The 144,179-nt window shown below is 37.0% G+C and overlaps 6 protein-coding genes and 1 long non-coding RNA gene across 14 annotated transcripts; 3 read left to right on the forward strand and 4 right to left on the reverse strand.

Annotated features, from left to right (window-relative positions):
• Positions 1-14,882: 14,882 nt before the first annotated feature.
• LOC124179370 (neurexin-4) lies at positions 14,883-27,236 on the forward strand. Of its 3 annotated transcripts, none has more exons than XM_046563661.1 (11): positions 14,883-15,121; positions 15,388-15,483; positions 19,649-19,845; positions 20,301-20,442; positions 20,537-20,907; positions 21,004-21,342; positions 21,431-21,908; positions 21,995-22,324; positions 22,409-22,714; positions 23,418-24,044; positions 24,153-27,236. In XM_046563661.1, the coding sequence occupies exons 1-11, from the start codon at positions 15,055-15,057 to the stop codon at positions 25,004-25,006; spliced, it is 3,807 nt and encodes a 1,268-aa protein (XP_046419617.1). In that variant the 5' UTR covers positions 14,883-15,054; the 3' UTR covers positions 25,007-27,236. The 3 variants fall into 3 exon arrangements, with proteins under 3 accessions (XP_046419617.1, XP_046419616.1, XP_046419618.1); XM_046563660.1 differs by lacking the exon at positions 19,649-19,845 and adding an exon at positions 18,953-19,149 and having other exon boundaries at positions 14,884-15,121; XM_046563662.1 differs by lacking the exons at positions 14,883-15,121; positions 15,388-15,483 and adding an exon at positions 19,012-19,149.
• A 1,646-nt stretch (positions 27,237-28,882) lies between these two features.
• On the reverse strand, positions 28,883-33,537 carry LOC124179371 (CTP synthase). The gene is made up of 11 exons (XM_046563663.1): positions 33,265-33,537; positions 31,883-32,053; positions 31,641-31,726; positions 31,432-31,563; positions 31,065-31,229; positions 30,663-30,950; positions 30,456-30,544; positions 30,047-30,345; positions 29,795-29,902; positions 29,436-29,648; positions 28,883-29,230 (listed from the first exon to the last, which is right to left on the reverse strand). Exons 1-11 carry the CDS (start codon positions 33,428-33,430, stop codon positions 29,136-29,138), a joined length of 1,812 nt encoding a protein of 603 aa, XP_046419619.1. The 5' UTR covers positions 33,431-33,537; the 3' UTR covers positions 28,883-29,135.
• A 1,312-nt stretch (positions 33,538-34,849) lies between these two features.
• LOC124180026 (lys-63-specific deubiquitinase BRCC36-like) lies at positions 34,850-37,197 on the reverse strand. The gene is made up of 6 exons (XM_046565005.1): positions 36,634-37,197; positions 36,254-36,458; positions 36,081-36,169; positions 35,751-35,855; positions 35,530-35,632; positions 34,850-35,426 (listed from the first exon to the last, which is right to left on the reverse strand). The coding sequence occupies exons 1-6, from the start codon at positions 36,742-36,744 to the stop codon at positions 35,269-35,271; spliced, it is 771 nt and encodes a 256-aa protein (XP_046420961.1). The 5' UTR covers positions 36,745-37,197; the 3' UTR covers positions 34,850-35,268.
• Positions 37,198-37,895: 698 nt separating this feature from the next.
• On the forward strand, positions 37,896-55,068 carry LOC124179500 (V-type proton ATPase 116 kDa subunit a1). 5 transcript variants are annotated; one of them, XM_046563945.1, is made up of 12 exons: positions 37,896-38,055; positions 38,117-38,246; positions 39,356-39,661; positions 45,114-45,226; positions 51,536-51,662; positions 51,749-51,925; positions 52,063-52,275; positions 52,395-53,157; positions 53,247-53,470; positions 53,557-53,773; positions 53,908-54,079; positions 54,166-55,068. In XM_046563945.1, the coding sequence occupies exons 2-12, from the start codon at positions 38,130-38,132 to the stop codon at positions 54,266-54,268; spliced, it is 2,532 nt and encodes an 843-aa protein (XP_046419901.1). In that variant the 5' UTR covers positions 37,896-38,055; positions 38,117-38,129; the 3' UTR covers positions 54,269-55,068. The 5 variants fall into 5 exon arrangements, with proteins under 5 accessions (XP_046419901.1, XP_046419904.1, XP_046419905.1 ...); XM_046563948.1 differs by having other exon boundaries at positions 45,141-45,226; XM_046563949.1 differs by lacking the exon at positions 45,114-45,226 and adding an exon at positions 46,106-46,158.
• Positions 55,069-85,594: 30,526 nt separating this feature from the next.
• On the reverse strand, positions 85,595-87,807 carry LOC124179459. Its single transcript, XM_046563837.1, has 5 exons — positions 87,569-87,807; positions 87,278-87,419; positions 87,112-87,194; positions 86,263-86,419; positions 85,595-86,156 (listed from the first exon to the last, which is right to left on the reverse strand). Exons 1-5 carry the CDS (start codon positions 87,620-87,622, stop codon positions 85,924-85,926), a joined length of 669 nt encoding a protein of 222 aa, XP_046419793.1. The 5' UTR covers positions 87,623-87,807; the 3' UTR covers positions 85,595-85,923.
• Positions 87,808-87,969: 162 nt separating this feature from the next.
• On the forward strand, positions 87,970-120,047 carry LOC124179980 (probable ATP-dependent RNA helicase DDX31). Of its 2 annotated transcripts, none has more exons than XM_046564900.1 (10): positions 87,970-88,693; positions 89,911-90,126; positions 90,253-91,032; positions 91,129-91,395; positions 91,481-91,701; positions 93,177-93,999; positions 95,480-95,710; positions 106,582-106,924; positions 116,040-116,241; positions 119,704-120,047. In XM_046564900.1, the coding sequence occupies exons 2-10, from the start codon at positions 90,058-90,060 to the stop codon at positions 119,840-119,842; spliced, it is 3,075 nt and encodes a 1,024-aa protein (XP_046420856.1). In that variant the 5' UTR covers positions 87,970-88,693; positions 89,911-90,057; the 3' UTR covers positions 119,843-120,047. The 2 variants fall into 2 exon arrangements, with proteins under 2 accessions (XP_046420856.1, XP_046420857.1); XM_046564901.1 differs by lacking the exon at positions 87,970-88,693 and adding an exon at positions 89,338-89,387.
• Positions 120,048-140,346: 20,299 nt separating this feature from the next.
• On the reverse strand, positions 140,347-141,571 carry LOC124180102. The gene is made up of 2 exons (XR_006870207.1): positions 141,456-141,571; positions 140,347-140,955 (listed from the first exon to the last, which is right to left on the reverse strand). It is a non-coding gene; the product is annotated as an uncharacterized LOC124180102 (long non-coding RNA).
• Positions 141,572-144,179: the final 2,608 nt, after the last annotated feature.

The raw sequence follows: 144,179 nt of genomic DNA on the forward strand, positions 1-144,179 counted from the left end.
AGTTTTGACTATCATTAAACCGCGCGTAAAATTCTTGAGTATAACTTTCTGTTTATCGTTCGGTAAAATTATACCGACGACGCTTGGGAGTCAGTTAGCGCCATATTTCGTAACTAAACGTATTCAAATACGAGAAACGTTGAAATTTGACTTCCGAATAATCTTAACCTAGAATAATCAAGTACCTGCAATTACTCGCTTTGAGGCACCGCGCAGCATTACCAAGAGTCGAATCAAAGCTTGATCTTGTTCACGTCAGCCTTTAAACTTGGTTCTCCTCAATCGAGTATATTTGAAAGGTCAAAAGAGCCGACGAGCAGACGCAGAACTCATCGTCAGTGGGAAGAGGAACGCGGTTACAGCGTCGACAGATTCCCATGAGAAACGTCGAGTATAAACTAGATTCGAAATGTCTGCTGCGGATTATCGTAAGTTTTGCCTTTCCAATTTCATTCCTGCCCTGGCTGCAGCTATACTCTCGTAAACTTCTAACGAGATAGACGGAGACGACGCGCCTCGCGACTCCCGGCCACATTTCAACGGATTCCCCCCTATATTTATCCCTCAGGATAACCTCAGCCGTTCCGCCTCTGCGGCCGACCTCGAACGAGACCCTGACTTCCGGTCTGATGACACGTCGTTATTATCCGAAAATTGATGAAGAATTTTTTTTTTCTAAATAACGTTCAGCGGTTGTGATATAGTTATTTAATATTCTGAACGAGACGAAAACCTGGTTACAGTTATTTATACAGTCCTCGAATATAACTGCCGATATTTTCAAGAATTCAGACGAATATAAAAGACCACTGAAATGTCCGTACAGAATTACTACGGGAATTTGATAATATGAGAGTTCAGAAATTTCGATGGCGCTTTTAAAACTTTGATGGTAGAAATTTCTCAGGGAATTAAATGTATAAAGAATTGGGCCGTTAGCTTGCAGAACTTTCGTATCAGTTTTACGTTACAGTATAATTGTATCATTTCTACAACGGCTACACTCAATTACACTCAGAGATTGATTCGAATTACTTTTCTTCATTTCTATTCTGATTTCTGTCACATTCTTTGGCACATCAATATCTCTTTATAACTACAGGAATTTATCAAGCTGTTGGTTTAATTAGAACTTAGTTTCTTTATAAATCCTAGCTGTAACTCCTAAGCTAGAGATCGTATGGAACGTTTTCCAATGCAAGCCATATTCGCTTTTAGAAGTGCAGAACGTACTAAAAAAAAAATATTCAAACATTTTTTTAAACCTCTGATAGCCTCTTTTAGTTACTTTAATTTTGTCCAAAAATAAATATCAGAATTGCTGGCTACAAACGACCTTTTCATCCCTTAAGGGACTTTATCGTACGATAGCTTCCGGGTTGAGCAAAGTGTGAATGATGATGTTCGAAATAACGACGAAAAGACAGCACAACATATCGCTACTGCTGCTGTCGGAGAAATAAAAATACTAAAGTGGTTGCTGGAAGAGCACAACGAACCAACAACGGAGAAACATTGCAGCATAAAGCCGCTGCAGAAGAGAAAATGGAAATACTGAAAGAGCGAGACGTCGATACCAACGCCGAGATAAATGACGGAGCGACATTGCAGCGCACGGACATTTACAAATGGAGAATAGAAGTTCTGAAGTGGTTCGTCGAAAAGCAAGCTATCAATATCAACATTAAGGACAGTGATGGATGTATTTACATTACAGCATTTGACTGGCCAAATAAAGAAATAGAAATGACGTAGTGACTAGTGGAACAGTAGGGTGCGTTCGAAATGATTCGGGGGGGACATTACCACCACACGTAGCTGTTGATACGGAGCAAATAGACATTTTGGAATGGCTACTGGAAGAGTCGCGCAAATGCTGGAGCTTAGTACAATTGGGGTAAAACGTTGCAGCACGCGGTTTCCAGGGTATCAGAAATAAAAGTCTTGACATGGTTGGTTTAAAGCCAAGATGCTGATATTGACGTTTGAGATATTGCTGCTATGGCCAGATAGTTAGAAGTACTGGAATGACTCGTGAATGAGCAAGATGCTGATGTCGACGCTTGGTGTAATGGGGGATATGCATTACAGAATGTAGTTGCGGAAGCTGACAATGAGAAATTGTAGGTCCTGCGGTGGCTGAACAACGAAGCACGGTTAAGGTGTCAACGCTACCGCATACTCTGTGAAAGACATTATGAAAGACACACGTGGCAGCTACGGCCGGTAAGATGGAAGTGATAGAAAAGATGACAAAATGGTTGGCAGAAGTCCAAAGTGCCGATATTAATGTGCAAGATACCAGAAAAAAAATATCGCAGAACGTGCCTGCTAGTGCAGAGTAATGGAATGTTCTTAAATGGCCAGTGCAAGAGCAAGTCTCCGACATGAACGGACATGATGATAATGGAATCACATTACAGCGTACGTAGCGACTGGAACTGTAGAAATGGCAGTTCCCAAGCGGCTGTTGAAGGAACAAGGCATAGATATTAACCCCAAGAAAACTAATGGATGAGGGTTACAATACATTGCTGCATCGATCGACAAGTTGGAAGTATTAGAAGAATGAGGTATCGAATGGAAGTATTCAAGGGGATGTTGGAAATAACATTACAGTAGCTAACCGCTCTGACGGGGAATATATAAATGTCGAAGTGGCTGAAGCACAAAGGATGGATGTTACAAAACGTGGTAGTCTCGAAGGGAAAATTAGGTAGGTGTACTAAAATGATTAGTGAAAGAGAAAGTCGCTCATGTAAAAACACGCAACAGCGATGGTGATACGTTAATTCAGATTGCTGTTCGAAGTGGATGAGTGAAAGAACTGAAACGGCAACCGAAAAAGGAGTTTAGTACTAGAGTGATATTATGAAAAAAATTGATACAGAGGCTCACTTCGTCCACACGAAGAACGACGTTCAAAGATGTAGAATAAAAGTTTAAAAATATACTTCTTCAAAGCAATATCTACTTTTGTTTTTTTGGGTTGCATAAAATTTTGACACGCCTGTACACGCGTACTTTAAACTTATTTTAACACGATAAAATTAACTATTCGGTCAAATTGTTTCCAAAAGTTCATATAAAATCGGTCTGCAAGACTAAAGCATCAAAACCTGATATAAAAAAAGGTTGGGTTAAGAGTTAGGGAAGCGAAAGCGAGGGCTGACGTTTGGAATTCGAATCGGGTGGCCAGCGGCAACGGAACTAGAAGTAAAAGTCGAGGTTGAAGACGTAGCCGGAAGTCTGAAGATTAATGTAGCCCGAACGCACGCGGTGAAGAAGAACAAAAACGTACTAGTGATTTTCGGGTTAGTTGAACTCGCCTGCCAGGGGTCGCCCACGATCAAGGGTTGGTGGGTAGGCGCTCGTTCATCCTTCACTTTTTCTCCACCCCTCCGAATATATATTATTATACGGGTACATATATATATATATATATATATATATATATATATATATATATATATATATATATATATATATATATATGTATAAATATATATGTAATCCCATGCATGTATACCCATACCAATCCTACGTGTCGCAAGTTACGATATATATTACAAGGAACAAAGAGTGGTGACTGTATAGAGGGAGCCAGAAATTTATCGCCGTCATTTATCCTCCGTTTCAGTCTTCAGACGATTAGTAACAATACAATTAACCCTCGAAAGCCAGCATTCAATATCTCCAGCCGTTGCTGCTCTTGGCAGAGCTCCAGTCGTCTGCAGAGGTCCGGTCAGTGGACGGTCCGATTTCAGTTACTTGAACCTTGTTTTTCATACCCAAGGGTTGGCCCGATTTTTTTTGTGGCTCCATCTGCGTTTGTGTCTGGTAAGGGTTTTTGCTGGAATCATGTGGACAGGCATGTATATGTATGGTTCCTACGTCAATTCGACAAGAATTTAAGTCGATTTTCAAGCTGAGGTTGACCATTCGTCGATGAGACTCGCACCAGACTTCGGGACTGCAGAATTTATGGATCCCAAAGACTCTAAAACAATTCAGACAACCGTGCGTTGCTTGAATAGTTTTCACGTGGCTTGACGTGTCCTCGGATAACTGCGACTCTACTCGAAACCACAAAAAATTGTGTAGTATGACATCACTGAATTGCACGTCACTTTATAGTTGACCGTATAACGTAATCTTCAAATCAACCACAAGAGACTATAGAGGCTAACATGAGTTTAAGGAAAAACATCATCGAAATGAAACCATGCAGGGATGACAGAGGCTCGTTTGGACACCAGCGTTATTGGACACCAAACATAATCGGAAACCGTATTGGACACCAGGGATAATCCTCATGCGTGCATCTGCGGGAATAATTAACAGTACATTCGGTGGAGTGTTGCAGACGAATATGTATCTGCTTACATAGCAATTCATAAAACACAATATATGTGCGGTATATGGATCATGAATTACAGTCGGGTTTGAATTTAGCAGAAACTTTGAATATATACGAGCTTAATTCGCACCAAAGTATACATACTATCTGTATTGTGCATACACATATGCAGCGTACCGTTCACCGGGTTCAGTTGAAGCTTTACATTTAAACCGGAACATACATATGACGCTGCGATACTTATATAGTCTCCTGAAACTCGAAACAGCTACTTTCCACTTACCAGCTCGTATGATAGACCGCACATCCTACGGTACACACAATATTTGGTTATACAATACAAGCAGAGATCATAACAACTCGGTATAATGTAATCCGCAGTGTAGCTGTGAGTTCTGAAACTCTAAGCTTTCAAAGGTAGAGCTGCGAGTTTAACATAGTGGAGTAGTCAGTATCTTCAATCAGTATCCCGGGCTTAAGCCATCGGCAGGATAAGCATACAAGGTGTTCCCCGTCAAACTCCGTAGTATGTTGAATTGCCTACCACTGAGGGTAACAAATATCGGTAAAACAGACTTACCGAGTCATAATCACTTCAGTCAAGTCAAGTAATATAATCATTTGAACGTGACTTCGGAATTAGATCACCGAACGCTTCAGCACAGGTTATAAACAACGAAAGAATCGCTTGGCCATTTCCACACAACTTGGCAACGCGTGCAGTTGCGGCTCACTCGCTAAGACTTTGAACGCGCTCCTTGCCAAGTCACCTACCGATAACTCGGTAGGACTGTCTGAACGATATTTGTGTCCCTAAGACGTAGGCAACCCAACATCGAGCGCCGCTTACTTAGAAACATCCTGTATAACGCGGTATCGCAAATGCGTCGAGGAAACGTCGAGGTAACTGCAGCGACACGTGGTGCGAAGAAACTCATCAAATCTTAATTAAACACCATGACAGATGACGCCGAAGTATGGTTAGCGGTGCAGGAAGAGCTGCCGCAGTTGGGGGAGAAGGAGATTTACCATCGGAAGGGTGACGGCCGGCGGATGGATGGAGATGCAGAAAGAGTGGAGACGCTAAGGACGAAGAGAAACGTGAGAAGACGAGGCGCAAGGCGGAATGGAGAAGGCGATGGGTGCCGGAAAGTTGGTCCAGAGTTACCTCAAGATGGGTATTAATCAAATGAAGCGGTTTCTGTTACACCCGGTGCGCGAATCTAGCTGGTGTTATAGGAAGAGTTGTGGGAACTGGTGAGACGAGGAGACGGTTTCTCTCGCACTCAGGGATAATCAATCTGCAGAATTAGATCTGATGAGAGAAGAGCGTCACATCCCTCGGCAAAATTTTAGCAAGAACGAATCTAGTTTGAATTCAACTTATTGTATGTTTCTTCGTTGTTACACCCCATGGGTACACAATTATTTCTCTCTTATAATTGCGACGCCCGAAATTGAAAAGAAGTGGTAAAGTACTACGTTAAAGAACCACCTAAGGAGTCTGGATTCTCAACTTATAATTAAGGGTTCCCGTTTTCATCGTGGAATTAGCTGTATACTTGAAATCAATTAGCTGTGGGTGTGTTTATTTGAATTCACTTCAAGTGTTTTGGATTCCGCTTAAAAGTTTTCAAATCAAATTTACACTGCACTGATATACGTATTATAAGTAAATCAACACTAATAAATATAATTTTGTGCCAAGCAAATTGTGGCATTTGTATTGTAGCACCACATTCCACAATAACTCGTCCAATTCAATGCGTATTTCACATAAAAATATCAAAATACGAAGCGAACGTTCCAACTACCAGATGGTATTACATAGCGTGCATTCCCATAATGATGAACCTACATTGAAGAGCTTGTTGAAAAGCTGCAATCCTTTTATAACCGAATCATTAAAAATTTCTTCAATCAATGAATCGCATGTGCTCGAAAAAATTCCCACTGACCGAGCACATATTATAGGCTGATCAACCGACTCAGAGACGACAAAAAACCTGAAGTTATAATGGGATTCAAAAAGTAATTGAAAACCTCATTTAACTTGAATTCAGATATTTTTTAAACCGATTGATTAAAAAAAGTCCGTGGTATGAATGCTTATCTAACACGATCGCGACTGAAAATGACTTACTTAAACCTGCAAGTAATACACGAGTACGTACAAAATTGCAGACATCCGATCCATACATCTCATACACCTAGCAACAAAGTATATGCGCAGGTCTGGGTGAAACAGATTTTTTATTGCAAGCGTCGGCGTCAGCAGGTGAAATGCGTGGTATACCGAATGGGAAAACTTTCGTGATTTATCAGTCGAGGTATAAATTTATATTCAAGTTTACAAAATGGTATCCCCTGGGTCGCGTTACGACTGCCACACCCGCGACTCGAACACAGCGACGGCAGCGGCGGCGGCTGCAAAGGTTCAAGTTTTTTGATATATCGCCATCCCTTTGAATGGCTCTTTAGTCTTCGTGTGGCGCTCTCTAATTTTAAATTATACACAATTTGAGAACCGGCGGATCCGAATCCCGACCCACCTTCAGCTTGACAAAGGTTCAACAATCTCTTATTCCGTCCTGGGTACCCTTCGTATAAAATTACCCCCTGGCGAGGTGATCGAACGCGAATCAGATCTTCGTTCAATTATATTCATCGGTTAAACATTCAGCGAAAATTAGCCGCAGGCGGTGTTGCATAATGGTTTCAGCAAGATTGCTGCTGCGCGTTTAAATTAAATTGGTTCACGTAGGTAGGTATACAGAGAGGTTCTCTTGAAAAGACCTGCACGTAACGCGCGCGATTCAACTTTCTTAATTTCGATTAGCTAACATCCAATCTTCCAGCCTGAAGCAGACTTTAGGCAGACAAAAACAAATTCCCTAGAATCGACCGGTCAACACGTGACAGCGAACCATAACCTCTCGCGTAATAAGAGTGCCTTCCGAAACCATAGACTTATAGAAGTGGACTGTACGGTTTGTGCACCGAGCTGAAGCCGTAATAAGAGAGAGAGAAAGCTGGAGTTGGCCCTTTTGCTCCAACCCACTACTTGGTGGGGGAAAGACAGACTTATACAAGTATAACTCCCCGCTTGCCTTATTGCTTTCCCCATTCTTTCGATCGTGCAACAGAGATGACCGGCTCCAGGACTATCTCTGTCTTTCGGTTTGTGCTTCAGCGGTTGCGTAAGACCGCGCAGTCAATCTGTGTAAATCTATTTTCGACACTAGCTAGCAGCGTTAAAAATTCCCTAAGACCGAGGCTGAACTGCTCCCGAATTCTATGGTGCAAGAGAGTTAAAATATTGTTGACGTCACTGGGAGCTAATTTCAGAACGCACCCTTAAAATCCGCGAGTTGCGGCGCCAACGCGATCCACTGCGCATCGGTCACTCTGCCTGTCATGTTGGTAACATTTGTACAAAGTTAACTAGGCGTATAAACTAGACGAGTTTCAATTGTCGAGCAGGTCCTTTCAAGAGAAACTCTCGGTATAAATAACACTGCACGTGCTGTATCGATAACTGAATATACCTATGAAAGAAGAAGTGAAACGATATTACGCCGCGGTAACTGGGAAGTTTTTAGTGGTCTCTTTTCGTATACTGTAGTATACCTATGTAGGTATGTATGCATGCAGGGTATATCTTTCTTGTGTGCGTATACATATATACAGTACACCGAGGGAATATAGAATGCCTTTTATTTTCCTACGTCCGATATTGGCACATTTGTTTTCATCCCCAGCCGTAAAGAAGCCCCGGGCTGGAATCGGAAGGGGAGTTATTCTCGCGAGAATAGAAATACAGAGGGTTACCACGATACTCCCTGGTGGTTGTGGGGCCTTTTCTTGTTTGCCATAATTATCGAAGTAAATCAATATCTGTGCCCCGCAGGTACCTACACGAGTTTCCGACCTGACATTTGAATTATAATTTCTGGATCCGAACGTTAGAGAGTAAGTATAATTGCTGTAGAAACATCATGTATTGATGGATTCAATACTTTGAAAACATTCTTTAAACGGTCTATTACCGTACAATTGTATCCTCCGAAGAACTCGGCTTTTGTTTTTTCGATCGATTCTGAACGCACGAGAGTTTGAATTGAATTTGTTCCCCTCAAATTTGAATAGTAGCGTTTTATAAGCGCAACGCAGCTTCACTTCAAATATGAAATTGTGTAACACGTGGTAAAATATCCAACGTGAATGCAGATGGCTTTTTATTGCGACTGGTAGCGTCATCTGTGATATCTGCAACTGCCGACCAGCTCGAAGTCGCTTAGCTCAATCCCGCGGAACCATACACCGATGTCGTAAAAGTCGCGGAAGAATTGCCATTAAAGTGACATCGATAGTTTATCCTCCAATTATTAGTTTCATCGCAATCAAAAACTTTTTAAATGCCGTAAACTATCAATGCGTGAACCAGTTCCATAAAGTCAAGTGAATTCGAGATAATCATGGCATTTTGGCGAATGAAGAGATCGCAAAAATGGTGAACCAAGACGAACCTGATATATTCGCAACAGTTTTCAATGAAACTAGAGCTCGTTACATTATAAATTTAACAATTCGCTGAAGGACTCTGCGTTGTGTTATATTTCTTTTGCTTTATTTTTGTAACAAAGAATATGATCAATATTATGCCACCGGACTGAAAATATAGTGTCTTCTTAACTGACTTAAAAACGGCTCCAAATTATGGGGCTGATTCGGTTAATCATGCACAGTCTGAGAGAGGCTTAATCCGCCCACGAATAGGCAATTACAGTTACAGCGGTAAAAATCCGCCTGTGCATAGGCAACTGTTGCTGGAGTTGTAAAAACAGTCGCATAAAAACAGGCTGATTTACCTTATTGTGATACTCTGTTCCGCAGGCCACACACGATATAAATCCATCATAAAATGATCCTCAAATTAAATATCACGCGGGAAAATTCAAAAGCGATTTTTCAGGATTTGTGGCAACTTTAAAGCCATGTTTTACAAAAAAATAAAAAAATCATACCAGCAAGCTTGATGAACTTTTTAAGACTGAACGAACGCAAACTGTTGCTGTGTATCGTTAATTCTGGTTGCGTAAATTGTGCTTTCTCACAGCACGAGACGTTTTCTATTTATAGAAATTTCGATGAGGTATTTGACGTAGAAACTTATCTTATAATCACCTAGATTACAGGTTAATAACAGTGAATCTAATTTGAGCATGCTTATACATAAACTAATCTCTCCATTTAAATTCAGTCTACTCAGTCTCGTGGCGTAATTAGTAACGAAGCACCGAGCCGACTGTTGATGTCGCAGCCAATCATTAATCCGGACAGTCTGTATTCTAGACAGAGGATTACAAATCGACTGTGGCGACTCACCAGCCAGTATTTCTGAATTTATTACACGGATTTTGTATACATCATTATTTATCATTTTATTACCTGCGGCAGTTGGGAGTAGATCAAATTTCATGATTTATATGATAATATGAGTTTGGAAATAATCGTTCTCCTCTGTTCATCCCGATCGCATGTATTGATCGATGGACTCAATTTCTAATAAAAATAACAATGAAGAATATATTAAATAGAAAATATTCAACTGATCCCAATCCACATGAGGAGAAAAATCATACTGTGAAATATTGTCTCTTCAATTGTGCAATATTCATTCAAACAAATTGCAATTTTGTAAATAAAAGTGGTACTAACGGAATTTTTTCACGTATAGCGGATACATTGTTTTTTTTTATTAATAAATTAAATAATAATTATGAATCTCTGCACTATAAATTTTCCAATTATTTTGTTGAATATGAAAAACCTGTTCAATTCTCAAAACTGCATTGGAAAATATGACTGAGAATAATTTTAAACAAGTGACATGTGAATATCAAAACATTCAATTCCTACAACAGTGAAATTTCGTGACTTTTATCGAATGATATGCCCAATGAATCACAAAGTTTCTTGAACTGAGTATTTTTCTTCCTGTTTCATTGGATTGTATACGAGATGTTTCGAGAGATCTACCAGGTTATTTCCGCGATGCGCCATGAAGTAATAGCGATGAAGTTATTAAAATTAATTTCTACGATCAAATTTTTCTAGATCATCAAACCTTTTTCATTTCATATACGAGTATCATCGATGATGCAAATGAGTAGCATAATTTTATAGTTAATCATCAGATTGCAAATTGCACAGAAATGTTAAAGATCAACGCGATATTTTGTGATAGGAACATTCGATAAATTATTATCTTTCTGCTACACAATAACCGACAACAACAGTGAGATCATTCATCAATCCCTAATAGGTGAATAAATAAAAGAAGGCAAACATTCGCAGGCATTACGCGCGTACATTATAAAATATCTATCATATTATCTTGTCCAAATCATTTTATCGGTAATTTCACCCAAAGATCATAGATCAAATAAGAATTACAGTGAGGTACGACAGATTACATAAAAATTTTCAGGCAGCACACGAATAGCGATTTTATCGTAAGGCGAATAAAATATTACATGAATAATAGATTTGAATAAATTAGCTCGAATCTTCTGACTGCCAGGGTTATCAGGATGTGAAATTTCGAATTTTTAACTTCATATGAATTAACAGTTGGAAAATCAATGCATCATATACCCAAGCTTTGGTAACCTGTTTCCGGAAAATCTCTCGCTTTCCGCGTGGAATGTTAATGCGAAAATTCCCATTGAGTCAATATTAATATAATATGAAGTGACGATTGATGGTGAACAATTTGCATTGCAAACCACTCGATGAAATCTCACTAATTTGATAAAACGGTTAGGCAAGAGAATTAAACCCTTTGAACCCCACTGATGTGGAAAATTGTACAAATAGCGGTTTGTTGATTGACTATTGGAGCAATTAATCCATATGCACGTTATTCTAACTACCTCTCTAAAAAATGATCATATTTTGCAGTGTCAACACAACCATATTCAGATACCGATGAAGCAACAAAGGCGTGGGAGGCTCATCTGTGTTAAAATTCAAGCAACGTATGTTTACCTGTTTTATAGTCAAGTTTTCTCTCCTAGCTTTTGGTCCGTTAGATTGTAACACGCTAGAGTATTTGAGAATTACGAGTCGGATGTTCTTTTTTTCAGAATGCCATTAAATATTCCTATCTCATTTCATATAGCGACTCTTTGATTTGAAATGACAAATGGCAGAAATTTTAATGAAAATTAGAAAACTTCAGCGATCTATTTTCAGCTAGAAATCTTAACGAAGCTTGGTCTCCACTGGAGTTCCACTTTGAATTTAATCCCACCATTCAATCTCTTATTGATAATACTAAAATAGCATAGTCGTCGATCAATTGAATTTAAACATAGATTCGAAAGTTGATCTGCAAATTATAAATGAGTTGGACTTTAAGGAACTATAAAAGCCTCGTTGACCTACGTCAAATGAATTTGACGACTGTCACAACCAAAGAACCTTCACATTCGAACGAATATGTAATGAAGTGCGGTATTAGCTATGGGACAAAGAGTTTTCACCATGCTACTTACGAGCATTATAGGAAGATGACAATATCAAAACAACGTTTCAAGATTACAAGAGACTTTCAATTTTCAGGATATTCGTGTAATTGTCGACTTTCATCTAGCAAAGTGCTCAGAAGAAAAACCACAGAGGTATGTAAAAAGCAATGCGAATGGTAACAGAAATAAAATAAATAAACAGATGTGCTTGAAAAGAGGTTTATTGTGCATTTCGTTCCATCTGCAACATAGGCACTGATCCAACACTCTAGTAAATTGTTCATACTTCAACGGGATGTGGGGTCGTTGTAACGGTAATACAAATTGAGACGTGTTCAAGGTGAAGACTTCATCTCGGAAGGTAGAGAAATTGTGTGTAATTGGAACAGAAACATTGAATAAATTTACTTGAGTGAATATAATCGAACCGAAATGAAAATTTTCCTTCATTCAACGATTTTTGTTAAGTTATTACTTCGTTGCGGATGTACAACCATTCTGAAGAAGAATAAAGTGCCTGTCATTGCAGGATGGATTAGAATAAATCATAGTCAATGGAGAAGTAGATGGTTCTTGTGATTTTAGCATTACGTAAACGATTATATGCCATTGGTTGAATTTCATTCGAGAATCGGTTTTCCTTGGATTAAAATCGCGTGTATCGACCAACTAGAAGTTTTAGCATATATACCTAATTTCTGGTGAGGGTCAGATAAAGGCGATTAACGCATGGATTGCTGAAGCAGCACGCTTTCAGCGCCTGGTAAAACCGAACGAAAAATTCTTTGGACTTGATTGGATTCTGAAAAATATTCTACATACGACGCTGAACTCGAGAGCTGGTACCTGTTTGGGAATTCGAATTGGCAAGTTTTACGTAACGCATCAGTTTCCGAAAAAAACTTGCACACTGGAGCACAGCTAGACGGAGTAAAAACTGTTTTTGTTTCAAGTCTACTCAAGAACCTTGTAACTTTGATTGAAGAGATGATTGTATTGCGAGATGCATGAGAGCTTTGAAATTGAACGAATCGTGATTGTGGGAGAAATTATTTATACGAAGTTACGAAAGCTGGAACATCAATATGTAGGTAATCTTGTGTTTGCTTCATAAAATGTGTGTTGTATATCTAATGTTGATTTATTCAATGACATTCTACTTTGTAGAATTAAGCTTTATAAAATGGCCTACACTGCAGAGAGCTGTAAATACACTGTTCTTCAAATGTATGGGATAACGAAGTGGAAAAAATTCCCTAAAAAAAGGTCAACATCATTTCTGAAATGTTTGCTCACTATATCTTACTACAATAATGTAATTAATAAATTAGCGTCCCTCCAAAAACGAGTTATAAAAATTGTAATGATATCTAATACGAATAAAACGCTGCAAAGACTCAAGTGTTCGTTTGATGTCGAGGCTTTACGCAATCAACATGATTATCATTATCAAAATTTCGAATCCTCCACTATAACAACGAGGAACAAAGGTTTGATGCTATCCACGATCTACAAAACTGCTAACTTCAAAAGCAGTTTCATAACTTGGTTGAAGTTATTTATAGCCATTTAGTATAAATGGCGTACATCAATGCAATTTTAAAGACGCGAGCAAAGCTCAATAATGTGAGTTTTAATACTATCTTTGTAGCTTCTTATTCTATTCTTTTTACCTGTTACCTTAATCTTAATTTTTAGTTTACAAACACCATTATTACGCACAGGCAATCTTACCTGCCTCGTTAGGTTTTATTTGCGTGTGTTAAATATTGTAAATAATATTCAGCTGCTCAATAAATATGACATGTAAAATACTACTACATAATGAAATCACGTTCCCTTATTTAGCCATCGCTTTGTCACGTGGCCAATAGAAAAAATCAACAGACGAAAAACAGAAAAACGATAACAGGTTGAAATTCATGCGACTCACCCATTCTGCATCGCGATGATCTGTGCAAGCCTATCACAACACAAGTATATCCGCAATAAACCCTCATCCGCAGCTTGTCTCCTGATCCTGGAATCAAAATCCGTTTTTTATTATTTGAACATAAACGTCGTAGTATTTTTGCGCCTGTCGATTGTTTGGGTTGCTTCGGTGTTATTTGAAATCGCTTTACGTGAATATAGTCAAACGCCGAAACAAATGCATTCTTCTATTAAATTCACTTGTTCGGCAAACGCATGAGGAAAAAAAGAGACACACATATACAAAACGGTCGAACAAGAGGAAGCGTAGAGTAAATGAAAACAAAAACAACTGCCCAAAAACATTCCGAAAACGGAGTATCAGATATCGATTCTAAAAATCATATAGACAAAAAGTAGTGAGAATATTTCGGAAGCATTTTCTTATAGAAATAGTGTTTAGTCGAATAAATTATGTGATACAATAAACAAATGCAATAAGCTCGTACTTGTACCTTGCATTTATCGTTAAATTTGATTCAATTCAGCCTCCAGATTTGATCGAAAGTTAGGAAGCATGCGAACCGACTACGAGCAACGTCCACAAATCACAACCGTTGACTGAAAACTGTTATCCCAACGGAACGGTTTCGTGTATCACATGAAATTGCGTGTCGATAAAAAAACTACCGCATTACTGTCACGGCTTTACATAGCCTCAGGCTTACTTACTTACAGAGTAATGATCGCGATATTTTTCCCAAGTGCAACCATTCAAAACCCCGATTCCTCTAAAGTTAATCAAAAGTTTACACCAAGTTCAGCCTGTCTCGAAACTACACAGAAAAAATTGAACGTCGTATAAACCGTGTCGAAAAAAACGGGGCGTTAATCATTTGTCTCGTCACAACCAACTGCCGATCACTGATTCAAACAGTGCTGCCCTCTTTCGGAACGCTTACAAAGCGTTGGAAAGTCGAACAGGTCTCGAGTTCGACTTTCGGCCACCGAATGTCGCTCCGATAGATTTAAAAAATGTATGGATCAGCCAATAGACGTTGGGTGTAAACTTGGAAAGTGTCAACTGTGTGTGCGTCACTGGCAACTATAGTCTGACTATTCATTCGGCCACCTCACACAGCCAGAGATTGAGTCGACTCACCGACTCGGACCGCGGCATTGCGTGGATCATTCATTAGTCAACCAGAGTTGGGTGTAACCCGTGTAACCGCAAATTCAAGCAATGTTATGATGTGCGTTATCAAGTACATCGTTCTCCTCTTCACCCTCGTATCAGTGCCGAGAACAAACGGATGTAAGTTGAAGCGACCCGCATATGCGAAAACAATTGAACCGAAGCATGTAGCTCTGATTCCGATAGACGAAATAATATTGTTTCAAACGTGAACTATCCCTTTGGGCCAAGCCCATATAACGCTCAACATGGCGTTGGCTTGCTCCAAGCGGCGACGTTATTTCGAAGACGAATTATCCAACCCTTGATTCTCTCATCCTCGCCAAATTACGCCGAGGTAAAACCTGACGCTTCGTAGTTTATTGTTGTTTTTTTTTTTCTTTCAGATGATTACGATTGCGGCATGCCACTGCTTGAGAAGGCTCAACTAAAGGCTACATCATCCCTGTCCGAACGAGGACCCGAAAATGCCAGGCTTAACGGTAAAAATTTTTATAATATCGTTTGATTTTTACGTCGAAAGACACAGGGCGAGACTAAGTCGGTTTAGCTGAATCCGAAATCGAACCAAACATGTGGATGTGGTGAAAATACGCCTGCCTTGAATACTGTGTTGTTGTTATACCGTAGCTTCTTCTTGTTGTCGGCTACTAGCTTTTCTCCTTATTACTCTTGATGTTGTAATCTCAAATTTACTTTCTTTCAATGAATCTTCGCTGGCACAAATATCGACTTCTTTGATTTTAATTATTCTCCGAACCTACAAAAAATTCTCATTGTTTATTAGTTCATTCAAACGAGAGGTTTGCAGGGCAGTCTTGCAAGCATTTATGTCACATACTCAGGGCTGATAACAATTCACTTTTGTTAATTCTTTCTATACGTATTGATCGCATCTTCTGTTACAATCATCTGACACGCTTCAAGTTCCTACTAACGATAAATTATATACTATACTATTCACGTTCAAATTTGTCAGGTCAGAATAATCATATTGAAATTTTACAAGTAGGTAATAAAAAAAAATTCACCTAATCGTGTAACAGCAAGGTTCTAAAGAAACTATACAATTTTTGTCACCACAAAATATATCTAAAACAAGCTTGATCAGCCAATTGAAAGAAATCAATAAAATGGTACAGTACACTTTCCGTAACTTCCTGCTCTCAGAACACTCAGGCCTAAGCTTTTATAGTAAGAAAAAATCAAAGTTGAATAGTACCCTGACTAAGCAAGATTATCTTTTTTTTTTAGTAATATACCAGTGTTTAACACATCGTGACATTGAGACATAATTTTTCATGAAACGATACGCGAACAAAGTAGTCGCTAACAAACGACGCACGTTGAGTCTCCCCAGTAGATATAGAAGTAACTTTTTTATTGCGAAAAGTATTTAGTCAACTCGATGAATGCATTGTACGTACTTCTCTACATCAGGTAATCACTCCTATCATTTTTATCAAAATTAGTGCTATCAGCCCTGTACGTATCATTCTAGATATACTAGCACTCATCCATCAGAAGATAAGCATGTAACGCTTTGAATCCTTGTCTTTATCGCCTCGTCAATACTCAGGGTTGTTGCAACCTGATAAATTTCTAAGATTTGCAAAAATATATTCAAACCAAGATCTGAGACAATATTATACGCTAATATGGGTTTTATTTAGAATTCTAATTTCTGTCATAGACTGTGACTGAAAGCGTCAATATGAAAAGTTGTAATGCAAGAATCTAATGTGTGAATTAAAAATTTGTAACAATCCTGTATCACTTTCACTTATATCCACATTGCGAAAGTGACCAGGTATTATTTTAACAGTAGATAATTTTTAGCTCAAAACATCAGTTGGTTTCTTACATGTAGATAAGAAATTTTATAGCATAGAAAAATGAGACAATTTCGAAGTTCAAACCTTGCAACAACCCTGATTTATTTCCATATATTCAGGTTCAACCTTAGGTCTGAGTTTGGTAATCGAATAATAGCCAGAAAAAAAGTAAAATTGCGTCTTGTATATTTGCTTCAGGTGGATACTAAGAAGTCCCAAAATTTTACAAAACGGAGCCTGTCGTAGAAGTCCGCTGTGAAACAGTTTATTTATATATTGAAAAAAGAAAGAACGTAACTTATTTCAACATATCTGATTCTTGTTATGATAAAAATGGCAAGGTCGAGTGTTCGATGGGCGTTCAATTGGCTGCAATGGGATCCAAGTGAGATGGAATTCCTAAAAGCTATTTCTTGCATACAAATCGAAGAGAAGGAAAGAATCGGTAGATTCGTGTTTAAAAAAGATGCGAGAGCTTCTCTCGTCGGCAGATTGTTGATGCGTAAATTTGTAAATGAGTACGGCAATATTCCCTACGGTGACGTATCGTTCGGTAGAGATGAAAGTGATCGGCCCTTCGTGAATGGCGACGTTAAGAATCTAAACTTCAACGTGTCCCATCAGGGAAGCTACACAGTCATTGCTGGGGAAGTTAGAAATTTACTGTTAGGAGTCGATGTAATGAAGCTCGAGTATACCGGTGGTAAAAACTTGGCTGAATTTTTCCGAATTATGAATAGAAATTTTACACCTACAGAGTGGAACTCGATCAGAGGAGGTAACTCAAAATCTGAAATGGATCAAGTATCTATGTTTTGTAGACATTGGTCTCTGAAGGAAAGCTATGTCAAAGCTATAGGCGTAGGAATAGCTATGGATTTATCAAGAATTTCATTCAAAACAAATTCGCCCTTAGTGGCGGGTCAGTTAGTTACGGACACTGAACTCTACTTAGACGGGGTGAAACAGAACTGGCTCTTTGAGGAATCGTTACTTGATTCAGATCACTGCGTTTCCGTTGCCTTACAAGAAAACAAATCTGCCCCAGAATCTCGCGGTATTAAATTTGAAACAATGAACTTTGAAAAGCTAATGGAAAATTCAGTTTCCCTTCATTCATTGGACCTCGAATATTGCAAGAAATACTTTGCCAAGCCCGAGCAGCCCGAGAAAAGATTTAGCTAGAGAAGTTTTGTTATCTTTATTAGTAAATAGTGTTGAATGTGAACGAGTATTCACAAAATGAGAATTGTCATCGCATTTAAATATCGACAAACCCATATCTTATTAAAAATACGTGATTTATTATTATTATTATTATCTGACGTAACAACCGATAAGCATTGTACGATTATTATTGAATCAGTGGGTAAATAAATAAAGGATTACATACAGCCGAACCAGCCATTTATTTTTGAAAATATGTTAGATTTTGCATTCCAGCTTCCTCTATTATTTAGACTAACGTGATGGCTATTATTTAGACTACCGTCAATTGACCAAAGCTAGACTGAAACAATGGTAGGCTTTGACAAGTGTTTGAACTTGATCAATATTTATTTCTCTTTCATAATTCAGTTCCCTCTCCACTTGTATCTCTATATATTTTATGCAAACAACTTTATTGATCGGCATCAAACTAAGCCAGATGTTCCCTGTACAATGTTTCATGCTTCTGACTAATTTTACATTCTGAGTCCTTGAATTTCAAATTACTAGAGGTAAAACTGAGGTAAAGTTCAATGAAACCGGAACAAACTTTACCCCCGCATTATTTTCTGTAAATCGTTAGTAATAACTTTGAATCTATCTATCCATCCACCTTCTATTAATAGTACGACCATAGCAGAATAATCAGTTGTTCAGCTAAATATATATCCAGTCCAAGTTTCATGCGAGGAGAAATTTACTACTCGGTTCGACTGTATTAAGATTTTCGTTGTAGCAATTAAAGGATAGTCTGAAAAGTATTTTTCCGACAATTATTTATCACCTTTGCCAGAGGCTAGATCTTTGTGTGTTATTATTTATTACCTCGTACTATTGGAAACATAGTAAATGCCTAGTTAAGTTCAGTTTGAGTTGCTTGCATGCGTAAAATATTGTTGGGACATAGGCGGAAACGCATGGACAGCTAGCAGCTCTGATTTTGACCAATACCTCATCATCGAACTGAATGGAGTGATGAACTTGACGTCCATCGCCACCCAGGGACGTTCGCACTCGAGCGAATATGTGATGGAGTACGGTATTAGCTATGGCACAAACGGTCTTGACTATGCTGATTACAAGGAGGAAGACGGCAACACCAAGGTAATTTTCAGCGATTACAGAAGGCTATCATTTCGCAGCGTATCTGTGTGTTCGTCATTCTTTCACCTAATGTATTATTCCAAAAAGTGACGAAACAGCTGACTGGCTGAGTGCAAGACGAACGCGTTTGATATATATATTTTAAGTTATTTTATCAATATCCCTCTTATTAATCCAATAATAAATCGTTGATGGTCTTAACGGGCTTAAGGGTCGGTGTAACAATAATGTATGATACACGATGTGAGTAATTATGCATGAGTAATCTATCCGCTTGCATGGTAGTAGTGGAAATTAGTGTAATCGCCGCTGGAAGATCCTGCCCCCTACATTGTATCACCTTGGACTGAAAATGAAGGATCATGAAAGAGACTATTGTGCGAAAAGAAAAACATTGTACAATCGTTATACTTATGTGTTTCTGAACCTGTTTCACTTTTTCTGCTTCTCTTCTACTATCTGCTTTCAACAACAATTGGATACGGGCTGGGAATTGCAGGGGATTCGGCATGGTCACCGGACACCAGCAGCTACGATCAGCATCTGACAATGAAGCTGAAAGAAAGATACGATATACGCAGTATTGCGACACGTGGTCGTGCACATACTAACGAATTCGTAACCGAATATATTGTCCAATATTCAAACGACGGTTCGGCCTGGACAAGTTATGAAAGCGAAGATGGTGTGGACGAGGTACTGAGAAAGAATATTGGAAAAAATCAATTGATATTTTTCGCGTTTGGTACTCTAAAAACCTTTGATATACATATACTACTACTTTCGAGTGTTTGTTCGATGGATGTTTTTCTTTATTAGGCAGTACCAAACAATACGCAGTACAACGATATTCAAAGAAATATTTAATTTTCCAATAATCCATCCAGCCACTATCGCATAATTTATTATTTCACTTTTGTGACTAACACTCTATCTAATACCAACTTGTTGCTACACAATTGCACAAATTCTTGTTTCACCACGTATGCATATTACAGTAGCGGTAGAAATTTTTGACAATAATCTTTTCACTAAAAAATCAATTTCTGTGGCAATATGATCAGTTTCGGTGTATAACTTATCTAACAAGAGGGAAAGAATTAAACTAACACTTTTCCCAACTGGCCTGCTAAATTGTCATTCCCTTACAGATGTTCAAAGGCAACGTAAACGGAGATATGATTAAATTGAACAAATTTGAGGTGCCTATAATTGCGAGATGGATTAGAATAAATCCAACTCGATGGAGGGATAGAATATCCCTGCGCGTTGAGCTCTACGGATGCAATTATGGTATTAGCTACACTCTATATCAAAATCATTTTATCTGTAGTATTGGAATAGCTTGGATCCTTTCTCACGATTCAACTCTATCAACTTATTTTAGTATCTGACGTGCTGTCCTTCAATGGCTCATCGCTCGTACGTTGGGATCTTCTTCGAGAGCCAATCGAAACGGACAGACATTCTCTCCGTTTTCGTTTCAAAACTAACAATGCCGACGGAGTGTTGGTGTACTCTCGTGGAACGCAAGGGGACTTTTTAGCCTTACAATTGCGAGACAACAGAATGCTGCTAAACATAGACTTGGGGTCTGGTGTCATGACGAGTTTATCCGTCGGAAGTCTGTTGGACGATAATATGTGGCATGATGTTGTAATATCCAGAAACAGAAGGACGATTTCGTTCTCAGTTGACAGGGTATTAATCAAAGGAAGAATCAAAGGGGAGTTTTACCGTCTTGACTTGAACAGAGCTGTACGTAACTTTGTTTTTTTTAAATCTATCGCAATCAGGGTTTAACTTTGAAAATAAATAGAACAAAAATAAACACCGTCTCTCGTTTGTTAACAGTTCTTCATCGGCGGGGTGCCAAATAGGCAAGACGGCTTAGTGGTAAATCAAAATTTCACCGGATGTATAGAGAACTTTTATCTAAACACTACCAGTTTCTTCCATGAGCTTAAAGAAACTGAAATAACTGGCGAAAATCTTAGATACCACAAAGTGAATACGATTTACTACTGTCCAGAACCTCCTATAATTCCAATAACATTCTTGACACCGCAATCATTCGCTCGACTGAGAGGGTACGAAGGAGTTTACTCATTAAATATTTCGCTCGCATTCCGAACGTACGAACATCAAGGAATGATTATGTATCATCAATTTACTTCTCCTGGATACGTAAAAGTGAGTGATGATTGTAATGCTAATCATTTTTCAATCAATAAACATATACTCGATTGAATACAAGTGACATGACTACTTGTGTTTGTAGCTGTTCCTCGAAGAGGGAAAAATAAAAGTGGAAATACAAACCCAAGGTAATCCAAAAGTGATATTGGATAACTTTGACGATATGTTTAATGATGGAAAATGGCACCAAGTTGTACTGACGATACAGAAAAATAGTCTCACACTCAATGTGGATGGTCGTCCAATGCGGACGCGACGTTTACTGGATATGACAACAGGTTCGTTATACTTGATTGGTGGGGGCGTATTCGGAACAGGAACAAATCGAGGATTCGTTGGATGTATGAGAATGATTACCGTTGACGGAAATTATAAACTACCTACCGATTGGAAGGAGGATGAATACTGTTGCAAAAATGAAGTTGTCTTTGATGCTTGTCAAATGACAGATCGATGCAACCCTAATCCCTGCAAACATGCAGGAATTTGTCGTCAAACCTCCGACGAGTTTACATGCGACTGTACAAATACCGGCTATGCAGGAGCCGTCTGTCATACATGTATGTAGCAAAGTGTAATGAAGTTTCAAACGACCCTTTTGACTCTGGATGACCTGAGCATAAAACTGATTTCAATTTCTGTTTAGCCCTGCATCCGCTGTCGTGCGAGGCCTACAAGAATACAAATTCTGTTAATCAGAGAGCTGAAATAAAAATTGATGTTGACGCAAGCGGGCCTTTACGCCCGTTTCCTGTCACGTGTGAATTCTATGCCGATGGAAGAGTAATGACTGTTCTCAGACATAGTAATGAGCTACCAACACCAGTTAACGGGTTTGAGGAACCGGGAAGTTTTATTCAAGACGTGAATTACGATGCCGACTTTGACCAAATCGAAGCTTTGTTGAATCGTTCCACCAGCTGTTCGCAAAGAATCAATTACGCTTGCAAAGAGTCGAGACTTTTCAACTCGCCAGGTTTGTAAAACCGAATACCGAAGTATATAAATAAAATTTCACTGACCATAGCCAAATGATAATTTCCAATAATTTATCTTACAGTTCCGATAACCGAAGATTTCCGACCAAATTCATGGTGGGTCAGCAGAGGCAATCAACGCATGGACTACTGGGGTGGTGCGCTCCCAGGGTCTCGTAAATGCGAATGTGGAGTTCTTGGAACTTGTGTAGAACCGACAAAGTGGTGTAATTGCGACTCAGGGCTTGAGAGCTGGCAAGAGGATGGCGGTGACATTACCGAAAAACAGCATCTGCCTGTGAAGCAGTTACGGCTTGGTGATACTGGAACGCCACTTGATGAAAAAGAGGGAAGATATACTCTCGGACCTTTGATCTGCGAAGGCGATGGTAAACAAAAAAACTATAATTATCTGTGGTAACACTGATCATCGTCGACTCTTTTCTAATTTACCCTATCAAATTTCTCTGTAAGGTACCGAATTACCGTGGGTACATTTGGGTAAGCAGAAGATCATCCATCTGCTAATATAGGAATCAATTGAAGTGCCTAGGTTAACGGTAGCTTTAAAATTCCCATAGCTGACACGAGTATAGTTGTTGTAACAATCTCCAATCCTGTAATTAATTTATTCAACAACTTTGTTTGTCTTATTTTTGTCTATTTGGACTCTCACCTTTCCAAAAGTAATTCCAAAGCAGCATAGACGATTAGCCTCATCCAATAATAATTACCCCTGGCAGAATATTTTCAAATATTTGCCAGTTTGACAAAGGAGCATTTCTGTATATTTTTCTACCCGCACACAGAATCCCAACGAAATCTTGTGTGTAAAATCGAAACGTACTTAGGGAACCTAGAAGTATGTGAACCATATTGAATGAACCATATGATTATTAAATTTCGTCACCCAATTTGTACTTACCATAAATCATTTTAAACCTATTTAAACAAATATTCAATGAAAATAATGCAAAGATAAAATTAAGAATACTGATATATTGACAGTTACGAAATGAAAGGAAAAAGAACAGAAATAACTGAAACACATTTCAATTCAAACTGCGTGACAAATCACAATTTTCATTTCAGATCTGTTCAAAAACGTTATCACGTTTCGCATTGTTGATGCTACGATTAATCTACCAACATTCGACATGGGTCACAGCGGCGATATTTATTTTGAATTTAAAACCACAATTCAAGATGCAGTGATCATTCATAGCAAGGGACCTACAGATTACATCAAAGTATCTATTCACGGAGGAAACCAAATTCACTTCCAATATCAGGCTGGAGGTGGGCCGCTGGCTGTTAGCGTTCAAACGTCGTACAGCCTAGCCAACAATCAATGGCATTCTGTATCTGTGGAAAGAAACCGCAAGGAGGCCAGAATCGTTATCGATGGAGCTCTTAAGAACGAAGTCAGAGAACCACCTGGCCCGGTCAGAGCGCTACATCTTACCTCTGATCTTATAATCGGAGCAACGATTGATTACAGAGATGGCTACGTCGGATGCATCAGAGCGATGTTATTGAACGGAGTGTTACAAGATCTGAGAAGCCATGCTAGAAGAGGAATCTACGGAGTGAGCACCGATTGTGTAGGGAGATGCGAAAGCAGCCCGTGTCTGAACAATGGAACATGTTTGGAGAGATTTGACGGATACGCGTGTGACTGCAGATGGACAGCTTTTAAAGGACCAATTTGTGCAGATGGTAAGTTAATTTATCTATAGGTTTTACGCTTTTATTAGACAACTAATACAGTACACATCTTTGATCAGAGATAGGTCGTTAAAATTTTGTTTCCTTATGTGTTTTCAGAAATTGGTGTAAACATGCGACAGAGCTCGATGATTAAGTACGATTTCATGGGAAGCTGGCGTTCTACTATAGCTGAAAAAATTCGCGTGGGATTCACAACGACGAATCCCAAGGGTTTTTTGATAGGTCTATTTTCTAACATATCCGGCGAATACATGACGATAATGGTATCCAACAGCGGACATCTCCGTGTCGTTTTTGACTTTGGTTTTGAAAGACAGGAAGTAATATTCCCTGATAAAAACTTCGGCTTAGGTCAGTACCACGACGTCAGAATAAGCAGACAAAATTCCGGGGCAACCCTGGTCATACAGGTCGACAACTACGAGCCAAAACTTTTCAATTTCAACATCAAGGCTTCTGCCGATGCTCAGTTCAACAACATCCAGTACATGTACATCGGTAAAAACGAATCTATGACCGAGGGATTTACTGGCTGCTTGTCTAGAGTTGAGTTTGACGATATTTACCCGCTGAAGCTTCTCTTCCAAGAAAGCGGACCAGCCAATGTAAGATCGTTGGGCAGTCAGCTGACGGAAGATTTCTGCGGAGTTGAGCCCGTTACTCACCCGCCGAATATAGTTGAAACTAGACCACCGCCGCAAGTCGACGAGGACAAACTGAGGGCAGCTTACCACGAAACTGATACAGCAATATTGGGAACTGTACTGGCTATCTTACTGATAGCTCTGATAATAATGGCAATGCTTATTGGCAGGTACATGTCCAGGCATAAGGGAGAGTATCTAACGCAGGAAGACAAAGGAGCCGAAATGGCTTTGGACCCAGATTCCGCAGTCGTCCATTCCACGACCGGTCACCAAGTTCAAAAAAAGAAAGAATGGTTTATTTAATTTTAGTACACTGCCCCCGATTCTATCGTGCCGAAAATGTGTACGATTCAATGCTTTTTATACAGAAAAACGTCTTTTATAAAATAGCTGACTGTTTGTCACGTCAAACGTGGAATCTCTGTATACAATAAACACGAACATACAGTCGACATAATTTGCAATTGAATTTCAAACTACTTATGAAGGAATAATTCGTCAAAAAAAGACACTAAACTATTATTCGATTTCATTTCAATCTTACGGTTTGATGTAGTTAAGAAAAAGTTGAACTTTCAGAAATCCGGATTTTTTTTATCATTTTTTCATCGTCACGTAATCGAAAACTCATCTTCTTTCGAGCAATGTCCAAATTAGAATTTATAATCAAGATTTTATTATTAATTGTCGATTGCTTGGTTCAGTCTGTTAGTTTATACAAATCCATTGATTAATATATACCCATTTTTACACTAGATTTATAATTTCTTAGCATTTAAATTTTATCTCATTGGTAAAACAAAATGGAAAGAAAAACAATAATAATTATAATAAGCAGAGACTTGCTTCTCAGTTGATGTACAAACATTTTCTACTGCTAACAATTATTTGATATTATATTTATCTTTCTGTCCTTTATTATCATAATCTCTACTAGTTGTAATAATTACCGTCCAACGTGCATCTAACGAAAATATACTTTGTATTATTATTATTTTTATTATTATTTTATATTTTTTGATCTTTTTTGTTTACAAATACTATTATCTACATCACTTGTGTTAAAATTATTTATCGAATTTAATGTCATTCCCTCGATTTTCACTCAAAACAATCTGGTTTGCATATAAATTACTTGTTTGTTTTGTACATACTCCATTCTACGTAATGATAGTAAATTTTAATTCTGGGTTGTGGTTCCTGTAAGATTGTATGCCATATCTAACTTCGCGCCAATGATGTATCGGTACAAATAAAGCTGACAGTACTTGGAATAATAAAATATCTTGTTGCAGAATAATGTCATAAATAATAATGAATGTCAGTAGAGATATCGCAGATTTTCCACTAACAGGTAATTATCTATCGTACTCTTTGTTCCAGACAGAGATTGAACCACAACCTTTAATTTATGATTTGTAGTTGCGCTTACACATGATGAATTGCAGAAATAAATATAAATAAAATTCTGATACATTCCGAAAACAAAAAAAGTGTACACATATTGTTTCAATTTTTTTCATAACACGCCTATTATGTTAGCCTTACTCTAGACGAAGAAATACATGGATCTGAAAAATTGTGATATATCGTTTAAAATGTCTGAACTGGCAAAAAGAAAATATCAAATCGTAAGAAATCTTTGTTCCATCAAATGGCTATCAGTAGCACTTATAGAAGCTTAACTATCCAACAATAGTAATACATAGATTATAAATTAATTATTTATTGGGAGTATGCAAATATTCATTGATTTATTGAACTATATTCTCATAGGGAATACGGTTTCTTTTTCCTGTTATTCAAGGCATATATGATAACGTGACTACTTGCTTAGAATTGATTATTTTTCACTCAAATTCCTAGCTGTGCCTTCAGACTGAGTAACAGGGTGCTAGCGTAGGAATGTTTCTCAGTGACGATACTTACGTAGACTTGAGAATGTGAAGTGAGATCTACAAAATTTTTTAGATGGAAAAAGTAACTTCAACTGCCTGCATCCAATAAACTCACAATAAAACTGTAAATACGTTCAGTAAACAGTTCGATAAAAGAAACCCTTTGCTCATTTGGTTAATTATACCAAGTGTCAAATTTTTTAATAGTTGTGTTCGGTACTGCTCAGAGTCGTACCAGCTAGAACTTGCTTTTTTAACTTTTGAATATTTTATATATTATCCTGATTGTGGCATAAATGTAGTAGTGCAACGAATAAGTTGTGAAAATTCACACCAAAAACAAACAAGTTGAAAACTGTTTGTAATTGCACGCCATGTCGAAAGAAAAAAGTGGGAACAGATCGGACTGGACGTGTAGAATAATTTCAATATGAATACTAACACTCATATTATGAACGAGATGAATTGAAGCACCATTCGAATCACACACTGAGTAAATCACATAACACTACGATAAGTTTTAAGTTACGTAGTGTTTGTAATGAAAATTATAGTGGTAATGACACCAATTTTGTAGAACTAGGAAGTTATTTGGCCCAATGACTTTTGTAAGAATAAATATTTATAGTGAAAAATTCGACATGTTTTTAAAGTTACTCCTAAACATCCCATTCCAACTGTATTTATAGCACCTGAAAGACTAAATTGGTATTATTCACACCTCATTGCTGAAAATAAATGAAAATTAAAGAATGTAACTTGTCAACTCAGCGAACATTATTGAGATGATCAAAATTCTCTCCGCACGTGAAGTTATGTTGAATATATACAGCTCTAGCGATGATCCCCACAATTTCAATATCTTTCAAACTCTCTTTATATCCACAGCGTGCGGATGAAGAGAATCTTACTACCTACTGAATCTGGGAACGTAGGGATTCATTCTTGCAAGAAGAAGGCAGAGATTTGAGGTACAGTCACACTTTGTAAGACTCTTCAAATTCAAATTATAAACAAAGAAAAATATTAGTTTCTCGAAAAAAATAATATCGTGCATGTCTTGATGTTTGATTTCACATTGATGAACATTAATCAATCAGAAATGAGAAAAATTTTTAAAAACTTTCAATGACGAAGTGCAATTTGAATAAGCGAATTATTTGTTGCTCAGATATTTAATTGCTGATCAAACTGCAGTCATTATTTTTACACATGTTGCGCAAGTTCCATATGCGGTACTTAATTGGATTATATACATATTATTTATAAACTCAATGCATGCAATTCATTCTTGGATATAATGAAAAGTTACACTGTAGTCAATCACAATATCGTACATATAAAATATAAAAAAATGTATATTTCAATCAATGGAGTACAACAAATTCAGAGTAAACCCAATAATAGTGATGCATGACTTAAGATTAAAAACAAATAATATTTTCCAAGGCTAGCCACTCGTACTTTCGATCGCTATCCGTGCGTAAAATCGCATTTTACGCACTAGCTGCATAATATACTGGTAATGAATACGGTGGGCAATTGAAATTCGTTACACAATTTAAGTGTGAACCTTGTCTACGTAGAAACGTGAACGGCCGAATGCAAAATTATTCAATGTATGGGGAAAAAAAAGAAAAGAAAAATTAGAAATCGGTTCAAATTTTTGAAAATAGTTCTAAAAGCACCGAGTGAAGCACCAACTTATTCTGTACGATTCAAAAGGTCTTCCAAAGACATATCAAACACCGTCATAGTAATTCAATATTGCACCAGTTCAATCAATGCTAGTTATCGCAGATTGAAAATAAAATTTCCGTGTAAACAAAATATCTTTACAAGATTTCGTTGGAATCGGAATTATGATATTTTCGCCCATATACGTTTTTACGTCGACACGCCCGTATGAATTTTTCAACATCTGCTTTACATGTCGTATGCACGATAAAAGTGAAATTTCGTGCTGAGATACTTGATGTGAGATTTTTACAATCTTCTCCCATGTGTGATGAAGTGACCGACGTCCTTCCAGACATGGCAATATTCATGCATATATGTAAGTGTTGTTTATAATTATTGATAATAGAGCAACCAATAACTCTTGGTCAATATTCTCTATCGTAAATAGAAACTCAAAAACGTTGAAAAACAACCGTAACCCTAATTTGTCAGTTGTAAAAAATGGATGTGTAGTACTTCAATACAAAATGTGGCACTAATTCTTAGATCTACATATTATAATCAAATACGGGATCTAACAGCCTATATTCGAAAATATATGTTTTCGAAAAAATCATCAATTATTTATTTTTATGCAACTACGATTATCAATAAAAAATAACGAAGTCATGTAACTATCTTTAAAATGTTATGAAAAAAGGCTACGCGATTAGTTGAATTTAGAATTGTCATGTAATTGATAAAATAAATATTATATAAATAAAACAGTTTCGTAAAATTCATAAATTTTGGAATAAATTGTCGTCATTCATATGTTGACAACCATGAGCTATCAAATTATATTATTATCAACATCAATTGTCCGAAACTTTTGTGCCAGGGTTTCTCGAGTCATTAGATATCTGCAATTTCTCTAGTGGCAATTTTGTTACAATTGGATAGTCTTCATCTGGAATCAAACGAATCAAAAAATCACTCAATAATCATAAATAGGTTACCCAGTTAACATACAGCACGTGGTTCATGAGTAACTGTAATGATTTCGAAGTGATAGAAATCCAGTTTTTAAGACATCTATTATGTGTATATATATATATATATAAAGAGAAAGAGAAACAATTATAACTGAAGAACCAATTTTAAACTTATCTCACCTGAATCATTGTCGCTAAGTTGACGTGGCGAGAGTCTGCAGCCCCTTGCCAGATAAGATTGTAGCTTACCCACACTCGCTAATATTAGTCCCAAGAAAGGTGGCGAAGGATTGAGGGGCCGAGACAAATATTCGGGATGATATTGAGTTGCTACATAGTAACGATGACCTTCCAATTCGACTACCTCCATTCTCACTTTGTCGTCGTCGTGTCCTGTCACAGTCAAATCATAGATTCAGACTATGCGTTATTCAGATTGTGAATAGAATATGGTCAAAATTTATAATATTCAATATTCAGAAACAGTATAATTAGTTTGACCCGTTTACTGCTAATTAGTATTACGCCTTAGAACTTACCAACAAATTTCAATCCGGCGGCTTCGAGATCTGCAACGTATTTTGGATTCACTTCATATCGATGCCTGTGTCTCTCCTCAATGTCGTCTTTATTACCATAGAGTTGTTCTGCAGGAAAAGGTAAAGAATAAGATTGTTAAATACTCTATTGAAATATGCGTTGCAAAGATTTTCAGAACCAGGAGTGTGCAGAAAATTCTGTGCAACAATATTGGAAAATTACATTCCACTTTCGTAAATGCTTGTAATTACTTATGACGGAATTAGCGGCTGTAAATCTGGTTCGCCTCTTTCCAAGTCTCATCGTTCCACCCATCTGACCCTGATTGTGCTCCGGCATGTCAATGACTATTGGATGATTGGTATCTGGTTCAATTTCTGTGCTATTAGCTCCAATCAAATGAAGAACATTCCGAGCGAATTCAATAACAGCTGCTTGCAGCCCCAAGCATATTCCAAGGAAAGGTTTATCGTTTTCTCTGCACCATTTACACGCCTCCATCTTCCCTTCTATTCCGCGCTTTCCAAATCCACCCGGCACAATCACGCCACTACACACATTTAAATATTAGAATTTCAAGATTTTATTAACTTAGTCGATGTACGGCATAATTTTTTGCTATAATTAAGCTTTATAAAATCAGTAAACAAAATGACTTACTCGCTCTTGCAAAGTTTTTGCCATGCTTCATGATACAAGACTGGATCTTCTGCTTTTGTAGCCTGTTCCAAACTGGCAGCTTCAATGTACTGAAGCAAATATTTTCATTATAATGTCAATTATGAAGATGAAACGTATACGAGTTTTTAAAGGAATTGATTAACTTTTCAATGTTAATTAGTGAATACCCAAATTTAAAGAACTCACGGTTAAATTCAATTTGTAGCCAGCTTGTACAGCTGAATGTTGCAATGCTTTAGTGACCGACGCATAAGAGTCCTCCAATTTAGTGTATTTCCCAACGAGACCAATATTCACTTCTTTACGCAAATGGTCAATGCGTTCAGCGAGATCTCGCCATTTTCGCATAAAATGGCGAGGTCGTGGCATACTGATATTTAATTGCAGCCTATCGTTCAGGAACTCGATAATCTTTTGATGCTCCATCAGTAATGGAACACGATAAATCGAAGACAAATCATGAATGGTTATCACCTATAGAACGAAAGTATTATTAATCAGTGAAAATCTGAACATCATTATGCTGTCAATAATTGCACTTAGTGCTGTGTATTGGTTAAATGAATTAATTGCAACAATCGTAATTACCTGCTCAGGGGCAACATGACAGAAATTAGAGATTTTCTCCTTCACCGAATCACCAATGGGTTGATCGGATCGGCAAACAATTAAATCTGGTGACAGACCCAAGCCACGCAACTCCCTGACACTGGATTGAGTTGGTTTTGTTTTAGGCTCGCCGGTAGAACGAGGCTGAAAGTTCAAGAAATTTATTTGTAACATTAATTGTATTGCTTCGGTCGAACCATTCCAATCTTGATAATTACAACTTTTTGTTTCAAGAAAGAATTTGTTTAAGAATTTGTAATATAGATAATCTCTGCGTTTGGATTCGTGACAATAGATATATTCAATTATTCCCATGTCGACATTATTACTAGGCCTACAAATATACCTGAGGAACAAGAGATACATGAGCACAGCAAAAATTCTCCCTCTTTACTCTGAACTGAAATTGTCTAAAAGCTTCAACAAAAGGCATTCCTTCGATGTCTCCAATAGTCCCACCGAGTTCGACAATGCAAACCTAAAACAGAAGAAACAATCCAGAAAATAAATACTCCGCAATAAAATCACCCTATTTGGAGAAGACGATTCGAATACCTCGGGTTTGTTTCCATCCTGTGTCACGGACTGATGGGCCATTTTTTCTACCCATTCTTGAATAGCGTCTGTGATATGCGGCACCACTTCAGGGAAACACATACATTGTTACAATAACTTTATAACAAAAGGAGATGGAAAATACCATGTATTATAAAACTGGAACACGCATGTACCGATATTTTTATTCTCTGCTCATTGCGCAAACAATGCACTCATAGATAGTGGAGGAGAAAAATTACCTTGAACAGTTTTGCCCAAGTAATCACCACGTCGTTCCCTGGTAATAACAGACTGGTATATTTTGCCCGTTGTGATGTTATTATCTTTATGGAGAGTAACGTCGAGAAACCTTTCATAGTTTCCCAAATCAAGATCCACCTCACCTCCATCGTCAAGAACATATACTTCGCCTAAAACAGATTAATCGTGATGATAATAAAACAATCGATTTTGAGTGCGTTTCAATAGATTAGTTGCTTTGAGAATGGAAAGAAATCACGTGAATTTCAACCTCCAGAGGACCGGAAAACCGATGAATCGGCTCACCCTGTGATATGAACTTTGTATATAGTTGATACATGATACCCAGACACTGATTTGGGCATTTCTCAAGAGCGATTTTAACTCTCAAATCCCGGTCATCTAACGGTTGAAAGCTAATCAAAAATCAAGTTCAGGCTAATTTGTACAGCGCATGTTATGACTATAGCATATATATGATAGTTGCACTGTTTCAACTCGAACAAGACCAAAAGAAAGTAGCTGTGCATTCATGGAACAAGAGAACATCTATAATTAATAAACAATCACAGACAATTGAATCATGTTTTTCAAAACAACAGTACAAAAGGTATTGTTTCCACTCACACTGGATTTTTTGTACCAATTATTCCAAGTATAGAACAATAGAACAATTGGTAAATTTTAAAAGGGAAAAATTTTTTTTTTTAATATTGTACCGAGAACCTTTGAACAATTTACTTATTATCGAAATTCAAGCTGATAGCTGACGATGGAATAGCCAAGTGTACCATATGTCTGAATTTCTACATAAATATGAGTGGAAGAAGCAATAAATGATATTGTTATCAACGGGTGAGTCCATTATCTGAAAATGTAATTGAATCAGTCTGTTTTCGTCAATCTTGTTTTAGAATCATGAAAAATTTTGTAGTTCGCTATGACCTACGATTCGGAATTTATCAACAGGTGTATACAGATTCAAAGGCAATGCAGTTTCTGCGCTGTTTCGAAAATTGCCAAGGATTAAACTTTTATATTTCGTAAGAGCTGCAATCATTTTGTAATACCCCGACACGTGTTTATGGTGATATTTGATAATTATTTTTGTTTGAATCAGCAGAGCAGAACTATATCGATCGAATACATGATATATCGATTGTTGATCGAACCTTTCGAATTCCGAGAAAATCACGTGACCTTAGAAACCGCGCCAAAGAGTGCGCACACGAACAAAATGGCTTCGTAGCGACCGCATGGTCGAGATCGAACAGGGTTGTAAAATTCTTATGAAATACAACAATCATTAGAAATGATAAATTGCCGGCATCGGTAAGATCGGCGACAAACGGACGTCTCGGAGTCTTTGAAATAAACTCACCGTGTTCGTATGGCGAGAATGTCCCTGCGTCTATATTTATGTATGGATCTATCTTGATGGACGTCACATGAATACCGCAGTTCTTTAAAATCGTACCGAACGAACTAGCGATTACACCCTTACCCACCCCGCTAATTACACCGCCGGTTACCAATATGTACTTCATTACGAATCGAATCTCGTTGGTTTAACGGGAATTTTCAATCCTCGAACCATACGTCACAGACCTTCACTCGCGCCACACACACCGTGGTCTGGACTCTGGTTCGACACGATGCGGCGTGGAGATAAAGAACACCGCACAATCGGTTCTGATTGGTCGAACAGATACGTGACGCTACCGGAATTCTCGCACGAGAGGATGTTCGAATACTACACAATATTGATTTACCCCCAGCGTTATAATTGTAGATTATAATTACGTAGGCTTTGCAGGGAACGTGTATAGCCCGATGAAGGCGAGGAAAATTTATATAATATTTGTAAAATGGTTTTCGGGTTTATTTACGATGGAAAAGAGCAGACGCCGACGCGTACGTTCGAAATTGATTTAAACCAATTACGGCGAACACGGCCCGCGCGAATATTTGAATCTAAAAAATGAAAATCACTAGATAACACTAACATCGAACTGACGCATCAAGTTTTTAGAACTTGGGTTATTTTGTTTGGACAACACAATAATTACTCTGAAAAATTCGATAGTCACAGGGTGTGTACTGCAAGCGAGAATTTAGATTTCAGGACTATTCCAGGAATTCGTGGAAAAATAATTAAAAAATTCGAAGATCTTTACTTCGTTTTCTTAAAAATTTTTAAAAACAATATAATTTGGTTAGATGTTAAATAAAAATATATGTAAAGCAGTTTATATACAGAGTGAATTACTAACGACTGCATGGTTCGTCTGCTAAAATTTAACGCATTCAAGACCGCTTATTATAAATTAAATGTCACAAGTTTCGATCAAAAATGTATTACGTCAACTGTTCCATGATAAATCAAAATATATCAGGATTTTTCCAGGACTTAAGGAGCAATTTTTGTTTTTCAGGATAATTACAGGAATTAAGGATATTCGAGGAGCATTAGACAATCTGTAGATAACGTTTTGAGCACGTTGTGGGAATTGTTGAAAGTGATATTGAATTGATCGTGAAAACTGTAAATATACAAAGGTGAAAACAAACAACAATGTTGTTGATTGTTTACGTATCATTGGCGAGTACAGCGACTGATTAATCCAATAATTTTGCATTACGGAAGATTCCATTCATTATAGAATGTATAACACACTCAACGTGTTTACGTGTCACGTTATTGTGTTCGCAAATGCAATTCAATAGATTTGACACAAAACTACAATTCGACGAGACTGAATTGAAATTTCGCCAATAAGAAACGAAGCATGGAATCAGTATCGTGATAGTTAATTTGATAATAAAAATGCACCAAAGAAATGGAAGAACTGCGTAAGAAAGTAGAAGTATAAAGAAATCACGCATTCTCGTCTGGCCGACGACCTTCTATGAATGCGTCAACAATGAACTTGTGGATTTTATTGACTTGCGACGAATTACGGAAATTAGTTGTTAAAAATTTATTTTCAAATTTTTGCATCTTATCGTGCACGAGGCTAATATTTTCCTTCTCTTCTTTCGATATCTAGATAACATAGTTATATTTTATAAGATATCTATCAAATTAGGCACTATAGATATAAAAAATTATTTTTATAAATAACAAAAGCTCTCACTTCTTACATAAAAGAGAGTAAATATGTATTCTAGTGAAAATACAGAATTCAGACTATTGCTAAGAGCTTGTAAATAAACCATATATTTAATTAAAAAATAGCAGTGTCTAACATTAGATTGGGAAACGATACGGGTACTACGACGAATATCACATTCAACGTTTGTTTTAAATAATAGACACTTCCTGTACAATGGTATACTTTTTTGATCCGCTTAACGTCGTTTTTTACCCTTTACATTCAGACTTTTAAAGTTTCATTGATTCTGTACACATGTTTTGTAATTCAGCAAGTTGTTTCTGCAAGAACGTAGCCCGCGTTTTGTTCAGGGCTAGCCTTGTCTCAAATATTGACACCAAAGGTCTCGTTACAATATCCGTTATATGCGCCAAAGCTCTTGTATGAACTGAAAGAAAGTTTTCAAATTCATGAATTGCAAAATAATAAAAATATTGTTCAGCTTTGCTGACTGTAATTCTGCCTATAGTTGCACCTGTGATTGTACAAACCTGCGCGATTGTGAATAGTAGCCATCAAATCTGGGTGATTTTTACAAGCTTCTGCGCTGTCTTCTTCTTCTTGGACCAAAATCTTTGGTAGATCTGTCATTGTCTAAAGATGTGAAAAAGTTAAAAAAAAATATAGATGAGAATATTTCGTATATGTACTGAAACTGCAGCTTCTCACATCAATTTTAGAATACAGTGTTCATGCAATTATTCCAACTCACTTTTAGACACTGTTCCGAAAGGTCAGGGGTGTATAGAATTTCTAATGGTATCTCAGTTGCTTCTCCATTATGCGACTGAAAGCAAGTTACAAGTGCTTCTTGTTCCTGTAAAAAATTAACGTAGATAATGGCGTATCACATCATCATCTTGATCGATCAGTCTGTTAAATGTAGATTTTCGAATTTCGGTCCATTTGAAAGAGTAAAGTCTTATTTTCGTGATATTTTAAGTGGAAATTTTTTATGTAGCATCGTCATCAATCAGGCTTAGAAGCCACTAGATTAATAATTTGCAATTTGCATTATTAAATATTATGAGAAAAGTTTCACCTTCGAATCTTTGCCTTCTGAAAAAACTGAAAATATCAACCCCACAAATCCATGGTCCATTGTCTGATAGGTGGCTTGTGTTCTAACATCTGAAACAAAAGTAAGCAATGAGATCATATGAAATACTACATGGTCACTAATTTACTATTTTCTTGGGTAATTGTTATTCTTACCAACATGTGACGGCCAAACTGTGATATGGGGATGAGAATGGTACCAACCAAGTACACGCATCGGACGATTAAGTTCAATTGTCAATCGTTCTGCCTCCGCCGCTGCTTTCAAAACTTGTTCCGATGATATTTCTACGCGATCTTTTTTTTTGTCCGATCGCCGCAGTATTTTCACAGCAGATACGTTGGCAATTCCAGACTCTAGCTGTAAAATTTTCAGGTTTTTTAAATCTCTATCTACGCTGTTAATGAGCTGTGATCTTCCATCAACAGAATTTTGACGTGTAAGTTTGATGAAAATAAAATTACAATTCATAGAAAACCCAGGAATTATCTCGACGTTTCGATACGAAATATGTAAAACAGTAAAGATCACTTACATTTCCAATGAGCAGTCCCATAACTTCAAAATTCTCTGTCGACAAGGCATGTTGAAGACAGACCATATAAACGTCAGCGTGTAGCTCAACTTTGTGCAATGCAACTTCCATGCTTGCGAGGAAATACTGTTTCTTAAGTTTTTCCCGATTCACTCTGTAAATTCTACATCGACTTTTGGCCCTAATACAACCGAAAATACAACAATTCGCGATCGGTGTATAACCAATAAATCCGTAGCAATAAACAAATTTTCCCTCTACTCCCGCAAGAGGCGTTCAACACTTACGAGTATATATATTACCGACTAAGTCCGCAGTACTAACATGCTTTTCGATATCGAGAATACTTCCAAAACCCAGAGAGCAAAACCCTTGTCAAAGAGTGTAGCGTCGATTCTCGTCTTGCCGTGGAAGCGTCGTTGCGATTAGCTGACATAGGCCATGTTCGTAAATTGAATGACAGTACTCAAAATTCCCTAGGACAGAGTCAGAGCTATTCACGAACTTGGAAGCGCTAAAGAGATAAAAGATTGCTGACAGTACTGTCAGTCAATTTTCGAACACGGCCATAGAAATAAGATGGGGGCCCATAAACGTCAAATTTGGCGTAGATAGCACCAATCTTCTAGGACCATTTGCGAGCGTAAAATCAAACTATCTATTCGTGCCAAAGATGTCAAATGATTTTCGCGACAGTGAATCCGGCAGTTGGACAGTTTGTCAATCAATGGATGAAATAAAAAAATTGTTCCAAGTAAAATTTATCGGACATACACACGGAATGAGGCATATGAGGTTGCAATAAAACGAGGTTATGTTGTTCGGCTATACGTTGACTGAGGATATATCTTCGGTCAACGCCTAGTTGAAGCAGTTGAAGTGGCAGAAAAATTGCATTATCAATTTACCGACACCAACCAGTCCAGCCGGTCAGTGTGCATTCTGCAGTGCCGGCACAGTCAACCGATATACCGACAAGAAGATTTTCTTTCTCTTTTTTATCTCTTGACACAAAGAGGGTTAATAGATAACAAACGTCAACACCTTATACCGTCCAATTTTTTTCCCTATATCTGTGATTTCTTACAATACCGACGGATACCCATATGTATATGCACACCTGTTCTGAAAGGCTTTACGCACGGTTTTACGTGTCATAAATTTTCCGCCGTATTTTTTCTTCCGAAGGGAGGCGGCGCGTGACCGATCAATCGATCGGCGTTCGGTTAAAGTCGGCTTTTGCACAGCTTCGGCATCCTTCGTGTTCTATTCATAGTATTCAGCAAGCGAGAGCCGAGTGGGCGGAACGGATTGCAGCAGTGAGCAGTGACTAGTCGGCAGTCTTCGGTCTACGTTGGTGGTAATTTGATCGTGCCGAAGAGTTTCGACCGAAATCGACGTCCGGACCGAGCTTTTTACCCGGTAATGAAAATCTAGATACACTGTACAGTGACAGTTATTTTGACGGCAGTTTTTTTCATAGAACAAACGCAAAGATGGGATCCCTTTTTCGGAGCGAGGAGATGACCTTGTGTCAGCTCTTCCTCCAAAGCGAAGCAGCTTATGCCTGCGTGTCCGAGCTCGGAGAATTGGGCCTCGTTCAATTCCGTGACGTGAGTTCAAAACTCCTAATTTAATTCGTACGATATTATACCTCCTAGGCGATATCATAACCCCGAATATTTTTAACCTCTCGCATGTTAATTTTCCTCCTTCCATACATCCGTATTGATCGCCTGGTCACATCTTATAGTACCAATTGTGAAATTTCCATGTTAATTGTAAGAGCGGAATGACGGGTGGGGAAAATTCCGTCGTCAATTTTATGCGATGTGTACGTTCTACAGATATTGTTATCCTCTATCGGAAGTATTCGATTCTCAACCAAGAATCGTTTGAGCATTGTCACAGAAAATATTTTTTCACCACACAACCTTCGTCCAATTGCCACTGTCGTCTTAGGTTGTGAACAGCATTAGCAACTTTTGCAGCAATAATTCTAGAAGATTTTTTAAAATTTTATGACTGTACAATAAACTTTTATTTCATCGCCAACTACCATCTATAGTTATCGACTCAGTATAAGAATAGTTTCAGATGTTGATCGACAAATTATGTTTCACCATTGCTCGTTATCGTCACTGGACGCGCATAATAACTAGCTAAATATTCATTTTTTTCTTTGCTTTCAAACTGTAACGTGGAGACTAATTTTTATACCATTCAATGGATTTAGAAACTTCTTTACATCTAAATGTATCAATTTGTCAAATATTTTCTTTAAACTTAGGTTTGTTACAAACTGAACATCTGATAGGATCTTTGGAATTTAGGGAAAGTATGTTGTAGTCTATGTCCTACGTTTATCATGTTGTTACAACTCCTATTTCACCTTCTTGAGTAGCCTGCTTACCTTCATTTCGCTCAATGGCATAAAATGAATTTATAGTTGAATCTGATCAACATGAGAATTAGGAGAATAATATGGGAATGACGAATTGTTCAGTCAGAAAATTAGAAAAGTTTGCGAACTTTAGGCATAGAAAATTTGTCTGATTTCTGGAATTTTGTATTAAATTTGCCTGAATGTCTCTTCTTTGAATATCGTACATTTATTTGCTTGATGAAATCAGGTCTTCTGCTTGTCAAATAAGTCTTGTAATAACTTTCGCTTTATAATTTGAGAAGTAACTTTATTTACACTGACTTTGTGATTGGGCAGTTAAATCCAGACGTCAATGCATTCCAACGAAAATTTGTCAACGAGGTACGGAGATGCGACGAAATGGAGAGGAAATTGCGGTATTTGGAAAAAGAAATTAAGAAGGATGGAATCCCAATGCTTGATACCGGTGAAAATCCAGAGGCGCCGCAGCCCCGAGAAATGATAGACCTTGAAGCGACTTTTGAGAAGCTTGAAAATGAGCTGCGTGAAGTGAACCAAAACGCTGAAGCTCTAAAGCGTAATTTCCTAGAGCTGACCGAACTGAAGCACATACTGAGAAAGACTCAGGTTTTCTTTGAAGAGGTAAGAATCTAATTTCCCTTTTTTCCTATGTCAGGGGATGTATATTCGATACTGAAGATAATTATAATTTTTTTCCTTTTTTATTTTCTTGGTTTTGTAAAATCACCCTTTATATTCGTTCTGTGTTATATAACAATTGGTATGGAAGGATTTAAGTACCGAATCATTAACTGTTCTATTAACATACGTAAGAAGGGCGGGTATATCATGGCTGTGGACTTGTAATTTTGTAAAAAAGAAAAGTCGATTTTAACATTAATGTGGTTTATGTGCTCCTCCGATGAAAGAGATATTCCTGACCGGCTGATGTTGGTTCAAAGAAAATTTTCTTTTACATGATTATTATTCAACAGATGAAGAATCATATTATCACATGATATTCGTAATGAAGTTTTTTGATATTGTGAAAGGAGAATGTACTGAAGAATGAATTATTTTACTACCATGTGATCAATTGTATTTTATGTATCGAGTTATGAACATCTTTAATAAGTCCTGTGACTTCTACTTTACAAAAAGTGCTTCTACATTAACTGCGTTCAGATGTGAGGCAAGGCGTGTTACATTCCAAACAAAAGCAGCTAATTATACTTCGTAAGAGTTATTAACTGCTGCAGAGACACTGCGTCATAAAAAGTTTTCCATCAAACACGTCAAGCGGTCATAGATATCTACTTTTGAGGTGTAAGAATACTTATGTAAAGCGTCTAAACAATAGCTGAGGAAATTAGAGTCAAACTATTACCAATTTCAGTCGTAATCGCTAATCGTGGTAACAACATATTCTTTCAAATCCACAAAAGATATTGTTTTTTACTCCTGATTTGTGTTTCCAAATATCAGTAGGAAGCTATTTTAAGAAATTTTTTTACTAATATTATTTGAAAATTAATCTAATTTCAATCGGTGAAGGGCAAAGAAGAATATTTTGATATTCATTGGTTTTCACACAGCCATTTTATTCGCAAATAGTACTAAACGTATTTGCACGATGTTTAGTTTGTGAATTATATAACATTTTGGAAAATTAACATTAACATCGATGCGGTAGTATCTTTGAATTGAAAGAGATCCGAAGCCTCCAACAAATATTTCATTTCAACATTTTGCCACAAGCATATTTATACTCAAACAGAAAGAAACTTTTCATTCTTCAAAGACAAAACCTGGTTTGTCATTATCATACGTTAATTTTTTAGTTCTTACTGCTACTCGTATGCTGCTGAATGTGAATATCTAAAATTAACTTTATACTTTACTAAAGTATAATGGTTTCATTGCAAACATATATATTATCAGTTTCCGCTTATAAGAATCTTCATTCGACATACACGATTGTAAATTGTATACGGATGGCGCTTTGCGTAGCTAATTAAAATATGAAAGAAAAAAAAAAAAAAAACAAAGAAAAAACAATCCGAGATCTCAAAATGCATGAAAAATTTATAAAATTTGCACCACAGTACCTGATGCTAGTTATTTTTCTCTGCTTCTTCAAATCCTAACAGAATGCCATGGCACTTTACTTACCACGAATGAAATAAAACACCATTTGTTTTGTTAGTATGTATTACTTGATAAAAGTAAGACTAATACGGATATTAGTTGGATGAAGAGAAGAAAAAAAAAAAATATGGAAACAAGATACGAAACGAAAAAAGAATAAGCCTGTGACGCTGTCTGGGTTTAATGTTACTAATTATTTTGTTGAGTGATTCTAGGGATGTTTATGTGTCATTGTTGCCAACTAACAAAGGTTGCAGCCTTGCAACAGACACAAGTCACTTGTTACGCTCTGTCTCCCCGTTATTACATTTCAAACAACTCCTTTGCCCGTCACTTCGTACTGTTCTTGTTAACTTCAATGCCGATTAAGAAATAATACCAGCGCATGATCGTCCGTCTGGTTGACATTTTTCTCGGCATACAAAACAACGAACGGTACGAATTATGTATTGTGACCAACACAAGTTTCCTCCTAATAAAACCCAAACACTTCCAAGGTTTGAAAAATTGCACACGTTTAATTGTTGTCTTGGCCAGTTCCAATGCACGTATAAAAAAAAAAAATTTCTTCGTATGATTGTGGGGCTTATCGTAGTTATGTTTTTCAACCTATGAACGTATATCGAATCGTCAGTTTATTGGTAAACCTTGTATCGTTTGTTGAAAACTGGAAACAGACCGCTGTGCCTGTTTTTTTTTTTTTTTCCTTTTTGTCTGTACAAGTATATTTGTCATTTTGTCAGTATGCCGGAAGTGCGATCGAGATGATAATCGTTTCTTTCGATATAACGTTGCTTGTTCAAGCAATGAGCATGAGATGAAACGGGATTTTTATCTGGGTGTAATTTGAATGCAGTCGTGAATGTAGGTAACAGCCGGATCCGAATAAGTTCTAACGATGTATTTTGCTATTCAAATTATCGGAAATACGATGAAATTAGTTGAACGTTGTCTGCGAATCGAACCAAGAATTTATACGTTATCTTGAAACAAACTTGAAAAAAGATGAAATATATCAGCGTTTGTGAAATCCTAGTTCTCTTTTTAATCCATTATTAATCATAAAAATCAATTTCATCAGAATCGAGATTAAAGTGTCTAAAAATCAATTACGTTTTGATACTCGTATCTTTGGAGATTAAACTGAAATCATAAATCAATTCTGCCACTTAATTATAGTTCCAGGCATTGAGTAGTGTACGTTTTTTTTTTTTACCGCCTATACTTACAAATGGCCTGACTTACTATTACGATTGTTCTAACTGAAAATTCTCATTCTCTGGTAGTTTGAGTTGATTAGAATTAATCGATGTCAATTATTTGCTCCATACTAATATATTATGTAATATAATATATGCAGACGTTTTATTTCTCTATATCATACTAAATAGTCCGCGTCCTTAGAAGTTGGGTACATTTATACATACATAGCATAAATTTAGCCAGCCATGGTAGAAAGTAGGCAGTGATTTGACCTCGTCTTTAAGTCACATGCTACTACGTCATATAGTATCAAGGTTTCTCTGTCGTGACACTGAGTATGAAATATAATCGTTATTTCCTTTGTTGGATCTATTACGTCACGGAAGTAAAGCATGAAGCTTTATAATTTCATACATGGGAAAATAGGATTTTCATATGGCTAAGAAATATGCGTCAAATTCATCTTTATTTCCACAAATCATTCATTAAACACTAAGCCTTTACATAACGTAACACGGTAACTCGTAATATAAGTTATCTGTAAAAAATGTACAAATTTTTACGTAAACTGTCCAAGTGGGATAATTTGTTGGATAATGTGGGCAAATGTAAAAAAGTTAATGGGCTGTACGAAGTCAAGAGAATGAAGTGACAATAGTAAAAAAAAACTATTTCACGCTTATAATTTGAATCAGTAATACAAAATTAATAACACTGCAAACCACTTCAACACCTTTAGCATTTCATTTTTAGATTCTATTTTTACTTCCATTATTTAACGATTTTGGAAGCAAAGAATCACTTTTATCTTTTCAAACGTTAAATCTTATCACAAGTTGTGACATTGAGTGGATTTACTTACATGTAGTAATCAGAACAATATGAATGATCGTAAGATTTGTAAATCAATTAGTCACGTGGTCCTACCTATGAAATTATAAACTTCTTGTCCGCAATTTCAAATTCGCATGCTTCGAAAATTTTTCAATTTCTTCTCAGAAGTAACGCGTATTACGTATCTCTCTATTTTCTATTGCTGGTTTATAAAGTCAGTTCCTCCCGCTTTGAAAGATAATTTTTAGATCAGTGTTAACTGGTACTGTAAACCGATGTATTGATTTATCTTATCAGCTTGGTATAAAACCACGTTGCTTATTAGCAAACTGAATTATCACCTACGTTACATACAGCAAGTAAGCGTTAACTATGCATGAACATGTCACAAGCCGCAGCATGGATTGATTCTGCTAATTGTTCCATAATTTTGGCATCCGATCGCTAAAGATTTACTTTGAACTCATATTTCTGCTCTCAACATCTACAATCGCGGATAATAATTTGATTCTATTCGTATAAACATCCACGATTTTGTTATAAAAACAAATTTTTTACATAATCAAATTTACACTTTTCAATTGTTATGAACCTTCAAGTTGTTACGTGTAATACATAAATGTTCCATTTGTTGGTTTGAATTATTCGTCAATTTGTGTTATAAAAATGTAGCGGTATTTTTTTTCTCACTTTTCAACGTTTGAATTTGATATTTTGATACTACAATATATTTTATACAATTTAGCGCGAGTAATTTATATAAGAATGCTTGTCTACTTTGTCAAGTGTATGAAACTCTTATCAAGAAATACAGTTTTCCGTCATTCATTATGAGTAATAGGTATGAGTAATATCACACGCATGTGTACGATAATTTATCCAGTAGCATGAGATTTATTCACATTAAACGGTTACGTCCAAACTACCCATTATACATTACTTTAAAATAATCAATTACTTATGTAATCTGTGTTCGGTCCTTTTTCTTCACTTTGTCGACCTATTTGACCATGAGAATTGGTCATTGCTATGTTTTCTTCATTTTTTAGAATACTAGTTGCAGCAATTACGTTCAATAAGCGTCAAACAATTAGTTTTTGAACAGGAATCGTGTACTTTTTAATTCTGGGCAACAATCTTCCATCCTTTTTGTAGTAAATTATAATTTAAACGCGATAATTTTGGCAGGATCCGATTATCTTAAGGCTTTGTGTGGCATAAAGACTTGATTAGTTTACTTCGGTGGCATTCTACATTCGCATTACAATATGGTTGGTTAACGTTAGAATTTACTTGTCGTTTTACAGTTTTGCTTGTCGAATATAAAATGTCAATTGTTCGAATAAACAGATTGAGATTTTTGTAGATGCGCTAATGATGGTAATAGTTTTATTCAGAATCAATGCCTAAGTGACTGGAATAAGTGATGAAGAAATCCTTCGCTGTTGTTAATTGATTGCTATATTATCAATTCTGTAATTTCTTTTTTTTCGCACACTAGAAATCGTCGCTTACTATGATAAACCTGCATCATCCTACTTACCGTATTAGCACTGTATATATTATTATGAAATTGATGTACTCTACTTCATAGAATTAGTAACAGAACGTTGATAATAAATTAGCCAGACTTCCTTTTCGGTAGCAAAAAATTATCGAGATAAGAGAAAAGTTGGCCGTTGAATTATTCAAGCGATACGTCGTTCCTAATGCTATGAAGGTATATGAAATTCCTCCTATCCAAGTCCTTCTCTTCGACCCAATTCAAGGGCGATATCACGCATACTGTTGTAATTTGAATCGGTTTTCCACGTCCCAAAGTTTGAGAGGGAAAAAGAAAGAAAAGAAAAAAAAAAGAACATTGTGGGGAGACAGGGCATGAGGAGGGGTGATACGTGTCTGTTGCCAGGCTGAGCACGGAGGTGTCGTGTCGCAGATGGCAGACCCGAGCCGCGAGGAAGAGCAAGTCACCCTGCTGGGCGAAGAGGGCCTCCGCGCTGGCGGCCAGGCTCTCAAGCTCGGGTAATTAATTGTGGCGTAACACTGCAGAATGCAGAGCGCAGGGTTCCAGAAGTTTCTATGTTGACCAAATACCTTGTCGCGCGCTGTTCTCTCACTTCTTACACGTTATTTGAAGCCTGGACAATGAAATCTAATTTAATGATTTTCTGAAAATTTATTCCGTCATACTTTCGTTATCTGTCCGAAGAAAACGAATCGTTCTTTGCTTCGTTGGGGCGGAAAGCGAAACAGAACTTTGTAAGATATCGAACGTTTTCAACTCGTCGACTTTATTGAAATAGTAAAAGAGCAGCCTGCGTAGACAGTTTACGCTCTGCGATGGCTACGTGATTTTGTATACATTCCTTTGTTGTCGATGTCAATAACAAAGTCTTGTTTTAATAATTCTTTCGACGCAATACCATTACTGCGGACATAAGAAAATGTTTGTTTATTTATATTTAACTTTAGTGCCCTAGAAGCTTTGTATGAACGCTATGCTCTGCACCATAGAAGATAGTGACCGAGGATCATAGACTGTACAATATGCATGATTCTGTGTGATTATTTTCTACTTTTTTTTCATCAACATTTTAATACCACATGCACCTTATGCACTGTACCGCGTCATGGTACTCGGTCATTAGATGTCAAATTATGAACGCCAAGAGCTTAAATTAAGTTTAGGCAGTTAGGCTTGGCATTAGTTTGCTATAAGGTGTTGCGATACTGCTTCGAAATACAAAAAAATAATGCTCTTATCCCAGTTTTGAAAATAATATGATTTAAGATACAAAAAAAAAAAAAAAAAACAATTAAATATCCATGTAATCTGGGACAGGCATTGAAACAAAGTGTTCGGTAGAGAGCGCAATAAGTCAGCGTGTTGTGTGGTTGCAGCACCTGTGTATTGCAGCAGACACCATAGGAGCGCACTATAGGAACCCGCTCAGGCAAGCTGATATCAAACGTTATATTTTGGCGTTCGCACAACCCTGTTTCTGATAATCTGTTGGTTATTTATTTTTTTATTTATTTATTGATTTATTTATTTTTTTTAATTTTCTTTTCTATTCATGCTCAATGTCTGCCTGCAGCTGTAAAACAATATTCCCAATGCTACAAAAATATATCTGTAATGAAATTTTGATAATTGTCAAGGCATTATTAGCTGCGATTAACTTGAAACGAGATGATATTTTCAAGTATAATCGTAACGATCACTTCGTACAAATGAGATATCCACTTTGCATTCGGTGTTGAAATTTTAATTTGATTGACACAAACTAATCAGCATATTATTCGTATCTTTTCAAATTACACCTTGTTATAATCGTCCATTTCTATCTTCACTTCTGTACTCTCGTTAATTTTATCTGTGAAATTTTATCTCGCAAATCCAATAATCAGATATGATAATTATAGCACTGATTATTGATTCATTGTTGAAAATATTCCATTATTGCTATCGTAATGTCGCATGTTCGATATTTCCAATCTTTCGTCAGGTTCATAACGAGTATTTATAGTACATATCTGACAGGCATTTCCTGCCACTTAACTACCCTGAGAATAAAATTTGACCATTTTCGTTATAAATTCAGAAGGAATTTCTTCTCTCTTTAGAATTATTCACCTCATTTATGGGAAGACATACTTTGAATGTTCGGTGAAACGTGTCGAAAACTTGACAAGCAAGACGTATCACATTTTATCCTATACGCTTGTGATCCGGACACAAGTTTGCTCAGGCTAGTTGAACACTATATTTTTGAAAATTCAACCTTGGCGCCGTATCGTTCAAACGAACTAAATCCGAAGGCGCGGAGCCTCAGCTTTAGTTTCTGTTTGTATGCCAAACGGATTTTGAACGAGTATCAGATGCATATTAAATAATTACTAAATAATGATTTGAAATGAAAATGGTTTCGCTTTATTTCAGAAATGGTCCATTTGGCTTGTGAAGCCTGTAAGTGTTTCAAATTGACGATCGTTTTAACTTGAATAAAATGCAGCTTAAAAATGCTTTGACAATTATCGATGCTATTGAAAGACAAACGCGACTGTTGGCTATTAATTGTTGAAAATAACATTTTGTTTATTTGTTACCAATCGGATAATATCTGTTTGATACGTTTTTTTTTCCGTTTTTTTTTTTTTATTACTTTGAAAAATCAAGTATTATTATATGAATAAGTAAACCAAAAAGAAAGACAAAAATATCAAAATAATCGTGCAGCACAAGATAGAAGAATTTTTAATACACTCGCTCAGTTTCATTCGAGAAAAGAAGAAAATGAGAAGTGTCTACTTTTTTTTTAATACGAATTAGGTATGAGTAAAAGAATCTTGTGAAATTATTGACGATGAATTATTGTCAACACGAAGCTATCGCTCGCTTTGAAAACAAATTTTAATCTTATTTGTTAATTTTCATTTCTTTTTTTTTGGCCCATACGCGACGATACGACAAATTTATTACTCAGATCAAACATGTAGAGACATGTCATGTGAATAACATTTAAATGATGATGGTGTGGCCATGGGTATGTATGAACATGTATTTCTTTTAACACTGCCATTTAGCAGCACCAGCTTTTTTCCTTGTTAGTTTTCTTAGATTTACGATAACTATAATTTGTCAAATTGGCTAGCAGGACAATTTGCAGCGACATTCAATCCGTTCGTTGTCTCAAGTTATCGTTGAGAAACGTCAGCTCTAAAAGCCTTGTGCAGCTTCACGTTTCGACGATTAATTGTAAGACCGAGTAGATCTGAGAAAATTAACTACCGCTTAGATTCGCAATCCTGGCAAAAAATCTGCATGTTGCTTGGTCGTTGGATTTATATTGCTCTGTGCGGTTTTTTTTATTTTTTATATGCTTGCCCCTCTTACATTCATGTACCATATACATCATTACTCGTACCAAAAACGATAACCGACATTAAAATTGTATTTTTTACTTATTTATTTATTTATTTATTTTTTTTTTTTTTCATAGGCAATGTACAAAATCATGCACACACTATATAGTGTATGTATGTATAATTTACAGGTGTATATATACTCCAATATAAAACTATAATACAGTCTCCAACTCACTCACTCTGTACACTGATGTTATTATTTTTGAATGGTTTGATTGAAACTTTAAGGTAAAAATTAAACAAAAAAGAAACAAACGATCGATTACGTTTTTTGAAGTGTCTATTAATATTGAATCAAATAAGAATTGCCGCTTACATATTGAAATGGTCAGTTCTTTTATATCTGTACTTTTGTACAAGATATATATCAACCAAGAGACACGGCAAACGATGGAAAATTTCTGACTTGCTATGAGTTTAACGTTTATTGCAGCAATAAAAATGGCAATTTATATTTGGATCAAGCGCAATGGCATTGAAATACTCTCTTACATCTTGAGGCATCATTTTGCATCATCAAATCACATGTATATCGGTAGATATCGGTTGTCGTAATAAAATTACAACGAAGTACCTAAATCTCGAACTTATCGATAATTAGATAATAACCATATTAATTCAAAGTATTGAGTTGCGTTTTTTTTTTCTCTTTTTTGAATAAGAAACACGCACTTCACACCTCACGTGTAGATAATCAGTTTTCTCGCTTTTTGTCACTTTGTATACACATTTTTACTATATTACCTCGTGGAGGCGTTTCTCGTTAAATTCTCTCAAGTTGAAACGCACAGTTCACGTCCGACAATATTGGATCGTCAACTCTGACGACATCAAAGAATACATCTAGGTTCTAACGCTTGAAGACTTTTTAGCTGCTTGGACAATTGTTTACATAAAACGTACGTGAACAAAGCGACAAAATTTTACACACAACGATAACCATTGAAATGAACTTTGAGGCGAACTTTTTTCGAATACAATTTATTACCCTTTTGGCAAACGGCTAGGTAGAAAATGTCGTAAGCCGTAAGATGCAAAGAGTACCTTCATTGATACCAGCACAATGAACGCCAAGAACCCGCGTTGAGACAGAGTGGCGTTGAAGCATTGTGGTCGTATATAGTGTGCTAATGTGGTTGTGTCTTGTCTGTTGTGTCGTCAGCAAGAGCACGCTGGCTTGAACCCCACCGAGTCCATGACACGTGCACTGATTAGTGACGATAATATCGCCCGCCAGTCTACCCTCGGTCCTGTACAGCTGGGGTACGTACCTAGATGCCTCCTCGACTAGTTACACTCCGCCCTATTTTTAACATCGGTGCTAGTATGATACCAACACCCCTACTTTAGTTATTCACCGAGCACATTACTAACACATCAAATTTCACTCTCATCTATATCTCTGCGAGCTCATCTTGTATGGTAAGATTTTAGTCTTAGACTACGAAAGCGAACTGCGAATATACACCTTGTAATGTTCGTTTGGATACTCTGAGACCGGTACATAATTATCTGGCTCGCGGTCTCCTCTTGTTCGAATGCTTCGAAATATTTGGAATCAACGTTTTCAATTATGTATAGTTTTCTTTCTTTTTCTTTTTTTTTTCATTCTTATTAATAAACGTACAGAAATAGTATTAACGGATCGTGTTAGTGTTACGAAAAGCTAACTTTTGGATATTGTACGAGCTCAAATGATTTTTTTTTCATCAATAAGTCTAAAACTCAATTTTTTTTTTGATCGTTTTTCACTTCAAGAAATAAATTGTTGATATTGTGCTACACTCAAACTCTTTTAGCATTCTATAGTCGTAAAAGTTTCATGGTAGTATCATACGACTTGACTTTCTTACGCCTTGGGACTTGCACTCGTGGACTTCTGCCTGCCTATGGAATGCTATCTATCCTTTCTCGAACAAATTCTGAACAATTTAAACGGAACAAAAACATAAAAAATGAGAAAATAAACAACCTTTAATCGTTGAATCACTTTTTCACCTCTATGAAATAATACATACGTTGTACCATAGAACGTAGCGTACCTGTAGTTGCCCTATTTCCCTTTCCTCTATGACCACCTAATAGTTGTATTAACAATAATAAGCACTATTTTACTCCTTAAGACAGCAGACAATATACAAATAGTTTCCCAGACAGTTCTTATTTTCATTTTTATGTTGTTTTTTTTTTCACTGATTTTCTCGGGCTTCTTTGTTGATCCTGAAATCATAGATTGATTATTTATCTATTCTGAAATAAAAACGTGCATATAAGGTTGATATCGATTGCCTAAATAAAGTACAATTAAAAATATTAGCTACGTGTTGTTTGCATTATATCGTGTTGTTGGAATTTGAAAATCATTTCCTACCATCCTTTAATGAAATCTTTAGAAACATTCTATTCTGTTAATGCATAAAATAGACCGAACACCTCAAACACTAAACAGAAGCTGAACAAATCAAATAATCCGGCGATGCTCATTAAACAATACTTTTCTCGTATCACGTAATAGCTGCAAGTGTTTGGTTTGCTGTTGTTTTGTCTGAGTGTCGTTGTTGTCTTTTGAAAGTCTATCATATTATATATAATTTATAATTAAATATATTCGAGAAGAACTAAAAATCTTCCAAGGTATGTAAGCGACCATGGCTGCAAGAATCATCGTCCTGCTGTTATACACAATTCGACATGGTCTCCTCATAAATATTTGAGTTATTATACCATATTCCTGTCATTCAAATGGATGTTGAAAACTTTTCATTGAATGAGTATTGAATCATATCGACTCATATTGTTCTTTACTTCAACTACGATATGATTTATCTTTTTTTATTTCTAACTCTTATGATTTATGCGAGACAGATTTGTATATTGCTGCCGTAGTAAGTTCAGATGCGCTCTACAAGAAAAAAAAAAAAAAGAAAGAAAAAGAAAAAAGAAAAAAACAACATATATACATACAGTATTTTTCACTCTGGTGTGTATACCTATTGAATAATCAACAATAGGATTGAAACTTGAAAATATCCTGTCTGTAACTGCCATCGTTACATACTATATATTTTCATTCGTTTCCTTTAACACTTACGTGTATTTTGTGAATAAAATATTAGAGATTACCTTTAAAAAACTCTTTACGTAGCAAAATATTTTTCAAAAATCGAAATCAAAATCTTCTTATTGTTATACAGAAAATTCATTTATTCTATACCAGGAACAGCGCTGTCCTGTGTATTACACTACAATTGAATTTATTTGGAAAATATTTTCTATGAACACCAGGCAAACTAAAAGTTACTAATAACGTTATCTAAATCCATAGCTAGGCCCTGTATGTATACATATTTCACCAAATTCTTTTGTAACATGTATGTTTCAAATTTAATTCTTAATAAATAGTTTCGTCGCTGGAGTTATTCTCAGAGAACGCATACCAGCGTTTGAACGCATGTTGTGGCGTGCTTGTCGTGGAAATGTTTTCTTACGTCAGGCTGAAATTGAGAGCCCACTCGAAGATCCATCATCAGTGAGTATAAAAGATATGAAACTATGTTCAGGTACGCCAAGATAGCCATCAAGTCTTCTTCTAAAAATTTAATTTGCTTCTCGCAGAGCGACCAAGTGTACAAGTCGGTTTTCATCATATTCTTCCAAGGTGACCAGCTGAAAACTCGTGTCAAGAAAATATGCGAAGGTTTCCGCGCCACTCTTTATCCTTGCCCTGAGGCTCCGGCAGACCGCCGTCAAATGGCAATGGGTGTTACAACACGTATCGAAGATTTGAACACGGTAGGTCATTTCACACATGAATTTAAACACTCGTGTTTTTATCCGAATATTGTAGTTTTAATAATCCGCTATTGCATTATCGTACTCAAATCATATTACTGAAGATTCATTTTAAAAGTTGAGATATTTTTTTCCAGGTTCTCGGCCAAACGCAAGATCATCGACACCGAGTCTTGGTAGCTGCTGCTAAGAATATAAAGAATTGGTTTGTAAAAGTGCGAAAGATCAAAGCCATCTACCACACTCTCAACTTGTTCAACTTGGATGTTACCCAAAAGTGTTTAATAGCCGAGTGCTGGGTTCCGGTATTGGATATCGAGACTATTCAACTAGCTTTGCGTCGTGGAACTGTACGTATATACCTTGATTTACTAAATTAATCGTTTACTCTCTGATATCATTTGTGCAGAATCTCAGTGACTCGTAACGAGTTTTTAATTCTGCAAATCTGATGGTTAAATTTTTCCAGGAACGCAGCGGAAGTTCCGTACCACCGATTTTGAATCGTATGCAGACGTTCGAGGACCCGCCGACGTACAATCGAACAAACAAATTCACAAAGGGTTTCCAGGCATTGATCGATGCATACGGTGTTGCCTCATACAGAGAAATGAATCCAGCCCCTTACACTATAATCACTTTCCCATTCTTATTCGCTGTCATGTTTGGCGACTCTGGCCACGGACTTCTCATGTTTCTATTTGCCGGTTGGATGGTACTGAAGGAAAAGCCTCTCGCGGCTCAAAAATCTGACAATGAAATCTGGAATATATTCTTTGCTGGTCGTTACATTGTCTTCCTTATGGGCTTGTTTTCTATCTATACAGGGCTAATTTACAACGATGTCTTCTCGAAATCTTTGAACATATTCGGATCATACTGGTCCTCCAATTACAATATCAGTACGCTTCAACATAGCTCGGTGTTGCAATTAAATCCGAACAGTACAGATTTCAACCAGACTCCTTATCCATTTGGGATGGATCCAATCTGGCAGTTGGCTGAAAACAAAATCATATTTTTCAACTCCTACAAAATGAAGATTTCTATAATCATCGGTATCATTCACATGTTATTCGGTGTTTCCGTCGGGCTGTGGAATTACCTTTACTTCAAAAAAATTGAAAACATCTTCGCCCTCTTTATACCCCAAGTTATTTTTCTGGTTTTCCTTTTCCTGTACATGGTCATTCTTATGTTCATCAAGTGGGTAAAATACGGACCTGCATCCGGTACGTTTCATTCTACGAAATGAATACTCAATAAATTTACACCATTAATCATGTTTCAACGACTAAATATTGTAATTTTCATATTCCAGATATCAAATACTCGTCGTATTGCGCTCCCTCGGTACTCATCACTTTCATTAACATGATTCTCTTCAAAGATACGCCACAAGTGAAAGGCTGCGACGAATGGATGTATGCTGGACAAGGCGTTCTGCAAAAACTTTTAGTCATTATTGCGCTCCTCTGCGTTCCCTGGATGCTGATAGTTAAACCAGTTATGATCATGCGCAGCAACAAGAGGCAGCACTATCAGGTTTATATTATTAATATTTATCTCACACTCACGTGTCTTCATTTTTATTCGAACTCTTACTTTATTCGAACTCTTCGCTGCCGCAGTTGAACAATCATGGAACTGAAAATGGCGATGTGGAAGGGGCGCCTGGAGCTGCAGCGGCAAATCCCCCTGCCCCTCAAGGCGGACACGGCGAAGAAGAAGAAGAAATGTCAGAGGTATGGATTCATCAGGGAATCCACACCATTGAATACGTCCTTGGCAGTGTGTCTCACACTGCTTCCTACCTTCGACTCTGGGCTTTGTCACTCGCCCATGCACGTAAGTAACCAGCTGTAATGAATTAATTTTTTTTTCACCAAATTTCCTGAAAATTTGGCGTATAAATCTGTGACCTGTGATTTTATGTTACGTTACTTTTTCAATTGGCACTGTTATTATTCTGCAATTTTTAGAACTGTCTGAGGTACTTTGGGACATGGTGTTACGAAGGGGATTAGCACAAGAAGGGTACGTAGGTGGTATAATATTGTGGGCAGCGTTTGCCGTTTGGGCAGTTCTGACCGTCGGTATCCTAGTTTTGATGGAAGGGTTATCTGCTTTTCTCCACACGTTGCGTCTTCACTGGTAAGTTACCATTTGTTAAAAGTTACGAACACAAATCATCACTATTCTATACGACTTATTCAACAATTTGTCTTATTCGTCTTTAGGGTGGAGTTCCAGAGCAAATTCTACACTGGTCTTGGATATAGTTTTACACCGTTTTCGTTTGAAATAATATTAGACACTGCACAAGCAACAACAGAAGATTAAAAATGATCGAATTTACTTAAACTCGTCTATCTCGTCTATGAAACAATGTCAGATAATGTAAAATTACTGTGAAATATTTTGTTTTTATAGACATAGCGGGGCTTACATCTGAATATTAATTCCTGTTTATCGTGAATCTGTATTCGTCTCTATTTTAAATAATGTATTTCTGGATAATTGAAAATCAATTATAATCACGAATTGTTGTGTTAGGCAATAGATTGGTAGGCGACTAACAATATCGAACAAAGCTACCGATTTTCATCAGTATATGTGTAATAATATTCATCAATACCAGTATCGTCACATCGTCGACGATGTATTTTGGATTTTTCTGTTTACCATTAAAAAGGGGTGGTAAAAAAATTGAATATGTACTTGATCAGGATCTGCTGTGGAATGTGTTAAAACTAATAATGAGAATGTCTTCAAACGGCAAATAGCTAGGTGGAAATAAAGAGTAATAATAAGCGTCATTCTCAATTTTTGACAACCCAATTACGATTAGCAGTTTTGATCATGCTATAACGATGAAATGAAAACTTACAATTGGATTTATAAACAATGTGAAAAAGAATGAATATGACCCCGTTTTAATGCATTGAAATTTCAAAAAAGTTATAGAAATTCCATTTGTCAGATGAAACTATATAAATTTAAATATCCATGTGTCCTGGGATTTAAAGTATCAAAAATACACGTCCGATGAAATAATAATTACTATATTAATGTATTGAAACTGCTTTTGTGGTGTTATGTATTCTTTGGTGTTTAAAAATAAATGTCGCAATTTAGTGTAACATAGAAACACTTTATCACGTCACGTAGGATTGCAAGAAAAAAATAATTTGAACACATATCTTGTATACTTATAAAACAAGATTATTCGTGGGTCTCCTATAATTTTTATTTTCACATTCTTACAAGTGAGGGCTGAAGTTTGAGTGAAGCACGCTATTTAGCAATTATTCATTAGTCTTGCCCAAGTTATTTTCATGTAAATAGGACCATAAAGCAATCTTGTCAACATAAATAAATCTACGTCGTAGTTTTATCTCACAATTTTTTAAAATATCAAATTTTGCTTAACCGAATAGCCTGTATCTCTTGATGGTAAAGCCGGAACAACGGAGTTGCATGATCGATAATGATTTGATGGTAAGAATGCAGGTTACTTCGTGGGGTAACAAAAGCGCAGAAATCTTTCCTGCCAACCGTTGATAATCTCTCACGTTCACTATCTGTCACGTTTATTTCCGGTCATTCAGCTTTCTTTCTCAAACAGCTTATTATTTCATGATTAAAAAAAGAAGCTTTAAACTTTTCGACGGATTTGATCTTATGAAAATAAAAAAGTGTCAATTTGTCAGTTGTAATAATAATTAGTTGATGTTGTAGTGAATTAAGTCTAATATATTATAATTATAGACAGCTCATTTTCTACAGAATGAAATTTGAAACACGGTGAGTGGTAGTCAAGAGTTTTTTCTCCACGAAAACATGAACAGTATTTTGAAAATTTTACCACAATCAAGGTGATTTACTTCAGTCAACGCTGATTCAATTGTACTCGATAAAATTTCCTTGAGAATTGCGACATTGATTTTCACCAACAAATTCTCTATTGTTGAATCATTCACAATGGAATTGAGTTGATTTAGTTTCCTTACAAATATTCGCATCTTATGCTCTGATCAGTTCAAAGTTTTCCTCTGAACTCGCTATGTGACGTGAACAAAATTATTTCGAAATACTTTATACCCTGAATTGGATTACACGTGTTAAATCGTATTCCATTTATGGCCTTAACGTTACTTGAAAACCAATGAGTATTAATCAATCGCAATTGCGTGCCGTGTTATTAATTTTTTTTTTTTGGTTAACAATGACTAAACGGCAGTACTCTGCGTGAGACTTGTGTAAATACGTTGAGCTTGTCCGAGATATGAAAGTAGAACCGGAAAATAGAAATCAAATTGATAATAGTTGAAATAAGGGAAAAATGATGACCGATGCGGACTTCGGTGGTAAAAGTTTTTCTCACTTTTATAAGAAAAGCCGTTATCTCAGGGTGAAAAAGATACAGGGAAGAGGCCTTTGCCAACAAAGGCATAATTTTGCAAATCCGCTGAGCGATATGGACCCCGTGTATATCAAGGCTGAGTGGATCCATTTATAAAGATATAACCTCGGCCACTCTATGAGTCAAAGCTGCTTACCGTTCCCGGTAAGAATCTTTGCTCTCTCAAGATCCTAAGTGGTTATGACACCGGGCTTTGTACACCGCAGATTCTCCTCTTTATATACCTACTTTACCTCGCGGCATGGTGAGGTGATGAACGAAAGAAACAGGAAAAATGGATGGAGAATGTTTGAAAATCCCTTTTTAACGTTGTACAGTAAGCGGGAAAAAAATGCTTTCTTGTCGTTGTAAAACATGATTGTCAAAATTCATTGCTGTGAATTTGCGGAGAAAAGTCAGCTATTCCGAAATGGATAGGGGCAAAAATCTAGAAAATCGATGTCGCAGGCGGTGGAGAAACAAAAACAACAATTATTATCAGACTGTCGGAGTTAAGATTTGAGGAAAACTTCATGAACGGAATGCGTATGAAAAAAAAACAAAAATGTGTAAATCATTTTCTGAAATCTTGCTTACAAGATCGTTTCTTAATTTGTCAGCATGTGAAATGTTCTGATTTTTTTTTTAAATGTTTTCATAACAGCTTCTGAATCCCAGGAACAACCGTTTCTTTTCTCTACTTTCCTGTGGCTAAAATTACCCTTTATTGTAATTTTGGAGACGCGTATAGTAAGATGACGTTATAAACTATTGTGCTGAAATTTTACGGATTATTTTCTGATCTTCTAGAACCGTTTAGAATCGTTAAAAGGGATTGGAAATAATTTTTACTAAATTCGTTTAATCGATTTTTTAAATTTCATATCTCAGTAATTTTGAAAGCAATAATTCGTTCGCGTGTTTCGTTTGTTACAAAATATTGAAGAAAGGTACCGTATAACATCACAGGTGCTAAAATACACCTCATTATTCAATAACAGTGTAATTCGACTGTATGAAACATTTGCAATTATCGTTTTCAACGAGATCACAAAATTGCAAGCTAATTGTTAAAAATCACTCACTGAGAAAATTTTCATTTGTTACAGTAAGTAGAAAAATTGAGTAACACGGGTATCGTTAAAAAAAACTGTTTGTAACCATTTTGCGCTATTGTCGATCCTTTTTTGGTAACTGCAACGCAAAATCAGTTTGTGAGGTTTACTCTACTTTTTTAGCTAAACAAGGCTTTAACGTCAATTTATTCTTGCACAAGCATTAAATTTTCGCAACAGTTGCAAGAAAATATAGCAACAGCGATCGTAATGAGAAGGAACAGTAACGGATACCAGACTTTTCGGTAACAGCTAGAAAACTAATTTTCATTTTCTACCTAGAACTATATTTTTGGATTGTGGTAAAAAATGAAAATAATTAAGGACTGAGCGGTAACCGGAACTAAAAATTTCTCTCAGTGCCGTATGCAGAATTCCTTCGATTCGTTTGCACTCTCTTCGCAAGACTTTCGAAGTCGTGGAATTTTGGCGAATATCCGCAGGTGTCTTCGCCCTCCGCAGTACGAACGAGGCGAAATTGAACGGCATGTAAGGAATGGGGCGAGTTTCGGCGGGGGTTGCGTTAGTCACCCTCTGTCTCGGGGGCTCTTCATGGCTCTCCGCGACTAAGCCACAATGGCATTAAAATTACGTATACCAGCTGAAATTGAATTGCAAGTTGGAAATGTATCGCGTGTAGTCGTAGAACGGGCCTTTCGGGTCGGGTTAGTTAGCGCGCAAGTACACGTATCAAAGGCTCTCCGAATTCAAGCTTAACAAAGCCGGCATTGGCTTTACTAACCGTGTCACGTATACGGCGTACCTTACCTGCTTGTTACCAAAACTAACCCCTCAACGGCTCCGCAACCTTCAACCTTAATATGCCCACTGGGAGATGCTTTGCGAGCTTGTTTCTCCTCGCTTTGGATAAATCGAGGCTGCTGCTCGGAATCATCTGCCTGAATAATCTTCTCAACGCATTCTCACTTTGGCCCGATGAGAAAATACATAGATTCAACGTATTCGTGGCGTTGACGATTTTTTTCCCCAACCACAACCCTAGATCGACTTTAAATAATTGAAAAACAATTCCCTAATTTTTTCACATTTTTATCTCAACTCTGACACCTGCCTGTAAGAGGGTAGATTTCCCCATTCAAAATACACGTGTTTCGGATAAATTTACAATGTATATCTTAATGCAGGAGTAACAGTGTTCAAAAACATCTGTAACTACGAGTTTTTAGTGGGCTAAACGAAATTTCACTTCCTCTGAATAAAAAAAAAGTCAGATTTCCATGGCGTGCAATTTGTCGATATTGCCTGGTATATGACGATGTACATTTTTTTTCACGTAGTAGCACTAATGACCACTAAAACCTCGCAGTTACACATTTTTTCAAAACATTACTACTCTTACAATAAAACATATACCGATAATGTATCCGAAACACGTGTATTTCAAATGAAGAAATCCATCCTTTTTGCGGGGAGATTAGATTAGAGGTGAAAATGTGAAAAAAATTAGGGAATTGCTTTTTGAATTATTTAGTGGGACAGTCGAAATTCAAAAATAACCTTTTTAAGGTTCACCCTAACGAAGAGATAAAGACATACGGCGTCAATAAGCCGCGTATAAAACTCGTCAGGTGGTTGTTCGGTGGAAGTACAATAGGAGCGGTGCGATAATATCCGCATCAGTCCTCGTTTTAAATTTAAATCCGCTAACTAAATCTCCCATTCAAATTATATAAAGGATGCGAACTGTGCGCCGTGCTAGGAACGCGCAAAAAGCCCCGGCAGCGTCAAATGGCCCTAAGTAGCTGCTTAGCTGCACATTTGGCTCGAATTTCCAACCCCCGTTGCACCGACACCCCTCCACTTACATCGCGGGATCTATCTCCGTACGCAACACTCGAACCAGCCGCGTATCGCTACAACGAGATCTGAAAACCATGCCGATAGTCCTCGGTGGATACAATGCTAATCTGTTTCGAGTGGAGCCCCTTGTCTGCAGGGCCCCCTTTTTCTATTCCACACACGGCATGCGCCACACTTCGGTCAAAGAAACAAACCCTCGGTAGAAGTGGATGTAAATTGTCTGAACGCGGAGAGGATGATACAATTTATTTATTTGTTGATTTATAAATTTTAGGGACTCGGAGTCCTTGTATACATGTACGAAGTGTCAAAAGTGAATATAGAAATAAAGAAAATGTATTGGGAGGTGAGAAATGTGTGATACCGAGTTTTATGATACTTTTAGATTCATTTTACCGAAGTTATTACATGTATGTATTTACATATTGTAATCGAAAGGAATTTTGTCGGTTTCGCATGATTTTGGTGCAATTAGAATTGTTTCATTTGCTCTTTCAGATCGCTTGAAACGAAACCTTGCCAGTAAGATTTGAACATATACTCAAAACAATCCACAATCCGCTTTATTCAATAAACAATATTTTTATTTATTTGAGCAGGGCCCCTCTAACGGCCGAAATTTCCAAATTCGAATTTTCCTTTTTTGACCTTCGACATCGAGAAATTATTGACATGTATTCAAGATAAGATCGACAGATGATTCAACGCAATTCATAATGCCTGAAACAAAATTGTTTCGTTATCACGGTTATTATTGCGAAATATTATACCTATCTAAAAATGGTTCCTGATTTGCATAAACGTCAATTTCAAACTTCATCTTAAATGATTTGGGTGTACGTACACGATTCAAAAAAGTTACAACTGCATCGTAGATTACAAAACTGAATTTTCTTTTTTAACGAAATATCTTTTGCAGCGCCCGAAGAAGTATTTGGTTGAAGAAAAAATTTCATCCTGACAGTAGGACTTCAGTCGGAGGCCTGCAGGGTGAGTCTAACGAATTTGTTCGATTCAGTTTGGTGATTTGGGCCGATTAGGCTCGAGGCGATATTATTAGGCATGAGGTGGAATTAGATGCATCTGCCGGTAGGATCCATTGTTGCTGCGTAGGTTTACACGCCTGCAAACCAACCCCGATGATATTCAGCCGAGCGTAAAGGCGTGGATTCTAATTGACAAATTAAATTTCACATACATCGCCTTGCAGCAGCCCGGGGTTTCCCCAAAATTCATTATTATACATGTGTGCCCACGGGATATGAAATTCTAAAATGCATCCTTGATTCGTCATAGTTTTCGCATTATCGCTCGCACGCCAACTTCTTTTCTGACCATTAACGCTGCTGCCGTGAAAATTTCCTGCGATAATCCTCGGCTCTTTCAGCGGTCATAAACCGAACGAAAATCTAGAGAGAGAGAGAGAGAGAGAGAAGGCGAAAAGCTCCGATGGTGTCGAATGCTGGGTGCGTTTTCGTATTTCCATGAAAAAGACCCGCGCCTCGGCAAACGTGCTTCGTATTAAGGGTGAATTATCACAGAATCAAAATAATTCGAAAGCTAGGGGCGGCTCGTTCGAGTGGGGTTGGCATCCAGCGCTGTTGGCATTAGGGGTTGTCCCAGCCCCTCCGTTACATGTTTGGATAAAGTTTTGTCCGTGGATAACCTCGGCCGATCATGTTTTCTGAGTAAAAAACCACGCGTAAGAAAATTTCGATTGAACAATCGGGAACTGAGACGTCGACAACTGAGATTTCTCAAATCAGCATTGCGCTGCCCGGAAATTAGGACGGGAAAATCTTACTGTCCCAGTTGCTGGCCGCCGTCATTACTTTTCCACTTTCCCAATCATATTTATTCATTTAAGTTAATTCACTGGGCGTGTATAGCTCTATTAAGCCACCGTGTCGATGCAGCATCGCGGCACTGCCTAAAGGCTGATTTGCTCTGTGGTTTGGAAAAAAAATTGATCCTAGCTGCAGCGCAATTCCGCCCCTCCTCGTCAATTATAGCCAATACATGGAAGAGGTTTTTGGCATGACTTCTAAGCACGAAAATTTTAGAAACCTGTTTTGCAATCGGCACTGTCGAATGATCGCATTCCCATTATACATTTCTCATTGTCAGTTTAGGGGAGAAAATGAATAATAATATAATCGAGGTAAATTATTTTAAGAGAAGAATCTCGAAACGGTGAACGACTCCGAGGAAGAAATATACAGATAAACACGTACAAAAAAAAAAAAACAATTTGAATTTCTGATTCGTATGAGATTTTTTTTTATCGGTATCCAAGGTCAATGTTAAAAAATCATCCATAGATGTTGATGTTTCAGCATTTTGGTGGGGGTCCTTCTCAGGATTATAACATTTATGAAACACAACTTACGTTATACATACCTAATCAATTTGACAACAAAGAAAAATAAAAAATGAGGAAATGCTTTGGGCATTTTTCTCGTTTTTTGTTCTTTGTTTTTCGTTTTAAGTTCTTGTTCTTGGACTATGTCTAAATAAATAACATTGAATTATAATTCTATTCCTCTGTGTAATTTAGAATACACGAATTAATTATTGAAAAGCTGAAACAAGTCACCATTTGGTAACCAGAAACTGTGGATAATTGGAAAGAATATTATTGTTTTGAAAAGATGTTTTCAAATATTTTTAAATGCTTCTTGTGGCAAAACAATTAGATATGCTATTCGAACTTTTTTGCAGAGTTCGTCGAGACGTTCAAAACTCCTGAACATAACTTTCCTCTATCCGTAAGGGTTTAGTCAGCGTTCGCATTATAAGTGTGTGGTTTTCTTCCGACTTGGCTTACAAATATATTTATATCTCAAACCCTATAGATCTGGTGTCAACGAAATATGGCCTAAAATCTGGCCAGACGTTGTGGCTATCCATAGAAAAAAAAAAATCAAAATCAGATCAACAGTTCTAGGGTTATACGCAAACAAATACTTTTCCAAGTGAGCGCCGTAGTATGTCGGGTTGCCTACCACGAAGGGACACAAATATCGGTAAAACAGACCTACAACAGATACAGTCATAATCACTTTTGGCAATTAAAATCATATAATCCCTTCAACGTGACTTCCGACTTCGAAAGTTCCGACTAGGCTTATAAATGTCGTTCTATCTCCATAACTATTGATATGGTTGTAAATTTGGCGAGAATTGTAGGTCTTTACAGAAAAAATAAAATAATCAAAATCGGTTCAGGAGTTCTGTATTTATAAGCGAACATACGGGCAGACAGACAGACAGATAGACGTTGAGTTTTATACTTATGTATGTAGAGAAGAAGAGAGGATTTTCCGGAACTTGCAAAGTCAGGACTCTTCCCGTGTCTCGTACATCGACTTTCATCTATATCTGTGATAGTACCTAAAACGAGAAAGGAGAACGAACAGGTGTGCTAGTTAGAGAAAATCCAGACTGCCGAGTCTTCCCGTTTCTTTTTAATGCAAGCTCTACGTCTGCACAGCGGCAGATACAAGCAGCCGCTAAGACGAAGGAGAAGCTTCCAGATCTGATGCACAAAGCACATGCAGATGATAATTTAATTGGATTTCAAGTTAGAAGAGCCAATCAGAGTAGACAGTCTTTAATCGGGTTAGACGGAGGTGATATCGGCGGAATATCAATTACTCTAATTAACCAGGATGCTTGTGAACTTCCTGCAGTATCTCGGGGGACCGAGTGGGGTGAATAACATCTTTTGTCTCTGACAAATTAACGGGGAATATTCAAATTTCATTCCATCCAAACTCGGTGCAGATTCGTGACGTCTTCGCAACTCTTTTCGATCGCTCTGTTTTATAGGAACTTTTTAAAGCACCCAGCGTTCGATTCGCCAGGAATTGCGCCGCCGAACATGGACGAAATGGAATGTTTATATCTATTGAAAAAGGATCCAAAGACCGCCGTACAATGCTGCGATTCAGTGACACGTATCAGGCACATTAAGCACGCAGAAAGATTAGCTCGTCAGCTCAGCCAGGACAATATCACAATAGAATGAACCGCTTCCTGACTCTCGACTTTCAATTAAATGCAATTTTTTTTTTTTTCTTTTTCTATCCTCTCCCATTATTCTCACAGAGCGGACGTATTAATGCTGCTAACAAATGGGATAATAGATGCGTAAAATCGCGTCGGTTCATATTCTACTTTCATCAAGAGGTATTCAGGTATTCTTAACGTTATACCTACGCTGGTATGAAATTAACATTTTTTCGATGACCTTGCGCTGACGACTCGGTTTCAACGATCCATCATCTACAGTCGAGCAAACAAATTGATAAAACATAATACGAAAAAGTTATGAAGTGATGAAATCAAGCCTGAATGAGTGGGATTAAACTTGATTGAGACGAACTTCATTAAACGAATTTCTCAGTAACCAGGATGAAAAAACGTTAAAAATCGCGAAATTCATGAGTTGAAAAAATGTTCCGTTGATGATACAAGTAGATAAATCACAATGCACAAAATATATCCTATTGTTTGTACAATTTTTATGGATCAGGGCTCACTTTAATTGAGCCGTGGCGAATGGAGGAATAATCTACCGAATGAGAAATGTTATTGAGATTAACTGAGGAGATGAAAAATTGCAGGTAATTTCAACTGGCCGAACGGCTTTAAATTATTACAAAAGAATGTGATTGCTCCACTTTAAAAGCGGGCGATTTTGAATGGAATTCGTATTTTTTTTTTCCAAGCCAACAAGACGAGTATCAGATATCCGATTCTGCTGAAAATTTTCGGGGAATTCACTTCGATTCTATACCAATTACGTGACAATGCATCCCATTTTCTCATATCAGCTGCATCGCCAGTCATTGTCACATATAATTCGTACAGAATCGAAATTGCATTTGGTTTCGAACCGACAACAAGTCAGCCGGAAAGTTCATGCATTTGAGCATTTTTCTGGGTTCTACGACTAAATTCCCCTGGATTGATTCTCCCGGGACCGAATTTTCCGAAAAATATGCACGCGAATGAATTCCCTCCGAAAAAAATCACACCACTCAGAAATTTCCCCGGAAATTCATTTTAGTTTATTCATTTATTTTTAATTATTTGTTCTTTATTATCCTGGAGATTTCACGAAGGAGAGATTTTACCCACTGAGAGAAATTTTTTAATTCCGATTAACGCTCAGTACTCAATTATTTTCATTCTTTACCACAATCGAAAAATACAGTTCTAGGTGTAAAATGAAAATTAGTTTTCTAGCTGTTGCCAAAAAAGTCTAGTATCCGTTACTATTCTTTCTCATTTCGATCGCTGTTACTATATTTTCTCGCAACTGTTGCGAAAATTTAATGCTTGTGCAAGAATAAATTGACGTTAAAGCCTTGTTTAAAAAAAAAAGTAGAGTAAACCTCACAAACTAATTTTGCGTACCAAAAAAGGATCGACAATAGCGCAAAATGGTTACGCGTACCTCGTTTTTCGTAATCCCAAAAATATTCAGTTTCTTTAACGATACCTGTTTTCCTGAATATTTCTACTTACTATAAAAAATGAAATTTTTCTCAATCCCAGGGAAAATTTTGTCCAGATGGATCTTACCCGAAAAATTTAGTCCGAGAAAATTTATTTCACCGAGAAACAGATTGGATACTATTTTGCTGTACATGCATACCTCTGTTGCAGAATTCTATAACGCGTATTTTCGAAGCCTCGGAGAAATACCTTATGATTAAAAAAGTACGCAATTAGACAGCTCTGTATCACAGGTATGTACCCACATAGTTGCACTCGAAACGGTTGAGATCGGTGGCCCAGAGAAGAACGATAAACGGCATCCGCAAAAGGCAGTGTCGTTACCGTGCTGAATGTGAATTGTAATTTTCCGAAACATCGAATTTCCATAGAATTCCGGTTCGGTTCTAAGTGGAGAACGTTTGATGACGGGTATTACCATGATGCGCTGTTTCCTGCGACCGTGGTCACAAATGACGTACCCCTCGGCATGACGAGTACCGGGCTTCAGGATCTGTGTGTGCAACGCGTGTGGAAGAGAACGGGAATTTTAACTCGTTGTAGGTAGGTACACACAGTGCAGGATGATCGTTGTTTCTGCCATATTAATATCGTTCCCTCGGCGGACATTTCACGTTGTTATTACGTAACAACTCTCGTTAAACAAGGTATCATTGTCGTGATTACCGGATCAGAGCTGACTGCATGCGTATATAATATATCTGCAGCTTGCCGCGGTGCGACTGTTTAAAATCGGAACAACATCCAGCAGTTTCACCTGTCAAACGAACGTTACGATTATGCCTCAAGAGATGACAAACGTTACCTAATGCTCGTTACGATCGCTTATTTCTTCTACGCAGTTTCGCAGTGTTCGTGCCATCGGAATTAGGCCTCGACAGCGAAGGACGTTGTTTTTCTCATATGTTGAAAAATTTCCTCGTGACGTCGGAGCCTGGCTATCGGCGCCATTTTATCACCACATAACCTAAGTTTTTCATTTTAATGGAGGCAAATCGTTGTTATTGGGGTTTCAAATTATTCGCCTCACATAAATTGATCGAACATAATCAATGACATATCTGTTCCACTATCCACACGTGAAAAAAGACGGTCAACGGTCAGCTGTCAGCCTGGTTGCATTAGTTTCATTTGCTACCACCAGATGACGCATTGCAAATTGAGAATCCCAATAAACTACGATCTTACGTGTACAGTAGGGTGGCTCATTTTCTAACTCATTTTTTTTAAGGTGCTACTCGAAAAGGTTGTGACAAATATTATTAAAAAAATAAATAAATTTTGGAAAATATGAGGTCGCTACCAATTATTGGAATATTTTTGATTTACATTTATGTATGCACCTTAGGGACTTATATTAGTGATATTTTTCTCGTATCGTGGTCCAATTAATCATTGTTCAGAAGAATCAGTACTGAAATCTAAATAGGGACATTAAGGTGATGCGATAATCATATTTCGGTAGCAAAAACTGTTATCCAAATACGAGAACAGCCAACTGCGGAATCGTAAGGCGCAGTTTGCTGTTGATTGGTGAATGATTGATTGGACCACGATGTGAAAAAATTTACTAATATTTATACATAAGTTCGCAAAAAGGTGTACGCATAAAAATGAGTAAAAAATATTTCATCAATTGGTAGTGACCTCTAAATATTTTCCTACCTGTACTACGTTTTACGATGATTTTTTATTCATTAATTTTTTTGTTTTTTTTTGCAACATTTGTCATACTTTTTTCGAATAGCATCTGGAAAAGAAAAAATAAGTTAAAATGTGAGCCCTCCTACTGTACAGGCGCGCTGCGCTGTTGAGATGGCGATGCTCTAGCTGGGAATGGAGAATCAGGCGTATTATGATTATGAAAGACACAGTACACGCGATTAGCGTCGGTAAAGGCGGTAATGCTAATGAAACAATAATTGGATGGAGGGTTCGGGAGGCTGGCTGGCTGGCTCGAGAGAGTGGATAAACTGGCGTGTAGGAAAAACTCGTAACGCGAACCACGCCCAGAGCTCTTCTGATTATGTTCCATTAGCCAATAGCCGTTCGGCTTGGAGTTACAGGTCCTGAACCGCTCCGGGAATTTTTATCATTTTTTTTTTTCTTTTCTTTCCCGCAACATCATCTTGTGAAATTTGATTTACGAAGCGTGTGGAGCCTGCGTACAAGTGTACCCTTTTTCCAAACAGTACCGAAATGAAAAGTTGGCGCATGCGCATATTCCAAACGTTCTACTTTCCAAGCCAAGACTGTTTTTTTTTTTTTGCGCATGCGTACCTGCGAAGTATCGCACAAGTTTACGGATTGCACGGTAAAATTTAAGAAAATTCTGCGATTGCTGTTGACGAAACGGAGATATATTTAAAAGTTTGTTACTGGCATCAGGTGGATAAAAATAATTTAAATTAAATTAAAAAAATAGAACACACGTGCGTGAGTCTGAAATTCCTTGGAGATAGTTACCGAATATCTGCGAAAACTCGAACACAACATACTTTTAAAACTAGCAGAATTCATTCTGAGCGATTGATTCATCCGAGCGTGTAGAAAAGTCTCGAAATTGTGTTTTTGACCGGAGAAGCAGTCTTCTGACATCGCATTTGGTTCTTGAACAACCTTCATCGTATTACGGTTTCGTGAAACTCTTCCCATTGAAAGGAAAGTTCGCCTGTTGGATATCCCGCGACAGTGGAATGCTAAGTTGATTAGCTCAGTTCTCAAGCATTTCATCAAGAGATTTGAACTTGGATTAAAAATTCCCTCCTCCTTTTGTTAAACACAGCGATCATTGGCCTTCCTTGGATAATTTATACCGCTTGTCGTGACGTAAGTAACCTCAAAAATTTTGACAGTTATCGCAGTAACAGAGGTGCTCAATTCACAATCGTCAAAATTTTTGAGGTTACATACGTCGTGACAAACTGTGATAAACTTGTGACGATTGGTTGACCTGGCAAACTGTCTCTAGCCTCAAAAATTTTGACAGTTACCGTATTAACAGTGGTGCTCAACTCACATTTCACAAAATTTTTGAGTTGGTCAACCTGTCAAACAGCCGATCTCACAATCAGATTGCAGCGCGTGCGCATTAAATTTTATCAAACTATGGCCAATATACAGTCGTTAGGAATTCATTCTGCGCAATACACTGAAGTCTTACCATCGCGCTGAAAATATACCTTGTTGCGGGAGTAAAATCTTCGCGTGCGTAAGCTATTAAAATTGTATGTGCGCAAGACTCGCGGTGGTAGAAGGGGGCGGTTGGGGGGATGGTATAAATCGGGGGCGACGGGGGCACTTTGCGCCGGGTTCCGTCAAGCGTATCTGAAAATTATGTAAATCGTGGAGAAAAGCTTTGATAAACACGCCAGTCTCTGATCGTTATGCAGATGCGGCCCCTCTGTAAAATGGCGGCTCCCGGCAACTCAGCTTCCTGGCTCATCTCCCCCCCGCCCCCATCCTTTCGAGCCCTTATTCATCGCCATCGCGTTTCGGATTCTCGCCTACCGCTTTCTCTCTCCCTCCACCCCTAACCGCCCCCACATCGCATCGGGACGTTCATTTTCACACCCTGCGCTCGACGAAGCATCACCAACATCGTGCGCCACCCCCGACGACTGGGGTGCGGATGACGACGACGGGGCTGGAGGGGGATCTTGGGGGAGGCGAAACTACGCGGCTGCGTAACCTGGACGGGATTATCGCGCTCTCTTCGCCGAGGGGAACGAGACGAGCTTGCGATTTCATTGGAAGAAGCCTCTCGGCGCTACCAGCCAGATGATCACTCTTACATTATACCGCGTATCTGCCCCGGTATACGCATGTTTTAACGACGCCGTTTAAACACCATTCCGTCTAACCGCATGCACCTGCGGATGTGCACGAATCGGCCGTGGAAAAATCATTCTTACCTTCCGTTTTACGGTGCTCGTCGACGAATTGCTATAGTATACACCACACCAGTTACATTCGGAAAAAAGATCAGATCCAACATGGATTTGTTGAGGTGTTTGCTTGCTCGAACCAAAAATTGATTGGGTTGAAATAAATTTCGATTGATTCGAACGAAAATTTCTTGCTCGTGTTATTTAACATAGATGTTCATATTCGAATAAAATCTTTTTCTTTTCAACCAAGCCAGAAATTTTTCTTAATTTCTTTCCAGTTTCATCGTTTTACGGCGATTTGGAGAAACGCGTACTTCAAATGCGTGGTTATATTTCATTTGATACAATTTTATTTAGCCTTGAGGAATCACTTATCGCAGTTTTTACACCAAGTATACGGTAAATAGTATTAACGAATTGAAGAGAGTTTTAGTAATTTTGAGAAATTATTTTGTCGTCCTATATATTCAATTACAGTGTCAAAAAAATGACAGTACAGATACGATTGTTCGAGCTCCAAGCTACAAAATGGCCGTTTTGAAAAATTAAAAAAAAAAAAAAAATCTGTCCATTGCCTACAACCGTGCGATGTCCAAGGTGCATTTCATAATTTGACACGAGTGATTTATAGATTGGATTACGCGACAAAACATGAGTGAAGATTGAGTCTGGAAACTGGAGCTTAATTAATGCCAAGACTTTAGCTTCAAATTCTTTCTTGATTCAATATTCTACTTGTAATTTACGCAAAATTATAGCGTTTTAGAGTTGAACTTTTTTCGATCAAAACCAGGGGGGGGGGGCATTACTTTTTTACACGAGTGTATTTTATACTTAATTATACCTAATCATAACATGTCCTTTAACCCTTTCAGTCACACATTTTTCAACTCAATATTTTGGCCTGAATCTTGTTACTCAGGGATTTTTGGGTTCACTGATTAGGAATCTGAAGATGGTGGATCCGATATGACGGGTGTAAAATCGAAAAAAACAATAAAAATTCGACGATTTTGGCCGAAACTAATGTTACCCGGGGAATTGGGAGTTATACGAACTAACAAAGATCATTTTAAGTTGTTAATAAACAGTGATAAGGTTAGGACATGGTAATTTTTGAAGCGGGACGTTGAGCCGTCCACTGTGACTGAAAGGTTCAACGATCAGAAATTGGGATACTTAAAAAAAAAATATAGAAAATTTATCGAAAAGTCATGATTTCGTAGACTGTAAGTAATTTCTACACCTTCCTTTTCACTTTCGCCTTTTGTTCCCGCATCTATCTCGCTCGAAACTAACGAACGCGGAGTGCCACGATGTTACAGTAGGTACGTAATTGCCAACGTGTGGGTGCAATTATGATCCAGGTGCTCGTAATTAGTATCAGGCGTTAAAATATTCCAGTGTTTCCGAGGAAAGCTCAGCGCTCATCTAAACAGCCGACTACTTACCTACGAGTTATTCAAACATCGCGTTCATGAATAAAACATGCCTCGACACTCGAGCCGTGTTAATGCGTCTCTTTTTATGGCATGGGTTTTTAAACAGAAGCGAGAAGAGAGGTTTGTCGAACATTTGAGCCGACTGGGAATAGGAGAAAAAACCAACACCTAATACTCCGATTCCTACAAGAAAAAACAAGGCTACCTGCATTCCGCGGCACACATCTCCCTGCAATCCGTGCAAGATATCGATTCGTATTTCGAGATTTGATATCACTTAATAGTCATTAGATACCGCAACTATAATACGCTTGTAATCCGTTGCGTAACAAGTAATTTATACCGTCTGCACAGCCTGCTGAGAAAACTCACATAATACAGTAATATGAATAATATACGATGTACAATTAACTAAACGGTATGAATTATATTTTTACCGGTAGTTTTACGAATTGAAAGAATGAATTATGAAACTAATTAGCGCTCAATTAAGATTTAAAAATAATACACCCGCTTCTTTGCATTTCCATTGCTTCATTTTATGAATGTGATTGTTTCAGTATTGTTATTATTATTATGATTATTATTTTTAATTAATTTCTTTTTTTTTTTTTTTGTTTCTCTTATTGCTTTTCACAATTTATACATTATGTATAAATCATCCGTTCATCAGAGGCGCCTGATACCTTCGTGATGTTCTTTTACATACAATTAAGAATATTTTCACTTTCTGTTGTAATAAAAACGGATAGAATAATGTTTTAGAAGAAAAGGTATCATGATTTCTATTCGTGTGGCTTGTATTTTTTTTTTTTTTAAACGTTTCGAAACAATTCACAGAAAGTCTAGATTTATTGATAATACTTGGTGAGAAATTTTTCACCACCGGTTTTCTATTCGTATAGTCTGCGTTTGAAAGTTCTAAATTTATTTATCATCCTTACGTGAGAAAATTTTTTCGGCAGTAAGATTTTTTTCCCAAACTCTACTTTTTCAGAAACTCAAAATCATGTGAAAACTTTTTGCTGATTGAAGAGATACTGATTACTACTTCGAATTGATACACGCAAAAAAAAAAAAAAAAAAAAAATTGATCGTTTCGATTTTGTGAAATTAATTTTTACTCATTTTCTTCTACGTGTTTAAATTTTGTTTCTTTGTTTGCTTCGTGTTTTACAATAATAAATTCTTAACAGTTTTTCAACTGCCTACATTTACTCACCAATTCACATTATGATAGATTACTGAAATTAATTGTTAGAGATAGCTTTAGTTCTAGAATTAGAGTGAACAAGAAATGTCTAAAAATGTACAAAATTTGTAGTAAAGATTAGTAAAACAACGAGCCACATTCATTTCTGCACTCTGCAAGAAAATTATCTTCAAAGTGTAACTTGAGATGAGAAATCGGTGAAAGAAATTATAAATTGTACATATAAAGTTTGATTATAACGTCGTTTTTGATGCAAATGAAAGCTGTCGGTAAATTAAAATTTCTACGATCCCCACACGAGTATCCGGAATAATCTCACCGACGAAAATATTGGTAACGATATCACTTGCATTGAAAATAATTAAAACCTGGGACATTTTGTTGACGTTGAGCAAAAGCTGCAAGGTTTGTTTTACAATCGATGCACAATTTGAGGGTAAATTTCGTTTCGCGCACAAAAGCTGTGCAGTTCTTCGCGTAACGCACGTTGATATTTGAGACGCTTTTTCATTAATTATTAGCAACATTGGGGAGAGGAACTGCATTAAACGACATTTGCATTTGATCCGTTTGATGGTGCCGTTCGACCCCGTGAATAAGATCTCAGGACGAGATATAAAAGCGATCTGTAATCCCTTGAAATAGGACCTGTTACGGCAAACTGCGGTATCTCCGATCACCGAGGAAACCGATCTTATCGCGAATTCAGCCCTGCTGATGGACCCTTCTGCTCCATATGCTGAGCTAATAAGCCTCCTAATAACAAAACCACCCCTCGCAGCCTGTCACTAAATATTTTTCTCCACCAACAGGCCCGCCGGGAATTATTGGTGAAAATGTTTCCTCCTTTCTCTCATCGTCTCTACTCCTTTCCCCGGTACATGCATGGATCACGTTTCGAGGGTGATTTCCGTTCCGCTGCAAGCCTGCCTGCGCGATATCCGGAATCATTCCCTCTTGTTGTATATCGGGAGAATCTCTTGAAACTTGAAAATCAACCGCGCATGCGCGAGTTTTATCGGCTGTTCATTGCAGGCTGGCCATCCCGAGTTTCAGCTGTCAAACTGTTTCTGACGGCGATGCAGTTGATACGAATTTTCGAGGTTAGAATCTCGAATAATCGAGGCAGCGACTCGGAAAGGTTTGGGAAGCATTTGTTATCGGGTCGGAAGGTTGATTCTTCAAAAAACGGTCGGAATTTAACGCTTACGCTCTTTGAAAATCCAAACGTAGACATTTTGCGTAGGTTGGCCCGCCTGCGTCGCAGACAAGAATATCGCTGCGAGAAGATTTCGCCGACCAATGAGATTGAATTACTTGGCGCATGCGCGGTCGATTTTCAAGTTTCAAGAGATTCTCCCGATATAACGCAACCCCTAAAAGACCTGGAATTCAGAAATATTTTCAATTTCTTATGTTCGTTGGGACGGTGTCTTGATCGACGATAAATTTCTCAACTTAATTTTGTAAAATTAGGCACACCGCATAGAGAATCAATTTACTTGTTCTCCCTGATTTGTTTCATTCGATAATTATAATTGTTTTTTTTCGTTCGAAATAAGACATGCCTAAATAAAATAAATTGCCAGCCAAGATCGAGGCATTAGGGTTACTTGACTCAATTTTTTTCCTACTCACAACAAGTAAGTATCGTCTAACCGAGGCCTGTTAAAACAATTTTTGAGTTTCGAAAATATTTACTCAATTCGAATAAAATTTTCTGAATATCATCCTTTGAGTAAATTTTTCACGAATAAAGTCAATATTTTGGTGATCGAAAGAGAGATAGAGAAAAAAAACGATCAAAAAAGTAATTTCTTGTTCCTAAGAAATTTATTAGAGTCAAGTGAAGAGTCTTGTTTGAACCAAAAAAAAAAAATAAAAAAATTATCTATCCCACGAAGCCAATCAGGAAAAAAAGTAATCCTCTCTCACAATGAATTGTTAATATCATAAATCTACGAATTAAGTATCTGCAAAGATATTATACACTTGGAGAAATTCCATCGATTTGTTTTTCTTTTTTTGTCAATATTACACAGGTGATTAAATCCAATTTTTTTAAACACAATTCGTATTTTCCTTCCAGACATTTTTTTCACCAATTGCCAAGCTTCTTCGATGTAAGATTTTATCACCACATTGCGACCCTCTTACGTAGGCTCGTTTTGCACGAAAAATATCAGTTTGACAGTTAATTTATTATATTACATAACTGTAGGCGTATAACGAAGTTATTGTTCACAAGCAGGCAGTGTTATCAAATTGGTTGTTGACGTAATTTTTGCGGGAGGCAGCCAGCGCTTAAGAGCTTAATAATCCCGTTGACACTTTTGACGGTGCAGTAAGGGGGCTTCGTGTGTCGCCCCCGGAATTGCCTGCTCAATAATTCAGGGCTTCGTAATAGAACTTGTCTGCGGACTCGATCTATCATAGGAAATTGCCCACGAGCCTCAACGCCGCGTTATAGCTATAGAGTTGTACGTTACACTGCACAAGTACCGTGTAGGGATGGCGAAAGTTATCCACGTTATAGAAAGATAACGGTGCAACGCGTTACAAGGCTCCGTCTCTCTTATTATTCATAAACACCATTTCCAACGATTGATTAACTCGGTAATAACCCCTAAGCCACGTCTCATACCTACGCGTCATACTCGGCGTTACATCCGACTAGGTACGAAATAAAAAAGAATTCCCAAAAAATCTCACATTCCATCGTATAAATTGTGCAGGATGATAAGTGAACTGTGTAAGATAATAAAGTAAGGTTCAAAAAGTTGTACCAAAATCGACTGACTTGAGTTTTATCTAAAAAAATAACCAAAAACTGCAGCATATTGAAATTTGATCAAAGAAGGCTCGGCTCGAGGAGTCGGAAATCCTTGAAATCCGTGACATTATTTGAAGTCTTGTGAAATTTCACGGAATCGCTTGCAATTTTTTGAAACCATTGACATCTCTAGAAATCTATGAAATCATCCGAAATCGCATGAATCTTTTGAAATTATTTTTCAATCTTTTGACACCTCATGAAATTTTTTGAAAATTCTTTGAAATCATTTGGAATCTTATGAAATCTATGAAATCTTTAGATAATTAATTAAAAATCCTTTGAAATCCTTTGAAATCTTGAAATCTCGAATCAGGTGTACATCAAAATTAATGTGCGATTGACCCCTCGGCTCAGCTTCATGTATTTCTAGAAAGAATTATTGAATTATCATTCGAGTTTATTTGTCAATGTAAAAATCGGGTTCTCAGTAGAATTCGAATGATTCAAAGCTCATCTTGTTTGCAAAATGGTTCTTTTCAAATCCGACTATACAGTCAATTTGTAATAACATTACAACATATTTTTAGTACCGCATAAGCTCATCGATTACATTGTGTAAAAGACTTTTGCTCGTAACGAATTTGTGAATCATTGAAAAATGGTAACAGAAAAAAAAATTCATTCCAGCAGTACATTTGCGAAAAATTCATTTTGTTTCAGGCGAAAATACAATAATGTAATTTAGTCGAAATTATTTACAATTTAGAATTCTAGGCTAAGCCCTGAGATTCAATTGTTTCTCAATTTATTATTTTCATCAAATTCATCTCGATCACGGGCTTCAATTAATCATTATTACCGGTTTCACACGTTTTTTTAATAATGTACAATCTTCGACACATGCGTAGCGACAAAATTGTACTTTGCAGTTTCGCAGGGATATCAATGCAAATGCGGTATAAAGTTATTCGGCAATTTCTCTTGTAAAAAGTGCAGATTTCGGCAGCTGTATGCAGTGTGTGCACTTGCCAAGCTAACGAGCTGCAATTAAACACGAATGCGAGACGACGTTCGCTGCATCGGTAGACATGCAGTGTTTGGTGTACGTATAACGTGATATGGTGTATTCCATGCCAACTTAACGTGGATTTATGGCACATGACCTCTACGAGTTGGTTCCTGATTTTTTATACTGTTCATTTTAACTCTCGAAGGCACTCACTTTTTTTTTCAAATTTTTTCGAATCGATTTGAATTATCTGCAACTTTTTTAAATGTACCTAAATATTATTCAGTATTCCTTCAAGTTGACAAAAAAAAAAAAACTAAAAGAGAACTTAGGCCGACTGTGGCTCAAAGCTGAAAAACTTTGATACGTGGCACATGATTTTCCAGAATTATATCACACTTTTAAATTGTGTCGAACGATCTGTCCATTTATAAAAATTGTCAAAACAATTTTACAACTCTTATAACAAATCGGGAACCAAATGAAAGATGTCAAGGGTCGAGCCCAGGCTGAGTTATCACGGAATGCCCCATACGTGGAACGGTGTACGTGCGGAGTAGATTTTAAATTCAGATGCGCAGACTTGAGGGGGAGTCAAAAGGGGGTTGCTGGCGGTATGGAAGCTGAGAGGGGCGTTGGTGCGAGAGAGGAGGTGGAGGAGGAGGAGGAGGAGGAGGACGGGTATGCTCGACAAATTAGCACGTTTTAAATCCAATCTGAGTTGAAAGCGAACTGCTTTGCATACCTCGCGCACGCCCAACATTTGAGGTGTAAAATATTAAATCCCGCGTGCGCACTCTCCGCGAGTTTAAATTTGAATTTAAAAGTGCGCGCAGAACGAGCAGCCAGCCAGCCCGACGGGCTGCTTTGCATTCTAAAGCTAGTCATTGCTTCTGAGCTTTGCTTTTGACTTCGCGTGCTTCAGACGGGGAAAATAGCGGGCCGACGTCCCCCCTCCTCTCACACCTCTACACCATCGTTCTTTCACATTTGCCAATTCTTCTGCAGCGTGCGGTGTTACTGATTCAATATAACAATGGCGGATGTTGACGCGACAGCCGTGGCGCGAATTATGACAGAGACAAATTCATTCCTGAATTAGGACACTGCGCAATTCAATGCCACGGGTTCAAAGAGGTTGTTCATTATTTTGCGCATTATACCTGTCTATTTTATGTTTTCTTTTTGCTGCCGTGATTTGATCGTTTCACTGTCAAATTTTAAGCGCAAACTGAAATAAGACTGTGTTGAAAATTGGACGTAATTGGGGCCCTAATTAATAGATAAATACATATTTCTTTATTCAAATCATTTCCTTTCCTCATTTTCTATACAATTTCAAAAAATTTCAAAAAACATTTCTTCACAAAGTATGACGTTTGGAGCCGGAAAATGTAGTTTCTATTTTACGTATTTACTTCTATATTTTATTTTTTTAAGTCTATATTATACGCACATATTTTGTAACTTTGAGCACATATTTATTCGGCCCTGGACCCTTCGTTTAAGGTCAAGATAGGCCATTGAAAATGTTATCGTGATCATAAAAATGGTCAAAATTAGCATGTTTTTTCGTGAGTTTTGATAAGTTAGTTATATAGATCAAGGTTGAGGCCGTAGACAACCAGATTTTTTTCTCTGTGATGAAAATAGTAGATTGTAAATTTGTGGGTATTAGAATGATCTTAATTTTTTTTTTCTCTTTACATTTCTCGGAATAGACTAATATTATTACTTGCATAGATCAGAAATATCGTCATTTGATGTTTGCTGTGACCTGAGTTTCAATTAGGAATTCTATTCATGCTGGACGAATTAAACAAATGCTCCTCAAGCTAAGTTCAAACTATAATTGAAAATGTAGCTGTGATCCAGAAGTTTTTCTGAAAGGAGTAAACTGAAACCGTATAATATAACCTTATTCTCAACATTTTTTCATCGAAAATTCCATACAGTCCGTCCGAATCTAATGAAAACTGTCTCCTTTCAATCACAAATGAATATCCTCCAAATCGTCTGAGATGGTTTTATTCTTGACCTCGTTAATTGTTGTCTTTTCAAGCTTTATTTTTCAATCGACGTGTACAATTGTTCCAATTAGAAGAATATTAAACTATAACAGTGTTGTCTTTCTCAATCCAACTATGAGCGTTACCAAGATATAAATCTAAAACAATTACGTACACGATCCGAATGCGAGAAACTATCCGGCACGACGCGTTATATTTTAACGTATCCAGGGTCCTTTCTGCTGCAGGCAATTCCTGGCACATTGTCGAGTCGGCATATAGATGTGGGTCATGGGTCACTACTGTTGGTGGTTAATGTACTATTAAATGTAACCATTGTGTTCACCGTCCACGGGGTTCACAAATTTACTTTGTATCCATTGACCGTTGTACGAAATCTCCCTTTCCATGGAATTGCGGGAAAGGCGTGTGCACGTGTCTATCGAAGCTAAGAGTGGAGAGCAAAGAGAGAGAAGACTGATCCAAAACTTTCCCCACGATGCATTTCGCGCCGTACCGTCGATATGACAAATTCCAAAATAATCTTTACGCACAACATTACGCACTGTGCGAAATCACACTGCAGGCAATACAGACGCTTGCGTATTCGGATCCAGTTTTTGACTCCATCAAAAGTACCGTCAACGCAGTGACTTGCAGTTTTCTTTTCCATCGATCACCCCTTTACATTTGCACTATGGAAATTGCGGACGCGTCACCGAACTCGGTTAGTGCAAATCGTCATTAAGAAGGTCGGTTGGCTGAAAATCGACACATTTTATTCATTTTATAACGAGATACTCGTGTACATTCAGTTCTTACCAAAATTATTATACAGAGTGAATTCCTAACGACTAAACTGTCCGTTGTCTGCTAAAATGTAACGCGCGTGCGCTGTTGGCCAGGGTTACCAACTGTCTCTAACCTCAAAAATGTTGACAATTATGTTGTGATTTGAGTACAACTGGCAACATACATCGCGGCGAATTGTCGTCTAAATTTTTAACGATTGACAGCCCTGGCAAACAACCGCTCTCGAATTGCAGCGCATGCGCATTAAAGTTTAACAGACGACGGACCGTGCAGTTGTTAGAAATTCACTCTGTACTCTTAAGCTGCGAAGATCTGTTTAAGAATTCGGGAAAAGAAAATACTGGAATCGTAAACACAGTCTAAGATATCGATGCTTCGTTTCAAATCGCTTCAAAGTTCACGGGAACATAATTTTTTTCATCATGTTGGCATTGGCAAATATTTGTTATTACAACACTGCATCGACATTAATTACGATCAGTAAATGGAAATATTCAATCAAATACTGAAAAACAAACGAAAGCCAGTTTGAGGGGTTCTTCAGAAGGACTGCCGTCTGCGTATTTTTGTACGCAAAATGTAGATCCGACGGCGAAGCGCGCGTTTCAAAAAAAAAAAAAAAAAAAAAAAAAAAAGAAAAAAGGAATAAACGAAAAGAGATAAAAGGAAGGAATAAAAAATCGACTTTTCGATGAGGGGAAAGCCTAGCACGCGTATTCATATGCTAAGACGACCCAGAGAATGGTCTCAGCATTTTCCCAAACAAACTTTTCACTCAATCGAGAATTTACGGCAGCCGGGGCTGAGCAATTCCGTATATTTGTATGTTTGTATACATCGAGGCTTCGGTCTCACTTCCGGTTCTTCCCTCGATTACCCGAGCGATTGGTCCAGGCCCAAGGACGCGGAATAATTTTCTCTGCAGTAAGAAATTTGGAGAAATCGTTTTATATTGTTCACGCATAGGTAGAGATAGATTCATTTTCTGAGTGATTGGATATATCCGTTATTTAAAATATAGAGGACAACGATCATTATTAAATAAATGAATCTGCAAGTATGAAAGAAGTTCTCGCTAGCTGTTGCATCACAACGATTAATTAGGGTGAATAAACACCATTCGTTTATTCGTTATTACGTATTTATTCAATACAAACAAGTTTTATCTTTGCAGTAGTGAATTTACAGTATTCAATATCCGCAGAAAAGTTGAAAGAAATAACATCTCCGTAAAATCGAGCACTTCTTACAATTTGTTTTCTTTTTTTGTTCTTTTGTTTTTCAAAGTTGCAGCCGCTAGACGGTCATATTTCAATTCACCATATACCTACACAGTTTTTCCTGCAAGCGTTCAACTCGTTGTAGATTTTACAATGATTACGGGAAAATAAAAATGTCAAGAAAATCGATCACTTCCGGTCGTCAATCCTGTTACACTTATAGGTGCAAATACATATAATAACTATATCGCGTGTGCATAGTTACTTTTGCTATTTAAATTTCGATAGTGCAAACTGATAGTTGTTGATGTTCTTTGCTCGATTTTCCGAAAATAATTTCTGCCAAAGTGGTGAAAAAATTCGCTTCACTACGACATATGGTTTTTAATAATAAGTGTAAAGAATTTCAGCGACTCTTGTTACCAATTTTATTATTGCAGTACGTTTATTTGAAGTATTAAACTTAATCCTGTAATAAAATCATCCCCTCGAAGTAATTTTTAAATTTCAATTTGCCATGGCGCGCGCAATATGATCACGAAGTCAAATCGTACTAGCCGAAGGTATACGGATTACGTTATATAATATATAGGTATGATGTGTATGTATACTTACACCTCCTACCAACCCCTTACAGGCGTGTTACATAGGCAGGTATACGCGGGACGTATTAGCCGTCCCTCGGAGGGTTAATAATTAGCGGCGTGTAATTAATCTCGTGTGTATGACGGGAGGCTTGTAACACCCGGGGTAACACAACATACCACTTCGCCGAAAACCCTTCGAAAAACAATTGACACGCATGAAATTGATTGATAATCACACCGTAATTATTACCTCTTGGATTCGCGTGTTACACTTTCGTCATCGCTTCGCGAGTAAGAAGCTTTAATCAGGCTTACGGAGGTTAACGATTTTTCAAATTTTACGGGGTTGGAAGTAAGGGAAGATAGAAAATGAGCGAATCGGGTTTAGAGGTACGCGGTTTCAGCTTTAATTTCGAAGAAGAAATTATTTCGTAACATGAAAACTGGGACTGCTATGGACACTGAAGTCATCGTTTGCACAAAACAACGACGAAAACGGTAAACATTTCTTCATCCAAACGGAGTATCCGATAAACGAAAACCAAAGATCACTTTAAAGGCTAAGGTACCCTCTACACTCCTATGGAACCGTCCATGATCATGTGGAAATCGTTTATAATATAGATGGAATCGTGATTACCGTAATCAAAAACAACCCTATAACGACGAAGCGAGGCTCGAAATTTCTACTCTTAAATTTTTTAATTTTTCGAATTTCCGGTTCGGCGACTAATCGAAATAAAGATAATGGACTCGAATACAATGATACACGGAAAGTAGAAAAAAGGTGAAAAATCATTCTTGAGACTCAGGAGCTTCCTCAATTCATCCAGCATACGGTCTGGATTGTTTGTTAGGTAAATAACATGAGACTCGAAACTATACTTACGAAGGTAGAATCTCGCTAAAAGTTTTACTTTCAGCGTGGACGTTTTGATCATTGACTATTATACGAATTTCATTTCAATTTCTTGATTTCCTGCAACGTAGATTATACGCTGTAAAAAATTGGCGGAGTTAAGATCGACCAAAAGTAGCGGGTTGGACTACTTTGGGACAATTTTTGTGCTCATTTCAGAAATTGACCGTCAGATTGACGACAGGTAGTATAATTGACGTCAAATATTGCAAGATTGACAAAATTGAAAAAGAAAATATTCTGTAGAAGTCCACACCGCATTTTTTGACATTTATGTATCCAGTATGTACCGCTAGAGAATCAACGACAAACCGGAAGTTCGAGACAGGCATAATTGTGTTGGCTAATATATTCGAAAGTAAAACTTCCGACTGTTTGAAATTCTGAATACTCGGACGATCTCTGAAAATATTTATAACCAACCCGTTTACTTTGAAATAAAACTATCGACACAACGCGCCTGTCTTTGAGTAAAGAAACACTTTTCGGACGATTTTGAGATGTTTTGGATGAAAATTTCCATTTCTTTACTTGTCAATTATTTAACGTGCATTACGTCTCGAAAAAATGATAAAAAACGAAAATGAAGATTGTACGCCGTCGTGTGGAAAAAAGCTAACGGGTTGATGCCAATTTCAATACCTACAATTTTCCATCGACTGTAAGAAGTGAAATTTTTCTCAACCCGTGGCAGGCGAGTCTCGACGAAAATCGAGGGCTGAAAGCCGGGTCTCTTCGTCCTTCGATAACACTTTAGTGGGCTATTTCCTGCGATAACTCCGGAATTAGGCACGGTGCATAGGTGGAGGCAGGCTAACAATGCCGGGCGATGACTCCGCCGACATTACGAATTAGACTCGGTTTCGCGTTTATGGGAGATTCCGGTCGAAGGCATTGGCGTCGCCTCTCCGTCCGTAGCAGATTTTCGATGCCGCAGCGTCTAGAGGCGGAGGAAACGATTCCGCGCCCTTGCCGGGTGCCGAGGTATTAGCATTGGTTAGCTTTATGAGGCGCTCAGTTCCGTCCTTCCCTGGCTCTGCAGATCAATAAAATCTCGCTGTCTGGAAAAATAATAGCAAATAATCGACTGACTCTGCGTTGCACTTTCCGCACCGCGACGCTTCTTGAATTTTAGATATCTTCCGATGCGTACCATTTTTTTCTTTTTTTTTTTTCTTCGTTCCTTTTTGTCTCCTCCAGACATCCGGGAGCGAATTTTTTTCACCCGTTTTCACAAGTTTTTTTTTCTCAGTTTTAACGATTTGCAGAATCGAATCTCTCCGCTTCACGATATCATCGTTACGGATGTTCGGACTACGTGTAGTAACATCTACGGTTTACAAATCGATAAAAAAGATTTAGAAAATTAAATCCAAGTCCAAATAGTAAGTGGAGAAAAAAGTTTAAAGTCCAGATAAGGATCAACCTGATTATTGTTAACAACACTTGGAGAAAAATTTTGGCTCCTTTAAAATATCCGTTTTGTAGAAAAATTTCTTGCTTGAACAATCAAATAATTATTTATCAATCTTTACATAATTATTTCAACGTGTAGATCTGATTCTGGAATCGCAACAGAAATTATGGGATTGTTGTGCCAAATATTTTCTCAGACATCGCTTGAAAATTTTGTTTCCTGCGCACTATAAAATCAACTACGTTCTTTGAATGTACGATTACAATGTTTGGTCGGATCTATTTTAACCCTGGAATTTCGTTGCTAGGACAAAATTTCGGTCATTATGACAAAACTGTTTCCGACTGAACGTTGTAGAAATGATGAAACACGATTCTGCTATTTGATAAATTATGTAGCTCATCTATTCATAAAAGATTTTTGTACAAATTGTCTGAGATGGATTCCTATTTTCCAGTTCGTTGATTAATAAAAAAGAGGAAGAAATTTATAATCACGATAATTTACAGATGATAAACTTGAGGTTCGGAAATCGAGCACGTTATTGCTGTCCAAAATATAACTCACAATCAGATGATTTGCATTGTTTTTTGGTAAAGAAATAACAAATTTGTGTGATTTCTGTATCGCTGCTAATGCAACAAAGTGCTTACATTTAAAATTTAATGTTTTTAAAAGTCTTTCTGTATCTTCAGAGACTTTCACCGAGACTTTCCTATTATTAGATTATCTCTAGCGAAAATATTTTCAAACGCTCTCGTTCCATCACTTGTTGTTTAAACAATTTTGTTTGTTTGACTATAAGTCGCATACATCCTTGAATTGTTCAGGTCTTTAGTTAATTAATAACATTGTACGATAATGCTAATCAATGGTTTAAAATTTTTAAATCCTCGGTGATCGGACTTGCATCCACTTCTATTTTGAAACGGATATCCCGACACAATAACTGTTTACTTTCGTTTCCGCCGTTTCGACAATGGTTTGATCGGCAAATGATTTCGGATATTGCCCGAAAAAATACTTATCCATACATGTTACACGTGCAGTGATAAAAATATAACCGAATCTCTTACACGCGGACCGTGTTACAGGAAAGAAACGCTTCTCTGAGAGAGATAGAGAGAAGCTTCCGTTCCTGAAGGGGCGGCGGCATTAGCCAATATAATAAACTTCGTAAAAATTCATGGCTGGGTACATTACCTTCCCCTTACCGGGATTCCTCCACCCCCTCTTGAGGTGGTCGAGGTAGTCGTAGCTGCTCCGCGGTTGGTTGGCTGCCTGGTGCTTTTAAAAAGAACTGAGCGAGCCAATTTGTAGGCTGTCGGAAACTTTTAAAACACTAGTTGACAAGCCCCGAGCCCCACGGTGGCTGGTATACCGATCCAGTCGGCAACCCCTCGTCGTTCCCCGAAGAGAGACTCGATGGATTGTAAAATATAACGAACTTGCCTCTTTCCTCATTCCACCAACGGCGAAATCTCATTTCCAGACTTTAGGGGTGCCGGAGGGGGTGGAAAAAAAGGATTTTATTTCCCTTTTATTTTTCCTCCGTTCTTTCTTCTCACTCTTATGTATTCCTACGGCCCTCGCGAATTCAAATCTCGCGTAGAAAGGTAAGGAGAGATGTTTACTTGTGAAAACAGAAAACTTTCGGATTAACGGAAATATACGGAGGTATACGTGTATACATCAGGGTGGTCCTTATTTCGGGGTTGGATTGATTTTCATTGGGACGTACCCGGATTTGTTCCAAATCATTAATGAAATATCAACTGGAACACGTGCCTCTAAGCTCCGGAAGTTTTAAATATAAAATACACGTAGTTTTTATGACCAGTTATTTCGTTTTGGATGACTTTGGTATAAATTAAGAGACCGATTTGAAACTTGACGGAGTTTCTGCTTGTAATGATGAGAACAAACCCTGAAAATTTCACAATTTCGTAAATGTTGTTCCCTTATATATAAGCCTAATGAAACTGACGCTATTAAGCTTACACATAAAAAGAAATATATTATAAAATGATGATGAGATTCGAAAATTTTTAGGGTTTGTTCCTGTCATTATAAGCTACAAATCTGCCAAGTTTCAAATCGGTCCCTTAATTTATATAACCAAAGTCATTCAAAACGAAATAACTGGTTATAAAAGCTAAATGTATTTTACATTTAAAACTTTCGGAGCTTAGAGGCACGTGTTCCAGTATATCATTGATAATATATTCTTGCCATTATTTCGTTTCATCTGAAACAACTCTCGATAACTGGCGAGTGTTGAAAATTGTCGCAGAGACAAATTATAATTCGAAGTGCGTCAACGACGGCCATGTTGGTTTGGATCAGGGTTTCAATTCGATAGTCAAATGTTTGTAGGTAAGCAAAATGTTTTTTAGAACTGAAAATCTTGACGTGAAGAAATATTTTACACAATTCGTTGTTTCGATATTGAAAAAGATATTTCCGTTTACAATGTTTTCTGCAGCTTGTGGGTATAGATATGTAGATTTTTGTACATAAAATGCAGAAAATATATTATAGTTAAGTAGAGGTAACATAATATTTAACGAAATGTACGGAAATTTACTTCAATAGACTTTCGTCACGTTGTTCACACGGCAATGAAAAAAATATTTTGTCATACGTTATTTTACACCATACTACAGACCTCGTGATCTAAAGAAGCGGCATGATTTCTCACATCGTAAAGAATCAAGAAACATTTTTCTCCATTTTGTCGATTCTCGGCAGGAGTCTAATGCGTTTCAGGCAATAAATGAAACGAAAAGTACCATTTTCAATATTGAAAATCTTTTCAGCTATTATCGTAAAAATATCCATCGAACGTTCATCATTTATTCGGGGTCGCGAGAATACAGACGAAATAAATCGCCTAAATGCAGAAACGAGTCTGCGTGCATACCAATAATAATAACAATAATAACAATAATAATAATATAATGCCTTATATACCCGGGTCGAGTTTTGCGCGCGGCGCGGCTTCGCCAAATATGCTAGCGGATTTAAATATGGGGAGTTTAAAAGTGTTTTGACGTAACCGCACGACCATTTCTCATCTTTTCTATGCAGACCCGGTCTGCTGCTCTCCCGTTTGATACACACTATTAGCCCCATCTTCTCTGATTTATTGACAGCTTAGCTTTCACCGCATAGATGGGTTATACATATATTGAAAAAGCTTTGCCATCATAGTTTGTTATTCAAAAACTTTTGAATACATAATACATAGTGATAATAACGCAGAGCGATAGTCTAGTAGACGCACCATTTCGGGGCTCTATGTACAGAATTGTAAAAGCATTTCTTCATTATTATTCCAAGTGTAAATTTCAAATTATCAATACGCATGAATTGTTCCAGCATTCTTCAATGAATTTGCCGATATCGGGTTTAGACGATCAATGATTCGAGTATGTTCCAGACGCTTATTCATAATTGTGAAAAAAAAATCGAAAACAAGAGTTTAATTAATTTCGTTAGTCATTGGTTTATTTTTTCTTATAAAATATTCTTATATTATAGCGTTTTACAAGTACAGAATATACGATAAGAAATACATCGGTCGTATTGTAGTGATAATAATTTCGTCACGTTTATACGTACAATATTATAATATGCATATCAGAAGAGTTCTATTTATCGAAATATATTATATCGTAACGTGTCTCATGCACTGAGTTGACCATAGTTATTTATCTTCAATTAGTCGCAATCTTTCATTCAAGCATCTCTATTGATACATATAATAATAAATAACAAAATTCGATATATTCTCGTCAAGAATTTCACTTGCATGTAACAATACGCAAGTCGTATCAAATTTCATAATATTTTGGCGGTGCTTCGGTTATCTTCGGAGATTGAAAAAAATTCGACGATTGAATTCGTCCCCGAGGCGATGCAGTCTTTGGTGGATTTATAATCACTTTGTGGGATGCGACGATAGAAGTTTCGATTCCTGAGTCTAAAAAGACCGCATCCGATGGTTCAGCAGCTGCCCATGAATTTCGAGCGTTAAATACGACGAACCAAAAATACGCGCTCACAACTGGCGGCAAAGAAATTAAATGGTTGATAATACAAGATTGTATTTAGGACATAATTTGTATTTTGTGCTAGTTCGGAAGTAAAATTCGACGATCATAAGTACTCACAAAAGTAGAAACCTGCTATTAACGCGTTTTCAGAATGACAAATTTCAATGTCGCAGTCACATCGTAGTTGAAAAGTAGATACGACTATACCGCTTCCCTGATTAGCCAAGCTGATGATTTCAAAAGTTAACCAAGGCACGGCGTGATGCTTATTTCTCTGTTGAAATCATACGCATAGCCATATTATTTCAGATGTTAACAACGAATGTAAATTTTCAAGTATTCGTGAATGCGAATGCGGATACATTTTTAAATCTGGCGCCATTATTCCATGGCTAACAATTGACAATTGATTGACTGACACAATTATCGCCGTTTGCATCTTATTACGGAAATTGCCAAGCTTGTCTGAACCAAGCCGATTGTTTGTTTTATTATTCAACGACAAATTTATAACAGATGTAAATTAATTTCGAAGTTAGACTGTGATTCAAACGCGAGGAAAAACTTTTATAGTAAGAGTTTATTATCAAACTAATGTTTTTTGGGTTATTTAATATTATTTTCACAATTTTTAAAAAGAAACTATGAAGTATTTGTGACAATCACATTCGAAAAATATTCCCATGCTTTTTGCAAATGCGGATGCGAATGCGAATGTCAAGATATATGCGAATATTCGTTACGTCATTTCATATCAGTTTTCAAAGGAACGAAAAAATGGTCGAGGTGAAAGAAAATCTGATTTAGAAGCAATTGATTTATTCATTAGAACTTTTGTGAGCATAAATTCCGTTCATTCAACAATCATTTACTGACAATGAAAATGTACACCGGTCAGATACCCTTGATCCCAGATTGTTAGTTGAACGATATTTTTCACACGATGTTTAATTTGTCTTTACTTACCAAAAGAGTGGCTGATATCAGGCCAGCACTGCAGAAAAAGTAAAGCGTGGAATAAGCCAGAAGGGAAGCGAAAATCCAAGTATCTAAACAAGTAGAGCATGCCTGCGGTGAAGATCGAAACGAATAATGACAACAGAATGTAATAATTAGTGTGAAATATTCTTACGGTTCAGTTTTTGTTCAATATTTGTCGAGCGCTTGGTCCAACTGAGTCCCATGAAAATTTTCATGTCATTAAACTCGATCGATCGTTGCTCGTCACTGAAAAATTCTTGAGCCAAAAACTGGATTCCAAAGATCGAGGCCGACTGTAATAATCTCACGAATAATCAGAATTGCATCACAAATTTACAAAATCATTGTGGAATAATCACCGTGTTTCTATGATATCGTTTTTTTCAATTTTTTTTTCTTCCCACGACACATTCAATGTAGGTCTATAAACAACGTATCTCACCAAATCGAGCAGCCCAATCAATCTCGCCAATAAAGTCACGCTGATGCAACACATCTTGTCGATTCTGTACAATTTATGTCTGTTTTATCGTGAATTAACGGCTGATTATATTCAATTTCGCGACGAGTCTGTAAGGCTTTTTTTTTTTATTTTTTTTTTCAAATTTCAGTCAACGTTACAAATATTATTCCAGATTTGTCAATCTTGTTCAGCAGTCTCGTGACGTGTGAAACAGCGTTGTGGAACTTGAGTGAACATTCGCCATACGTGGAGATTGAAAAAAATGTAAACACTAGTTGAAATCACCGAACAATGACGGTTCATTGGTATTACGTTGAAGTGTACACGCTGTTAGAGGTACAATTTATACTCTGACCTGTATCGTTTCTTGGTTTGTTTGGATTTTCAGTTACAGGAGACTTTTGACTATGCTTAGTTCGTGGAAATTTAGAAACTTATTTATACACCATAGGAAGATGCATTCTGAAAGAATTAAGATATGTACAGTCATCAAGCTGCAGAGAAATGAAAAGAAATCACAGTGTCGTGGGAAAATTTCGATGTAGAAAACTCGCCAGGGAATGCAGAAATCGCATAAAATTTCTTCACTTTAATTTAAGTTTGTTCAAATTAACATCCGCGGGAAATCAGTCGATATTTTGGCAAGTGGACGCGATTATGCACCGCATATACCAGCAATTTTTAAACAATTTTCTAAACATTGTTTTGTACTCATATTTTCCGGTATTGAACATTCATAAAGTTGCGAGGAAATTTGTTCGGGTATCAAATTATTTGTGAATGATGTCTTGCGCAATGACAAGTAAAAAATATAACAGAAAATTTATTCGATTCCAACTGTTACTTGATTATAATAAGGAATGGATTCGTTATAAAATCTAGGTTACTGGACGCTAAGATTTATACAGTTTTTAATTCGCCGTTATTTAATTCATATTTAAGAATGAATCAGTCGTTTCCTTGTGAATCAAAAGTTATCGGAAGAGATAAGACCGTTTAAAAAATTTCCAGTAATTTTGTTTGTGCCAATGATAGCAAACACTATTGAAAAAACTTCCCTACTTTGTGACGGGAAAGAATCTGAGTAAATTCGAATTATACAAGGTAAGATATTTATAATTCGAAAAAAAGCTTTATAATTAGAACCTATAAACTGATCCACCTCTGGAGTTTATTTAGTTTGTTTTAGTCTGAAAATATTCTAGAAATCTCAGATTACAGTACAGTAATTATAACGCCCAAATGGTATAAATGGCTTTAATGGGTAACATTTGTAAAAAAAAAATGTCATTCATTCATTGGAGATTAATGTGGTCATCAAAATGAGTCCAAAAACATTGGAATTGGATAAAAAATATTAGACTTTGATCATTTTGCAATGTTCTGATTATTAAACCTTTTCTCAAACTGTTGATAACTTAGCTTGTGTTTTGCGAACCTGTTACGAATCGAATCGATTACACGGTAAATATGTGTTTCATTTATGTTCACATTAACAGAAATAATGCGGTAGGATTTTTTCAAATTTTGCCTTCACATTTTGTAACTTTTTCTTCCCATCCATCCATATGATTGCGAAGTTGTCCGAGAATCATGTTTCTAGACTTTGGATAAATATTTGAAAAATATCCAAGAATTCGGGGTGTCAATTCAAATTAATAGGAATTTAATCGCCTGAAGATATGCGAGTGTGTCGCGGAATTCAAAATCTAAGTTCAATTGTTTCGAACTGTGTGGACGAGTTGGACAGCAATGTTGTTTCATTTATGTTCTCCATATCATTAACAGAAATAAAATGGTAGGATATTTTCAAATTTGTTTTTTCACATTTCTTAATTTTTTCTTCCCATTCATTCATGTAATTGCGAAGTCGTCCGAGAGTCATGTTTCCTGACTTCGTAATAAAAGATGAAAATTATCCTAGAATTCGGGATGTCTTATTTCGGGATGTGTTAATCGCCTGAAGATATGCAAGTGTGATGCGCAATTCAAAATCAGAGTTCAATTGTTTCGAACTGCGTAGCTGAGTTGGACGGCAATGTTGTATCATTTATGTTCTCTATACCATTAGCAGAAATAATACGGTAGGATATTTTCAAATTTGTTTTTTCACATTTCTTAATTTTTTCTTCCCATTCATTCATGTAATTGCGAAGTCGTCCGAGAGTCATGTTCCCTGACTTCGTAATAAAAGATGAACATATGAAAAACATCCTAGAATTCGAGATGCCAATTCATATTGACAAGAATTTAATCGCCTGAAGATATGCGAGTGTGATGCGGATTTCAAAATCTAAGTTCAATTGTTTCTTACTGCGTAGCTGAGTTGCGCAGGAGCCGAGCAGCTGAGACACAAGTAAAACTAAAGCAAAATAACGTGCGTCGCGCACGTGGTTTAATTCAGTCAAGTTGAGACGATGGTAGAGTGACAGTATTCGGTGTTAAATAATAATCAGATCGCGAGGCAAATGACAGTTCAAGAAATGGACATATCCCTGAACATTTCGGCCTCCCCAGTCGCTGGTAAAACAAAAAAGGTAAGCGATCGAGATCCCAGGTTACGTTCAGGGTTAGGTTAGGTCACTGATGTTTCCACGTCCCGACATCATGTTCCCTCTTGAAATGCAGCGATGTAAAAGTGGTTCGATTTCCCCTTCATTCAGGTCGCGGGATATAAGAAGGAGTTTTTCAAACCGCAGTTCAAACGAGAAGTGAAAAAGATTGCACGTGACAAGGCGAGGGCCGAACCGACAGCTGCTGGTCCCAAACATAGAGTCAAGCAGAAATCACTCGCAGCTATTGTCAGCAGGAATTTGGGCCAAGGCGGAGGCGCCACAGCTTTTCCCAAAACAGAGACGCGTCTTGAGCCTGATAAACCACAGTCTCAACCTAAACAGGCTACAGACTCAGGTTCGAAGAGCCAGGATCAGCTGATCGTAAGTAGCGAGGCGGACAAACCGATTGTTTCATTTGCCAAACCCGGGAAGCAAATTGGAATCAAAACAATTTTGGCCAAGAGGCGAGAGACGGGGGAAAGCAAGGAGAAAAAGTCGCTCGTTGATATATTTGGAGAGAAATCAAGTATCGCTGCAATTTCATTGCCCAGTAAAAGCGAAACTCCGGGCTTCAATGGCGCTAAAAGAAAGTTTAGCGACGCTCAGGTAATTGTCGACTCAAAAAGCCCGAGGAAAAAGGGCAAGTTCAATGACGCGAGGAATCTACAAGCTGGAAACACTGAAATAAAAAACGTTAGCTTCAAGAATGCTGTAGAAAATGCAAGTGTCAAAGCTATGCCAAGCAGAACTGGTGGCTCTGGAAAGATTTCATCCTTGTTTGGGAATAATCCTGAAATACCGAACCTCGGGCAGAGATTCGTCGAGCCTGTGAATGAAGCAGTTTTCAGCAGTACTAAATTCACGGACTTCGATCTTCATCCGTTCACGGTTTGTAGTTTCCTTTAGAAATTGTCTCAACGATTAGGCCACACGCAATATTCTACTGAGCCGGCCAAGTTTTGACAGTTTTTTTTTTCTCGTCAGGCTTCTAACTTGGAACAGAACATGCAGATAACTAAATTAACTACCGTCCAGCAAAAAGCTATCCCTCATATATTGTCTGGGAAAGATGTTCTCGTTCGGTCTCAGACTGGTTCCGGCAAGACGCTGGCATACGCGCTGCCGATCGTTGAATCGCTTCACAAAGTGAGACCGAAACTTACGCGGGACAGCGGGCTGCGCGCCTTGGTTATTGTGCCGACAAGGGAACTCGCTCTGCAGACATACGAGTGTTTTCTGAAGCTTATAAAAGTTAGTCGAAGATTCTATAGATGAGCGAATTTTAAAGGATTCATAGGATGCCAAAAATTTTTGTCGCTTTGTTTCTCGTTTCCAGCCATTTACTTGGATCGTACCCGGATATCTAGTGGGTGGTGAAAAACGCAAGGCGGAAAAAGCTAGGTTGAGAAAAGGATGTAATCTTCTTGTTGCCACACCTGGCAGGCTGCTGGATCACGTCAAACATACGGAAGCGCTAAGGCTCCACGATGTTCAATGTTTCGTTCTAGACGAGGCTGACAGGATGCTCGATATGGGATATGAAAAAGATATTTCCGGGTAAGTTTTGTTCTTCAATTTAGTAATTCTAAATCATACGTCCGGTAGTTGAAGTTTCGAACGTTATTGCAACGATTCATATTCAGAAAAAGTCATTATCTTGCAACTTTAGAATTACCTGAAATTCGTTAAACTAATTCAGATTTTGTAAATTTAACGTCTCCGGCTATTTCAAAGCTGCAATCTAGTGATGTCTATTTTCATGTTTCATTATATTAAATCTACAAACCCCAAATTTAAATATGGTACTTTGTCGATTATTACAATTCACAATTTTCCTGCCTCTCGCGTAGCGATTTTAGTATGAGTTTTACAATAACAATGCACTTTTGTCACGTATACTACAAAGCTGAAGTTATTAACATTAACGTAATGAAACATCAGGGAAAAAATCGTTATTGTGCAATATTTGAGACTTTTAAGGAGTTGACTTTTCGAAATATGTATATGAGTATGTTTTATTTATCCTGGTTTACTAAATTTCAGAGAATTCTAAATGTGCGAAGTAACGATTTTTCCTAAACATGCATCGTCACTGTAACGTTATTAACTTCATTCTCAACATATGCTCTTCTTTATGTCAATGAATGTAATTATCTGCTACTAGAAGTTTTGTCCATAAAGATTTTCCATCAACAATGAGTGTGAGAAATTAGAAACGTCGCATAGAATACAAGTAGTTTTGTCAATCATGTAGGTATTTCAGATGTGACGGTTATTATCCAGTTTTCTCTGAATAACAAACTGATTATTTCTGCCCTTGAACGAAGCTTGTGTGTTATAAAATTTTTCCAAATTTACATCTTTTCATTAAATGATTCGTTTGTAAACCTTGGATTGTTGGTATCTTTTTTTTTTAGTGTAGCCGTTTAGCAATTTTCGACGCATGTGAACTGTTGATGAGGCATTCGCCAGTAATCAAAGTTCTATATTCGAAAATAATCACGAAACTCAACAACTTGAATGTTTCCCGATTCCGAATTTAAAATGTGCAGATCGATTCAATTAAAAAGTTTGAATCACTTAAAGTTTCTGAATTTGAAGGATATATTATACAAATTCTAAAATTTATTATGGAACCACATGAATAATCAAAAATATACCGCAAAGCAAAATTTAATAATAGAATCTTTGGTTTCAAAACTTTAACGAACAACTTAATTATATTTCTGTAATAATTGTAATCAAAATTATAATCATTGTTATGGTTATTTGATTGAAAATTTCAACACTTGAGTACAAGAATAATGTATCAAAGTCTCGTCTATTGCATATTCTGAGCTATTATGGTAGTTTGTGTTTGATTATAAAAATTTTAAGGATTGACGTACCTAATTTTCATTCAAGTAATATCAACTAAAGTTATTTCATATTTTTCCTCATACTTATTCGTTGAAATCCCGATCATGGTATGTTTAAATTCAACCCCCCATTTATTTTGAGTTTATTCACTTTCCCGTTCATTTAAATTGTAGCATCGTTTCTGCTTTGGAGGAGCAGAAAGGTTTACCCAGATTTGGTGTAAAAAAGTTCGTAAAAATCGAGACCGACAATTCGGGTTACAATCCATTGGCGATGCTTCGACAAAACGGCAAGAAAACATTCACCGACGAGGATGTAGACTCGATGTTGACGGAAACGAGTAAAATCGGCGAGAAAGAGGATTCCAGCCTTCCAGTAGAACCGCCGTCGAATATCGTCAACGCTCAGAGAGCGAAACCGTCGGATAACGTCGCCGTCGATTCTGAAGTCGAGGAGAACGAGGCCGAAGATGAGGATGACAACGAGTTTACGATACAGCGAGAATATCACTCAGGGACGGACAGCGACCCGGAGAAGGAGGAACAAGAGTTTCCAATTAGAAACGAGAGGAACAAACGGAAGAAACCGCTGCCTTTGTCGCTTCGCGATAAAACCAGGATCATCGCCTCGCGGCACAAAATTCAAGCGGTCGTATCGGAGTCGGAATCGAACGATTCGAACGACAATTCAGACGGTGAAAAAAATACGAAGGAAATTCACGAGGTCGTGGATACGACTTTGAAAAATCAGAGCAAAAGACAGACCGTTCTACTTTCAGCCACTTTGACTCAGGCGGTTGAAAAATTGGCTGGACTCACGATGGACAATCCGGTCATCGTCGACGCGGCGAAAGAAAATTTAATCAAATCTGGCGGTAATGTGGCCGAAATAAATGAGGATCTAATCGTTCCGCAGAGCGTCAATCAAACCTACGTTGTAACTCCCCCCAAATTGAGGTTGGTCAGCCTGAGTGCCTACATAGCTGGCAAATGTCAGGTAAACTGTTTTTAAATAGTATATTACGTAACAAGGAGGCAAACTCGATCTTTTCAAGCCGAGCGTAAGTTTGCAATATGAGTCGTAGGCGAGCCGAAGACGAATATTGCAAATACGTGAGGTGAAAGGAACGTTGCCTCCTTGTTGCACACGATTCTTTATATAACAAGAGTATGTTAGGTTTTTCTTTCACGAAGCATGAAATTGAGGTTAGGGTCGCGTAATGTCAGATTTGTTCGCGACAGCGCATGCGCGCAGTGCAGAAAGGAGCACTTTCAGCTCCTAGGACTTAAAAGTGGTCTTTTCAGTACTCTGCGCATGCGAGTTCGCAGACTCACTCGACAGTCATAGAAGCGGGTACTTTGTGTAGAGCAAACACGCGTGGAAAACGCGTCAAATATGCTTGCGTTATATAAACGTCTTTCACGGTATTGATAAGCTTTGAAGTTATTGTTGATAATTTTTTGTTACATAGAAAATGATTTACCAAAACGCCGGTAGTATATTCTATCCTTCCTGCTTTCCTGGCTTATATCGGTGTATTCGGAGGAAATGGTCAATTGTTTTTTTTTACAATAATCAACTTTGCCTCAAAATACCATTATTGTTCGTCGTCAATGATATTTCTATCGAAAAGGAAGGGGATCTCAGATTTTGTGTAACGGAATATCAATTTGCATCCAAAAAATAGGGTTATTTATGTTTTGTTATTGTTGATATTTCGAGGCGCTAGTGAAGAAATACTGTCATAAGGAATCCATTTATTTGCTTTTGACCCATTACTTTTTTATTGCTTTCTGGATCACGTCAATTCTTGCGGTCAATTTTACGCAGATTTTCTCTTCACTATGCAAAAAAAAATCATGTTCTAAAATCTAAAAATACTTAAATAGTTATAATAATATGACCGTAAATTATAACGAAAAAACAATACAATCAGAGCTTATTTTGATCAGTTTTAAGTCATCGTTGGTGATTTCTGGAGACTATTTCCGCGGAGTTCTGATCGGTTTTGAAAGCTGTATCCAGATCTCTGTACCGAAACTAAAACTTTTCGAAAAAAGAATTCTTTTATTTAAAGCGAGCCTTTGGTGAAATTTTGTACAATTATTGCTATTTTAATTTTTACACGATTAAAAAAACTCTGTTAAAAAATCCATCCTCCAATATTTAGGTTATGGTATTATATGCATTGAAAATTAGTTTCAACTGCCTGCGTTGAAAATTTATGTGCAAGGAACCTTTTAAAGAATATTCTATCCACCGCTGAGAGTAATTCCCTGCGCATACACTTTCATCGCAGGAGGATAAAACTTTGTTGCAAGGACTATTTTCCATAATCTAAAAATTGTTAGAAGTATTTTTTTACACGACTTTTAGTAACAATTTTCATAATTTCACCAAAATCTTTCCTCAACTTGAGTCCAAAAAGGGTTTAAAAAAATATATGTATATATATAGATTTTATAAAATATTTCAGGCCGCGGGCCAGCACAAGATTTTAGTCTTCATGGCGACACAAGACATGGTGGATTATCACGCCGAAATCCTTACTTCGGTGCTTTGCAAGCAGTCCGACGAGGATGACGAAGACTCCGAGCCTTTGGTCGACGTTGAATTCTTCAAGCTCCACGGAAACATGACGCAGAAGGAACGCACCGAAGTTTTCAAAACGTTCAGGGCTGCCAAAAGCGGCGTTCTCCTCTGCACGGTGAGTGTTCGACCTTCAAAAACAGAAAAAGAAAACGAACATTCCTATTATTGTGTAGAAACTGAATCGAATCGAAAAAAAAGATATCAACTTTGGTATCGATATTCATCGCTTTTAACATATTCGGTGTAAAAACAAGTGCAGCAAGTTTACAAAAACTTTCAGTTTGACATGCCAAGTCTTTGACTTTTCCATTCAAATTTAAGCTAATACGCGTAACTCTGTTAATGTTTTACACGAATCGGTTCAGATTTAGTGTAAGGTTTGCTTCTTTTTAATACTAAACAGTTATTTATGCCAGTAAAATATAACATCGCGAAGAAACTATTTTACACGCTAGCAAGCCTCGAAATTTTGCAGGAACGTCGGTTAAGGTGACAAGCAAAAATTTCGTTCACGTGCACTGACTTTTTTTTTCTTTCTTTTTTTTTTTTTTTTTTTTTTTTTCATATACTATCCTGCCAAGTCAGCAATTGTTTATGTTTCTTGTTCAGATTCCATCACACGAGTACAGGTATACCTTTTTCTGCGTCGTTTGCGATGCAACTTCTTTTATTGTTATTTTCCTGTCGAAATTGGTCCGTTTTAAATTCCTGCATCGGCATACGCCTTTATTGCGTCAGTTTTTTTATTTCCCCAACATTTCGGCGAAAAGTTGTACACACGTACAACAATTATACAACATAATGCAGAGGGTGATACCCGTGATACTTGCGACCAATTAATGGGACTAACAAGATCTCGGTAAACCGACTTTATAAAGGCTCGGATCATTACGCGATCAGTGGGTAGTCTCGTCGATTTAGTAGGCACGATACATATCGTGTCTATGTATCTCTTTTACGTATACTTATAACCAACACATGTGTGTATATATATATATATATATAGGTATATAGGTATAATGCTACTTGCCTGTATTATGTATATCTCAGAAATGGGCTTTCGAAGTTCGCGGGACAAAGACCGGGGCCATTATATCAACGGTGAATGCAATTTTCTAGTATAATCATTGCAATTAAAGTCGTCACAATGACTCGCGCTGTGGGGGTGCCTTCCGAAAAACGTTAGTTCATTAAAATGTACCCGTGCACACACTGTGTAACCTATACCTTACACCTTATACCTTATACCTAGGCATGTCCCACCTGCGCCAACCCTCCTCCTCCCTCGACATCTTACCAGAAACATTCTCTACTATGGAGCATTTTTTACCATTTCGCTGGCCAACATCCAGACTTATTTTCCGTCATTCGTTTAATCGGTTCGTAGGCACGATCGCAAAAACCGGATTACAGTGATGTACGATACGGGTTTCTTTAATTCGAAAATACGTAATTTTTATGCGTGCAATCATTTTGTAATCACGATATAATTAAAGTTTGGCTAACATGATTTCAGAATATTTTCATACCTTTTACATTTTCTGTTGGAAAAGAGCGAGTTTTTAGATGGCGAAAATGTTATTATTATACGCGTTTTGAATTCACGAAAAACGATTGTAACAGTTCGAAAGAAATTTTGGTAAAAAATTGAGAATTTTATCGATATGCGTCATGTGATTATTTATATTTCTACTACTTTCGTCTGGTCGTGATTTATTCGGATTCGTTACAAAACTTTCTTCCGGGCAATTGCTTCGCCGGTAATCGATACTTTTTATTACTCGGATTTGTTTTCGTATAAAACTACGAACATCTCTTTACAAATATTAACGCAGAAAATACGGGAATTATAATCAATACAACGGCCATTATTGAGAAAGAGCTTAAATATTGATGCCTAATTTTGAAATACCTCAAAAACGGACAAAAATTCAGTAGAATCGCTCGATCTTGCTCTACGATATCTTTTTGAATAAAATGAGATGCCGTAGATCGAAATTGACCAAATATACTATGTTTTCAATCGTGTTAGGGCAATTTAATACTAAGCATTGATATCCAAGCTTTCGTTTCTATAGGATCACTAAAAAGTGTTCATTCTTGGCCTCCTTAAACCACCAAACTTGGACAATGTCTAGATTCGTTCTACTACGAATAAATCGAACGTAAAAATGGACTAAAATTTCTATTCTCTCGGTAAGACTGATGAGATTAAAAATTTTATTGGACCTAAGTTCAAATGAATGGTTGTAACCGTCTCGACCGCATGATTATTCAACTTGTTGGTATAGTTGGAATTTAAATCCGTCCAGCGCGAATATGTAATCATTGTACGATATGCAAACTTATGAGCATAAGCGGACAATAATTACGCAATGATAATTAATAAGGAGGATAGTTGGGAAGACGGTTAATGCCTGGTTATCAATTAATAAAGCCGCGTGTGTACGAGGCGGATTGTATATGCCTATAAATTGTAATATATGTGTGTATATATATACATATATATATACATATATATATATATATATATATATATATGGGAATAAAAAGAGAATGGTACGTTTGAAACGTGAGATAATCGGGCAGTCGACACGATCGTAAATATAAAGAGGAACGCGTACGTCACTTCCGTGAGTGTAAATACAGGTCTGTACCTGTGTGCGTGTGTAAATTTTCTAAATGTCTGCACGCACCACGCACATTTAATCACAAATATTCGTGCGTAATGAAAAGTAAAAAATAAAATTAAAATATGAAATATAGCCGCCACTCCCCGGGCATATTCATGCCGTATATATACATACCTATAAGTATACCTGCAGGTATAAGAGAGCGATGCTGTAAATTAAACCGTGACTTATTCTTTCAAGAAGAAATTTAATATCTTCGCTTCATGCTGAGACCGTTGGGGGAAAAAATTAGGTCTCTGTACACACAAACGTTGAAAACACCCACACGGTTCTTTTTATTTATGTACACGGATATGAATACGTTAGCACGTTAATATATGCCCAAGTATCGTTGCTTTACTGGTAATTATCGTTATTCTTTATCCCAATGTTACGTTAAGACTGGCGTAATGTTCTTTTTTTCACTCTAAATAAGAAGATTCTCACTTTTACAGTATAGTTAAAGAAAATTTTTAACCCATTCCAATTATTCTCATATATTATTCTTATTTGTTATCCAACGCGACGTTATTGTTCTTTGTAAATTGGCATAGTCGCGGTCGATTCTGCAGGCGAATGCAATTTTACACAATGCTATTAACTATGTATGTACGTTTTTATGTTGATTTTAAACTTGTTTTGTTGATATAGCGTCAAGATAAATTAACCAAGTATTTTATGTTATATTGGCATAAAATCATTTAAAAAGTCAGGATAATAATCCTGAGAAAACGATTTCTTTGAGTATCGAATCAAAATTTAGTAAGAATTTTTAATCTCAAAATGATTAACATGTGATGAATTGCAAACGATATTTAACTATCGTATAAAAAATGTGAATTGCGACTTATTTTTTATTTGGAATATGTTTTACTTGTAATAACCGTAAAGTGAACTGTGCTGAATCAAACAAAGGTTCATATGAGAATTATTCCAATATGTTAAAAAGTTCGAAACATTGATAAGTATGTTAATGAAAGTAAATTTCATAATTGAATGGAAATCGTTATTCGAGAAATTGGATATTATATTGTTTTCACTTTTGTTTCATAAAATTGAAAGAATGAAATCGTGCGACGCTCATTTTTATTTGACGACGTCTTCAAGACGTCCGAAACATAGAAAAGAACAAGAAAAAAATATACATGCATGTAACAGCACGCAAATTTTTATGTCGCTCATTTTCGTACCTGTGGTCAGATGAGTTTTGGTTTTAAAGTTTCATTTTTATTTCATATCTATAAGATATTTACTATATTCTTTACATACACACTTGTTGACACGTTCAAATGGCGTATGTACGAGTGGGGGTCAAAATTTGGCAGGATCAGTACTTGGAATTGGTGATATATCGAAATTTCAAGCAAGCGAAAATGATATAACCAAATATTTCAAACATGAATTGTTTGAAATCGTCCGTTATTTCATTTTCGTACGTTTGCTTTCAGACATCCTAATCTGTGACACTTTCGAAAGTCAAAATTTCGAACAATTCATCTTTTTTTTTAAATTTTATCATCGCATATTTGGAATTTCGATATATCGGCCATTCCAAATATTGATCGTTCCAAGTTTTGACCCCCACACGTATCCACTTGGACGAGTGTTTGTACACCTAGTCGCTGTAACTGCATCTTATCAAACCTTATTAGTCACTCATCTATTTTTTGTCCCCTTACGCAAGTTCGCCACGCTCTTGCCACCGGACAGGAATGCATGACAATTGTCAGCAGTGGCATGGCAGCAACCTTGGTATCTATTTCATACACAAGTAACGTGTGTGTCCCGTGAATTAATTCCAGAGTACCGCGGGGGGTCCGCGACAATTTACCCGTACAATGACATCGTCGATCGAAGGTTCGGTTCGGTTCCTCGACGAAATGTTTCGTGAAGAGATCATTGTACACTGCACATTCTCGATATCGTTTTTGTTTGATCTATAAAATGAGACTCACGCCACCCTCTCTCTCTTCTCTCCCCTTCTCTCTATTTTTCTCTCCAACACCGATCATCCTCCATTCTCATACGCGAGGAAGCCTTTTTATTCCCAATATCCTCACACGCATACCTCTTCGATCAGACTAGGCCTCGACGGAATGACACAGGTGTGTAATACCGGATTGTGATCGCTCACAAGCGTTCCAATCTGCCTTCTCTCCTTCCCGTATATGTCACAAATTCCACGTTCTTTCTATTGTACGTGCAACTATAACCAATCTGAACAAATCCCTGAAACTCGTACATATGGAGTGACAAACGATTTCGAACGGCTTCAAAGTGATTTCAAACTGATTTCAAGGAGTTTCAAACGATTCTTAAGTTGTTTCAAGCGATGTTTTTAATGCGCTTACAAACTCTTTCAAGGAGCTTCAAATGATTGGATTGATGAAGTGGTTTCAAGCGATTACAAACTAATCGCAAATGGCCTCAAACTACTCCCAAGCAGTTTCAAATGATTCCGAAGCGGTTCCAAGCGATTTCAAAATGATTAAAAACGTTGTTAAACTAATTCGATCGCACGTAGTATGATTAAAAACAGTTTCGAACTGAATTCACAAAGACTCGAAGGATGTAAAACTGGTTTCAAACTGATTTCAAGCGATTTCCAAGTGATTTCAAACTGTTTCAAGCGATTCTATGCAATTTTTGAGCGATTGTAATCGAAAGTGGCTTGTCATTTGAAGGAGTAAAGAGACCTTTGCTGACAAGAGTACTTCACTGCCCGAAAAGTGTTCAAGTACTGTTCGCAGTCAAACGAATGAAAACTTCTGATACAAGTCAGTCACCGATGTCCGTGTCTAATGATCGAAAAGTTCGTCAACTTCTTCGAAATATTTAGGACGACGAAATCCTCGTTTTTTTTCTTCAGTAACTCCATTGCTTTCGGAAGACGGTTTCATTTATTTATTGTTTCTGAGAAATTTGGGAAAGTGGACGGATTGGAACCGACTTTCTTGTGGCTGAAGAAGGGACAAAGCGACGAGAGTGCTCCCTGGAGTGTTCCCTGCAGTCTAAAGGACCAAGTGTCCGGCAAGACGATGTGGAGTCCGCTTAGTCGATGAAATAATTGACATTTGGTTCGATCAAATTGACACGGGCAGTTTCTGACGCGGAGTTGGGGGTAGGGAAAAAACTTTATGTAAGGTGAAAGAAGCGCGTATACAGTAGAAGCGGGAGGGAAAGGAGAGGGAACGGTGCAGTCTGGAGTGACGTATCCGTGACGTCCGTGTCATGGAGTAGAAGTAACTCGATCGCTATGAGAAGAGGCTATGAAGGCAGCCCCGTGGCGCGGGTCCCATTCAATGGATAACGTTCGATGCTGTTGCAGTCGTAACGGAGCCAACCGAGTGCAGTATGGCTCTTGAAGTCCGACCAACTCGGACGAAGAGACTCTCCATTTCATCAATCCGATTCGAATTTCATGCTACGCACCATTCGCCATGGGCGAATGCCCCTTGATCTCGATCGTTTCCGCTGGGACGAGGATGATCGGTCCTCCATCTGCAATCACGGGGATGATGTCGATGCCAGATCGTTTATCTTGGGGTAGGCGCAATTTGTGTATCATCCTGACACCGGGTCAAACACGCTTCCAATACAAATTTACTCCCGCCTCTCTAGTTTCTCTATGCTTTCTTTTTTACATGAAGGTACAAAGTTCCTCTTCCATCCATAACCCCAAGGAGTTCAATGTCTTGTCTTGTCCATCGCGGATATTGATGTAAAGTGACATGGCATGTGTTTTTTGAAAAAATTCGCGATTTCAAAGGATATTGCGTACGGACAGCTTTTTCATAGTGTCCGGTGAGTCGTCCGGGAAATGTGTTTGAATTTTGCTTTTCCTTCAAAAGTCCTGGAAATTATCCTCGAATTTTTCTCGCATCCTGGAAATGTTCTATATTTAATGTCTTTGAATAATCTGAAAATGTCCTGGAAATGCCCTTGAATTTGTTACGGATGTTTCACTGTACACCATGTTTTTGATCGGATATCTGAACGGAACACCGTGTTAATTGTTCCATAAGGAAAGAAGGAATAATGCACGAACTCTTATGCTTTTCTCAAATATAAAAGTCTACTCGTAGAATGAATGAACGTTTGGCTGGTGTAGCCTTAGAAGAAATCTATTCAATGTACGTCATTTCCATAATGCAAAGAAGTATTAGGATGTAATTCTGAACAGTTTCAATTTGCTTAACACTAAATACTCTTGGTATTATTTCAAATATTTTGCATAGCACTACAAAAGTCAGGATATCAGTGAAATCCGCTCGAGTCAGACTTGGAAAAAGCATTTGTTAAATCTGAAAAGTTTTTTTGGTTTGGTGCATAATCGGTTTTTGAAATGAGCGAATAAAACGAATCTCTTCCTCATCACCAACAAAGAATCGAGCAACATTCTTCGTATTCAAATTTTTCATTTTCGCAAATAACGGAAACATCAGAAAGTTCCAAAACCGCTTTTCTCGGATCCTGATCTATTGTTCCCACTTGTTAAACCCTCGTTCCACCACGTTTTTGCACCGAACCGTAGGTCCAATAAATTCTCAATCATACAAATCTCTTACAAATTGAGTCGATACTCCGTCCTGCATGGCCTAAAGGATTAAGCACACGTGGGGAAAGGTGCAGAAGACAAGGCACGGTTCCGTCACACGCGTACACCCGATACACCGTGCGAAGAAGAACGCGTGTACCTAAAGCAGAAGACAAGTACGTGCATACACGTCGATGCGCAAGCTCGCTCATAAACGCGGCCGACCACGTCTACCTACATAGGATAGTTGCAGGACGCCGCCGCAGTACGCCGCGGCACGCCGCGCCGCGCCGCGACGCACGCCCGCTGCGAACTCCAGCGGCGAGCGTTTGAGCGCCGTCGGTCCGCGCCCGTGCTGCTTCGCCTTCTCTACTATGTTTGGATAGGTAATGATTTAGTACGACGCGCACTTGAATTTCAAGTTGATACGAGCAGGGTCAGACGCGGCGGGTGGCGGGTGGCCGCCGGTGGGTGCCTAACAGGAACAAAAAATGAGTAAATGAAAAAAAGGAAAAAAATGGCGCCTTGCGGCACCGGGCAATCTGGAGAGGGAAATCGGGGTATGAAATTCTTTCACGAAATCGCCCTCTACACTTGTTTTTATATAATGTACGATTATTACGGTGATACAGACGTGAGGGAATCTTATACTTAATTTATAATTAGTTTCTTAACTTTCTAAAATTTTTAATTATTTGTTATTGTAAATTTTACGAAATTCATTATACATATACCAGCTACGTGGAATTTGGGATGTTCGATTCTCGAGTTCAGAAGCTATGTTATGATACCGATAGGGTACGTTGAATAGTTTTACATACCTACTGGGAGAAAATGGTGAAACTTTGTGCGCTGAGTTACCGACTGCGCATGGCAATATTTTCGTTCCAAGGCAGGGCAGCCAACTAACTTATTTGATATGGCGACTATCTCGCGTCAAGTGACGAATTGAAATTACGCTGGTGTGATGACTCGTAGCAGTAATCAGTTATCGATCAGGTAACAAAAAACGTTTAGAAAAGCCTTATCGAATCACTACAGCAACGATTTTAGATCTGCTTAACCGTAGAAAAATCGCGAGACCCGCGTAACGTCCATAAACCGCGTTTGATAACTGAAGCTTGAGATTGAGATGGCTAGCCTGCGTGAAAATCCAACAAAGCTTGCGCATGCGCAGTCAAACTTTAAATTTGCCAAGTTCCGCTGTTTACTCTCGGTTCAAGAAAATTGTTGAACAACATCTGAATACTTATTTCAAAAATTGTTCGAAAAATCTCTAAAGGTTTTATCGTCAATTTCCTAAAATAAGGTAAATCATAAGATGTGTCATTCGTCGCCAGATATTGAATCAAACCTTGTACATTTCAATTAAAATTTATAGAACTGGACTTAGAAGAATAGTAACGCGCATGGCGTAGATCAAATAAGAGTCATTCATAACAATTCGTTGAAAGCAATTAGTCAATCCCGTACGGATCTGCGGTATAAAATTTAGCTTCCAGAAATTTCGATTGATCTTATATTATACGAGGCTGAAGTTATTAACGCTATCGTAACCAAACATTGGGGAAAAAATAACTATCTTCTTAATTTTACAACGATTTTAAAGAAACTAAGATTTCGAAATATGAGTGTGTTGTGTTTTATTACGGTTTACTCAAATTCAGACAATGAATCTTTACGGTAACGTTACTAACTCAAATATGCTTAAATATGATACCATAGTAGTTATAAAAATACAGGCAAAATTTTGAACCCTAAAGATCAATGTTGAAGTCATTTCAATTTTCATCTGATTACAAACGTTTGAATAAAGACGGAATCGTTGTGAAAAAGACATGGCGCCGGAAAAGACGAAACAGCAAATGCACGGCGCGTGTTGCGTGATCGAATTTTCCAGGGTACAAGCTTCCTCTTGGCGAGTAAGTTTGTCTAGATCTATGCGTGCGCAAGAGTAGACGTATAAAGTGGGCTTCTCGTTATTAATTCCTATGGTGAAACCCATGGAATGGTCTCCCGTCCCGAAGTCCGCCTCCCGCCGCCAACCACCGGATGATCTATGACCGGAGTGAGATGTTTTGAACGGCTATCTGTTTCCGATCTCTTCGATCGCTCGGTGCTCTTAAACGATCGTTTATTTTAATCGCTCCTATCAATTTCGGGCCCACATAACGCTTATGTACATACATATACATGTACATTGCACATACATACAAAATGTATCTAATTCCTATCAAATGTCGGAGGCGCTGTCTTTTCAATGTTGTAACGGCGTTGCTTGATCGCTTGTAATGCTTTTCGCGTTCCTTTTTCATATCGTCAATTTCGTCATCATCTGCGGCATTCCGAATATTATTATTGAAATAAATTTCATTTGGCACCGTATAAATTTAACGGAATATTAATGATTTCTAAGATTATAATTGCAAGTAAAATTATAAATTATTAAACAAATAAACTGTTCATCTTTTCAACATTTCACAAATTGGTATTAAATGATTTCAAATAAATTGTTGTTGTATGTGGTGCTTCACATTCTAGTGACAAAAATTGTTAAAAAAAAATAAACTATTGAACATTTTTACTTGAAATATTTTTGAAAAAGTATCGAAAGATTACTTCAAAGGATCATGTAATTGATACATTTAAAAATCGAATTTAAGTATAGTACAAAAATACGACGGACAAAAAAGTCTATTTTTACAAAAAAATGGATAACTTTTTTATTTTGCAATATTAAGGGCATAAATTTTAACCGAGCCGTCTAGGTAACTAAAATTAAAGGGGAAAAACCTGGGGTGGCAAGTAAGGGTCAAGTTGAATCGAAACATGAAAGAATTTCTCTATGCAAGTATAGATCGGTATAATTTGACAAGATAATACGTGAATTGGAATTCGATTTTGTGAAAATATTCATGTGATCGAAAGCCAAACTAGGTTCATTGAAATGTAAATTTATTGTCAATTTTTACAAATTTATTCAAAACAGAGAACAATTGTGCATCTTGGAAGAAAATTCGTCTTGCACAGATTTTGTTCGTCGTGTTTTGTGTGTTTATTTTTCTCGGTACTTGTTTTCAAATTGACGACGATGTTTATAATTTCTTTGCGAATGAATAGCTTGTTAAGACATACGACGGTTAATTAATGTCAGTTTCTATAATGCTTTCCGTGTTTGGAAGATTAATTTTTAATTTTTACTCGTCACCAATAAATTTTCATCGTCAAGTTCCTACATCTGCTCCAACACAGCACACACAAAAGTGGGAACATGAGATGAGAAGAGGTCAAAGTCGTGTAAGAAGTAAAAAAAAAAAAGATGCGAGTCTACACGAATTCTCGGCGTTCACTTCGTACGACGTATCATTTGTTCTCGACGTTGTATCATACGCGACATGAGGAAAAAGAAATCGTAAATTAAATTAATCTCATGGATTTTATGCTCACACGATAAGTGTAGGTATTCGAGAAAATTTTACCGCATTTTGTATTTTCGAAGAAAAAAGGTTTTGTTATTGATTCCAAAAATCATTGAAAAAAAAAAGAAAATTTCACGTGAAGTAGAAATTTTTTAATAAAATTGTAAATACAGTCAATTTGACTGGTGTGATAGTTCTATAAGTGTTAAACTCGTCGCGTTCACCTTCAACCTCATCGGCAAAATTGAAACTGCTTGATATTTTTCAACGGGTAGTTTTGCTTTTGCAAAACTTAGGATCGATCCTTAAACCGTCCTGGATCGCCTAATTGGAATTGTTTCTTTTCACGTTCTTGCAGGACGTCGCGGCTCGTGGTCTGGACTTGCCGAAGGTCGACAGCGTGGTCCAGTACACGGGTCCACTGTCGGCGAGGGACTACGTCCATCGGGTGGGGAGAACAGCCAGAGCCGGATCCTCGGGGAGCGCCGTGATATTCCTGACACCGCCGGAAGTCGAGTTTGTCCGGATGCTCGAGTCGCGAAGAGTCCGCATACGCCAGGAGGACATGACCGGCATCCTGGACAAACTGTTGGGTCCGATTTCCCAGCACAACAGTGTCCAAGCCGCAGCCACAGCTCTCCAAAATCAATTCGAAACCCTCGTTCTCGAGGACAAGGAGATGCACAGAAGAGCCTGCAAGGGTGAGTTTCATTATGATGTTTCGGATAAGTTTTCGTTCCGTTTGCTTTCAAGAATATGTACCGTGAATTCAAGATGGTGGACTGTGTTGAAAAATTTTAAATAGAAAACAACCTGTTTGAAATAACGTTACAATCCAATTGTAACAAAAAAGTATACACGTGTTTTTTCAATCGATGTATTAGTATTATTACTATTTCAATTTTGAATAACTCGAAAGGCAGGGACTTTTAACAGTGTATTTAAAATTAACAGCCCGTGTACCTCGTCATCTTTGACTTTAACTATATTTTACTATGATCTTCTCACCGATCACCGAAAAAGGTCTTGGAATTTTTTCAAATTTTTTTTAGTCATTGGTGAAATTTGAAAAACTGTCATTTTTTTAAATCTGTAAAAATTCACACAGATTCTATGATTTGAAATGTGATTTTTAAATACCACACGATAATGGGATCTCAATGTTTACTTTTTTTGTTCGCAAGTTTTTAGTTTTTTCAATATCGGAATTTGAGTTTTTTTGTTGTTTATTTTTTTTTTTTTCTCTTGTTTTTTCTTTCCACTATTCCCCGATCCAAATAGATCACAGAATCATGAAAACAATGCGATTATGCAATCCATTTAGATCGAGACATTTTAAAAAACAAAAAAGCAAAAACAATTCTGACTGGAAAAAAACTAAAAACTTGCGAAAAGAAAAAATAATAAATATCGAGATCCCATTATGGTGTGTTGTTCAAATATCACATTTTGAATCATAGAATCAGTGTGAATTATTCAAGATTCAAAAAAATTGACGTTTTCCCAATTGATATTTCGGTTTTTTTTTATAAATTTCCTCAGTAGCTGAAGAAAATTAAAAAAACAAAAAAAGAAACTTCCCGTTACCCTTTTCGGTTCGTTAAAATATCATACTAAAAAATAATCAGAATCGAAGGGCGTGAGGTACATAGGGTGTAATTTGACGTGGAATGCCCCGTACGTATAAGTCAAACTGGGTAGAGAGAGAAAGATAAACAAGGGGAATTAAGCCTCCCCGCCCCCCCCCCACCCACCCCTTTGAATCCGAGCAACATTATATGCACGTATTATATCTGTATCGTGACACTGCAGGAGGTGCGTGCCGAGGGTTGCAGGGTGTTCGAGTAGCTAGTCGTATATTTACATATATTTACGCAGGAGATATATTTATAGGGTGGGAGAGGCGAACGGAGGGATGATCTTGGTTGCTGTTGCATGGTTATCCTGTTACGACCGTCATTCGCACGGGGAACTATTTATATATATATTTATTTATTTGCTGCAATAATAAATCCATTTGGAATAATTTTAATTCTCTACGGGGGTCGCGCCGCGATATGCTGTATATTAAGTGTGGTATTAATACACGCTGTGTTACGCTGTAAATAAAATGTTGAATCACTGATGGATAGATTCAACGTTATTGAGAAATGATCTTAGAAATCGTTTGCTTTAACGTTATAAAAGCCGAAGGAACGGTTTCGACGAATTTTACAATTAGAGTAACACATTTAATGGTACGAATGAACAAATGCGCACTTTGAAAAATTCAACAAGTTATGTCTTATCGGAGAAAATTGACAATTGTAACTTTCGATGCCAACAATTTTTATCATCGAAGCGATTGAAATACTCATTATTCGACCAAGTTATTAATTGTTACTTTGGCGTTCCGACTATGAGATATCCTTCGGGTCAAATACAGTTTGGTTGAATGTTGAAAATTTCAGCCAAATATTTTCTTTTCGTTGATGTATCGTTCTATTTTTTTCGATTCAATAGAAAAGCTCGCTCACCTCTTTCCGTTCAACGTCTTGATTTCAATATGTCCTTCAATTTTCTCTTGCGTTGAAATCGGCAAAAACCGGGTGGGAATTTGTTAAGACTACTGCGGGCAATGAAAAAAAAAAAAAAAAAATGAGCGTATCAGAAAGGTCAAGTCAAGTGAAGAATGAGATGTTGGCTACTCGTCAGATTTTACAGGATTCACATGATTACGTAAACGTTTTGACGGCGTTTAAGGTATTTTAAAGGATTTAGAAGAATTTCAAAGGATTTTGTACGATTCCTGCAATTTTCTGTAATTTCATTGATTCAAAGTGATTTCACGGGATTTCGTATGGTTTCGAAGGAATTCAAAGGATTTCAAATAATTTCAATGCATTTCTATGGATTCCGTAAGATTTTTGGAATTCTGTAAATTTCAAACGATTTCACAAGATTTCAGAGAATTTCGAATGATTTCGTCGGATTTCTGAGATTTTATAAGATTTTGAAAATTTCGGAGCCTGTGCCGCGTTTCAGGAATTTCATGTAATTTTGAAGATTTCATAAACTTTCGAGATTTCACGAGTTTCCAAAGCCTTCAAAGATTTCATAGATTTCAAATTATTTTACAAGGTGTCATATGATTTCATAAAATTTCAAAAGCATTCGAGGAATTCCAAAGGATTTAGAAGAATCTCAAACGATTTTGTATTACTTCCTCAACTCTGTGCAATTTCATAGAATTTTACAAGACTTCTAAGGAGCTTAAAAGATTTCAAAGAATTGCATCTATCACATGATTTCACAAGACTTCAGAGTCTTTCCAAGAATGATTGCATAGGATTTTTAGGATTTCGTAAAATTTCAAAAGTTTCAGAGCCTTCGTGGCATTTCGAGAATTTCATGTAATTTAAATGATTTTATAAATTTCCGAGCTTTTAGAGATTCCACGAGTTTCCAAATGATTTCATGACTGGTGTAGATCACCGGATCATTGAAGGGTGGTTCACCCCTCGGTGAAAACTACGTCTAATGGTCCTTGGATTCGGAAACTAAACTTGGACAGGGGGATCAGCTAAAGCGGCATCTAAGCTGCAGCCGTCTTTCGGTTGGAATAATCGATCGATCAATCGGGGACGGTCAAGTGGCTAGTTGTGTACCGTCATTCGGTTGGATGTGGGTAAGGGTGAGGGGGATGGGCACAGGCTCCGAAACGTGAATTTGGTACAGAAAACGCCTCCCTTAACCGTTTCAAATCCGCGACTAACCTTCGTGAAAAGCCTCGGTTGACGGCCCGGACAACCGCACGAGGCGGCAAGGCCTTTCAGGCCGGAGATTTATCACTCGGTGCTTTGGTTTATTTCTGCCTGATACTTTTGCCCTTTGAGCGTAGAGACCTCGAGGTTAGTTCGCATTTTGGTAGACTTTAGAGGATTCAATGGATGCGAATTTTGGCTTACCCGCGCAATGGTGTGCCTACTACCGTGATTCGAACAATTTAATCAGATTTACAAGGGAGAAATTGCTCGATTCGATTCTCGATTTATAGCGATTCAGGCATGAGTTTAGTGATATTGTAAGGGCTCGTTAAAAAAATTAACAAGTGTAGAAAACTGATTGCTTCATTTGATGCTCAATTTTCACCGATTTAGACCTTAGTTTAATGATTTTTCGAGGTATCATTCAAAAAACGAACAAGTGTCGAAAACTGCTTGCTTAATTCGATGATCAATTTCTAGCGATTTGGATCTCAGTTTAATGATTTTACGAGGTATCATTCAAAAAACGAACAAGTGTCGAAAACTGCTCGCTTAATTCGATGATAAATTTCTAGCGATTTGGATCTCAGTTTAATGATTTTACGAGGTATCATTCAAAAAACGAACAAGTGTCGAAAACTGCTTGCTCAATTCAATTCTCGATTTATAGCGATTCAGGCATGAGTTTAGTGATATTGTAAGGGCTCATTAAAAAAACGAACAAGTGTAGAAAATTGATTGCTTCATTTGATGCTCAATTTCCAGCGATTTAGACCTCAGTTTAATGATTTTACGAGGTATCATTCAAAAAACGAACAAGTGTCGAAAACTGCTTGCTTAATTCGATGATAAATTTCTAGCGATTTGGATCTCAGTTTAATGATTTTACGAGGTATCATTCAAAAAACGAACAAGTGTCGAAAACTGCTCGCTTAATTCGATGATCAATTTCTAGCGATTTGGATCTCAGTTTAATGATTTTACGAGGTATCATTCAAAAAACGAACAAGTGTCGAAAACTGCTCGCTTAATTCGATGATAAATTTCTAGCGATTTGGATCTCAGTTTAATGATTTTACGAGGTATCATTCAAAAAACGAACAAGTGTCGAAAACTGCTTGCTCAATTCAATTCTCGATTTATAGCGATTCAGGCATGAGTTTAGTGATATTGTAAGGGCTCATTAAAAAAACGAACAAGTGTAGAAAATTGATTGCTTCATTTGATGCTCAATTTCCAGCGATTTAGACCTCAGTTTAATGATTTTACGAGGTATCATTCAAAAAACGAACAAGTGTCGAAAACTGCTTGCTTAATTCGATGATAAATTTCTAGCGATTTGGATCTCAGTTTAATGATTTTACGAGGAATCATTCAAAAAACGAACAAGTGTCGAAAACTGCAGCGATTGAAGTTCGAGTAATTTGAATTCAATATACCGACATTTTCGCGAATTTATAGCTTTTTCAACGCCAAAAATAAATGTTGATTTTCGGATTCGTTTCTTCACCGCATTAATCTTTAAACTTTTATTGAAAAGTCTAGTGATTGACCACAAGTACATTTCAGGACTGATATGCCAATTATAGTATTTGTGAATTATTTTCACAATTTTAATTAAATAACACAATTTTTTAAAAATCGCTAAAACCTTATAAATTCTTAAATTTTTCAAAAATCACACGCGTTTTTTACAACTCAGAATGTCAAAAAATACTCCTGTGTTATGCAAACTGCACTACGAATCGACGGGCTTAGTTTTTCTGAAGTAGTCAATTTCGTTAAAAATTAAGACAACAAAAATCCCACGAAGTCTGAATCGGTTTTTAGGGGATCGGAGATCCGGTCAGATCTATTACACGTGGAATGCCCCATACACACCCTCAACGAGGATCGTAAAAACGATGATTAAGAACGAAGTCGTCGTTGACGTAAAGCTAGCCATGTATGCCGGGTGAATCCCAGTTATACAACAACAATAAAGAGGCACACGATACACTTCGAGGAGGGTGGGTGGTGTAAATTTACGAAGCACACGGAAGTGAGCCTCTTTTATTATACTCACAACGCAGACTTTTCGTCTCTGTGTATATAAGTACCTATGTATAAAGTATATTATAACCACTCGCAAAAGCTTCAAGAGGGTTGCGGCGAAGAATTGAAATTTATTTTACTCCCTCCGTATACGGACGCGACGCTTCGCACACACGAGACGCGTGCAGAAGTTGGCAAAGTGGCGAAGGGCGGGGGGGCGAGGATAGGAGAAGTGGAAATCTCGCTAATTCGCAACATTATCACCCCGATAGAGCTCAACAACCCTCAATGCCGCTTGCCGAGGGGTTCTTCGCCCCTTTTTCATCCCCCCCTTGCCGCTCAAGTCGGACGGGATTCGATCTACACTCGGTTCGTGATAAATCCACGGTAGAGCGAATCGCGGTGTTGCGAAGAAAATTAATATCGTCGAGACAATTGGTCGGAAAATTGTCGAAATTGATGAAAATTCGAGAAAAACGATTTGAAATTTCATTGAAACGTGAGATTTTCAACGGAGTGAAGTTCGTAACGTTGCGGTAACATTGGTTCGTTGCGCGGAAAAATTATTATTTCGGAACTGTAGGATCGTCGCGAGTTTAGTAATCTGTTTTTTAAAAAGCCAAGTGTGTTCAGATTTTTGATATTAAATTCTTTCGAAGTCTTTCTAAATTTTTACAACAATGACTTTGGTTTCAATATTTCGTTACGTTAACGTTACTAAACTAAATATGATACATTTTTCCGATAATCAATTCGAGTGTGGGAAATATTCAAAAACTGCAAGCTTAAATTCGAGAAGTTTGATCCGATCGCATGTCACAGTTTTTTAGAGATCGCATTATTCTACAATTATTTCAATTTCGGAAAAAATTAATACACCCTTGGTCCGATTTTTATGAATTTTAAACTAATTTCATTTATTGTAGATGAATTTGGACAAAAATAACATATTTTTAAACCAATTATAATTATTATCAAATCACCACTTGGAACCCAGATTTTCGTCACTTACAATCGAACTTGAGTAAAAAATCATTACTGCAAAATTCATAAATATCAAATTTTCATTACTGTCTGCAGGCTACCCCGTTCTACTTACGGTAATAATAACAATAAAAGTCATTTGATCAGACTAAAATTACGAACATTACACCAGAGACTACGAAAAAAACGTGTCAACTTCACTTTTCGACTCAAATCTCGCGCGTACTTTGTTTTTGCTCAGCATGTGGAAAGAAAGAGACTGTGAATTGTTTTGGAGAAATTTCTCAAATAGGAAGTAAAAAAAGGAAGAAAAAAAAAACAAAAAATGATAAAATTAACAAAAAATATATAAAGTATTTTGTTTTTTTTTTTTACTCACTTTCCCGCTAGTTTTCAGGTCAATTCCTTCAACTTGCGGACACGACGGGTTTCATCATAGGCGAGAGTTACGTCGAATAAAGGATATCGTTCACACCGGTAGTTGCCGAGGGGGTTGGGGGTGGAGGCGGGTGGGGCGGGGGTAGGCCGACACAATCCAACCACTGAATGTGGCTTCCGCCAGCCAAAACCACTTACGCTTTGTGGCGTGGAGAGTCTTAACAATGCGATACAGCCGTACAGGATACAAATACAATAAGACGTAGTTATATCACTTAGGAACAATATAACCCCCTCCCTCCGTGCACCCCTTGCCGTTTTCTCCTCCTCTTTCAGATTTATGTGCTAAATGGAGAAAAATATTTTATTCCCTCTCGCCTTTTTCTTCTTCTTATACCTCTTATTCTTCTTTTTTTATTTTCCTCTTTTCTGCTTCTAAATTGTTGTTTTATTTTTCTATTTCTTGTTTTTCTTCTTTTCTAACTTTTTGCCGTATTTCTTACTATTTATATTACTACGCAGCTTCTCGTATGATGCGTATAATTATAGGTAAGACGAAAATCAGCTTTGCAATTGCGGAATGGTACAAGGAAAGAAAAATATTGCGGGTTTAACATCATCTGCGGTGATTACAGGGTTGGGAAAAAGTATGGAAAGCGCGAAAAATTTCCATACTGAGAAAAATTTCATTTGTTATAGTAACTAGAAAAATTCAGCGAAACAGGTATCGTTAAAAAAACTGTTTGAATATTGTTGGGATTACGAAAAACGAGGTACTCGTAACCATTTTGCACTTTTGTCGATCCTTTTCTGGTAATTGCAACGCAAAATCAGTTTTTGAGGTTTACAATACTTTTTTAGTTAAATAAGGCTTTAACGTCAATTTATTGTTACACAAGCGTTAAATTTTCGCAACAGTTGCGAGAAAATATAGCAACAGTGATCGTAATGAGAAAGAATAGTAACGGATACTAGACCTTCTGGTAACAGCTATAAAACTAATTTTCATTTTCTACCTAGAACTATATTTTTTGATTGTGGTAAAAAATGAAATTACTTAACGACCGAGCGATAACCGGAACTAAAAATTTCTCTCAGTGGAAGGTTAAATCATAGGGATTGAATGGCGACCTTTGATTTGACTGAGAACCGCATCTTCAAACTCATTTTGAGATCAACTTAAATTTTTTTTTTTTATTTCAGTAGCTTACTAGAACTGGGATAATGTCAGGGAAATCTAGATCCTAGGTTTTGAAAAATGTGGAAATGTAATGTAATTTTTTTTCCAAAAATTTGCGATCACCCTGATTATACAAGCCGTACTTGACGCAAGGGAAAGGTAGTGAAAAGGAAAAGTTGAGCAAGAAAGAAGGGGAACAAGAAGAGAATGTCCACGTGCGAGGTTCACTGGGGATCGAGGAACCCCCCGAGTTCCCACCGTACCGCCCCCGCTTACACCTACGCACAATGCGTGTACGCATCGCATCCCATCGCATCGCACGTACACATGAGCAGAGAATGCGACACGTACCGAAAAATGTCTGTATGGGGGAACTATTAGCGGGAGCACTTGACTCCGAGGCCCTTAATGCCCTGTAATAGCACGCCATGGTACTACAGAGCAAGCTGCGGAGCCCCTCCCTTTCCTCCCTTAAATCCCCTGCGCCGAAGGTCCTATACGGGGATCCTAATGGAACCGCAATTAATCAGGGCATGTATCGAGTCGTTACCCCTACCACGGCTGTACGATGTACACGCCGAAGGAGCCACGTGACATTATTTATCATCCCTCGGCCGCAGCGTTACATCCATATACTGCTATTTGTGTGTATGTATGACATTTAGGCACTGTGGTGTAACACGAGGTCAGCATGGAATTATATTCCTTTAAATTAGTGCCAAATTCACACCCCGAGGAATTACGACCCTTTATACGTTAATCGATGTGTGATTTGATTTTTTTCTTTGTTTTTTCTTGAGCATCGAATGATCGGATCAACGATCGATGGGAAGGGCTGAGTAATCGGAAAAACGATTGATTTAAGTGGCTGATTAATCGATTGCCTGAAAAAAGGTACAATTTTGATAACACTGTTGATCGGTTAATCGGGAAAAGGATTAATTGAGAGGAGCGATTGATCGATCGATTGGGAAATCGATGGTTTGGGAGAGAGATTTATTGGAAAAACGATAAATTGAGAGAGCTGATCGATTAATCATTTGTTTGAAAAATTGACAGACCTCCGGTAAACTTATGTATGTATAAGATAGACGTGTGGAAAATGAAAGACAAAATCACGAATGAAAGGCATGAAATTTGCCTCACTATGAATGAATGACACTCGATTTGTCAATGCAGCATTTTCTCTGCTTGAAAATAAATAAAGAAATAAATCGTAAATTTCAAAAATCAAGTAATATAAAATATCGATTCTTTTTGGGAATGTAAAATCGATTGTGAATGCAAAAAATCTGTTTATCTATCTATCAAAAAGTAATCCCGGGATTCTTGTTTTCGTTATGAAGAAAAAAAGTCATCGAAAATAAACAAAAATTGTATCGTACAAGAAAAAAACAGTCATTGTCCCCTGTTATAGAATTTTATTTTTGTCCCTAGAAGCGAAGGTAATTGTTACTGAAAAATAATGTGCAGAATTGCGTTCTATGTTCGCAGCCTACGTATCCTGGATCCGTTTTTACGCAAGCTATCCCAAAGACATGCGGGAGATATTTGACAGGCGGGAACTTCACCTTGGACATTTTGCAAAGAGTTTCGGACTCCGAGATCCGCCGCAAAAAATTGGCGGTGTTGGAAAGACGATTCAGCACGACGACATCAAAAATAAGATTCACAATAATCGTCTATCGAATGAACGGTGAGATTATTTATATGTAATGCGTATAGTTTTTTTTTTTTTTTTTGCTTCATTATGCATCAGGAATGTAATTTTTATCTTTGGAATATGGTTTTACGGATTTTGGAATCGGCGAATGAAAGAAATAACCCAAAAATTCGCCGACACGCGAGTTTAATTTAAACAAAAATTAGTTTTCTTCTCAATTCATTAATTTTCTATTGATTCACGTTTTGATTTCTTATGAAAAATCTTATTTGAATCTCGAATAAGAATTCTCCAAACACTTAATCACGATATAGTTACGAGCTATTAATACGAGATATTAATTACGAGCAGAAAATTTCACTGAATTAAAGCTAGAGACGAATTTGTGCGAATAGGTGCAAACTGTTCCAAAGATGTGCCAAAAATTTGGTTGTAAATCGATGACCGCTAATAAGAAAACCCAAATATCATTCCAGAGCGACAATGTGAAAACACCTATGTGACGTGTACGAGCATAAAGACATACGTGTTTTTTCGTATTGTCACTATGGAGATAAGTCTTTATCCTGCAAGAAAGGAAAGTAGACGCACCGGATGTCGCGATGTTTTTTTTCTTTCTTTCTTTATTTTTGCACGGACACACAGTAATTTAGTGTATAAGTAAAATGTTTGCGACGACTAGCGCGTGTTTATATGATGCACGACGTATTCTTGCTCAGTTATGGTCACCGACTAGTACCTATTATTATACCCATAAATCGGCACCACTCCGGCTCACCAATCCATCCTTTCACCGATTAAAAATCGCTCTGTGGTATAATCTAGCAGCTGGGGACGCGTTACAGTCTCGTATAGAATTATACATGTACATACGTATAGTAGACGGTGTGAAATGACAGTTGAATGACGTTTAAATGACGGAGAAAAGGATGGACGGTCACCGTAAATGTTTGCGGTAGGAGAAAAATTAACGAACCTGAAACACCCAGTGTGCGCGGTGTCCAATACCCGAAAATGTATACAACGTGTAATAAAACGAAATGTGACACGAGAAAAAAAATAAAATAAATATAAATAAAAAAAAGAAACAAAAATAATGAAAAAAATTAAAGGAAGGATCGAAATGCCGAGAGGTATTCGAATTCGACTCGGCGTCGCGCGGTGGCGGCGTAGGCGCAACGTAATAATATCCAGAAACGCTCGTACGGCGGAAACAGCGGTCGCATCAGTCTGTTTAATAGCCGTATTGTATAATTACGAACAATGGGGCTCATGCACTGCAGCGGGGGCTGAAAGGCTCGCCACTGACTCGGGAAACGTTATTCCAACCTGTCCGCGTCGACGTACCAACTTCAAACCGGCTCCGAAGAGCCTGGATAACGTGGATAACGGGCGATGCGCACCGTTTATACTTTATAAAGTCATTTATGCTCGCTTCGCTTGTCCATGTGGCACCGAGTTCGTTTGAAGCCTTTGGTTGCACTTCTCGTGTCGCACCCACGTGCACTTGGATTGATTTTTGGAGGTATAGTAGACATAACAGGCCACTTCTTGATACAGATTTCTGTTACCGACAGTTACCGGCAGTTAGCAACATTTTAGCCGGGATTCAAACCCTTTCTCCGATTACGTTACTACGTCTGTCACTGGCCTTGCATATCAACTAGGTACACTTGATACATTAATATCAGTCCAACATTTACATCTTTCATCCTTTAACCTTTTTTTTTTGAGTTTTGTTTAATTTCATCAAGTAAACTGCTCTCTTCACATTCTAAAACTAGTTAAACCAGTAATTTCTGGATACCTGTTTGAATTGCAATTTTAAGAATGAGGTTGACGATAGTATGTCGATTTCAAAACAGATTCAGTAAATAATAACATTGTACGAAATATTGTTTCCTCGAATTAAATTGAACTCGATTGATTTATAAATGAGACTGATTGGCCGAGAATCGATACTTTTTCTGAATTTTATTAAGATATAATAATTCATTGAGTATATTTATCATACCATCACATTTGCGAGCTGTACGAAGATTTCTTTAAAAAATTTTAAAACAAAAATTACTACCGGAATTGAAAAGAAATGCTTGAATATCGATGATCCGTTTCAAATCGCTTCAAAATTTTTAAAACAACAGTAGATTCGCTCAATTTTGCTCTACGATGATTCGTTCGATTGAGAAGACTATTTTCTACATATTCACTGCAAGGGTACAAACTGTTGGGAACACTTATTTTCATGCCGGCATCATTATTGAATACTTAATATTATACCGATATCAGATAACATTACAACGATATTAATTGTCATCAACAAATGATAATAGTTTTCAATTGACGACAATAAAAAAAAATAAATAAATAAAAAAGACGAGGTAATCGAGACAAATACACGCCTCGCGGGCTTATTCTCGCCATTAGATAGGCGTGTAGAAACATAGACACGTACACGTATGGTTGGGTTTGTAAGTCCGCAGGCGTGCGCCAAGTAGGAAAGCCAACTGACACATGACGGCTGCGGCATAGGATGGATGACGGATGACGGATGACACGAGGTGACGCAGGGCGACATGAGTTTTGACGATGATCACCGCGCTATTTCACCCGTTTCTCTATAATGGTTGGCGGTACCTGCCGGCAGTCGGTTATTTCGCCGGAACCGTCTCGGTTCAGTTTTCGTATAGGCACATCACATCACGTCCGTCTTATGCGTGGATAATACCAGAAGTTAGATTAGGCACGTCTTACATTAAATTTTACCCGATGCGCTCCGGCTGCTGGAACCGGAAATTCGGGGCACCATTGCTAGTTGGCCGGTTTTTTTTTTTTTTATAGCGAAAGCCGCGATGTTGATCTTCGGATTTCACTTTTATGCAGTTCGCTATTTATCGCTATTGCGTGTTGTTGTTTTTCCGTTGACAAATGCGCCTTGAAGTTTTTGGTCATAGTTATTAACCAAAAACCTCAAGACTTAGTTATCAACGTAACAAAGACAAAAGTAAACCTTACAAGTAACAAATAAAAGTTTTTCTTATTATTCGATGCATAGAATCAAAATTTATTTATTTAAATATAAACATATTAAAAATAAAAAAAATAATATAATGTTATAGTTTCGATGCTGGTTGTAATACATATTCATTGCCATTGGCCAGAACTACACGATGTGCATTTTAATTCAGCTGAAACCGAGAAACTCGAGTTATTTATTTTTATTTTTATTTTTTCTGTCCATTTTTTTCTCTTTGTCAATTTTACATTAATACCAGTCTTCTCGCTGTGCAGCCGTAGTGTTCATAATATGCGTAGAGCATTAAACCTGCAGGTACCACATGGCGTTTGTTACAAATTACCCAAAATTACCGGCTTTGCAACCGACGCGACAGTTTATACGACGACTTTTTATTGTTTTCGTTTCGTTATTTTTCTTGTCTCCTCGTTTTTTCTTCCGTTCCACCCTTATTCTCTACTTTACCCTTTCTTTCGCAGACCGAAAAAAATCTTTACGAAGAAACAAGGAGGGGGCGGCCCTGGATCTAAACCAAACGCTCTCAAGAAGGTCCGAATGCTCAACACTTCCGAATATGCCAGTGGATTGGAGACTGTTAAGAAACAAAAGAAATTTTGAGGTAAAAAATCGATATGATTTAAAGTAAAAATTATCACGAAGAATAATTGATAAAGATAATATTTCAACTATCGGAGATTTTGGGATTCATCATTCGTTTCTCTTTGAAACGAATTATTTTGGATCTGAAAACTTTGAAAATGTTAATTTTGAATGTTATTTATTTGTTAAAAATTGAATAAAAGTAATGATGACTTATCAGAAATCGGTTCACGGGTCTCAAAGGTTTCATCGCGTGGCTTAGGCTCCTTATATTCCAATTTTCCTAATTATTTCCTGTGCAGGTTTCAACTTATAAGCAATCATGGTCGGTTTGTGTAAATATATTATTTATAATGCGATCAGATATACCGATAACTTCGGTAAACGAAGTGAAATTGAACACACGCAACACCAAATAGAAACTGTAGTACATTCAGTCTTTACACTGTAGTGTCGGAAATAGTGAAAACATAAAAATTTTAACGACATAACGTCCGGTTAACGGACTTATACTATACATATATTCGTTTTATAATCACGTATTTCGGTTTGGCTGAAATACTTTTTACTTACTCGTAATATAACACGGATCAACATGAATTTTGAATCTACGTTCTAGATGTCAAATTTTTATTTGTTCCACGTAAGCAATAAATGAAACAATAGTTTTATTAGATAAAGTTTGCTTTTGCATGGAAACAAGAACGATATTTCGGATTTTAAGAAAAAGTACCTATTTTCTCAAACATTTATTGTAAATAACAACTAGGCAAACTTCAGTTTTACATTTAAATCACTTTCATTCAAAAACAATAATTGATAATAAATTACAAATGTAAAAGAATTTATAAAAAAAAGTTTCAACATAAATATTTTTCGTACTTCTTCTATTTTCGTACGGACTTTCTCGTATCAAACTCCAAACGTCATCTTCCATAATGCTCTCATTATACTGCCCCTGATAACGTTAATAACGATAAAGTCCATCACATCTTGGTAAAAACGTTTTCCTTTTGCTTCCGAATAGGCATCCATATTAGTTGCCAACCAAAAACTTCTAGACTCATTTATCAACATAAAAAAGACAAAAGCAAACTTTAAGTAATGAATGAAGGTTTTGGCTGTTATTCGATGCATAGAATCGAAATTTATTTATCTCAATAGGATCTAAAAATAATTAGCACATTTTTTTTTTTTTTTGTTGACCTGTGTAATCCTTGAGGTTCATCCATTCGTTTGTGTGATATTCAATTTTTCAAAATACTTATTGAAACGTTAGCCTCTTGAATCAATACCAATACTTGTTTTGAAAAATCAAAAAAAAAATAACGTCGTATAAAAAGATAACATCTGCTGATGTGTGTTGATGATAAAATTTTATTATTGATAGTGATCAATCCAAAACGGCTCCTACATTTGTTTTTTCAAATATCTACAGCCGTACCTTTTATTTGAAACATATTTTGCAGAGATTAAATGGAAGTTAGATTTAAAACCTGCTAATCTAGGTGAGCAAACACATAACTGTTGTGAGAGGGAATGGTGAAATTTGGTAAATTGAGCGTCTGACTGCGCATGCGCCATGCAGGCTAGCCACCTGAAGCTTCAGCTATCAAACAGAGGTTATGTAGATGTTGGGACTTTTTTCTCAGCTTAAGCATATCTCAAACAGTTGATGCAGTAATGCCGGAAAGCTCGGCAAACTCACCGTTACGTGTCATTATAACAACAAGTTTTAAAATCGCCAGTCCACGCGGAATAGTTTTTTTTTTTTTTTATCACGTCCCGATTCGAGTGAGTTGGCTGCCCTGCCTGGCAGACTAATATATTGCCTCGGTACGATATTACCGACCAACGGAGTTCAATTGTTTTGAGCCAGCTCAGTCGGTAATGTGCAAATTTGCCAAGTTACGCCGCTGCATTTCGACATGAAATTCTGCGGTGGCTATAAAGCTTCTAAATCACACAAAACGAATGTTTTTTTTTTTCCTCGCTAGAATGCGCGAAGCGAATCGTGCAGCACCTCGTCGCTATTTGGACGGGGTTCACTTCGTATTGTTCAGTGGCTGGAAAGAGGGCGGGAGGATCAAGGGCGCAAGCGCGAGATGAAAGAGAGAGAAAGAGAGAGAACGAGAGAGAGAGAGAGAGAGAGAGAGAGAGAGAGAGAGAGAGAGAGAGAGAGAGAGAGAGAGAGAGAGAGAGAGAGAGTAAATCAGAGTAGAAAAGAGAGCGAGAGCAGCCGCGGAGTGTAAAACGTGTGAGACATGATTAATACGGTCACATTATTTCAGATTTTTTTTATAACACGCGCCCGAGATAGCTGAGTGCAAATTGGTCGAAAATAAAAATGCAGATAGGTAGGAAGGTAGCCGTATATAGAGCTAGGAGAAAAGAGACGGTATCTGCGGGTAAGGGGGCTTGGTTTAAATTTAAATTTAATTATCGTTTCTTTGTACCACTGGCTTAAGATAAATGATGCTTTCGGTGAAATTATTTTGCGGTATACTTACTGTTGGTGATTTTTTTATTTTTACATTTTTAGTTTCACTTATTTCTTAATTATTCTGTGAATGATTTTTTCTATGCAAAATATGCAATACACGTTTCATCTAATGATTAGAAATTTTTATTTTTATCTCTTTAGCAAACTAAATTGATGTGAAACATTAATTTTTTTTTTTTTTTTTGTGTCGCTTCATGTCGGATTTTTCTTGATGAGACATTTCAATTTATTGATATAAAAATTTATATACATATCGGGGAAACATTGAGCATCATTCTGATAATTTTTATTTGTACAAGTAATGATTTTTAATACTGCTATAGCCGATCTCTGGGAGGACTTTTTAAAAAAGGCATCTTGCGGTGCACAAGATATCTGTACTGGATCTTCCGAAATGTAAAACAAAAAAGATCTCGTTACTATAATAATCTAGTCCACGGAACAAGCAAAACATTAATTTTTAACAAAACGCCGGTTTCTCAAAACAAAAAAAATTCGATATTCGTAAAAAATTTCGCCCCAATTTGTTTATAAAATGGCAAATATTTATCGGTGAGAAAAACCTTCGATCAAGGACTGAAAGATATATTCATAAAGCTCGTGTAAAAATTTGAGACTGATCGGTTCAGTCGTTTCCGAAAAATCTTGCTCACTGACTGTGAAAACATAGTTTCGAGAAAAACGCTTTCAAAGTTTCAAAAGCTCTTCCAAACTCTTCGGGGCGTCATTGCAAATATGCGCGTAACTTCGAGAATATTTGTCGGATCGACATGAAATTTTCTGTGCGTATACTTGAATGTATGTACAATACGAAAATGTATTCCAAAACAATCGATTATCGAATAATCCAGACTCCGTACAACCCCTTAAACGGGGATTCGAGGTAAAAACGTCGACGTGTTTCAGAGCTGCGAAAATGACTCGTACACCCAAAACGAGGTAGGCGTAACCATTTTACGCTATTGTCGATCCTTTTTTGGTTATTGCAACGCAAAATAAGTTTGTTTGGTAACAGCTAGAAAACTAATTTTAATTTTCTACCTAGAACTATATTTTTCGATTGTGATAAAAAATGAAAATAGTTGAGGACCGAGCGGTAACCGGAACTAAAAATTTCTCCCAGTTCAGGGAATGCACCATGGATGCATTGTACGAGCCAACCGTTGAAAATGATCGCTGACGGCGAAGAAGGCGGACGAACGATAAATCAGAATCAAAATGAATGAAAGAGAATAGCGAAGGTGTGTAGCAGCATAGACAGTCATACCGCGAATAGAAAAGCGCATCAGGCGGCCGCAGACTGCAGACGACGATGGAGCGATTATGGTCGCTTCTAACAAAAAACCGCGGGCACGGCAGTTGCGTATAGTGAAGGAGGTCGATTATTCCGGGTGATTACCGATTTCCGAGCAGTTAACAACTTTTTCGATCGCTTACACTTGTAGTTTCGGCCGCCACTTCTTCACCTTCTTTCACTCCTTGGCTGTTCGTATGTGGCCCGTAATTTATCAGCCCTACGAAATCCCGAAAGCCCAAAATCCCGAAAGCATTGCCTCCGATTTCACGGTTTGAAATTAGCGTCGATTCATTACGGAAATTACCGTCAGCTACCTTGACAAAGAGAAAGTAATTCCCCCCTTTTTACACACATCTTTTAATTTTTATTTTTATACAACACCCTATTTTGCCGACACAGATTTTTTTCTCATCGGGAGCATCGGTTGCGCTTTTGACGCTGCTGAAATTAAATTCTAATGACGATTTGTTAAAATGCTGCGCCGCATTTTCCGCCATCGAGTATAGTTATAGGTTGCAGGGCTTCGCGACCACCGAAATTTTTATAAATCCCAAAGTCGATCTACTTTTTTTTTCCCCTCGATTAAAAATTAAGAATTAAATATCATCGTGGGCAAATTTGTTCAATTATAGAGATGTAATCCATAATTGGGTAAATAATTTCTCGATGTAGGTTCAAAAAGTCTGTAATTCAGAGAGACGTTTTAAAAACGCAGAATCTCAGCTGTAAACATTTTACCATCTCAAACTTGAGAAAAATTACATCATTTTACTAGTTTGGTTTTTTTTTCTTTTTTTTTGTTCTACCAAAAAAATTCAAAAAGCTCCATGAGATTCTGACGACATATGTTTGATTTCATACATAAATTCAATACCGCAAAAATTATCCGAAACAAATTTTTTTCTTTGAATATCTCGAAGAATAAAAAAATCGACTTGTACAATCTCTATAATACTCATGATTGTATAATAAAGTATACATAATTGTTATCAATAATTTAACCCAGCCGATTTTCGGAGAATACATTTACATATAAAATGAGCTATTGTTTATAAAAATTGCACAAACGACATGGATTTTTCAGTGAAATTATAGTAGATTAATGAGTCATGATTTGATGCTGTCATAGATTTGATGAGGTATTTAAATAATTGAATTCTGCTTTTTAAATCTTTTTTCTAATGTTTGTGGGAATTTCTCTACTTTTATGCGATTTGATTAGTTTCAGCGACAATTTTCAAACCTATCTTTAATCGCGTTATTGTTCCAATTATCTTTTTGACCCGAGTGTAAATGACACTTGAATTCAATGGAATATCTTTCTGCCTACAGCAGACTTCATACAACGATTCAATTTTCACTTCAAAGAGAAAAAAAAGAACAACAACGAAATTTTAAAAAATCGAGGAAACTCGCTATCATATGATAATTACAAATCATGAGAAAAAGGATCACGAAATAGGATGGATTTGGTAAAAATCTTTGAATTTCCCCAAAAATTTTCTCTCTCCACTTCTTTTCTCACGTGTAAATCAAACACGTACATATCCTTTGCAAATTTATTCGTAGTAGCGTTTAAAAGAAGATGATAAATAATAAAACATGAAAAAATGAAGTCACACGACAGATGTATGCGTATAAATGCTCGCACCTGAGCCACATCCTTAATTTCTCCTGGCGTGCAGCGATCATAATTCGTTCCTGTTCCCTCGCAGCCGCGGATGCACGCATTCGACGCTTCTCGCTTGCCTGTAAATGTGTAAATACGTACGTCAGGTGAGAATGGCAGACACTGCGAATAATCGTACGGGGGTATCTATGGCTTCTTTGCACGACAAGCCAATAAAAGGGGAACCGGGTTGCAGCAGCCAGGCAGTCAGGCGGTCAGGCAAACCCGGAGGATGCATCTCTCGCCTGTAAAATGCTAATCCTTTGATTCTTTCCCGCATTTTCTGCAGCAGGTTATGCAAGGAAGATGCGGCTGTTGCAGAGCAATTAACAGAGTGAAAAGTGAAGAAACAGCGGATGGGTGGAATCGCGTATTTCTCACACCGAGAACAGCGGAGTCTGAAGTGTAGAAGGATCGGAAAATGGAAGGGTCGCGATAAAAAAATTTTTAATACGGGAAGATTCATTTTGCAGAATTGTAAAAGTATAGAAAAATCATCAAGTTTTGAAAGGCGAATTATAGAATCGTCGGAATTTTTATTAAACTGTTTTTTCGCTTGGGATATTCTTGCTCGTTCTGACGATTCTATGCTTTGACTTCTCTTATGTGATTTGATTTTTTCGTAGTTCGATTGTCTCCGCTGAGAGAAATTTTTAGTTCCGGTTACCGCTCAGTCCTTAACTGTTTTCATTTTTTACCACAACATTTTGAGCATTTTGAATTTACACAACTATGTAACAATATGAATCAGCAAGATAAATCCCTTGTAATATAACGATGTGTAAATAGTTTTAGACTTATGTCTTGAGCTTCTTGAACAGTAATTATTCGATTGAGTGGAAAGATGACGATGATAATGATAATAACGACGATGTCTATAGGGATTATGATAATCATTGCACTTGGCTCGCGGAAAAAGAAAGCTCGCGGTGTTAAATCGAGGTGAGATCTTACGCTTCCAACTAGGAAATGAAATCGGTTCACGAGTTGCTAAGTGCGATGTACAATGTACGTTAAATTGCAATGGTTATATGGGGTATTCCACGTCGATTCGACTGTGTCTTGATCAAGTCCCTCTCGAATTTCATCCACGATTGTTTACGATGCTGTTCCATTACCTAAAAGCACTGAATTAAGGGAAAAAAAAACATTTCGGCTAAACTTGTCTCATTTGAGATTTTTGAAAACCAACATATGTTCGGACGTGACTTAAGAATTTGAAAAATTTTCAAAAGTTTCAATCTGACGCAAGATTTTTGCAGATTTTTAACCCTCACACCACACACTGGAATCAAAAGGGCCACACTGTATCTTTACTGTAAATTCCGTATGAAAAATATCCGGAATAATCTCGTTTTATCGTAACAATCGTTAGGTAATTCTTTTTTCAAAAATTTAAGCTCACTCACTCAAATAAATAACTTTTTTTATTTTTATCACGCAGTATCTCTGTATTTTTTTGATTAAATATACGTGCCTTGAGAGTTACTCAATCAATTTTCAGCCCAAACTGTTGAAAATTCAGTGAGTTATGATTTGTAGTTTAGAGTGATCCATTTTCCGGTACATAAGTTGTTTTACGATTTGTTTTTTATTTTCGTATTCAAAATTTCATTTTTCTTAAGATAACTAATTTTTCTTGATTTATAACAGTTGAAGAGTATCCCAAAATTTTCTCAAGTCATTTGAATCGATATCTCCGTTTCTACGCAATAATTTATAATCAGTGGTCTCCAGCGACCCCGGTGTGGCATCAGCGTAAGAGTTAAATTACATCCAAAGACATGTTGGTTTTAAAAAATCACAAGTAAAAACATTTACTCAAAATACGTGAAAAATGTCGGCTGCTTTTTATACTTGGAACAACAATATAAAAAATCCTGAACGAAATCCAAGAGATCGAGGGTCAGACGCCGGTGGATTTGGAGTGGAATGCCTCATACATATTACGAAGTAATCCGTGTGTTACACACTTATAATCATCATCATCATTGTCGCAGTGCTGCGAGTACATGAACAATATAATAATTGAGTTGGGTGAGAAACTCGTCAATTACCAACTGCGACTTTTATTCCAATTAATTAAATTCATACACATCTAAGTTTTTATTCCATTTTCTGATCCTTTCTTTCTCTCCTGTAATCGATCCCAATTCTCGATCTATGCTTTATACTTTCATACTCCTGGAAAAAATAAATAAATAAAAAAATTTAACATGCAACCAGAAATTTGATACAGGAACTAAGCACTTCTAAATAATTATACGGTTATTAATGAAAATGGCTTGAGCATATCTATTTACTGGACAAGGAGGTTGTAGCTCGACTAATTCGACTCATCGAATTGATCGTTGGAGAGGGTTAATTGTCGCGGAAAGTTTGTGCTTGCACGTAGCCGTCTTGTTTGTACAACGATAACGGGTTTGTCAATATTTATACTCCGGGGGATAAAGTTAAACGGTCGTTTTTCCGCGATCAAATCTAACGCTGAGTCGAATTTTGTGCTCGTGTATTTAGGGAGAGTATTTTTTCATTTTCGTCGTTATATCAACGTAAAGAAATTTTTTAAGACATTTTTTAAATTATCGACGTTCAAAGGTACGTAGTTTTTACGTTTCATTGCCTTTGGCGGTGTAACAAAAGCATTTGTTTCGGTCGAAAATTTACTTTTGCTAATTTCAACGAATCTTTACGTTTTCGAACCTCTAGAATCCGAAAAATCAATTTTTCATTTCCCGCGATAATCACGGAAACGGTTTGACGAAAAAATTTGAAACTTACAGGATTTTACAATCAAATAATGGGCGTGAAAAATTGTCATGTCAGGTTTAATTTGAACTTCCGCTTTTACTCGAAATGAATTCATTTTTAATTCTCAACCGACAGTTCTATACTTTTTCTTTTTTATTACTTCTTCCAAGTGAACAATGTTCTTGAATAAACAATCAAAACAAACTTTTTCCTTTTCATGGTGATGAAAAGTATCGCGAAAAAACTGTACTTCCGGTGTGTTCTCGTTTATACTATTTGATTGTGTAGTTGTGATTGTTTTTTTTTTTCTTATACGATGAATTTGGAAATCGGCCAGTTCTGGCGTAAAAAGTTTGCAGACAAGTGTAATTATAACTAAGGAACTTAAAAATACACTCGTTGTTTCTGACGGCAACGTTTCTTCATATTCATTTTTAGCTCGGTTCTGATTAACGATTATTGTTTTGTTGATCTTTGAATTTTTCTACGTTTCTACGTCTTCAGACAGTGCAGAGAAATTTTCACTCCGAATTTGGATGGATATTTTTCTGCACTAAAAAAACTATTTCCTCAAACAATCATTAAAATACAATTCAACGACATGATTTATCTTTATATCTGAACATCTACAATACTGGAAATTATTGACTCTGTTTTTTCCCTCGTCGCTGAATTTTCGTTTTTTTTCTCAATTCTTTCCAACATCACACCGATATCAATTATTAGCAACAAAAAGAGAAAGAAGTACGACTAAATTTTCATTAATTTCGACGTAATTTCAGTTCAAGCATCGATATATCCAAGCTTTTGTTCACAAATCGAGTATTTCTTATTTTTCCAATACTCCAAAAGAGATCATCTTCGTAATTTTCGATTATAATAAATGATTCGTCTAGTACACGATTATTTAATTTGAAAACAAAAAGAAAAAAAAAAAAAAAACACCCAAAAAGTATCGACTTTCGGCAAACCAACCTTCCTCCTCAAACAAATAATGGCATACGATTATTTTATCGAGCGAGGTAATTAACGCCGTCGAAAAAACCACGTAAAAAATAAATAAATAAATAAATAAATAAATGAGCTTTTACAAGGGTTGCTTTTCGGTGTGAATAATCTGTGTGTTCGTGGCAACGTGCGTGTAAAGCAGGTAGGTAATTTCTCGGTACTTCAGTCCGCTCGCATCAGCCGCTCGAAAATTATTCCAATAAAACTCATTCTGAGCCCCAAGCCTCAAAGGAGCCAATTTAAAAAGCCCCTTCCAAGATTATCAGCTACTGACGATGTGGCGGAGGACGGGTGGATGGGCCGTGATGGGAGGTGGAATAGGCCCCATAAACACATAAACACATAAACGCATAAACACACAAACACGCACACACGCAACAAACCCTCGGTATGGGAAGTAAAATGCTAAATTGGTAAACTTTGCAGTAATTCTTCCTTCTTCGTTTCGCAGGCTTTACAAACGCAACCCGGCGAAATTATACATTAAAAATATAAATTCATTCAAATTTCGCGTCACCTTGGTGTTGGGAAAAGCTCGAGTTTCTCTTTGATTTTTTGTTTTTTTATTTCTCTCGCCTTAGATTATTATTACACCATCGTTGAAATCCCCCTCCCCCCCCCGCCCCTCAGTATGATGCTTAAATAGCAATCACAGGTCCACTTTTACCTAATACTTCGTCGTGAATCTACTTATCTTTTTTCATCCCTCTGAAGTTTCCTTTCCATGAAAAAAAAAAAAAATCGTGTCGCTTGTTTGCGGGAATTTTTACTTCTGTTTTTTTATATCCTACAACGTGATTCGAAAGAAAATTAATCACTCTGTGCTTTTTGTTGTGTAAGAAAGAAACTGTTGTTTTATTTAAAATTTCGAAATAGGTAACGGCTTCGATATATTTTTTTTAATTTCGTTTTCTCCTCTCCGGCAAAAAGGGAATCGCGTATCTGTTACGATTTTTCATACAGGCAGGAAAAATGATTTCATCCAGTTGTTTGTTACTTAGATTTTGGATTCGTTTTTCAGTATCCTTGCAATCAAATATAAAAACACAGAAAAGTAACGGGCGATTGAGTTTCAAATCTGAAGTAATTCTAATGTCTTGTTCGATATTGCAGTCTAACTGGATTAATTCTAAGTGTAATTTTTGCAATAATTTAAAGTTGCGAATATTCAATAATCAAATCTGGATACGGTTTTTGAACAAATATAAAACGACGTAAAAAATTGAAAACTAAAAATGAGTAGCGATTTTTTAAATCGCTTTACAGATTCCTTTATTCAAAGAAAAAGCTGTTCAAACTTCCAATAATATTCGAATCTTGTGAAGGCTTACAATATCTGATTGTGAATCTCCAAGTTTTAAACTTGACGATTATTTCTCAATTTTGACATTTTCTTCACAAACCTGCATGCAATTTTTTCCACAAATCGCTAATTTATCGTCTCTTTCGATTTGACATCTGGATAATTCCGACGGTTCGAAACTCAGTTCAGAGCCAATAATCCAAATTTCGTACCGAATAATTTGATCTCGCTTCGGCTCTTCGCTGATATTTGCTCGGTTGATAATATCCCGGGGCTACAATCGATCCGCTTGGTTCGCTGCATTGCGCAAAGCACGGGGATCAGGCCCTCTGGGGCCCGCTTCAGGCCCTCGGGGCCTCTTCTTCATAAAAGTTCAGGTTCGTGACTCGACGAAGCGCAACTCCTTTGAATCGAGCACGCGATCGCACATGTCGACAGATGGTCAATCGAACCACGGAATACTCCTGATCATTGCCACTTCCATCGTTAGCCGTTTATCATACTCGAATTATAACGATACGCGTACCGCCTGCATGTATATCACTTCATCTCGAAAAATGTTTGGCCTTTAAAATTGCAGGACGAGGCGGGGTTGAAATTCGGAATTTAAAAAGTTCCAAAAGCATGAAATCGCGAATTTTTTTGCTGGTGAAACTCAAAGTAAAAAAAAATCAAACTTTGACGAAACGTCAAAGTTTCGAATGGTTCGGAACTCGAGGCTCAAAGTTCCGAAAGGGCGTAACTCCGATGATTCAAAGTTCCAAAAGCGCGAAAATGAGAAAACTTGAAAATCTGAAACGTCGAAATCCCGAATGATCGATGATTTTTCAGTTGTGTGAATTTCTGGCTTGGTGAAAATTTCTCCACTTTGATCTTTCTTCGTTATGGATTTTCGATGTTTTTACGTCGGGAATCCTGGTCATTCCGGTTGTCGGTTATTTTGATTTTTTTCATCCACTTGTTGAGTAAACTTTTTCGAAATTTTACTCTGTCGCGAATTTACTTTTCGAAACTTTGCTCTATTATGACTTTAATTTTTTGAACCTTGCATTTCGGAACTTTTTTGTTTCTTCAAAGTTTGATTTCTTTGCTCAAAGTTTCGCCATCAAATAGTTTGGTATTAGGCGCTTTCGGAAATTTTCAAATTCGGAACATCAATCCCACCCTTGCAGGATGTTGACTCCACGAAAAGTTGAAAAAATTATTTACATCTACACTTTGGATTTAAATTTCACTTCGAATCAGAATATCGATAAAGGTTTCAACAGCAAGTTCGGCCCAATTTCTTTCAACAAATCAGCCGTGTATAATTTGTTGATAATTATATCTTCTCATTATTTTTTCAATTAATACATTCGTTGCTTCAACATTTTTTCTTCATCCCTGCAAATTGTGCAATATTGTCACAATTATTCATATAAATCACGTCCCTTTTTTTCGAACGACAAGGATTGTAGAACCAAGTCGCGTTTAAACCTTGGTGAAATAATTGGAAAACTTGTTATAGGCACACCTTGGACGCGGTAAAATATTAAGGGATCGGTAAAACGGCGTAAGAGAGGCAGTAGATACGAATCTGGAGTGAAAAGCGGCCCAAACACGTTGTTTTAAAAGTCGTGCGAGGAGAGCTTGCAGGCAAGTTTGCGTCGAGATGTGAATTCGATGATTAAAAACGATTGGATTGTGGCTGCTGCCTGCCTCAATTACGAAGGAAGGCACGCCATTCCCTCGTTATAACCGGGCGCATTCACGCCGTTCACGCGTGCAGCAACAACTTTCACGTGTGTTGGTCAGCTCCTTTATTAGTAGCGTGACCAATGAGCGCTGACGTCATTAATCAAACGTCTAACATTGCAGCCGCGGTGTAAAACCGGCATTTCGCTACTTTGTTCAATTATTATTAAGCACTTCTTGCCACTCTATTAATCTATTACTAGGCTATTATCGCAGGCTCTGCAAATCCTCTTCTTACGATATAAAGGATTCGTTATACGCATGTAGAGAAGGCCTGGAAAAGTGTCGGGGAATTTCGAGAGTAAGATTGAAAAAATTAATTCGTACTATCAATCTTGAGAAAAAAAGAATGAAATATAAAATTGAACTTCAAATTTTGTTTCGTCGCATTGCTTTCGTTACATTGCATTGAGAAAAATTTCACTTCATTTTCTATAACGGTACTGCACTTGATTTTCTTGCAGTTTTAAATAACGTTAAATAAATGAAACAATGAAAAAAAAGCTTTTGGGAATATTCGACAGATTTTTCTTGTACAATCGATTTTCAATCGTCATTGTTTAAGTTGGTTGTGGATAAAATTGCATTCAGTTTATGGAAGATCTGTGTACCTAATATCCAGTGAGCTTCTGAATTCAATTTTTATAATCCAACTGTTTTTGTACTTGCAGAAAAAAATGGGAAACAGATTGCTGGGATGAACGATTAAGCTTTGGCTTTCTGAAAACTCGTTTTAGTTTCTCAATTCTCAACAATTTATTCAAGGTTGCAACGGTTCTAACAAAATATAATTTTTTAACGAATAAATACATTTTTCGTATTTTTTTTTTTATTCAAGCTCCAAGTCGAGAATCGCTATCAATTTGAATTTCGACTAATAAGCTTGTATCGTGTACAAACATAATTGGAAATTTCTTACAAATTTTTTGCGGTCAATGTTATTTAAAAAAAAACGAAACCATGATTCTGTCTCTTTACGTTGAGACTTATACTTGTAAACTAAAATTATAACCGTTTTTGTCCGAAAATTCTTCAAATTTATTTCGAAAATCTGTTGAAAATGTAACTCATTTTTCCACGTAACTTTGTTATATATAACTTGCAGAAATTTTCTAAGAATCTACGATGCAAGATTTTCTCCCTTGATACAAAAGACCAAAATATTAACTCGTTTATCTAAATCTGATGGAAACAATATATTTCAGCAAAATTTTCTTGCAATATAATAAGCGAGTGAAAAAAGCTCGGAGCTCAGCCACGTTATCGATACACCTTTTATTACGTTTTATTTACACAGTAATTTTTTTCTCTTCTTTATTTTACAAAAACGTACGACAAGGGTTTTTCATCTGAAAAAAAAAAAAAAAAAAACATGCCGATATATTTTCCCATCGAATTTTTCCCCAGTTTTAATTCCACGGTTACGCGACCCTCCAGCGAAGCTTTTGACCGGGTTAATTACGCCCTGGAGAAGGTCGAGCGGACATGACAGCGGAAGATATCTGGGCGTGTTCGGGGATTAATTCGTTCGTTGGTTGTGCGCGGAAGGGGTTGTAAAAAGAAAAAAAAAAAAACAGAAAAAAAAGGGAAAAGGAAAAGAATTTACGGGTGTTTCCCTGCCACCCTTTAAATTTGGAAATTTTCTTCTTTACTCGGTTAGGAAACCAGTCTCGCCATAAATTCCGTGCGTTAAAACAAGAACGAAAATTGCGGGAGATTACGTGAAATTATGCAAATCTCGAGGCATTGTAAAGCCGCGGTTTTTCGTTTTATTGGCTTGCCTCTCTCGACTCTTGCACAGCCTCGCAACATAATATAACTGAAACAAAAGCTTAGGCAACGCCGTCCGAACAAAGGGTCGGTTCACCTCTTCAGCTCTGTCCCTCTCTACACACATGCGATGCCTTCGAAACGCAGGCCGTCCCGCTTCCTAACCATTATATTATTCTTATACACTTCATTTATTTCCATTCTCTTCGTTTACACATCAGATAACATTATTATATATATACATACACATATATTAGGGTGAGCCAAAAAACCTAACCTACCGAATCTAAACCTCCGGTTTGGAAAATTTTTTAGCTCAATTTTAAAATGTGTCGCTGGCCATTTGAATTTTTCCATTTAAATAACACGCAAAAAATTTTTTCTCATTCAAAATTCAAATTGTATAATTGGAAATTGCAATTGTTCGTTCGTTACGTGGATATAATTTTAAAACTATTCCTAAATTCCAGTCAATTGGATCCAACCTGTTGTACACCATAGAAATCACTGAACACTGTCTTTTACAATACTTGCTGAAATTTCACATTTCTGATATCGAAAGATATATGAATCAACATTCACGACCAATTTAACCTGACAAACATTTTCACATTGAATTTAAAAGTGAGATTAAACATTGATGAAAAAAAAAAAACGAAAAAAAAACAACATTAATCGTGTTAAAATTGACTTATGTCAACGAAAATATTCAATCGTCGAAGAAAAAAATATTACTCGTAGCTTAATTGACATACTTAACAGGGTGAAAATGAATCATTTGAATCCCCGTCAATTATCGATTGAAACGTGTAATAATGTTCAACGCTCGACGAGAATCGCTAAAAAATTTCGTAATCGATTCGCGTTGCGTATAAAACCGGTAATTCGAGGTCTCGAATGAAATTGAAGCGAGCTGATCGAAGCAGGTATAATGCGCGTATGTAATTTACAATTAACGCGGCTGTATTGCAAAATTGGCAAGCGAATGATCGCCGACTAATTTGCGCTACGAGGCCGGAAGTAATTGGCCGAGTTAACCGACGTTAATACTCTGGCTCGTAACTATAACCACACTGATATTCTCACGCTAATTCTACCGCTGCAGGTATAATTTTATAACTTATGCGAAACCGGGTATTTCATTCGTTATTTTATTCGTGCCAAGCAACTCCCCAGATTTATTCACGCGTGCATACCTGGTGTATTTGTTTCAATACATTGAGAAAAATTTCATTTGTTACGGTAACTAGAAAAATTGAGTATAAGAGGTATCGGTAAAAAAACTGTTTGAATATTGTTGACATTACGAAAAACGAGGCAGGCGTAACCATTTTGCGCTATCGTCGATCCTTTTTTGGTTATTGCAACGCAAAATCAGTTTCCGAGGTTTATTGTACTTTTTTTAGTTAAATAAGGCTTTAACATCAATTTATTGTTGCCCGAGAATTAAATTTTAGCAACAGTTACGAGAAAATATAGCAACAGTGATCGTAATGAGAAAGAATAGTGACGGATACTAGACTTTCCGGTAACAGCTAGAAAACTAATTTTCATTTTGTACCTAGAACTATATTTTTCGATTCTGGTAAAAAATGAAAATAGTTAAGGACTTAGCGGTAACCGGAATTAAAAATTTCTCTCAGTGTACGACGCCTCGAAATGTCGTCAAATTTTGGCTATCTTTCAGAGTTTTCACTTTCGTTGATTTTTATTTCTTATTGAAAGAAATTTGCCTCTCATCATTTTTCTGTCATCAAAAAATTCATTTTTCGTTGTTTGATCGATTTATCTATCTTTAAATTTTTGCTATTTTGACTTGGTTGTGATTATAGTTCGTCTGTTTACTGGTCCTGTTACATGTTCTACCCCAAAATTCTGGAACAGTTGAAACGAAAAATCTCAACATTAACTTGAAAAATCATTCCGATGAACATCGTTGTTTCCCTATTTTCAAATTGTTAAAAATAGGTTACTTCATCTCTTTTTTTACACTACTAGTTAAGTGAATTAGATTTTTTCCTGCCATATTGGATTCGCCATTTTGGATCTCGCAATCTGACTTCAGATTCGTGATCAGCCACCCAACAAACCGCCGAGTACCAATTTTCATCAAGATCCAAGTGTTTTTAGTTTTTTTTTATCATTTTACTGAGTACGCAAAATTCAAATTTCGTGCATCTGACTTGAGATTCGTGATTAGCTACCCAAAAAACCTTACAATACGAATTTTCACGCAAATCCATAGAACCATTCTAAAGATATCATAATTTTTGTTTGATTTTCTGGAATTTTCTCATCATTCAAATAATCGTAAAAGTACCGAACCGATGAGAGCTAAAGTATAATCAGTTTCAAGTTTGGAAAACGCGAGTCGGTTGAGACCAAAATCATTGAAATCCGGCAACTCGTTCCCGAGATATCGTCGGATGAAAAAGTTGACCACATACGTACACTTGGGGACAATGAATCAGAGACGGCTAATTTTTTCCACTAGACAGTTATGTTGGCAACGCAGAGAAACCTGCAGCGCCACAGTCGGCCGAGCGCGAAACTAACTCAGTCTCAATAAACTTAACATAACCAATGACCGTCGAATCTAACCTTAAAATACCGCGGGGATAATGACTTGTTGGATTGAAACGTATTTTAAGGTTAGATTCGACGGTCATTGGTTATGTTAAGTTTATTGAGATTGAGTTTGTTTCGCGCTCGGCCGACTGTGGCGCTGCAGGTTTCTCTGCGTTGCCAACATAACTGCCTAGTATAAAAAATTGGCCGTCTCTGATTCATTGTCCCCAAGTGAACATACATACGTATAAACGCATAGACTTCCATCCGAAAATGACTGGAGGTGATTCCCTAACTTGAAAACGTGGAGACCTAGTAAAAACTCAACTTTTCATTTTCGGGGTGATTACAATAACTTCCTTTTTTTTTTTTTCTCAAAGGTCGGTAATTAATTATTTTCCCATTGAGAACACGCGGCGGCGAGGCGAAAGGCGAACGAACGAAGGGAAGGAGGAGCCTTTTCAGGGTGCATCGAAAGGCAAGGATCGATCAGTTTTAAAAGGTGACAAATTTTCGCAAACTCCATTTTGCCTCCGGAAAGGGCCAAGTTACAATTAATTAACTTAAGCCTTGGCAATTCGGGTGTTGAGTCAAACTTAATTAATTACCGTTCCCCAGAGCGGGTCGAGTCAAATCCACCTTACATCAATTGCCCGGCACTTTTGACCCGCCCTTTACTTCCTCGATATCGTACCTACAACAACTCGCTGATACTCGCCTTTGATCAAGAATGCCCGAATTAATAAAATATTTTCCTTTCCTACATCCAACGACCGGATCTTTCTTATTCTTCGTGTCAATTCGTCAGATTTCTACGTAATTTTTAACAGCTTACCAGACTTGAAAATTCCTTTGCTGTTGAAAAAAACGTAATTTCGAATAATATAGAAATGAATTTTCTCAATTATGGCCGAGCGAATTTCCTCCCAGCCTGAAATTGGCTTCGTATCAACCCCTCGATGACGCCATCTCGGATCGAATAGAGTGCCACTTGACGGAGACTATTAATTACAACTCCGTCGTCATTGTGCTGAACCCTGCCATCCTCCACCCGAGTCGATAACTTTTCTATTATACTCCCTAAAAGGGGTTTAGAATTGCCATTCAGTACGTTAACTTTAACGGTATATTAACCGTACATTAGCATTGTTTTAAAGTGAAGCTATCGCGCCTACAACCTTCGTGTCTAAGCTATATAGCCACGATTTACAGATATACGTTTTGTACTTTCTGTGACGCGGAGCTGTAATTTGCGGCCGCGTTGATGTTCCTTGAATTTCGATATACTAATGTTTCAACGTTCAAATATTCACGAAGCGACACTGGAGACTCGGTTTATTCTGACCGAAAAATTGCCGAAGCAGGAATCGCTGAATTTTGGTCAATTCAAAAGCTCTCAAGACTCGACAAATTTCAGGATAGAGTTTTTGAAAGCTCGCATACAATCTGAAATTCGAATTTCCGAATTGACTGAAATTTGAAACTCAGATTTTTTCTCAGACACTCTCGTGAAAAATTCGAAGAAAGAGCTTATTTACTGTTAACAAACGTGCACTTGAATACGGCGAAATAAATTTTCTGTTATTAACATTAAATTTTAGTTGAGCCAAATAATGATCGATAGAAATTTATTGATAGTTAATAAATCATATTTCGTTCAACTAAAGTTTGACGATGATAACGAAAGTTTTATTTTGCCATATCCGAATATACGTTTGTTAACAGTTATAGATAAATTTTTCTCAGCGGTGATATCGAAAATTTTATTACAATGCTTTGAAAATACTTTGCGATTTGGTATTTCTTAAATTAAATCGCACAATGTCAGATTACTTCAATTTACGCAGTGATTCGATTTTCTTAAGAGCAAAAAATTTTCAGTATTTTCGAAACGAGTCAAAAAATCGTCACGTAAACACCAAATGTCCAAATGTGTGTTCGAAAATCAATATTTTTCATCACTTTATCTCTACAAATCTTTCTTAAATCACAATTGTAAATCGATTATTATAATCTTCAGTTTTAAAACCAGAATTCTATGAAGATCGTCAAAATTCAATTCTCTACCGGAAATTGATACTCAAATTTTCACTAAGAAAATGACACCTTCTTGAAAATCGAACCAATTTTAATCTACGCTGTGCAAAAGGATGTAAAAAATGAATGTCCGCATAACATGGAACGAATATCGATAAAAATTTCTTTATATGGTTACTACGCAGTGTTTAACTATTTTCATTCCCAACCATAACGAAAAAATGCAATTCAGGTTAAAAAATAAAAATGTGTTTTGTATCTGAAAGTAAAAAAATTGCTACGTGTTAATATTTTTCTCTACCGTTTCTCACTCGTACTATTTCTTTCCTACAACAATTCAACGTCTGTGCAATATTAAATTGATGTTGAAGCTTAATTTAGTATTGACAACCATAATCGCACTAAATATCCACTCGTATCGAATTTCCCTGAAATAATACCGATGATATTCAAATCGTTATAACCTCCATGCGATAACCGTTTCACTAGAATTTCCCAGCAAATAAAATAACGAATAAAAATTTTTCCCAGTCAAGCGAGAGCGGGAAAGTCGTTAACCGCGGATGGGGCGTAAAAGTGTCGATATACGGGAGCGAGTTTTTGCTCTCACAGAATTAAAAAAATGTCGATAACTAATGAGTTCGCTTTGATAATTACGCCGCGGTTGAAGTCAGAGGCGAGGCTGCAGGCGGCGGGACGCCCCGTAGATTATATACGTGGCTTCCAGATTGTAATTAATCAATATTATATGAAACCACAATGGCCTTTGTCAGGCCTATTGTTACAATTTACCACTATTCACCCATTATACCTTATATATATATAATACAAGCCAAAACTTCCCATTTATAGCTCACGATTCGTCCCGGAAATAATCATTCCCACTTTTAACAATTACCTGTCTGATAAGTTCTTTCAATATTTTATAGCAAATCGATAATCGTTCTTACATACGCTGAGAGGAATTTTTAGTTTCGGTTACCGCCTAGTTCTTAACTATTTTCATTTCTTACCAGAATCGAAAAATACAGTTCTAGGTAGAAAATGAAAATTAGTTTTCTAGCTGTTACCGGAAAGTTTAGTATCCGTCACTATTCTTTCTCATTACGATCACTGTTGCTATATTTTCTTGTAACTGTTGCGAAAATTGATCGTTTGTGCAAGGATAAACCCAATAAACATTGCTGGTAAATAAATCGTAAGAAATTCGTCGAAAAATAACGTTGTATATGGTTGAATAATCGTTCAGCACATACGTTTTTTCTCGTGAAAAATGTCCGCCCTGATATAGGTTTTTTCTACTGCGCTCATCAACGTTTTCTGTTAGTGATTATGATCCGGATATTCCACGGTTGAAGTAAACGTCGAAATTACGGTTTTCGGAAACGTAATGAAACAAGTATGAAAGAACGCAATTTAAATGTTAACGTAGACGTTTAATATATACCTGTTATAGCCACCATTTTTCGTGGTTCAAACACGTTTAATAAGCGTGTTCATTGGAAAATTTTTTTTATAATAATACACGTACTTAATGTGTGTTGATTTAACGTAAAAACGATATCCGTAAACAGTTATTATACGTTTAATTGAATACACTTAATCGAATATCACGCGGTTCCGATAAACGTGTAACAACCAACTTGAGAATATGTTTTCGGTATAATTTTTCATGTACTATATTAATACACAAGCTGTTAAAAGCTTCTTGTATGGTCAATATGGACTTATCTCAGGGGTTAGATGATACAGCAACGCTCACATTCTTAGCTATTTCAGTAATGGTAACTTGCACCAATTAAATGATATTAATTATTTTACATCCACACCTATGTATTCTTATGAGAAATACAGGACAACTAAATGAGATAAAGCACACACCTTTGCGAAACATGATATATATTTATTATAAGGTACTTTCATCCAAGGCAACAATGACAATAGTTACATTGCACACGTATCGAAATATCCGCTTTAACAATGTATCCGAAACATAACAGTAGTTTTTTATATACCAGTTTGTCTGTATCGTTGATGCGGACATTTTATTATGCCAACGATGTAACTGTGTGAATGTTGACTGGGATGTATAAATAAACATACAGTCTTTTACATATACGCATACCTCAATTGTACAGATGTACTCACAAGAGTATAGAAGTATAGCAAATAGTAAAATTAAGTAAACATGAACAAACAAAAACTTATATCCGATACAAGAGGTTTGATAACAAATAAAACATGAAACAAAATAATCATACAATGATTATACCCTAACGAGGAAAATTGTTAACTTTCATCTCGGGACTAGGTAAAAAATCACAATCCTGACAAAGTAAAATAATAAAAAGTATTGGCACATTATTTCAAAAAAGAACACAGACGCTATAGAAAGCGTTGTCTAGGTACGCAGTACGCATAAGTTTTAATTATTATTCGACCGCAGCTGGAGCATTCACTTCCTCGATATCACTGCTAATCCGTCAAATACCTGAAAATACATAGTATTTAACACCTGTATTCTAGGTAGAATAATCTTTATGTGCCATTTCAACGTTCTCTCAACGTGTCTTGACAGGTCTATTATATATCATTTCAACCACTGTGTGTTTATTGGGAAAAGATGCAGCCACTAAATGATCGTTCATTCGTACATGATACGTATGTGTTAGCGATCTATTTCACTGGATAACCTTATAAAAGAAAAACGATGCCTGCACAAGTAAGAATGAAGCTAACAATAAATATCTGCGGCTTCTATTTGCAATCGGTATATATTCCATACCATAGACATGCTTCTTATAGCATTATCTACAAGCAATTCTATTGTGCCTACATCCTTTCGTCGACGTTCAAAAGCAAGTACGACGCAATCACAAAGTATTTGTTTCTTCTTTTTATTGTCAGGTTATTTACGCCTGTATTGTCATTTTCGTCTGTATTGAATCATCGTGATAAATTTTTCCAAATAGAAAATACATTTGTACTTACCAGCTTATGAAGGCTCACATAAACACGGACGTGCACTGACCTCGGAAGTTGGTCAAATTAGACTGATTCACTGATCGCGTGAGCTGAGAGCCTTCGCGAACGGTGGCGGGGGGGGCATTCTGGCGCGTCGTCCTCGGCTCTCAGCGTGCAGGAACCGTACGAGTTACAACACGCTGACCTAGCGAGCCAATCAGAGGCAGAAGAAGAGGCGCGAGTATTTCACGCTAGGACATTCTCGATTCTTCGCGACCGCTTGTCGTTTGACACATGCGCTCATTATACGTATATGTAACATCCATGGTACACGAGCTTCATCTACGGCCACTCGCTTTCCTAGCATGGGTTATTCCAATATATACATTATGGTATAGGAAAACGTATATTTTACAATTAATAAAAACGCCGCGAAGGGATGCACTTATATGCTCAACTACGTAATTTCTTGGTGACCTTTGTAAAAAAATCTGTTCATCGATTTTTCAACTTTTTTTCCTATGTTGGGGAATTAACAATAACACAAGGAAAAGAATTTGAAAAAATGGAGGTAACATATTGTTCTACTTTACAATATTACGTAGAATAAAATTATCACTTCTAGTGTTATGTCACCTGAATTTTTTCATATTTTTGATGATACTTACTAGTTTATCGAATGAAAAAAAAGATTGGAAATCGAATGACCAGTTGTTTACAAAATTTAAGGTAATCAGAAAAACGTGCTGAGGAGGATAACAAAACGTTGAATTTTAGTCACTGCTAACATGAGAAAAACTTGAATATAATGATTATAGTTCCAAATTCAAACATCGCAATATGTAAGTAAATGATGTAAAAGTTGATTCCTGCCCTCACTATGTTGAAAAGGGTAGTATTCTTGGATATGAAGGTCAGAAAGGTACGAAACAAATCTTGTTTACGTTTCGGCCCGAGTAGGTATATAATTCTGTGTATCGATATGACAAGTCTATGTACGACGTAATTTTCACGTATTACATGTGATCAGTAGATCAAAAGTGTATTGACTTAATTATTAAACAATTAATGAGAACATATTGGCAAGGTATGGTAACTGTACGAAACGTTAAACTTGTGTTACTGGTGAAGGAATAAAATATGTATATTAGCTGTTCATGAGACTAGAAATATAATGGATTTTACCACACGTTTATACTACGGATCTCGCTTACCACAATAAAACGTTGATGATGGAACGCAGAAATTTTGTATTTTAATACCTACAAATATACCGATTTTTAACGAATTTAAATTGACAATTGAGCTAGTAAACAAAACGTTGATTATTAGTCTAGAAACCGTTGTTTAAATGTTGTAGAAAAGCAGTGAATGAAACGTTAAACTTGTGTTACCGGTGAAGGAATAAAACATGTATATTAACTGTTCATAAGACTAGAAATATAAACGGTTTTACCACACGTTTATACTACGAATCTCGCTTATCACAACAAAACGTTGACGATGAAACGTAGAAAATTTGTATTTTAATATCTATAAATATACCGGTTTTTAACGAATTTAAATTAGCAATTGAACTAGTAAACAAAACGTTGATTATTAGTCTAGAAACCGTTGTTTAAATGTACGTGTAATGAAAATCGTATAATATTTGTGGAGAGACAACGATTAATATTTTACTGAAAAATTACCGTATATCGAACACGGTAATATTTTCTACCTATACCATAATTATACGACCTTAACGTTTCTTCAACCACATTTTAACCGGCTCATGTTTACTGGGAATTGACGTTAAAGCCTTGTTTAACTAAAAAAGTAGAGTAAATCGAACAAACTGATTTTGCGTTGCAATTACCAAAAAAGGATCGACGACAGGGCGAAATGGTTACGCGTACCTCGTTTTTCGTAAGTCCAACAATATTCGAACAGTTTTATTTAACGATACTTGTTTTACTGAATTTTTCCAGTTACTGTAACAAACGAAAGTTTTCTCAGTGTACCTGGGAAAAAATGTTTTTATATAATCCGATAAAATTTCCACGAAATTGACAATCCAATTTCATATATTCACATGTAACTACGTAATATTTTATCCAAATTTATGAAATCACATAAAATTATATCAAACTCACATTTTTTTGCCAAGTTAGATAAAATTGTGCAAAATGATGTAAAATTATATGCGTATAATTTTGTACAACTTTATTAGGTCAAATTTCAGACGTAATTTCATATAAATTTATTTGATCGTAAAAAAAAAATTTTTCCCGGGTAGGTAAAAGCGATTCTTAGCGAAAACTTTGTCATCGAAAAGAGTAATTTGATTGTATCAAAAAAATATGCCAATAGCAAAGTCTGCGCGTGAGATTGACTCGAATTGTTGATTTCCTGATTTTTCATAACTTCGGAATGAGGGAGCCCAGTAAAATCGACGTAGGGAAAAATCCTCACCGAAGTTTCGGATAGATACGCGTATAATTAAGACGGCTATTAACTCTTCCCGTGCCGCCTTCTGTCCATCCTCATTCGTTGGATCCTCGCCAGGACGAAGATGAACGGAGGTGAGTACGGGGCCGTAACTCGGAGTGAGAGGAGGTCGTGGTTTCGGGGTGCTACCGTGAATAGCCACGACTGACCTCCGGCTCCCGAACGTCAAAGACCTTCAAAAGCACCGCCCTGACCTCCGTCTGTTCAAAGCTCATTTGTATCCGGGCGCTGGAGAAAAGAGTCGAGGTGAAACGGAGGGAG

Source organism: Neodiprion fabricii, chromosome 4 (genome assembly GCF_021155785.1).
Source record: "Neodiprion fabricii isolate iyNeoFabr1 chromosome 4, iyNeoFabr1.1, whole genome shotgun sequence".
In the NCBI taxonomy this organism is placed as follows: domain Eukaryota; kingdom Metazoa; phylum Arthropoda; class Insecta; order Hymenoptera; family Diprionidae; genus Neodiprion; species Neodiprion fabricii.

What these genes read in the sequence shown, in the direction of transcription:
- LOC124179370 (XM_046563661.1), top strand. Translation starts at nt 15,055, where the DNA reads ATGATGTGCGTTATCAAGTACATCGTTCTCCTCTTCACCCTCGTATCA. An exon ending in GCTCTACGGATGCAATTATG is followed by an intron (nt 20,443 to 20,536) that starts GTATTAGCTACA and finishes AACTTATTTTAG; the next exon opens with TATCTGACGTGCTGTCCTTC. An exon ending in CTTCTCCTGGATACGTAAAA is followed by an intron (nt 21,343 to 21,430) that starts GTGAGTGATGAT and finishes TTGTGTTTGTAG; the next exon opens with CTGTTCCTCGAAGAGGGAAA.
- LOC124179371 (XM_046563663.1), bottom strand. Translation starts at nt 33,430, where the DNA reads ATGAAGTACATATTGGTAACCGGCGGTGTAATTAGCGGGGTGGGTAAG. An exon ending in AGGATGGAAACAAACCCGAG is followed by an intron (nt 31,564 to 31,640) that starts GTATTCGAATCG and finishes CTTCTGTTTTAG; the next exon opens with GTTTGCATTGTCGAACTCGG. An exon ending in AGCCGCTAATTCCGTCATAA is followed by an intron (nt 29,903 to 30,046) that starts GTAATTACAAGC and finishes CTTTTCCTGCAG; the next exon opens with AACAACTCTATGGTAATAAA.
- LOC124180026 (XM_046565005.1), bottom strand. Translation starts at nt 36,744, where the DNA reads ATGGAAGTTGCATTGCACAAAGTTGAGCTACACGCTGACGTTTATATG. An exon ending in AGTTTGGCCGTCACATGTTG is followed by an intron (nt 36,170 to 36,253) that starts GTAAGAATAACA and finishes CTTTTGTTTCAG; the next exon opens with ATGTTAGAACACAAGCCACC. An exon ending in TTTCGGAACAGTGTCTAAAA is followed by an intron (nt 35,633 to 35,750) that starts GTGAGTTGGAAT and finishes TCACATCTTTAG; the next exon opens with ACAATGACAGATCTACCAAA.
- LOC124179500 (XM_046563945.1), top strand. Translation starts at nt 38,130, where the DNA reads ATGGGATCCCTTTTTCGGAGCGAGGAGATGACCTTGTGTCAGCTCTTC. An exon ending in GCCTCGTTCAATTCCGTGAC is followed by an intron (nt 38,247 to 39,355) that starts GTGAGTTCAAAA and finishes GTGATTGGGCAG; the next exon opens with TTAAATCCAGACGTCAATGC. An exon ending in CTCAGGTTTTCTTTGAAGAG is followed by an intron (nt 39,662 to 45,113) that starts GTAAGAATCTAA and finishes GTCTGTTGCCAG; the next exon opens with GCTGAGCACGGAGGTGTCGT.
- LOC124179459 (XM_046563837.1), bottom strand. Translation starts at nt 87,622, where the DNA reads ATGTGTTGCATCAGCGTGACTTTATTGGCGAGATTGATTGGGCTGCTC. An exon ending in TATTGAACAAAAACTGAACC is followed by an intron (nt 87,195 to 87,277) that starts GTAAGAATATTT and finishes CTACTTGTTTAG; the next exon opens with ATACTTGGATTTTCGCTTCC. An exon ending in TGATATCAGCCACTCTTTTG is followed by an intron (nt 86,420 to 87,111) that starts GTAAGTAAAGAC and finishes TGATTTCAACAG; the next exon opens with AGAAATAAGCATCACGCCGT.
- LOC124179980 (XM_046564900.1), top strand. Translation starts at nt 90,058, where the DNA reads ATGACAGTTCAAGAAATGGACATATCCCTGAACATTTCGGCCTCCCCA. An exon ending in TATGAAAAAGATATTTCCGG is followed by an intron (nt 91,702 to 93,176) that starts GTAAGTTTTGTT and finishes TTTAAATTGTAG; the next exon opens with CATCGTTTCTGCTTTGGAGG. An exon ending in GCACAGAAGAGCCTGCAAGG is followed by an intron (nt 106,925 to 116,039) that starts GTGAGTTTCATT and finishes CTATGTTCGCAG; the next exon opens with CCTACGTATCCTGGATCCGT.